The sequence below is a fragment of the Solea senegalensis genome, linkage group LG5 (assembly GCF_019176455.1).
Source record: "Solea senegalensis isolate Sse05_10M linkage group LG5, IFAPA_SoseM_1, whole genome shotgun sequence".
In the NCBI taxonomy this organism is placed as follows: domain Eukaryota; kingdom Metazoa; phylum Chordata; class Actinopteri; order Pleuronectiformes; family Soleidae; genus Solea; species Solea senegalensis.
The window spans coordinates 1,100,833-1,244,332 of record NC_058025.1 but is presented as its reverse complement, the minus strand read 5'-3'; the positions used below and the strand labels follow the sequence as shown (position 1 = coordinate 1,244,332).

Genomic DNA, 143,500 nt, shown 5'->3' with positions numbered 1-143,500 from the left:
CTCGTCAAATTGATCTCTAATAATTGTAACAATTCTTTATCCGGTCTTTTTTTATCATCAGTCAGTCATCATCTACCGCTTTATCCTCAACCATAATTTTTGGAAAAAATGTTCTTCACAGATTGAATTCCCTCCTTTATATCTATATTTGTGTAGAGGCTATCAATGTTGATAGTAAACAAGATCGAATCTGCCGGAATATCTACATTTTTTACCTATGATTTTATCTATAAAATCATATGTATCTTTAATGTAACGAGGGTGCGTAGTGGACAGTGGATTCAGGAAAAAGTCCAGGTATTCTGCTGTTCTGTAGGTTTCACTGCTGCAGTCAGAAACAATAGGGCGACCTGGGGGAATCACATGTGGCTTGCTCCACTTAACAGGGTCCTTGTGTATCTTAGGCAACATGTAAAAGCGTCTAGGTCTGGGAGCTGGATCACCAAGTAAATACTTTTTTTGTCCTTTTTGATTAACCTAACAACTTTGGTGGGTAGTTGTGCATCGAGGGGGGGCCCAATCAGATGTGGGAGTAAAAGGGGCTGGAATCACCCTCATCATCATAGAAAGCTGCCAACTTTAATCTTCTATGGTAATTTTGAAGGTCAAATATAGACTGTTGCCTGATATTACTATTAATATTAATGGTGGGGACAAAAGTCAGGCCTCTGTTAAGAAGAGCAAGCTGTGTGGTGGACAAATGAACAGAGTTAGACAAAACCAAAACATTCTTAAACCCCTCATATAAACAAGAGCTTGAGGGGCTCCCTAGTTTAATGCCTCACACCAGTGAGACAAAATGGCACTTGCCGTTTCCTTGGACCAGCGAACGTTGTCTGGTCCCGTGCTGAACTTATCCCTCTGAATCGTTTCGATCGAATAGCAGTTCTCGAATATGTAGCGATTCAGAGCCTGTAATGCAAACCTCTCCTGTTGAGGGAGAGAAGGGGAGAAGTTAATGATGGGTACCATCACCCTGGCATCTGGGAAACGCAGCTTCGTGGTTAAGTGGTTAAATCCAAACGCCAGGATGATCTTTTCCGGTTGTGTGGTACAGGTGGCCTTGGAGATGATCGCCCCAGCATGCCGGAAGTTGGCCCCAGGATAGCAATCTATCTGAAGGTGCTGCTCCCGGAAAGCTGGAAACCTGCAAAGGTTAGAGTCTCCAATAATGAGGTTCTTCCTCCTCACATTCAATCCCCATTCCTTCTTCTTGCGCATAGTTCTCACGTATCTCGTCACTCTATGCATGCCCGTTGTTGGTGACCGAGCCGTCAGAAATCTGGTTATAGTGTTACTGGGGCTGCTTGTGGGCTGAAATAGCCTTGCAGGGAGACTAAATGGTCGTTGAGGGGGAGGGGGTGTGGTGGTGTAGCCTGAAGGCTGAAAGTGTCGTCCTCCTCCTCCTCCTCCGAAACAAAGACCGAAATAGTGTCCACATCAAACACGGCCTCTGGACGAGAAGCAGAGAGAACCCACCGTGGCTGTGGGGTGGAGGGGTTTGCAGGTGTTGCTGTCACTGCCACTCTGCCCATGTTCGCTCTCCGGAGCCTCCGTGCCAGAGGCGGAGAGATGAGGGGTGCAGAAGTCAGTGGAGGAGAAAAAACGGGGGCAGGAGCAGGAAGAGACCCCACAGAGGTTGCTGCTGGGGCAGAAGAAGACCATAGGGGCGTTCCTGTCCTCGTTGGTGGAGGAGGTGAAACAGGTAATCGGAAGGGGGTAAGCTGTCTGAACTGGAGCTGGAGCAGCCTGAACTGGAGCTGGAGTTGGATGTGGAGCCACTAATAAGGCTGGAACTGGCAGTGAGGCTGCTGGAATTACAGCAGCTGGAGCTGTGGCGTGTTCCGCGAGCCGCACCATAATCTCTGCCTCCACCTGCTGTAAAGTCTCAGGCAGTAACCTTCTCCCAATATTTCTTCTTGCCCAAGAAGAAGCCACCTGAAATGGATCCTGCCAGTTCTGATCATTAAAAACCGCCAAACTGTTCACATCCTCCCGGATAATCCCCTTATAGTGCTGCTGTAGCACCAGGATGGAAGTGTGTTCCCAGTTCTTAGCATTTCCCTCCAATAACAACGCTGTCGCTTCACTGGGAGAAGCTGGCTTAATAAAAAGTGCCAGTGTCTCAGTCATACGGCTTATGTTAGGGGGCGGAGCATCTCGGGAAGCATTATTAAGGTGGTGTGCAGCTTTAATAATCCGGTGCAAAATGTGCACCTTCTCAATGAAATCCGGGTCATTACTCTCTACCTGATGTGCCCGCTGGGGGCGCTGCTGCTGCTGTTGCTGTGGACGCTGTTGAGGTCGCTGTGGGCGTTGCCATGCAACCCGCTGCTGTGGCCACCGCTGAAATTGGCGCTGTGGCTGACGTAATGGCTGTGGAAACCGTTGGTTTTGGCACCGCGGTGGCTGCTGCTGTGACCGCGGCGGTTGCCGCTGAAATTCGCGCTGCTGGGTTCCCTGCTGAAAATAACGCTGCTGCTGCTGCCGCCGCTGCTGCCCTTGCCCTTGTGGTAGACCCTGCTGTGGTTGGCGATCCTCCCAGTATGTCTCCTCCGCACGTTGTGGGGGTGTGCGGTAAAACTGGCAATCCCGCCGTTGCTCTCTGTTATTCCACTGTTGCCGCGTTCGGGAAGGAACATGGGACGCTATGTTTGCCATGGGCTGCTGAGTGTAACGAGGTCCGGTGTTGAAACGGCCATCAATAAAAGAATCACCTCTGGTGACCGAAGCATAACTCCGCCGCTGTGTGGGAAAGCGGCGTGGATAAGAGCCGTCGTAACACGGCTGTGAGAGGCCGCCCGTGTCGCGCCGTCTGCCGCATCCGCTCCGAACAAGAATCCACTCACCGTCCCCATCATCATCGTCTCTCCCGTATGCGTCCATGTTTACGGTCAAAGTTGTACTTGTCCTAGCCGGGACAGTACTAATTGTGCAAAAAACACTTAAAGACCGTGAAGAAAGTAACGGTGAACGCCTTGTTCCAAACACGAAAACTTTAATTTTCCACCAAAAAAACCTATGTACAAAGAACACTAAAAAATGCAAGGGTAAGGGTTAGGGTAAAGGGTAAGGGTTAGGGTTAGGGTAGGGTAAAGTTGGGGAAAAGGAGGACACCCCCCCAGAGGGAGGATGTCAGTGCACTCTCAACGACACCGTCCCTTCCCGGAGTCCGCCGTGTCTGGGCGTGCCCCTTGGCACTGTCCAGCACTCCGAAACAAGGTCATTACCCAATGAGAAAACTACGTAGCCTAGAATTGGCCTTGTACGTAATAATGATGTTTTTTTCTCTTTCAGGTTCCAAATTGTCTCAGGTAGGTCTTTCCAGGATTTCCCAGGTAAGTAGGGTAAGTATGTGGGTGAGTACTACGTCTTTTTGTGACAATAACACTGTTTTGTGTTTATTGTATCTTTTTGGATTTCCCAGTGTCAAATTGTGTTAATTCCCCCGAAAATAACAAACTAAAAAAACAAACGAGCTCATATGGTGGGCCTCTGTCGCGACGTTTCGGGCTGAATTGCCCTTCCTTAGGCGAGGACCCACAAGCTGGAGGCTGAGATGCAGCTCCCCTTAAGTAATCCCTCCCCTCTCTCCAGACACGCCCCTCTGGATGCAGGGCGGCACAACAGCTTGTGAATAGGTCAATTTAGGCTTTCTCCTCCTCCTTCTCCCTTTCTTCCTCCCCCTGGCATAATTTGCCCTCTGACCTTTGACCTCTGCTTTCGTCCTTTCCAGTATTGCCTTCATTTGTCCTTCTTTTTGCCTTCACCTATTACTTTCCCCTTTACATGGCCTCACTCTCCTCATTGGGGGGGGCGATGGGGTTCAGGTGAGGCTGAAGGAGGCTTCATGGGGCTCAGGACGGTTTTCAGGCAGGATCTAAATTATTGGGCTTTTTAATTAAGGGGAGTAGGCTAGAATAGGATTAGGTTTAGATTTAGAAAGGGGCCAAATTTGGGTTTTAGGTTTAGGCGGGGCATCCAATTAGGGTTAGGATAAATAATTGGGTTAGGGGTATGAAAGGAGTCAGAGTGCCCGACAGGCCTCAGGACACACCCTCAGTGGCAGGTCCAGTCAATCTGTGAAACACAGCGGGTACGGTGCGTGACCTGGCGGGTAAGGTTGGGGAAAAGGAGGACACCCCCCCCAGAGGGAGGATGTCACTGCACTCTCAACGACACCGTCCCTTCCCGGAGTCCGCCACCTCTGGGCGTGCCCCTTAGCACTGTCCAGCACTCCAAAACAAGGTCATTACCCAATGAGAAAACTACGTAGCCTAGAATTGGCCTTGTACGTAATAATGATGTTTTTTTCTCTTTCAGGTTCCAAATTGTCCCAGGTAGGTCTTTCCAGGATTTCCCAGGTAAGTAGGGTAAGTATGTGGGTGAGTACTACGTCTTTTTGTGACAATAACACTGTTTTGTGTTTATTGTATCTTTTTGGATTTCCCAGTGTCAAATTGTGTTAATTCCCCCGAAAATAACAAACTAAAAAAACAAACGAGCTCATATGGTGGGCTTCTGTCGCGACGTTTCGGGCTGAATTGCCCTTCCTCAGGCGAGGACCCACAAGCTGGAGGCTGAGATGCAGCTCCCCTTAAGTACTCCCTCCCCTCTCTCTAGACACGCCCCTCTGGATGCAGGGCGGGCACAACAGCGGGCACAACAGCTTGCTACATTGTTGAAATTAAAGAAACACACTCAGTGTAAACATAGCCAAAATCTGGAATTATATAATGAGGTCACGCCCTGACGCTGCCGACACCGAGGCTCATTTCACCACCGTGGACAGCGCTATGAAATATCGGCACACATTGACAAATAAACTCATGCGCATGCTCAAGCTACAATACAATGTCAAATGCACAAGCTTGTAATACAGCAGCTATTGTTTTCTTTTTTTTAAGAAACAAGGAAGTGTGGTGCGGCGCTGCGCGCAATCCACGTCAACACTGGGCGCAACACACACCGCTAAAACTGGAGACCATTATGGCTACATTGTTGAAATTAAGTAAACACACTCAGTGCAAACATAGCCAAAATCTGGAATTATATAATGAGGTCACCCCGTGACGCTGCTGACACCGAGGCTCATTTCATCACCATGGACAGCGCTATGAAATCTCGGCACACATTGGCCGTTTCTCAATACTCAAGTTAGCAAGTATGTACTTGCTTACTTGGGAAGTATATACTTGAGAAGTACGCTGGGAGTATATACTTGCCAAGTACGGGAGTACACAAGTATGTGGTTGTTTCTCAATACTCAAGTATGCAAGTATGTATGTATTGTTCTGCTGTTTGAATGGTGGCTGGCGCCAAGTGCTGCAGCCTCATTACTGCCACCTACGGTGTTGATAAATGAACATATGAAATACTTTTAATAAATGCATATATATGTTGTTATTATTTTTACATTTTAAATATTTAACTTCATTTCTTAATTTATTTCTATTAAAATATACAATATAAATAATATTATGTGGAAAATAGATATATTACAGCATTGTAGAGTAGTATATATATGTATATATATATGACGTGTACAAATATATACTACCCTACATATCTAATATTTACATATTATATTTAAATACAGATACAATGACCGTGCGACTAATATAAATCTAACATTCAAAGTTAAAATAAAAAAAAATAAAAATAATATACAAACTTTCAAACTGTCAAAACGTTTCCATTAAAATCAAAATAACACGTCAACAACAAATCTATGGATCACACCGAGCATCTAATGACAGCGACGTCTGAGCCAGCGGATCATATCATCAGGACAGGCCGAGGTAACGCTGCTCTGTGCCGGGCACAGTGAGCGCCGAGCGTCCGCAGAGGCGGAGCTGATCACCTCCGACAAACGTCGCTGCCAAACTATAAATATGTCATATCTTCATACACAAACCACATATTTGAATTCTAAAAGACTAATTTCTCACCTCAAATGATCTTAAAACTTTGTTCCGGGACAATTTCAGATTTATATTTCTATTATCTGCTGCTATGCTCCGCCGAAATGTATTCTGGGATACATGGCCATCCCAAGTACGCTTAAGTCACCTCCGATGCATACTTGGTAAACATGGGCGGAGCGAGAACACTTCCGGGTTTGAGAACCGTCCTCGCTGTTCGCTTACTTGAGAATTGGAACAGCACTTGGACTGAGGCTGATGACGTTTTCACAAGTACGGGAGTACGCAATTACACACAAGTACGCACAAGTATGGATATTGAGAAACAGCCAGTGACTAATAAAGTCATGTGCATGCTCAAGCTACAATACAATTTCAAATGCTTGTAATACAGCAGCTATTGTTTTCTTTTTTTTAAGATACAATCCACGTCGACACTGGGCGCAACACGCACCACTAAAACTGGAGACCATTATGGCTACATTGTTGAAATTAAAGAAACACACTCAGTGTAAACATAGCCAAAATCTTGAATTATATAATGAGGTCACCCTGTGACGCTTCCACACCGAGGCTCATTTCATCACCGTGGACAGTGCTATGAAATCACAGCACACATTGACAAATAAACTCATGCGCATGCTCAAGCTACAATACAATTTCAAATGCTTGTAATACTGCGGCTATTCTTTTCTTTTTTTCAAGATACAAGGAAGTGCGGTGCGGCGGTGCGCTGCGCACAATCCACGTCGACACTCGCGCAACACGCACCGCTAAAACTGGAGACCATTATGGCTACATTGTTGAAATGTATAATAATCATGTATAATAATGAATCTAGATATTATATTTTAGGATAACCAATGAAAATAAGTCTCTCAACCTTAGATAATATGTACACTTGTACAAATAGATTTTTATACGTGTGTTTGTTTTTATTCCCAGATTATTGTGAAATGGCTACAGTGAAACTCAGAATCATCCTCGGGGAGAAACGATTCCCAGAGACTGACCCTGCAAGATGGGCTTCCAGAGACTGTTGGTGAACTTGTTCAGAACATAAAGAGGGGTAGAGGAGCACTTCAGGCTGCAATTTATGGATACGGAGTTTGGCAGTGAATTTACCAACTTGACTTCAATGTCAGAGATCCAGGACAAAAGTACCTTAAAACTTGTCTTTGATTCAGCTGCCTCTGTCCTGCCTGGTGGTTCACCCCCTCCACCCTACTCCACTCCTGCCACATCAGGGTCTGGTAATGAGTCATCACTTTCATCTGGTAGCTTGTGTGATATTTACAGATATTTTGTCTTCACCTGAGTCCATCCCTTCAAGATCCTCTGGATGGCCTGTTGTTTTTTTTCTTCCTCGATTCCCATATGATTGTGAGCTGCAGCTGGACAGAGCCAATACTGCATTCAAAGAGAGCGGAACTTTATTGAATCCAGACATGAGACTTAAAACTGCCATTCTTGACAGTTTAGCTGAAGAAATTGTTAAATACAAAGTGTACCCCTCAGACAATGAGGTTGAAGAGGTTGCCGAAGCCCTTGTGTCATCACATCCATGTTTGAAAGAGCCAGGCTCTGCCACTGGATATGGTGGCTGGAAGGTGAGCTTAAAGTACAAACTTGCCAACTACAGGAGGAAGCTCAAGCGGCTTGGATGTCCAGAGGTGGAACTGAATTCCCTGACAAATAAACCTGTAGACAAATGCACTCCTGCTTATGGTGTAAAGAAGCCCAGAAGAGCCGAAGTAAATTACTGCCCCACCTACCCATCTGGTGAATCTGCAGAGACACTTGAAAAGATAAGAGAGAACCTGCTTTTAGACGTAAGGAAAAGGAACAATGAGGACACACTGGCAGCAATGATGGAGAAGACCTTTGCACACAGAAGGCAAGAAGTTATTCGTGATGCACCCTTAATTGCGGATTACAAAACCAGATGGCCAGCTCTCTTCTGTGTACGTGAGGTAGGTGAATAAATGCACAGTGCTCATTCACTTTAATTGAAATATGTTGTCTTCATTTAATATGTACAGTGTGATTTATATCAGCCAACAAAATGTGGGCAAGCCTTTGAAGTAACTCGTAAGCTGATTCAGGATTTGGTGATAGATGACAATTGTTGAACTAGTAGCTCATTTCAATGCTATGATAGTCAAATTTGCTTTTGTGTGCCCTTTTTTTTCCGTTTAAGCTAACTGCTGAATTCAAGAGGATTACAACCGTCAGTTTGCTGTCCAAGTTCTTCTCCGAGCTGGATGCTCACTCTTCGAAGTTGATGAGGGTGTCTGGCAAGAAAGGTGGTGTTCAAGGATGAAAGATTAGGAGCATCATGTTACCCATCACCCAGGTATGATAATAGAAAAAATGTGATACTGTCAAACCTGTACAGCTTTAATATTTTAAACTTAATGCATGACATTAAAGAGGAACGGTCAGAGGGTTGGAGAGAAATAAAACTAGATGTGGATAATGCACTTTTTTGAAGAAGGATCTGGTAAATATGAACCTTAGGCAGATGTGACGATGTCCACTGATGTTGCAATGGTAGTTACTGTTTCCTGGGACCACATGCTTTCATTTGACATTTCTTTTTTTTTGAAATTATCTTTTTATTCAGAAAGGCAAGTTTCCATCACATACAATAAAAATACAGCTATAGTCATTCAAGGTCAAAGGAAAGAATGATTCAGAAAATCCTGATGATTTTTTCCATATTGCCCTTCTGGAATTTACTTTTTCGGACCATTACTTATCTAGTTGAGAACAATAAACTCACAAAACAAAACTGGGGAGCGCACCATCTCAAAGAATTAAAACATCACTTAAAACAAGGTCAATTTCACACAAAGCACAAATACATTCAAATGAAATCAGATCTGATTGGTTTCACATACTCAGTCCATTTGGACCACATCTTATAAAATTTGTCTTTTTCAACTTTGAGAGAAAAAGAGATCTTCTCCATAATATAAATCCCATAGACAATTTCAATCCAATCATCAATGGTGGGTGGTTCTACTTTTAACCATTTCCTCGTAACGGATTTCTTACTGGCTGCCAACAGTATAGCCAGCAATTTTTTGTCTCTGTTGTTCCATGTTTCCAACATCAGATCGCCCAAATACATAGTTTCACATTTAAATGGGATATTTACATTAAATACATTTTTAATATGTTTGTGGATCTCTACCCAGTAAGATCTTATTATCTGACAGTCCCAAAAAATATGAAAATGATTAGCTCCATTTGACCCACAGTGTCTCCAACAAGCGTCCCCCTTGCCCTGATGTCTTCTCTGAATAGGTGTAATAAAAAATCTTGTGGTGTTTTTCCAGCAGAACTCCCGCCACGTGTTTGACCCAGTTGAGACCCATTGTAACTGGCATATATTCTCCCAGCTCTCCTGTGTGATCGTTCCTTTTACTTCTTTTTCCCATTTCTTTTTAATGTAATCTGTATTCTCCTGTTTAGCTAATTGTATGGCATTATATAACTTGGAGATAATTTTGTTGCCTGATCTGGGTTTAGTTAATGATAAAAATACCTCCATGAGCCCTGACTCACCTCTTCCTAACACCTCTTTAAGATTTTTATTAAAATAATGTCTCACTTGTAGATATCTAAAGAAATCATCCCTTCCTAGTCCATGATCCTTCTGTAGGTCTTCAAAACTCCGAAATGTCCCTTTGTGGACAAATGAATAATAGGTAGTTAAACCTTTTGAGATCCATATCTTAAATCTGGCATCAATTTTATTTGGTGCAAAGTCTGAATCATAGGCACACCACCTCATCATTTTAGATGCTTCTCCTAATCTACAAATTTTAACTATTTCCTGCCAGGGTTTCAGAAAGCTGCCAGTTATAGAGTCTTCTGGAATTTCCTGTCCTACTTGTAATCTGTTATCACATAGTAGGGCTGTTATTGGGATTCCCTTTATTACCGTGCCTTCTATTTCCTTCCATGCTGCAGAGTATGTTGGTGAACACAGACAAACTAAAGGTCTCAGTTGGGCTGCAAGATAATATTCCTGTAAGCAGGGAAGGCCCATTCCACCTTTTTCTTTTCTTAATTGCAGCGTCTTAAATTTAATTCTGGCCTTTTTCCCTTGCCATAAATACCTCGCTATTATTCTGTCCCATTCTAAGAACTGCTTAGACGGTATTTTGACTGGCAAACACTGAAAAAGGTACAGCATGCGTGGAAGAATATTCATCCTGATTGATTCTATCCGGGAGCTTAAACTGAAAAAGGGAATAACATTCCATCTACGTATGTCAGATTTTATTCTCGAACTTAATGGGCCGTAATTGATATCATACAATCTCGAAAAGTCTCTAGGCAGTGAGACCCCCAAATATTTGATGGACTCAGCATCCCATTTCCAATCATACCTGATCTTAATTGAAGATGGAGGATCATAATTAAATGTTAACACTTGAGTTTTGTTGATATTAATTTTATAACCAGAAATGAAACCAAATTCCTCTAGCAATTTCATCAGATTTGGGAGTGTCCGTGTAGGTTGTGATAAACTTATCAATAAATCGTCAGCAAATAAAGCCAGTTTTTGCTCCCCTGAAGTCATCGTTACCCCCTTTATATCGGATCTCTGCCTAATCAATTGACTCATGGGTTCTATAAACAAGGCAAAGAGGAGCGGCGACGCACAACACCCCTGTCTTGTTCCTCTTTCCAAAATGAATGAATCGGTTAGATCTCCATTGATTTTAATTCTCGCTGTTGGTTTGTTGTATAAAGCAGCAAATGTGTCAATTATAGTTGTATGGAAGCCAAATTTTGAAAGTACCTTATATAAGAATGACCACCTCACTGAATCGAATGCTTTCTCTGCGTCCAAACTCAATATCAGTGTCTCCAATCTTTTTTGTGTGACTTGTCTCATAACGTGCAGTGTTCTTCTGATGTTATCTTGGGTCTGCCTTTGTCTGACAAAGCCAGTCTGGTCCTTATGTATTAATAGTGGTAATATCAGTTCTATTCTTTTAGACAATATGGATGTGAATAATTTATAATCATTATTCAGAAGACTTACAGGGCGATAATTCCCACATTCTGATTTATCTTTCCCCTCCTTAGGAATCACTGAAATCGTCGCCTCCTTCCATGAGGGGGGGATGTTTTTGTTTTCCAAAACCCAATTGAACGTTTTTAATAATGTTGGAATTAGTTGATCTTGCATTGTTTTGTACCATTCTGTGGGAAAACCATCCGTCCCAGGAGACTTCCCCCCTTTCATCCTCCTGATTGCTAATTGAATTTCTTCTTTTGTTATTTTAGATATTAACTTTTCATTTTGATCATCAGTGATCTTCGGGAGATTTATCTGCGCCAGAAAGGTATCAATCTGGTTGTCGTTGCTTGCCTGAGGTTGGGAATATAATGTTTTATAGTAATTTCGAAAGCACTGCTTGATTTTCTCCGGACTAGTTTCTATGTGATTTGTTGCTGACTTTTTTATTTTATATATAGTTCTATCTGCTTGTTGTTTCTTTAACCTATATGAGAGAAGTTTCAGTGATTTTCCACCCACCTCATAGTATTGTTGCTTTGTAAAGAGAAGCTTTTTTTGAATTTCCTGAGTATTTATCTCATCTATTTCCTTTTTTAGTTTTTTAATCTTACATTTATCGTCAGTTTTAAGAGACTTTGCATGTTCTATCTGTACTCTCTTCAAGTCCTCTTCTAAGTTTTTAAGTTTTTGTTCCTTAATTTTCTTCTCATATGAGCAGATGGCTATTATTTTACCCCTAATCACCGCTTTTAAAGCATCCCAGAGGATAGGTGGAGTCACCTCATCATTATCGTTATTCTCCAAATACAACTGAATTTCACCTATCAACTTATCCTTAATAATTGGGTTATTCAGAATGTTTGAGTTCAGTCTCCAGAGAGTGGACTTCTTATTATTATTATTCAGATGGAGTGACATATAAACGGGACCATGGTCCGAAATGGTACTGGGTCCTATTTCACAGTTGTCCACCATAAAAATATCTCCTTTAAGCATGAAAAAGTAATCGATTCGTGAGTAGACGTTGTGGGCGTGTGAGTAATGGGAATAGTCTCGGCTTGTCGGGTTCAACTCTCTCCATACGTCCACAATCCCCACTTCCTGCAACCAAGTGTTTAATCTTCTGCTATTGGCATTTGCGTCAGATTTCCCGTGAGATGAGTCAACTTTCGGATTTAATCGGATGTTAAAATCTCCTCCACATATTAAAATCCCTTGACTTTTTGTTGTCATTAGATCAACTATATGTTTGTAGAAAAACCAGCCACTACCCGGAGGAACATACACGTTAAGGAGACTTATCACTATTCCTTCTATTTTACCTGTAACCATAACAAATCTGCCTTCGTTATCTTTGAGTTCTGATATGTGTTCGTAGTTTACAGCACTAGATATCAGAGTCGCCACCCCTCTCCGCTTCCCCGACCCATGGGAAGAAAAGAAAACATGTTTAAATCCTGATTTATTCAATTTAGCATGTTCAGAGTCATTGAGGTGAGACTCCTGTAAAAAAGCCACTTGGATTTTATCTTTCTTTAATTTTGAAAAGATCTTCCCTCTCTTAACTGGATTGAGTACTCCATTTATATTAAATGATGCTATTTTTAAAGACCTGTTTTGCATCTATGTGATTCCCCCATCATCTCACTGAAAAACCTGGTGCGCTTCCCCCTCCCTGCAAGAACCGGCAGGGAATGAACAACTAACACATTAATAAACATCTCACTAAACACAATTTGTCCGTGTGACTCCCTATATAGGGGTCTATTAACCTGACCCTGTTGAGCCTTCCAAGGTGGCTCGAAGGGAAAAGTCTCCCTCCTCAGTCTGGAGGAAGAGGCCCTTACCTGCGACAGTCGCATACAGGAAAAAAGAAGAGAGAAAAAACGAAAAACAAAAAAACCAAGGATCCCGAAAGAGCCAGTCTATTCAATAGTGGATCTCCACCAATTTCATAGTTGACTCCGCCGTCCTCGAGCTGTGGGTTAAATCCCTTATGTCCCGGAGGGGGCCGGTGATGGTCTTCTGAAGGCTCGAAGCTTTTCCTTGTAGCTAGAATCCCGCCCGGTTGTGCCCTTCATCGCTCGTCTGTCCACTCTCCTCCAGGACAGTCGTTGCACCTGCTCAATAAGCGTCTCCGGAGGTCTGGTGGTTGTCACGGTGTAGCCTCTTCTTAGCAGGTCCTCTGATGCCTCCTCTATAGTATCGTAGGTTCTGGTTCCGTCGTCATGTCTCACACGCAGCCTGGCAGGGAAGAGAGTTTGGAACTGAACTTTGTTTTCCTTCAACACTTTGCGTATCTCTGTATATTCTCTCCGTTTTTTAAGTATTAGAGGTGGATAGTCGTGGTCCAGGTTTATGTGGTTTTCTTGCCAGGTGAACCCCTTCTTTTGCCATGCTTTGCGTAGTAATGTCTCCTTGGTTTTAAAACTTAAAAACTTAATTATGATGGAGCGTGGCGGCGCATCCACCGGCGGCTGCGGTCCCACGGACCGATGAGCCCTTTCAATCTGCAGGTCGGGCATGTCTTCAGTTAGTTCGAGACCCTCACGGAGTAAATTTTCCACAAATGAGACCATCGATGCTGATTCCTTCTCGGACCCCTCCGGTACCCCGTATATCCTTATGTTCTCGCGTCTGGAGCGACTTTCCAGATCCAGCAGCTTGTCCTCCAGCTTGGTGTGCAGCTTTAGCATAGCCGTGATAACTTCCTCTGTATTTTGTATCCTCTCTTCTGCTTTCTCAATTCGCCCTTCCGCTTCGTCCAGTCTGATATTCACCTTCCCAATTTCTTCTTTTATTGTCTCCAATTGTACTTTATTCTCTTGGCGAAACCCTCTTAGTTCACTGAGAATCAGTTCCAAGTCGGCCATTTCTCCGTACCTCACCGCGTTATTTGCGAGTTTAAGCCTGTTCGCTGCTAATGTTGCTACGTCCCGACTTTCTCCCCCACCTGTCTTCGGACGTCGTTTATTTCTTAGTTAGTGGAGTTATGGATTATATCCCCTGTCTTATCGTTGTTTTCGTGGAAGTATTTATATGGTTTGTATGGGGAAATTTCTCTAATTACTCTGACTCAATCGGGAGCTCTCTCGCTATGCGGCCATCTTGACGGTGTTCCCACCAGAAGTCTCATTTGACATTTCTATGATTAATGATTTCTATGATTGAACATACAACCACTGCCCCATGGATATTGTGACTTCATATATCATAAAAAATGGTCAATAAAGATCATTACATTTGAAAGAAAGTTTAATTCAATGTTTTGTTTGTGAAATCTTCTCTACCTGTTGATTTATAGGTTATCTTTTTTCAAGGTTTTTATTTGCCATTTGTGCTTAAACAGACAGTCCAGGCACATTGGAAATCTTGTACGGGTTCTCCGAGTCAGTTGTAGAAGTGATTATGTCCTACATACTCAGACTGATGCCATTGATGTCAGAAGAGAGTGCATCATCAAAGCCCTGTGTGTGTACCTGAATGAAGAGCCCAAGAACCTTGTGAAAGAATACATGGTATGTAATTTAGTTTTTATTCACCAGTCCTACATATTAATTAATATAAATTTGATAAATGATAGCTGTTTTACTCTGTGTGTGTGTAAAATGGGACAACATATCTTTACATATATATCCTATATTTCCCCCTTATTTCTGTGAAGAACACAGATGGTCAAAGCATTGAAGCTGCAATCACGGAGACTACATTTGGAATCTTTGTCATTCGCAAGGAAGGCGAGGAGCCAGATGTTGGACCGGAAGATGTAGGTATTGTTCTGGAGGGTGTGGAAGTTCTGCATGAGTTGGGAAACATACCACTTGCTGTGGTGATGTTGTTCGCACTTGTTTATGCTCTTGACCTCAGCTACCCGCCAGAACTGGGATACACATTTGAAGCTTTCCAGAAGATCATCATGGAGCTTGATGGAAACGGACTCTCAAAAAGAAATCAAACACTGAAAACTCTACTTGCACGTTAGTCATCCTCAATAGAGTAAACTACAGATAGGGTTACTCTTATGGGAAGGTATTTGAAGCCATTAGAGAATTTACTAAAATCAGAAGCTGTGTTTTTGTTTTAATACTGCTGACTGTTTCTATTTTGGGGTTACACATTAAAATGGTTTGAAACAAAGGTAGGGTTAAAAAAAAGTGTTCTTTTCAAAAGGAAACTACTTTGACACTTGAGATATAAGTATGCACAATGCAGTATTTTCAGTTTGTTCTCAAACATTTTTCTTTGCACTCAGTTGCCAGGACCACTTTCTGCATATAGCTTTGTAACCAGCTTTGATTTGATTGTTTTTTTTAGTCAGAAAGCACTAAATATAAACACTTAATGTGAGTTGTTCAATGGTTTTGTCTAAGTGTATAGGAATGTATGTTGCAGATTTCTCAAAAGCCACTTGAGCTCTTTTCTTCGTGTTATTATTTTCCAAACTTGACACCAGCTGGGGGTATATAGGTTGACATTTGTTTATATTGCTGAATATGTATATTAATTGTTTATTTTCTGAATAAGTACTATTGTGTTCATTTTCATGTCTCTTGGGCTAAACCACTTCCACCTAACTTTGTGTTGTTGGCTCAGCACAATTAATTCATGTACTGCACTGTTTTAAAAAGTAGTTGTAACTACCATATTAAATTAAGTAACTCATAATCATATCATACATGTTTAAATGGCATTACAAAATTACATTAGTATGTTACATTTACCCTCACAAATCTAGTTGGACTGACCACTGGTAATTAAGTAACACTAATGCAAATGCATCATGTTGACCCATCATATTTACATTCAGGTCACTCAACAAAATTGTTTCTTGCTAAATTAAAGCATTTTATTTAGGTGGAAATTATTTCCATAATTTTATTATGTTCCGGGAACAAGTTATTTTTTTGAGTGAACTAACACAGAATAGCAACAATGACCACCAGTATATATATATATTAGTGTGTTATTTGACCCAGAGGACCCCCAGAACAATGCAACGTTTGTGGAATGTTTTAAATAAAGTTATGGTTAAAAAAAGTCAGTCACAGCGCACATGTTTTCAATAATAAGCCCCGCCCCAAAACATTTCAAGCTTTCACACCGGATTGGCTGACCGTTGTGCCAATATTTAAACTCCTGTGTTGACAGCTGCACCAGAGGGAGAGGAGATGCTGACAGATCACAGATGTAAGTTTGACGTTACTTTGTTTCCTCACTGACATCAGTCTTCTTCTCATCTCTTGTCTTTAATGAAACGATCACAGTCACCTGTTTGTGTCTCACTCTCTGTTTGCAGCATCAACGCAAACCTGCTGCACACACGGACTGGTATTCATGGACGGACTGAACTGGATTCGGTTTGCTGGTGTGAGTACAACAGAAACTCATCACAACCAAACAGAAACAAACACACTTAACACTTAAATGTAAGTGTACAATCAAACTTTAACACATTTTTTTAATCATATGACATTTAAACTAATATTTAGTTTGGAATGAGTATCACATAAAACCTGAAGTGGAACTCCACTGAATATTATCATTATTATTATTATTGTTACTGAGTTATGGCGAAAAAAAACCCATGTCAGTGTTTTGTAACCTAAGAAAACCAATGTGATGTAAGTAATTATTGAACAGTCTATTTATTAATTTAAATAATGAATGACACTTTAGTCATTTCTTAATGGTGTATTTATGTATTTAAATAGTTAATGACTGACTTCAGTAATTATTTAATGGTGTATTTATTAATATAAATCTGAAAAGGCTTGGGTTTCTAGTAACTAACTGGTGCTAACTAACTCAGCAGCCAGGAGTCACACTGTGAGTGGCTAATTGGAAGAATCAGTACAGGAGAGGAAAGTAGAGGAAACCAGGTGCATGTACAGTGAATTTGGTCAATATCGCTCCTTCAAACAAAGACTTATAGGGTGTACCCTCTATACAGTATTATATCTACCAGTTGACATATACACTCACTACCTCTTAACTGATGCGCGTTCCCGTCGGGGGCAGTCATTTTTCGGCAAGCGGTCTCTTTTCGGCACTACACCGGCCAGATTTGACAGGAAGCAACGTGGGCTCTATTGATTTCTAATCAGTTTGAACAATTTAGCAGCTTTGAATCAAATCTTCCTCTATTTATAGGAACTCTTAAGGCTTAAGATATGACAGCAGGACCAGGCACACCTTCAACCAGTGGGAGGGCCAAGCTGAAGTGGACCAGGACCTGCTTCTTCTGGGAAATGGACCTCTTCTACTTCAAAGAGCAGACAGTGAGGAACATTGTGGGATGTATACCTGCGTCTTCTCAGGTCTGCAGAGTCTACACATGGTTCCGTCAATAAGTGAGTATTGCATTGTTTTGGCTCTGGTTGTGTGTTTTCTACTTTCATTGGCCACACTATTAAGTACACAGGGTATGATGGTGGTGGCAGTGACACGTGCTGTGGTCTTCTGCAGGTTCAATGTGTTGTGCCTTCAGATGGTGTTCTGCACACTTTGGTTGCAGTGATTTGAGTTCCTTTTGCTTTCTTATCGTGGCCTTTCTTCTGATCTTTGACCTCAACATGGCATGACTGGATATTTTCTGTTTTTCACACCGTGGTTGTGCAAGCAGTTTGTCAAATACTACCAGTAACCATGCCACATTAAAAGCTCCTTGAATCACCTTTCTTCCTAATGCTGATAGTCTGTTTGAACTTGATTTGGGCGTCCTGATCATGTCTACCTGCCTAAATGCAATGACTTACTGCCATGTGATTGGCTCATTCAATCAGTGTGTTCATAAACAACAGAAAATGTGTACCTAATACATTGGCAGGTGTGTCTGTTTAAATCCAACCAGGATATAGAAGGGATATAGAAAGCAGTTTATAGTAGACATGTAGTTTTTCCTCTGCAGGCATAGGTGGGTGGAGTTTGCACTGCAGCTTCTGTGACGTTTGTTTTGTTCACCGTTGTTGTCGCTCTCCCACAGTGTGTAAGCTGACCATTCGTGCCAGTATTCAAACTGCTGACAGATCACAGATGTAAGTTTGACGTTACTTTGTTTCCTTGTTTCCTCACTGACTCCAGTCTTCTTCTCATCTCTTGTCTTTAATGAAACCATCACAGTCCCATGTTTGTGTCTCACTCTCTGTGTGCAGCAACAATGCAAACCTGCTACAGTACAAACCTGCTACAAACCACAGACTGGATTCGGTTTAGTGGCGTGAGTACAACAGAAACTCATCACAACCAAACAGAAACAAACCGCAAACACCCTTAAAGGAGACATAGAATGCTTGTATCACACATTAACAATGATGGCGGCACGCAGTGGTGCAGCGACTCTTAGCTCTCCGACTTGGTGCGCCCTTTTATTACTTTTCTTATGTTTATTTTTTGAATTATGTTGGGCTAAAGTTACATTTAGTCGCCAGAAACTTATCGACCTCGGCCTGAGGTACAACTTGGCTGTTACCGACGAATATCGGCAGACACACAACATCCCGGAGGATATAGTGAGATCACCGGGATCCCCGTGGATGGTCAGCCCGCCTAGCAAGCGGAGGAGGCGGCGGAGAGAGAGGAAACAGAAGCGGGGATGCCGGTCGGGCTCGGATGCTAAGCTACGTAAACAACCACACAGGCCAGCATTACCGAGCCTTTTCCTCTCAAACGCCAGATCCATAACCCACAAAATGGACGAGTTGGAACTACAGACAGCCACGACGAGCTTTGTACGGAACTGCAGTGTTATTTTCATCACAGAGACGTGGCTTCACCCGCTGATCCCCGACGCTGCAGTCCAGCTAGCGGACCGCACGCTACATCGGCAGGACAGGGACGAAGACTCGGGTAAGAGCAGAGGAGGGGGGCTGTGTGTTTATGTGCATAACGAGTGGTGTGGCAGCAGCAGGATCATTGACACACACTGTTCTCCCGATATAGAGGTTCTGGCAGTCTCGTGCAGACCTTTTTATCTCCCGAGGGAGTTCACTGTGGTCATTGTGGTAGCTGTTTACATCCCACCAGATGCTTACGTTAGCACAGCCCTCAGCCTTCTGCTTGCCATCATCAACAAACAGCAGCTTGCACACCCTGATGGAGTCTTTGTTGTTGCTGGTGATTTCAACAAAGCATCTTTAAATACTGTGTTACCCAAATTCGTTCAGTTTGTGAAGTTTGCCACCAGAGGGGATAATACGTTGGACCATGTTTACTCCAACATAAAACATGCATACAAAGCTACTCCCCTCCCCCACCTGGCTGGATCTGACCACCTCTGCATGTCCCTCACCCCCACTTACACCCCCCTGCTGAGGAACACAAAGCCTCAAACAAAGACAATAAAAACTTGGCCAGAGGGAGCCCTCTCTCAACTACAGGACTGCTTCTCCACCACTCTATGGGATTTATTCTCAAGCCACAACCTCCAGGAGTACACAGACACTGTACTCTGCTACATAAAAAACTGTATTGACACTGTCACCTTCAACAAAAGGGTCAGGGTTTTTCCAAATCAAAAACCCTGGATGAACAGCAAAGTGCAGTCCCTCTTAAAAAGCCGAAACGCCACCTTCAAGTCAGGGGACAGGGCCCTGTACAGCGTTACCAGGTCAGACCTGAAGAGAGGAATCAGGGAGGCCAAGGCGGCATATAAGAGGAAAATTGAGGACCATTTCGCTGTGAATGATCCCAGAAGAATGTGGCAGGGAATAAATCACATAACAAACTATAGAAGCAGTAACCAGACGACTGCTAGGACTGATGCCTCGCTGGCAGAGGAACTAAACAGCTTCTTTGCCCGCTTTGAGACAGACAGGCCCTCAGCAGCCACAGCACTCCCACCCCTCCCCAGCACTGGCATGATGACACTTCAGGAGCATGAAGTGAGACATGTGCTGAGGACTGTGAACCCCAGGAAGGCGGCTGGACCCGATGAAATACCCGGCAAGGTACTCAAAGCTTGTGCCGACCAACTGACCGGAGTCTTCACAAACATATTCAACCTGTCCCTGGCGCAGGCCATCATCCCACCCTGCCTCAAAACTTCCACATTAATTCCCGTTCCCAAGAAGACAGCAGCGCACAGCCTCAACGACTGCAGACCTGTTGCACTTACGCTTGTAGTCATGAAGTGCTTTGAGAGGCTGGTCTCCCAGCACATCAGGGCCTGTCTGTCTCCCACACTAGACCCACACCAGTTTGCCTACAGGGCAAACCGATCCACGGAGGACGCTATCACTATAGCGCTCCACACCGCGCTGAGTCACCTGGAGCACCGGGGGAGCTATGTCAGAATGCTCTTCCTGGACTTCAGCTCAGCCTTCAACCACATCCTACCGGAGATCCTGGTGCAGAAGCTCACACACCTGGGTCTCTCCAACCAAACCTTTGGATTAAGGACTTCCTGTCAGATCGTCCTCAGTCAGTCAGACTTGGTCCACACCTCTCCAGCACCATCACACTCAGCACCGGCTCCCCACAAGGATGTGTATTGAGCCCCCTCCTCTTCACTCTCTACACACACGACTGCTCCCCGACCCATCTCTCAAACAGCATTATAAAGTTTGCGGATGATACCACCGTAGTCGGGCTCATTTCAGATGGTGACGAGTCTGACTACAGAGATGAGGTCAACAGACTAACAGCGTGGTGTTCAGTTAATAACCTCAAACTGAACACCACTAAAACAAAAGAAACTAGTACCGCGCGCGGTTCTGAACGGGTTCGAGCCGACCCGCGCGAGTCGCCGTGTGCCACGGCTCCCCGCACGCCTCGCGCTCTCACCCGTTCATTCACCGCGCGCGGTACTAGTTATTTTCAGTACTAGTTATTTTCAGCGGCGTCCCCGCACATGTCGATCCAAATATCGGGGGGGATCGGCAACGTATGGCAAAGTTATAGGGCACTTCCTGTTTAAAATGGCCGACTTCCTGTTCGGTCAAATGCGCGTCCGTAAACGTGTTCAGGGAAGTTCCCTTGTCCTACATATCAAGTTTTGTGCAGATCGGACAATCTTAGAGTTTACTTCCTGTTTCGGGCATTCCACTTCCTGTTGGGAGGTCATCTTTTGCAGACATGCTCAGGACAGGTCCCTGGTGTGACATATAAGGTTTTGTGCAAATTGGACAACGTACGGCAAAGTTAGCGGGCACTTCCTGTTTAAAATGGCCAACTTCCTGTTCGTCTCTGGAAACATGTTCAGGGAAGGTCCCGTAACTCACATATCTAGTTTTGTGTCAATCGGACAATGTAAGACTTTACTTCCTGTTTCGGGTGTTCCACTTCCTGTAGGGAGGTGACCTTTTACAGACATGCTCAGGACAGGTCCCTGGTGTCACATATAAGGTTTTGTGCAGATCGGACAATGTACTGCAAAGTTAGAGGGCACTTCCTGTTTAAAATGGCCGACTTCCTGTTCGTCTCCGGAAACATGTTCAGGGAAGGTCCCGTAACTCACATATCTAGTTTCGTGTCAATCGGACAATGTAAGACTTTACTTCCTGTTTCGGGCGTTCCACTTCCTGTAGGGAGGTGACCTTTTACGGACATGTTGAGGAAGGGTCTGAGGTCCCACATACTAAGTTTCAAGTGGATACAACAATCCCTGTTGGAGCAGCATCAAAAACTATAAATGTAATTCTGTCTGCTGTCACCAGGGGGCGCTGTATTTCAAAATTAATATTTTCATATAGACGTGTTCAGGGCCGGACTGTCATCAATCCTTGCAAGTTTAGGTGATAGGTTCAGCAATAGGTGATAGTGATGGCGGCGCGAGCGGTCGCAGCGGCCCCTTCAGGGATCAGCGAGTATGAAAGTTTTGGAAGTTTTGTCGTGCCCAGACGTTCAGCTGGCAAAAGTTACAACCGAGAGATCTTACTAAACATCAAGGTAAAGAACGCTGCAAGAATCGAGGCGCTTGGTTGCGTTTTCGAAACATTACGCCAGCACGGAATATTATCGGACACTACGCCGGCAACCACCCGAGTGAGGAGGAAGCGTAAGCGGTGCGAGCGTAAACAAAAGAGGGGAAAGCGAGCCGGAATCCATGCTAGGCTAAAAGCTAACCCCTTCAGATCAGCAGTACCGTCGCTCCTTCTCTCCAATGTCCGCTCCCTCGACAACAAGCTGGATGAGCTACGTCTTCTGAGAGAAACCAACAGAGAGTGGAGAGACTGCTGTGTGTTTGCTTTCACGGAGACATGGCTACAGAACACCCCAGCCACGGCCATTCAGCTGGAGGGGACGACATTGTTCCGGGCCGACAGAGATGCAGCGAGCTCCGGTAAGAGTCGAGGTGGGGGCTTATGCATCTACATCAACAAGGACTGGTGTGTTAATGCCACGTTAGCCACAAAACACTGCTCTCCGCTGGCGGAGTTCCTCATTGTGAAATGTCGGCCATTCTACCTGCCGAGGGAATTCACTAACGTGATCATAGCAGTTGTTTACATAGCTCCAGGCGCAAATGCTAAAGCTAACGCTAACGAGGCACTCGGGGAGCTACACGACGCCATCAGTGAGCTTCTGACCAAACACCCAGACAGCTTTGTTGTGGTCGCAGGGGACTTCAACCACACAAGTTTAAAGAAGGTGCTCCCAAAGTTCAAGCAAATTGTGGACTTTAAAACCAGAGGAGAGAACATTCTGGACTTGGTGTATACAAATACCCCAGACGCATACAAGGCCACACCACGCCCTCACCTCGGCCGTTCGGACCACCTTTCTGTAATGCTGGTGCCCTCCTACAAACCCCTACTAAAGCGAAGCAGACCAGTGAAAATACAAACCAGAACATGGCCAGAGGGCGCAGTTTCGGCACTTAAGGACTGCTTTGCATGTACGGACTGGGGGGTATTCAAGACAGGAGCCTCCCAGGGAGTGCATATTGACATTCATGAGTATGCTGAGGTGGTAACCGGCTACTTCGCTAAGTGCACAGAGGATGTTACTGTACTGAAGACTTTCACTGCACGTGGCAACCACAAACCATGGATGACTTCAGAGGTGCGCTCGCTACTGACAGCCCGTGATGCAGCCTTCAGGACGGGGGACAAGACTGCCCTCCGTTCAGCTAGGTCTGCGCTCTCCAAAGGGATCAAGGCAGCGAAGCGTACCTACGCTGAAGGAATCCAGGGTCACCTCTGTGACACAGGGAACACCAGACGGATGTGGCAGGGGGTCCAAGCGCTGACGGATTACAAGTCCAAGCAGGCGGTCGACGACGACGACGCTTCTCTACCAGACAGGCTCAACAACTTCTTTGCACGTTTTGAAGCACCACACCCTACAACCAGAGGGAGGCACGGCCCTTCTCCAACTGCTGTGGGGCCAGCGCTCATCATCAGTGCAGCAGACACACGAAAAACCCTCATGAGGGTCAACCCACGGAAAGCGGCAGGCCCAGATAACATCCCGGGACGTGTGCTCAGAGACTGCGCTGAAGAGCTGGCAGAGGTACTGACTGACATTTTCAACATCTCCCTCAGCCAGGCCATCGTCCCCAGGTGCTTCAAAACATCCACCATTGTACCTGTTGCGAAGAAAGCAGTTGTATCCTGTCTAAACGACTACCGTCCCATCGCACTGACATCTACTGTGATGAAGTGCTTCGAAAGGCTCGTCAAATCACACATCACAGCCAGCCTCCCTGCAACACTTGATCCATACCAGTTTGCCTATCGTCCAAACCGCTCCACAGAGGACGCAATATCCACCACCTTGCACTCCGTCGTCACTCATCTGGACCACAGAGACACGTACGCCAGAGTCCTGTACATTGACTTCAGCTCAGCCTTTAATACGATTGTCCCCCAGAGACTAATGGAGAAACTTCTTCTTCTTGGCCTTAACACCGCCACGTGTCTCTGGATCCTGGACTTTCTGACTGAGAGACCACAGACGGTCCGTGTTGGAAAAAACATCTCCAGTTCCATCACACTGAGCACTGGATCCCCCCAAGGCTGTGTGCTCAGCCCACTGCTGTTCACACTGCTGACACATGACTGTGCACCCAGACACGAGGGGAACCAGATCTTCAAGTTTGCGGACGACACCACCGTGGTGGGACTCGTCCACGGAAGTCAGGAAGCTATGTACAGGGACGAAGTGCAACACCTGGAGGACTGGTGCAGGGTAAACAATCTGCTGCTCAACGTGGACAAAATGAAGGAGATGATCATCGACTTCCGGAAGTCACAAACAGAGCACGCCCCCCTCAGCATCAGCGGCCGTACAGTGGAGAGAGTGGAGAACATCAAGTTCCTAGGTGTGCAGATCTCGCAGGACCTAAGCTGGAATAAGAACACCTCTTATATCACAAAACGGGCCCAGCAGAGACTATACTTCCTGAGGAAGCTGAAACAAACCTCTCTCCCACCCAGCATCCTCACGACCTTCTACAGAGGTGTAGTTGAGAGCGTCCTGACATACTGCATCTCCACATGGTATTCCAGCTGCAGTATGTCAGACAAAAAAGCCCTGCAGAGGATCATCAGGGGGGCGGAGAGGGTCATCGGAGTTTCCCTCCCCTCTATCGAAGAACTATTCCAGTCCCGCTGCAAGAAGAGGGCACTGACCATCGTCAATGACCTCCTACACCCTCTCAACAAACTCTTTGAACTGCTGCCATCAGGCAAACGCTTCCGGAGCATAAAAGGCAGAACCAACAGACTGATCAACAGCTTTATTCCACAAGCTGTCAGAATGCTGAACTGCTGATATGAATCTGGACGACAATCATTATTGCACCTTAATCTGCTCTGCTCTATTTCTCTCCAGCCTTGTTTTTCGTATTTTTACATAGCATTTCACTTGGCACTTTAACTGTACTGTGATGTTTACATTGATCTCTACACTGACAATTGCTGCTTAACGTCTTAGGGAAGTGTGAATGTGCGTGAGAGGAGGGGTGTAAACGTGTATTTAAATATTTAAATCTTTGGATCCCTGGGAAACGCTCTCTCTTTTTGTTGCACTACTTGTTGTATGTACAGCTTAATGACAATAAAAGTGATTTGATTTGATTTGATTTGATTTGGTTCAGATCGGACCAGGATTGGCAAAGTTGTAACAGTTTGTTTTTTTAGAATTTTCTACCACCACCAGGAGGCGCTGTTTTCAAAATGTACCGTTTCAGCAACACAGTCGTCTTCAGCAACTAACCATCATCAACTATAGCAAGTTTGGTTGGGATCAGACCTTCCGTCGCAAAGTTATAAGAGTTTCATTGTCTGTTGTGAAAAATTATTATTATCTCCAACTTTGGCGCCCCCTATCTCGTACGCCATACAATATTTTAAAAAGCTTTTGATAACTTTTGATGCTCAACTCGTCCACATTGATCTCACCAAGTTTGAAGGTGATCGCACAAAAGCTCTAGGAGGAGATAATTGAAATACAAGCTGTCATACTGTCTGCTGTCACCAGGGGGCGCTGTTTTCGAAATTGAATATTTTCATATAGACGTCTTTAGGGCCGGACTGTCGTCAATCCTAGCAAGTTTGGTTCAGATCGGACCAGGATTCGCGAAGTTGTAGCAGTTTGATTTTTTGTCCCAAAAATCCGACTTTGCGTCGTTGCCATGGCAACACCGTTAAACGATTCGTCGTCATATTGATCACACATCATCTACCATGTGTTTTGACTGTTGTCACCAATTTTGAGTGCGGTACGATTATCTGTGTAAAAGTTATTCATGAAATCGTAAAAAAACTTTTTTTTGGTGTATTTTCTTTCACCACAAGGAGGCGCTGTTTTCAAACTTCACCGTTTTTTCATAGACGTCTTCAGCCATGGCCCATCATCAATCATAGCAAGTTTGGTTCGGATCGGACCTTCCATCGTCTTGCAACCTTGTTGCTCGAACCCTAATAATAATCTTTTGCATTTCAATAGGGTTCTTGCAACCTTGTTGCTCGAACCCTAATAATACTGGACTTCAGAAAGGGCAGAGCGGCCCCGACCCCACTGCACATAAATGGGGACTTTTACATTACATTACATGTCTTTTAGCATGTAATAGGGTTACGGTTAATAGGGTTCTTGCGCAACCAAGTTGCTCGAACCCTAATAATCCTTCCAGTTTCAATAGGGTTCTTGCAACCTTGTTGCTCGAACCCTAAAAATAAAGACTGGTGATATTAACATCTCACCTATCAGAATCCTGGAGAGACAGGATCAAATCATTCACATATACTGCTTGCTTTTAAGCATGCGGTGACAAGGTGTTGAGGACACGTTAACCTCCAGGACAAGCCGGTGTGCACAGCCTGTCTTTTTTTTTAATGTTTCCTGTATTTTAATACCTTCAAGCTTTACAAGGAGATAGGACGGCAATGGCAATGGCACTGAATTCAGCCCTTTATTGTAGACAATTAGACCACATAATGTGTCTTGTGAACTGTGTGTAAAACAGAAGTAAACTGAATATCTGTCTTCTATATTTTACCCTCTCCACAGACTTCAATCATTGCACACAGTGTGATCATATGCAAATGTTTTTGATGACCATAATAGTGAGCTGAATCATTGAGGTTTCTGTTAACCCATTCACAGCTCAATGTGGACCAAAGTTAGAAGACACTGGTGCCACACTCTCTCGTGATCATGAATCCATTTGTCTGATAATAAAGTCCAAAATTAATTTTATCTAAGCATGAAAACCTCTGTCTAATAAAATATTCCATAATCCATCTGCTCTATGATACTTTGCACTATTTGGTGAGTATGTTGTTATAGAATATACATATTATTATTTTTAAATCTCTATTGTATTATAAGTATGCCTTAAATGTTCCAATGTTTCTAATTCTACCTTAGTTGGAGTAATTCCAAACAACATAATAATAATCCTTCCAGTTTCAATAGGGTTCTTGCAACCTTGTTGCTTGAACCCTAATAATTCCCCTGAAGTATCAGTAATATCCAGACCTGAAAGTGAACAATATTCCCCAGAAGTAACACAAGTCTCAAAGGTCCCAATTGAAGTTCTCAATGAAGACATTGCAAACGTTCTCACTCAGAAATACCCTGGGATCACAGTTGTAAACTTAGTCCATAGTGCAACCTTCATTGGCTTTAACTACAAAAAGGGCATGATAGTTGTGCATGGGTCTTGTGGTGGTTTGCCAGAATTTGCAGAAATAATTCAGCCATGTATTTTACAAGATGGTGTCAGTTTCATCATCAGGAAATTGTGCTCATGGTATAGGGAGCACTATAGAGCCTATGAGTTGCATCCAACAAGAGAGCTGGTGATTCTGGATGTGAAGGAGCTTGCTGACCCATACCCTTTGGCTGACTATAATGTTGGATCCATACGAATGGTGACATTAAAGAGATTTGTACATGTGACGGGTAACTTCTTTAATATGATAAAATAATTACTGTCCATTATCAATATGTTAAATAAGAAATGACTGTCACTCATGAGTACTTAAAAGGCTGGAATCTGGCCTTTTAATTTCTAACAATTGTCTGCTTTTCTTTTCAGATTAAATACAAGATGGCTGCAACTATAAGAGTTGTACTTGGAGTAAATGATGCATCCAAACTGGCTCTTCCAACTGGAATACCAGGTTCAGTGGCAGACCTTAAAGAAGAGATTAAAAGACATTTTGGCTTGTCAGGAAACTTTAGACTTCAGTACAGAGACACTGAATTTGACAATGAGTTTGTGAACTTGCCATGTACTTCAGACATCAAAGACAAGAGCACAGTGAAGATAATTTATTTAACAAATGATACAAATGCGTCTCTACCTCACCATGAGCCCACTGCTTCACCTCAAGGAGTTGATAATACGTCTTTATCATCTTTTTCATCAACATCAGACACTGACATACTATCCTCCCCTGGATCTTCTGCATCTGCATCTTCGGGGTCCTCCCTCAGATCACAGCCATGGCCTCATACCTTCCCACTACCTCAGTTCAATTATGAGGTTGACGTTCAGCTGGAGAAGGCCAACCTGGCCTTTCACAACAGTGGAACACTGCTGTGTCCAAGTACCACACTTAAGTCTGCTATCCTTGAAAGTTTGGCATCAGAAATTATCAAATACAAAATGTATCCTTCAAGTGCAGACCTTGATGATGTGAGTCAAGCTTTGATAACAAAACAAAATCAGTTTAAAATACAAAATGGCCAACTACCGCACCAGACTGAGGGGCATTGGCTGCCCAGAGTTGAGCATAAATGCTATGAAAGAAAAGGATGGTTCCCTGAACCACAGCCCAAACCAGGTGAAAAAGCCTTGGAATGCCGAAGTCAACTACTGTCCTGGTTATCCTGCAGGCGAATCTAAAGAGAGTCTTGAGGCTGAAAGACAAGCACTTCTAGTGGAGGTGAAAAAGAAGAACCAAGAGCAGATTAAGAACAAAATGGAAAGAACATTTGCCTATAGAAGGCAGGAAATTATCCAGGATATGCCCTTCATCACAGAGTTACGGAGCAGATGGCCCGCTCTGTTTTCAGAAAGAGAGGTAAAAATGTTCTAACCCTGTCATGGTGAACATGCCATCCCTTGGTAGCATGTGGTTTTTATTCAGATGTGGCTTTTTAGCTTGAAAGTATATTACTATGTTTCAGGTTGATGCAGAATTTGCCAGAATCACCACTGTCCCACTACGGTCTACTTTCATGTTTCAACTTGATCGGCATACTGACAACTTACTGAAGGTCTTCCGTAAGAAGGGAGGGGCAGCAGGACAGAAAATTAAGGTCATTTTGGCAGCAATGGACAAGGTATATATGATTTTAAATATTTTAACTTTATTGTATGTATAAGTCTCTCCTACTTTTCTGTATCGTGTGCAAAACCTTTTATTTGTCTCCTGTAGGATCCAAGTATTGAAAAACGGAGAGATTGTGTGCTCAAAGCAGTGTCTGTGTACCTAAATGAAGATCCACAACATCTCATTAAGGAATACATGGTACATTTCAAAGAACTGTTTTAAACAAAACTGAAATATTTATTGATTCATTTCAATGTTTCTGCGTTAGACAATGTTAACTTTTTTTGTCTGCTTGTTGACCATGTGACTTATTGTTTTGACCTGGTTTGATTATTACTATTTGTAATTAGAACTGTTTTAATATTTCATTGTTGTATTAAAATTTTGGGGGAGAAAACACAAGTTTTGCACTTCCCTTCCAAGAACTTGCTAATCAGCTAGGACATCAGAGGTTCAGAATCAACTTTCATAACTTTATTAATAAATTTGAGAGTGAAATGATAAAAATTCTGAGTCAAAATTTATCTGCAGAGATCAGTATGGTTAAATAATTAAATATTGTTCTGAACAAATATTCCTGTATTTTTTAATGGGATTTTGACATTTTGTCCTGAATCATGTCAAATGAGCTGCCTGGGTTTGAGAATGGTAGACAAAACATAAGACAACACTTTTGGGATTATATGCATTCAAAACTTCAACATTTTTCTTTTTATCATTCTTCCACATTCAGGATCTTGATCCTGGTGCAAAGAAAGATATGGAGGAAACGATGATGGGAGTCTACGTCATTTGGCATGAGGGAGCAGCGGACACTGATCAAGCTGAGGATGTCGGTATCATTATAGAGGGAGTTGAAGTGCTTCAGGGTCTCAGGTATTTTGCGAATGGGTGTGCACTACTGCTAAAGAAGCACATAATTGAGGGACGCCAAGTGAGCTGTCCAGTTAGTGGATGCAGAGGTGTCTTTACAGTAAAATCATCGCTATCCTCCCATATGTCAAGGAAACACAAACATCTTACAGTGAATGAGATTTGTGGTGCAATGGAAGATACCCAGAGCCACACTGAAAGTTATAGCATACCGGAGGCTGCCAGTCAGTCATGTGATGAGGACATAACGAGCGGGTCCACTTTCAGTGACCTCTATCTTAGAAATGTATGCCTGTTTTACATTAAACTACAAGGGCAGCATCTTCTTCCAGCATCTACAATTCAAAATATTGTTGAAGAGATGCAGAACATACATCAGTTGGGTCAGACATATACTTTGAATAGAGTAAATACACTTATACATCTGACCTGTTCTCTGTTTGCCATACAGGGCCTATGAGAACTGCTTACTGAAGAGCACAGTGCTTTAAAGACATTTTCAAATATGTTGAACCTAAAAAAGTGTTTTTGGGTAGAGATGAAAACAGGACAGAGAGATTTGCCTATTATATTCCAGTACTGAATACTTTAAAAAGTATGTTGGAGTCTAGTTTTTGGCAGGGCCTCCTGTCAGTTAATTATAATGACCTTCCCAGAACTGATGTTCTCTGTGATTGTTGCGATGGCAAGGTCTTTATGTCCAACAAATTTTTTCAGGAAAACCCAAGTTGTCTCAAGCTAGTTTTATACCAGGATGCCTTTGAGGTTGTGAATCCACCGGGCTCTGCAAAAAAGAAGCACAAAGTTTTGGCTGTGTATTTCTCTCTACTCAACATTTACCCCCATGTCCGATCAAATACTGATCATATGCAGTTGGTTTTGTTGTGTAGAGAAAAGGATTTCAAGGACTTTGGCCACACTAAGGTTTTTTCAGACCTGCTTGCTGATTTGAAAGTATTGGAGGAGAGAGGAATAACAATGGTGGATACATCTGTGGTAAAGGGAGGTGTGTACTGCATTGCAGGAGATAACTTGGGCTCTCACTGCATTGGAGGTTTTACAGAGAATTTCAGTTCATCAGAATATTTTTGCAGATATTGTCTGATTACTCGTACTGAATTTCAGGGTGCTGATCCAGCCATTTGTGGACGAGAATGGACACCTGAAACGTATACATCTGCTATTGAACAGCTGGAGACTGATGACACACCTGAGGTGCATGGAATAAAGTTTAGGTCTGTATTCAACACCTTACAAAGCTTTAATGTTTGCTCCCCTGGCCTGCCCCCATGTCTTGGCCACGATATCTTTGAGTGTGTACTTTCATACGATGTTGCTCTTTTCCTTAAATACTTTATTAAAAAAAAGAAATGGTTGACCTACACAATTTTGAACAGGCACATAAAGCAGTTCAAATATAAAGTAACGGATGCACTCTCCAAACCTTGTGAGGTCAATCCCAAAACTCCAAAACTCAGTGGACAAGCTGTACAAAACTGGAACTTCTTAAGACTTTTGCCTCTCATAATGGGAGACAAAGTTCAAGACCCACAAGATAATGTGTGGCAGCTAACACTGCAGCTTAAAGACATTGTAGACCTAATTTGTTCTCAGCAAATTTCCAAGCCCCAGATTGCTTATCTGGATGCTCTCATCCAAGAGTATTTGGAAACCAGAAAGGCAATGTTTCCAGATGTTAAATTGAGACCCAAACACCATTATCTGCGGCACTATCCTGGACTGATCTTGAAATTTGGGCCACTTGTGAGGCTATGCACTATGCGTTTTGAGAGCAAACACAGTTACTTCAAAAGATGCACAAGGCATTTGAAAAATTTCAAAAATCTGTGTTTAACTCTTTCAGAGAGGCATCAGATGTCAGCATGCCCTCCAACCTTGCAAATAAAGGATAGCTCAACATTTTATTCTGAGCTTTACAGCAAGGAAGTTAAAGGTGCCATTATAGATTTTGGCTTCACTGAAATGAATACCAAGGTGTCTGTTGATTTGCAGTACAATGGGATAACTTACAGAAAGGGCCAATTTGTAACAACTAGAAATGATGAGTTAATGGAATTTGGAGAACTTATGCTGATTTTTGTGAAAGATGACTCTTCACTTCATTTTCTGATGAGAGTGTATGATGGAGAATTTCTTTCACGGTACCACATGTATGCTGTAAAGAACAAAACAGAAAGATTGGAATGCAGACACATCAGTAAACTGATTGACATGTGGCAATTATCTCCATATACAAAAAATGGATACCAGATCATCCTATTGAGGCACAGTGTTTTGTCGGACTAAATTCTTTGATATCGGTAGACTGGAAGCTAACGTGTTTTTGACTTCTTAACAGATATGAGAGATTCTCAAATCATGAAGACAATTCGTGATGCGATTGAAGCAGTGCTCCCTGATCTTCCTGATGATGTCATCAAGCTGCTGGAAAATACGTTGGAGGCACTAGGTGTGCTTACCACAGATGACTTGCCATACATCAAAGAATCAGACTTGAATCCAGTAGTAAAGCCCATACAAGCCAGAAGACTTGTTGCTGCCTGGACCCAAAATGGTAAATATATTGAAATGATAACTACAGCATGCATGTACATTAATAGTCTCTGAACTTCAAGTTGATGGCTACGTTTTACATGTGTATACTATGCTTTTACATGTCTTATAATAAATGCCAACTTAACTGTTTCCAAAATTCCAAATTATGTTTGTTTATGTAAACACAGTTAATTTTACAATAGTTCACACAGTGCCGATTCAGCATGCAAGTGCAACATTATTGTTATTCAGTAGTAATTTATTGATACACTACACTATTTCACAGTAAAATGTCATTCACAATTTAATGATTTCTAAACTTTCTTTTGCCATTACAGTCTCAACCACTTCCACTCCAGTGATGTGTTCTTCGCCAGTATCTGTCCTTTACTCATCCCCTTCGTCCTCGGTCAACCACTCACCAGCATCATCTGCTATTGGGTCACCACCCTCAAGCTCTGCAGCATTTGTGCCAAACTGGGTAGAAAATTTGAAGATACCGTGGCACAACCTTCCAGAAGAGTTGGTGCAAATTTTAGAAAGACAGAAAAGGCCAAGTCCAAGATTAAGACGAGAAATGGTAAGAACTGTGGTCTCTGAAATGATGAAGACATGCAAGAATCCCACCAAACGCAACACCACAGAAATTGCAAAAAGAATGGTTGCAAAGTACCCAAAGTCCCTTGAGGATGTGATCGATGGTGACGTGATCGGGCTTGGATATCATTCACTAGTTAAGCAGCTCCAGTCAAGGATTGAAAATGTCAAAAGGCCTGACACACCGATGATAACAAAACGTAAGGCACAGTTGGATGATGATGACACAGATGAGATACCGACTGAACAAAAAGCAAGCGTTCAAGATACATACGGCTGTGTCAACTGGGAGCCAAAACATCTGCCACTCTCTGAGACAGCGGAGAGCCAGCTGGATAAAAAAGAGAGGATGAAAATGTTGTTTGAAAATAATAACTACCAAACAGAAGATGTTATTGAACACATCAAGTCCACCTTTTACACCCAGTGTAAAGAAATCAACAAAGGTACAAGCATCGAAACACTATGCAGAGAATGGCCATTTTTGTTTATCCAAGCTGGCATGGCAGAACATTTCCAGCAACTGACTGGCGTGAGTCTGACTGGGTCCTTCCATGAGAATGTGGACAAAAAGGGGGAGCGCCTTTTAAACTTCCTGAAAACTGGTGATTCTCGAAAACACAAACCAGTCCTGAATGCTCTTCTCAAGCTTCAAGCTGAAAGGAATCAGTCAAGTGGTTGCTCAGAGGAAGTCATAGAGATGGTCCTTCTTCTTATGGCTCACTTTGGTGAGAATGAAGCACATCTGTTTCATTGTGTTGAGGAGACGAGCCTTGCCAAGGAAGTTCAAATGAAGGATGTGCCATTAACACCCTGTCTTATTGTGTTGGTAAGTAAACAAAACAGTGAACATTTGCCATTGTTGTTGCATTACTGTACAAGTATTATTAGTTGTGTTTTGTCTCAAATGTCTGTGATCTTTTCCTCCTATCAACTGATTTAGGTATGGTCAGTTTTTGAATTACATAAATGTTTCCTTCATTTCTTATTAACAGTTCTGATATACATTTAATACAAAACTATGGCTATCTCCTCTCTCTTTAGTTCTCACTATGAACCCTGTATATTCTTAAAAGAAAAAAAAGCCACTCATACTGAGCTCAAAATGTAAAGAGGTCTCCAAAAAGCACTCACTGAATTTTCAGACTTCAGTGATTTTGAATTCTTAACTGTATTGTATACACTACCAGTCAAAGGTCTGGACACACCTTCTCGTGTAATGGTTTTTCTTTATTTTTATGACAATTTACATTGTAGATTCTCACATTGTAGATTAAAAGTATGAATGAACACATATAAATTGTGTAGTAAAGAAAAATGTATGAAATAACTAGAAATATGTTTTATATTTTAGATTTATCAAAATAGCCACCCTTTGCTTTGATTACTACTTTGCACATTATTGGCATTCTCTTGATGAGCATCATGAGGTAATCACCTGAGATGGTTCATATTTAAGTTATTTTACCCTTTTTTGTTTACTACATAATTCTATATGTGTTCATTCATAGTTTTGATGCAAACACAGTATATGTTAATATTCATAAATATAAAGAAAAACCATAGAATGAGTAGGTGGGTCCAAACTTTTGACTGGTCATTTTTTGTTTTCAGTAGTAAGCACACTTGCTGGTGTTATATGCATGGTTTAAAATAATTATTTATATTTATTTAATAATTATAATTCTGCATGAATGTTTAGAAAAAGAGATCAGAAACAGATCCTTATTACTGCAAATTTAAGTTTTTGTGTCAGAGCTAGAGAAACTGATCAGGAACACATTATTTGGAAAGAGGCTTCTCTGCAGATAAAGAATTGGAAGCACCACCTTGTGGTCTCATTTGGTATTGCAGAAATAACTGACATTGTGTTGATAATCTACAAGTGCGTCTTCAAGTATTATTGGGAAGTTCTAATAGTTTTAAAATGTTTGTTTATCAACAAAATGGATCGAAAATGTAAGCCTCAAATTTTATCTTACACTCTATTATGTTATTATTCTCATAATCAGATCATGCCACTATTTTCCAATTTTAGTTTTTTTTTCTCTGTGGTGGTAGAAAAAAAACGCCCAAAATGTGACCGTGTGATTGCAGTGCACATGGAGCTCAGATTTGTAGATCTGACTGCTATAGAAACCCTTTGTATTAATATATTTTTTTATCAAATTTATGTTATCCATTAACAGGATCCTCCTGCTTTGTTGCCAAGACGTTCATGTTGAGCATTGACCAAAAGGTTGTTAATGACCACATCACCTCCTTTTCGTCTGCCATGTGCCTGTTGTTTGGGAGTTACTACTGTTTCAACATACACTACCCAGTGGAACTAAGATCAACACTTGAGTTCCTCCAAAGGTAAACATGTCTGTTATATTTATTTAATATATAAGGTATTTGATTTGCCCCAACAGAATGTAATTTCCCCCTTTTTTCCCCCTTTTCTCCCGTTTAAGGTGTTTCTTCTCCATAAATCCAGAGAGAGGGACCAAGGTTGAGCAGAAAAAGAAAAAAACTGTTCTCAGTCAATCCCAGAGTCCTGACTCTTATCTCTGCCCTTGCGGATCATGAGTGGATCTAGATCAACTCCCTATGTTTCCAAAAAGGTATGCACTGTTTCACACCTGACTTATGTATAAATAAATTAACGTATAAAAAAATACATAAATAAATGAATAAATAATAGAATGAATGAAAGAATAAATAAATGCATTCCATGTATTTCTACATTTCCAAAAATATTGGAAAAGCTTCAGGAGAATCATAAGTTTAATGCCAGAGGGTGCACCCTATATAATGGTCGAAACCACATCACAGGTCCTATGATGTGGTTTCAGCAACAGGTTTAAAATGTTTGCTTTAAAGGATTAAAAAACATTTGAGGTGTTTTTAATGTTTCACGGTTTTACAAGGGTTTTCAAGGTTTCTCAAGGGGTTTCTCAAATGTGCTGCAGCACAAAGGAAATAGTGACTTTCAACATGACCTTAAACAGCACTCAGCTGTGTGTAGTGCGCCAGTACGATTCTCATCGTACTGGCGCTGGTCATGGCGACACACAGCAAGAGTGTGTGGGAGTGATTGTGGGAACTGCGGTTTTTTAACTGTGGTTTTACCTGTGTTTTAACGTTTTTAACGTCTTTTAAATACTTCTTGGGAGTGCTATAAGCGTCCAACAGAGCAACCGACCTGACAGGCTCCGATACAGCCGTGACTTCCTTATTCACTGCAGCAACTCAGGGGCAGTGATTTCACCTGATGGCATCCCGCCGGAGATCCGGAGGAATTGGGCTGGAGGCTCCCGTTCGGACCGGAAGCCCTCGGCAGCGGACTGCGGCTCGAGTGAGGAGGCGTGGCCGGAGAGGAGGTGTGCATCAGCGGCTGCGGAGACTGGGACTCCGCCGCTTGCCGCTCCCTTCAATTATCCTCGGCAACGCGCAGTCTCTGAGAAATAAGGTGGACGAGCTTCAAGCGAATGTGAAGCATATCTCGGAGTACAGGGATGCCTGTGTGATCGCTTTAACCGAGACCTGGCTGAAGGATTATGATCCGACTCAAGATTTTGACATTGATGGTTTTGGTCAGCCTTACCGGCTTGATCGTGACGCACAAATCACCGGCAAATCATTGGGAGGGGGCGTGTGCTTGTACGTCAATCCTCGTTGGTGTAAGTCTGTCAAAATAAGAGAATCCATATGCAGTCCCCACATCGAACTCTTATCAGTCTCACTGCGCCCATTTTATCTGCCAAGGGAAATCCCACAGGTGTTCCTGACAGTGGTTTATATACATCCCAGAGCTGATACGGCAGAAGCAGCGTCCACTATTGCTAAACTTGTGCACCAATTGCAAAATAAATGCCCTGATGCCCCACATTTTATCCTTGGTGATTTTAACACTTGTAGTCTGAAACAGCATCTTGGTCATTTGCACCAGTATGTAAAATGTCCAACGCGACATGGTAAAATACTGGACTTGTGCTACGGCACTATAAAGGGAGCTTACAAATCCTTCCCACTGGCTCCACTTGGCTTTTCTGACCACAGCTGTGTCTTGCTTGCTCCGGTCTACCAGCCGGCCCTCAAGAAGGGGAAAGTTGAGTGCAAAGAGGTCGCTCTATGGACAGAGAGCGCTATTCGGGAACTGAATGGCTGTTTGCATAATACGAACTGGGATGTTTTTAAAGACTCATGTACTAATTTAGATGAATTGACTGACACTGTGGTAAATTATATTACCTTCTGCGAAGAGATGATAATCCCAAGAAAGACAATCACACTGTATCCTAATAATAAGCCTTGGGTCAGCAAATCCCTCAAGAATTCTATCAATAAGAAAAAAATAGCTTACTATCAAGGAGACATATCTGAACAAAAAGAAGCCCAAAAAATTGGTGAAAAGGGAAATCAAATTGGCCAAAATGCAGTACAAGGACAAGGTTCAGGATGAATTCAGGATGGGCAATTCTCGCTCCGCTTGGAGAGGAATTAAGTCCATGATGGGAATCCAGGACAAGAAGAAAAGAGTATCTAACAGTGACAAATCTGACTCCACCCTGGCAGAAGAATTAAATCAGTTTTATTTGAGATTTGATTCAATTGACTTCTCTGGAGAATTGTCTAAATTCAGGGAAGTTCCAGTAAGCAGTGGGATTCAGATAGATGAAATCAGTGTGTGGAGCAATTTTGGAAAGACTAACCCAAGGAAAAGTTATGGGCCAGATGGAATAAGTGGCCGACTACTTAAATGCTGTGCCCCATTCTTAAGTGAAATCTTTACATACATTTTCCAGTGGTCCTTGTCATTAAATAAAGTTCCCACATTATGGAAAGAATCTACTATTGTTCCCGTGGCAAAGGTACCATCACCTAAGACATTAAATGATTATCGCCCTGTGGCCCTCACCTCAGTGGTGATGAAGAGTTTTGAGCGTATAGTAAAAAAGAGCTTGCTTGCTATGACGCAGACCGTGATTGATCCCCTTCAATTCGCCTACCAACCCAGGAAAGGGGTGGAGGATGCTGTGGCGACACTATTGAATTTAATTGTCAGGCACCTGGAAGGCAGGAAAACACACATACGTCTATGTTTTGCTGATTTTTCATCAGCCTTCAACTGTATGCAGCCTCTTGTCCTTGCTCACAGGCTTTCAGAAATACCCAGTGTTGATTTGGGAACTATATGCTGGTTAGTTGATTTTCTGACAACTAGGCCTCAGAGAACTCGTGTTAATGAAACCCTGTCCAGGACTCTGTTGTGTTCCACAGGCTCGCCCCAGGGATGTGTCTTGTCACCTCTGCTGTTTATGTTGTACACTAATGATTGTAAGAGCACGTTTGAGTCTAGGCACATAATTAAATTTGCTGATGACTCCGTGATTGTCAGCCTCCTGCAGGACCATGAGGCGGGCCACGGACCGGTCCTGGACCATTTTGTTAGATGGTGTGATGATTCTTATCTGCAACTTAATGTGTCAAAAACGAAAGACATGAAAATTGATTTCCGTAAGAATCCACCTGTCACAGCCCAAACCTTTGTCAAAGGCACAGCTGTGGACACAGTCAACCATTATAAGTATCTAGGCACCATCCTGGATGATAAACTGTCTTTTGAGAGCAACTCAGATGCCATCTGCAGGAAAGTAAATCAGAGGTTGTTTTATTTAAGGAAACTGAGGTCTTTTAACGTTGATAAGAAGTTTCTTAAACTGTTTTACTCATCTTTTATTGCGTCTATCTTAACTTTTGCAATGATTTGTTGGTTTGGGAACCTCAGCATATCAAATAAGAATAAGATGAAGAATGTGGTCAAACTCTGCCAAAAAACAATTGGCATTAACTTGAATGACCTTGATAATGTTTATCAGGTCAGAGCCATTCAGAGGGCAAGGGCCATTCTGGCAAATCCTCTTCACCCTCTTCATGCAGAGTTTTGACTCCTCCCATCTAAGAGGAGGTACACATTCCCTTGTCAGGCCAAATCAAACAGATATTTAAAATCCTTTGTCCCGTCTGCCGTTAGATTCCTTAATACGCTGTAGGCGAACCTGTTGGGAAGGATGTACAGTACTGTTATCTGTGATGACTATATGTATTTATATGTATTTATTGTGTCATGTGTGTGCTATGTGAGCTCTACTGTGTTGAACTTTTGCTGTAAACCAAATTGCCCTTCGGGGACATTAAAGATTTTCAAATCAAATAGTGTGTGTGATTGTGTGGTGTGATTTCTGTGCAATGTATTGTTTTGGATTTGCTGCAATGCACTGGGTGCAATGTATTGTATTGGGTGCTGTCCAATGGAAATGGATCTGCAACACCTGAATGAAAAACCCAAACCCACCTGTGGCTTAAGTGACGGATGTTTGTTGCTACTTTATGCACGATGCAATGGAACTGGATCGGACACAATGCAATGGAAATGGATCGGACACAATGCAATGGAACTGGATTGGACCCAATGCAGTTGAACTGGATTGGACTATACTTACTATACTTAGTCAACTTTTGTTTTGTTTTCTTATGGAAATGGTTTATTTTACAAATAGCCGTTGTGCTGTATTTGTAACCATAGCAGCCATTTTTGTACTGTAAAAATATTTTTTACAGATTAAATGTGTGTTGGCTGTAAAGAAATGTAATAAATAACAATTATTGTTACAACATGTAATTGTGAAAGTATTTTCTTGTTGAATTTGATACTAAATCTTGTTTCAACAGTGGTAAAGGCCTTTATTGTTGCAGTAAAATGTAGTGTTAAATAGCATCCTTAACTGTAAAATTAGCAGTTTCACTACCATCTTACCGTAATTCTAAAAAGAATTTCACTTTAATTTTTACGGAGACTCTCTGGCAAGCACAACTGTAATTGTGACAGTATTTAATTGTTTATTTACCAAAATGTACCTGTTTAATTTACAGGTCTACTACTCTCCTACAGTAATTTAAAAAAAATGTATCACTGTAAATTTTACGGTGACTCTCTGGCAACCATGGCTGCCAGTGTTTTACTGTAAAAACAACATGGCAAAATTGTTGCTTATACAATAGGTAATAAAAGTTTTTACAGAGAAAAATTGTATGTTACAAGGCTGCCTGTTAATTGTATGACAGAAAACCTAAAAATGTACTGTTAGAAACTGTAATTGTGACAGTATGTTCTTGTTAATTTAACAGGTTTTTTGTTCTAGAATCAATGGTAAAAACCTTTATTGTTACAGTAAAATATGGTGTTAAATCCATTTCTTGACTGTTAAATTTACAGGCCTACTACAGTCCTATTGTAATTCTAAAAAATGTCTCATTGTAAATTTTACGAGGAAGCTCTGGCAACCACAGATGCCATTTTTTTTTACCGTAAAAACAACATGGCTAAACTGTTGCTTATACAATAAGTAATAATAGTTTTTACATTGAAAAACTGTGTGTTACAAGGCTGCCAGTTAATTGTACTATAAAAAACCTAAAAAAATACTGTTACGAACTGTAATAGTGACAGTATTTTAATTTTAATTTTACAAAAATAATTTGCTGAAATCAATGGTGAAAACCTTTATTGTTACGATGAATTATGGTGTTGAATCCATTTCTTGACTGTTAAATTTACAGGTATACTACTGTTCTACTGTAATTATAAAAAATGTCTCACTGTAAATTTTACGAGGAAGCTCTGGTAACCACAGCTGCCGTTTTTTTTACCGTAAAAACAACAGATTTTTTTTTACAGTGTGGGTACTTTTTTGTAGTGGAGATGTGACCTGTATGGAGGACAAAACCTGACTTATGTATAAATAAATTAACATATAAAAAAATACATAAATAAATGAATAAATAATAATAATGAATGAAAAGAACAAATAAATGCATTCCATGTATTTCTACATTTCCAAAAATATTGGTAAAGCTTCAGGAGAATCATAAGTTTAATGCCAGAGGGTGCACCCTATATAATGGACGAAACCACATCACAGGTCCTATGATGTGGTTTCAGCAACAGGTTTAAAATGGTTGCTTTAAAGGTTTAAAAAACATTTGAGGTGTTTTTACTGTTTCACGGTTTTACAAGGGTTTTCGAGGTTTCTCAAGGGGTTTCTCAAATGTGCTGCAGCACAAAGGAAATAGTGACTTTCAACATGACCTTAAACAGCACTCAGCTGTGTGTAGTGTGTGTGATTGTGTGGTGTGATTTCTGTGCAATGTATTGTTTTGGATTTGCTGCAATGCACTGGGTGCAATGTATTGTATTGGGTGCTGTCCAATGGAAATGGATCTGCAACACCTGAATGAAAAACCCAAACCCACCTGTGGCTTAAGTGACGGATGTCACCTGTGCCGGATCGGACACAATACAATGGAACTGGATCGGACACAATGCAATGGAACTGGATCGGACACAATGCAGTTGAACTGGATTGGACTATACTTAGTATACTTAGTGTAGCATAATCTCTTTTCTCAAAAGAATATGTACATGTTGTCTGTTGTCTCTGTCCTCCCATTATGTGGCGAGTATACCAGACTCCTCCTGTGACTTAAATGACTGGAATGTTTGTTGCTGTTAAAAGGGAGTTTTTTCTCTTGACTGATGCCTGGTGTTTGCTCATTTTGTGAACTGTTGGGTTTATCTGCTCTCCATGATGTTGTCTGGGTACAGTGCCTTGAGATACTGATTTGGTGCTATACAAATAAAATTGAATTGAAATAAATCTTTGTCAGTGTTCGTGTGTGAACCAAAGGAAACGATGTGGCAAAGAACAAAAAAAAATTTATTTGTGGAATGGACACTTTTTTTAAAGGAATACTTTTGTGTGTTAGGATCTACATGCAATGTCTGTCCTACGGTTTCCTTTCCCTTTCCCTTAAATGGCTGTCTGTTTCTCCCTGTCTGCATGAGTGGGTGTGTCTGCTTGTCTTTCTCCCTGTAGGCTTGCCAGGGAAACCCCTTTACTTGGTTTCTCTCCCTCACCTGCTGCAGATTACTCAGCTTTTGATCCCAGCCTTGGTAAATTCAGTTATTTTGCCTTTCATTTTTTCCAAGATCTGCCTGTGTCTTTAGGTTTTGTTGTTTTTGGATTCACTTCTTTCAACTTGCATTTTTTAAATGAGATTTTCTTTTATTTTACTGTCAACTAACTTTTGTGTCTGCATTCAGTGATCTGCTAACACCTAGTGGCACCTTAACAGCTTACAGCTAACCCTAACCCAACAGCTGAAAATATGGGACTTGAAGATACCAACACAATGCATGCTCACTGTATGCTCACTGTATATTGTATGTCACACAATGTTGAGCTCACTGTATCCCTAAGAGCCTTGATTTTCCCACCTGCTAGCATTAGCAGCTTGGAGGGAGCACATGCTGGGTGAAATATCCCTCTGTACTTTGGCTTACCCTAGAAATGTGCTAATACCTGGTGTATTTGTAACACTGTATGATTTGACACTCCAGTAATTGCTGTTTTGCACTTTCATGGTGTAAGTGTACTAAAATGTTTGCTTTGTTACCTTACCTTAATATTTTCTAATTCCAAATTTCTGTCTCTTCATGCATTGATAAAAAAAACTGGAAGTTGGGGCTACCGCCAAGACTGTGCTTGGGTAAGTTGCTTTTAGTTTACCCAAACCCAACCCCACGGACTCAGGGTTCAGGTTTTTGACTGAGGTGTTATATTGTATTACATTTGGTTTGGGAGTGTGACTTTTGAAGTTGTTTTCCAATGTGATGTGAAACAAAATGGGTCAAAGAGGTCACTCGAGTCCAGAATCAAAACCAAATATGTTTTTTTACCTCCAACCACCACTGGAGGGCCCCTGTCGGCCAAGCCTCCCAACACCGAGACCTGGTGTTCAGGCATGTTGGTTCACCTCTGTATCCCCTGACAAAAGTCCCTTGCCCAGATGGCAGGGGAGCTCGAGGCAGGTTTGGTCTAAGAAAGTCCTAGTCTGGATGGCAGAGGTAAACTATGTGTTTATGTATTGATTTTGTGTTTCTTGTGGAATGTTTTAAATACACTTAAGTGTGCTGTGACTGATATCTTACCCTTGTTTCATAAGGTATCAATAATAAGCCCTTCCCACTCCAACAAATCCCACTCTGACACAAACTTGCTGATTGGCTGAACATTGGCACCGATATTCAACTTCCTTAATGAGGCCACATCCATGTTCAGATCAGAGTAGAAGGTCAGAGAGGCACAGAAGACGAGATGTCATGGCCGTAATACATAAATAACCTATAGTGGTGAGTATCCCAATCTCCTCCTGTGACTAAAATGACTGCGATGATTGCTGCTGTTTGTTCTTTTTTCTAATCTATTCCGAATATAGACCTACTTGTGTCAAAGCCCCCCCCCAGTCAGTGGCCACCATGATACATGAAGAACCTATGGTGTTGAATATCCCAATCTCCTCCTGTGATTTAAATGACTGGCATGTATGCTGCTGTTTTTTCTAATCTATTCCAGATTAGAGACCTACGTGTGTCCCGGTCAGTGGCCACCATGATGGGTAATGAACCTATGGTGGTGAGTATCCCAATCTCCTGTGGCACAAGCGACTGATGTCTGTTGCTACTTTGTGGATGTTCTTTCTTCTACTCTCTTCCAGAATGGAGACACAACATGGTTTTGAGCTCGAGGCAACGCTTGGCAGATCTCCAAGACATATATAGGATATGTTACATTGTTACATCTGTATTAATGTCTGCTCGTACTGAAAATGTTACACAAAGCGACAACACCATTAAAACCTTGAAGTTACTGCCACAGCAACATAAAATGTACACAAAAGTTAGTGCAATGCATTTGGTACAATGTATTGTTTTGGAGTTGGTGCAATGCATTGGGTGAAATGTATTTCTTTGGAGTTGGTGCAATGTATTGTATTGGGTGCTGTCCAATGGAAATGGATCTGCGACACCTGAATGGAAAAAGTGTGGCAAATATCCCCAAACCCACCTGTGGCTTAAGTGACGGATGTTTGTTGCTGCTTTATGACCAATGCAATGGAACTGGATCGGAAACAATGCAATGGAACTGGACCAGACACAATGCAATGGGACACAATGCAATGGAACTGGATCAGACACAATGCAATGGAACTGGATCAGACACAATGCAATGGAACTGGATCGACCCAATGCAATGGAACTGGATCGACCCAATGCAATGGAACTGGATCAGACCCAATGCAATGGGACACAATGCAATGGAACTGGATCTGACCCAATGCAATGGGACACAATGCAATGAAACTGATTGGACCCAATGCAATGAAACTGGATTGACCCAATGCAATGGAACTGGATCGACACAGTGCAATGGGACACAATGCAATGGAACTGGATCGGACCCGATGCAGGGACACAATGCAATGGATCGACACAATGCAATGGAACTGGATCGACACAATGCAATGGGACACAATGCAATGGAACTGGATCACCACAATGCAATGGAACTGATGCAATGGAACTGGATCGGACCCAATGCATTGGGACACAATGCAATGGAACTGGATCTGACACAATGCAATGGGACACAATGCAGTGGAACTGGATCTGACACAATGCAATGAAACTGGATCGGACCCAATGCAATGGAACTGGATCGACCCAATGCAATGGGACACAATGCAATGGAACTGGATCTGACACAATGCAATGGGACACAATGCAGTGGAACTGGATCTGACACAATGCAATGGAACTGGATCGGACCCAATGCAATGGAACTGGATTGGACACAATGCAATGGAACTGGATTCTCTTTTCTCAAAATAATATGATGTACATGTCGTCCGTTGTCTCTGTCCTCCTGTTATGTGTCGAGTATACCAAACACGTCATGTGACTTAAATGACTGCGATGTATGCTGCTGCTGTTTCTTTTTCTAATCTATTCCTGATTAGAGACCTACCTGTGTCAAAGCCCGCCCCCCCCAGTCAGTGGCCACCATGATACATAAAGAACCTATGGTGGTGAGTATCCCAACCTCCACATGTGACTTAAATGTGTGCTGCTGCTTATTTTTTCTAATCTATTCCAGATTAGAGAACTACCCATGTCAAAGCCCCGCCCCCCGGTCAGGGCCCATTATGATACATGAAGAACCTATGGTGGTGAGTATCCCAATATCCTCCTTTGACTTAAATGACTGGGATATCTGTGCTGTTCTTTCTTCTTTTTTCTAATCTATTCCAGATTAGAGAACTACCTGTGTCAAAACCCGCCCCCCGGTCAGTGGCCACCATGATACAAAAACATCTTATGGTGGTGAGTATCCCAATTTTCTCCTGTGATTCAAATGACTGGCATGTTTGCTGCTGTTTGTTCTTTTTTCTAATCTATTCCGGATATAGACATACTTGTGTCAAAGCCCCCCTCAGTCAGTGGCCACCATGATACGTAAAAAACCTATGGTGGTGAGTATACCAATTTCCTCCTGTGATTTAAATGGCTGGGATGTTTGCTGCTCTGTTTTCTTATCTGTTCCAGAGTAAAGACCTTCTTGTGTGAATGCCCCCCCCGGTCAGTGGCCACCATGATAGGTAAAGAACCTATGGTGGTGAGTATCCCAATCTCCTCCTGTGACTAAAATGACTGGGATGTTTGCTGCTGCTTTTCTTTTTTCTGATCCATTCCAGATTAGAGACCCGTTTGTGTCAAAGCCCGCCCCTCCCCCTCGGTCAGTGGCCACCATGATAGGTAAAGAACCTATGGTGGTGAGTATATTAAACTCCGCCTGTGACTTGAATGACTGGGATGTTTGCTGCTGCTTTTCTTTTTTCTGATCTATTCCAGATTAGAGACCTGTCTGTGTCAAAGCCCGCCCCCCCGGTCAGTTGCCACCATGATGGGTAATGAACCTATGGTGGTGAGTATCCCAATCTCCTGTGGCACAAGCGACTGATGTCTGTTGCTACTTTGTGGATGTTCTTTCTTCTACTCTATTCCAGAATGGAGACACAACATGGTTTTGAGCTCGAGGCAACGCTTGGCAGATCTCCAAGACATATATAGGATATGTTACATTGTTACATCTGTATTAATGTCTGCTCGTACTGAAAATGTTACACAAAGCAACAACACCATTAAAACCTTGAGGTTACTGCCACAGCAACATAAAATGTAAACAAAAGTTAGTGCTATGCATTTGGTACAATGTATTGTTTTGGAGTTGGTGCAATGCATTGGGTGAAATGTATTTCTTTGGAGTTGGTGCAATGTATTGGGTGCTGTCCAATGGAAATGGATCTGCGACACCTGAATGGAAAAAGTGTGGCAAATATCCCCAAACCCACCTGTGGCTTAAGTGACGGATGTTTGTTGCTGCTTTATGACCAATGCAATGGAACTGGATCGGAAACAATGCAATGGAACTGGAAGACACAATGCAATACATCATACGAAACTTGATATGATACAATACATCATACGATACTTGATATGCTACAATACATCATACGATACTTGATACGATGCAATACATTATACGATACAATATACAATACATGATACAATACAATACTTGATATGATACAATACATCATACGATACTTGATACAATACAATACATTACACGATACAATATACAATACGCGATATGATACAATACATCATACGATACTTGATATGATACAATACATCATACGATACTTGATATGATACAATACATCATACGATACTTGATACGATGCAATACATTATATGATACAATATACAATACATGATACAATACAATACTTGATATGATACAATACATCATACGATACTTGATAAAATACAATACATTACACGATACAATACATCATACGATACTTGATACAATACAATACATTACACGATACAATATACAATACGCGATATGATACAATACATCATACGATATTTGATATGATACAATACATCATACAATACTTGATACGATACAATACATCATACGATACTTGATACGATGCAATACATTATACGATACAATATGCAATACATGATAGGATACAATACATGATTCAATATGATACACGATACGACACCATACACAAAACAATAGGAGACTAGACGCAATACTACACAACACACGATATAACACAATACACGGTAAGACACAATATGTGATACAACACAATACATGATATGATACAATACACGATACAACGACTCAGTTGGTCACTGTCGTCTTTTAAATTGCTGTTAAAAACATTTTTATTACTGTGTTAAAGTTAATTATCCTATAACAGTGGTTTTATTATGATAGTACTTTTCTTTATGTTACTTTATGCAGTTTTATGTATAAAACTATATAACGACAAATTTGCTGCTATTTCTGTAACATTCTGTGTTACTTTGAAGAGAAATGAATCACAACTTCAAACGTGATGCAGTTACATTACTGTGTGTGTGTGTGTGTGTGTAGCTGGTGTGTTGTACAGACATCCCAGAGACTGCTCTCAGGCTCTGCTGAACGGCGACACATCATCAGGTCTGTACACCATCTACGTGGGAGGAGACGAAAACCAGCCCGTCCAGGTTTACTGTGACATGGGCACTGATGGAGGCGGATGGATCGTAAGTCCCGCCCACAATCACACACGTCTGCTGAGATGTTTCTCGCACAGTTACAGTTCAGCTGTTACTTTTTTCTTTCGCAGGTTTTCCTCAGACGCCAGAGCGGGAAGCTGGAGTTTTTCCGCAACTGGAAGAATTACACGGGCGGCTTTGGTGACATGAATGATGAATTCTGGCTTGGTAATTCAAGCACAGCACGACGTTTATTACACACGTTGTTCACGCCTCACACTTTCAGCCAGAAATCTAAAATGTTGAGATTATGAAGCTGTGTTTTCAGAGGATCCTGGTTTTCTAAATTTATCTTCTCCACAGGTTTGTCCAACCTTCATAAGATCACAGCAGGAGGTCAGTACGAGCTGCGGGTCGACCTGAGAGACAAAGGCGAAGCCGCTTACGCTCAGTACGACAAGTTCTCCGTCTCTGAACCTCGAACCCGCTACAAAGTGCACGTGGGTGGATACAGTGGAACAGCAGGTGAAGTGGCCACTTTGCAGTTTACCCTAACCCTAACCCTCAGCTTCAGTATTTTAGAAAGTATTAACTAGTCTATAAAAGTATTAGTTAGTTGTTCTAACTAGAAAATAAAGTGCAACATTTTTGTGAAAACTTGAATTTATTCAAACAAACATACATACTTAATTAGGTACACCTGCTGACCTGTCTCTCTCTCTCTGTGTTGTGTTGTAGGCGACTCCATGACGTATCACCACGGTCGTCCGTTCTCCACCTACGACCACGACAACGACATCGCCGTCACCAACTGCGCCCTGTCCTACAAAGGAGCGTTCTGGTATAAAAACTGTCACCGGGTCAACCTCATGGGACGATACGGAGACAACAGTCACAGCAAGGTAACAGCACTTTCCTGCAGAATGTCAACATTCTGCAAAATGATTTAAGCTGATAACTGAGTACTCAGTTTTATCTCAACAAGACTTCCTCTAAGAACACACAGTCTGTTGGTGGATAGAGATAACAGCTCATTATTTGGCAGTCTGTCTCTTGGTGAATGTATGCAATGGCTCGTTATTTGGCAGCCAGTCTCTTCAGGGATGAATTGAACGGATCATTAGAACATAAAAACACATGTGGTCTAGAGGCTTTTATTAATCCCTTAGAGGGAATTAGCATTTTAAAGCGTGTAACTGGTTTTTCGTTCTCCTCCTCAGGGCGTGAACTGGTTCCACTGGAAAGGCCACGAGCACTCGATCGAGTTCGCCGAGATGAAGATCAGACCCTCCAACTTCAGAAACCTGGAGGGACGGAGGAAACGATCATAAACAAACCACCACCGACCCCCTCCACTAACAAACAACACCGCTACTTCTCTGTCAGGACTCCACCCCCTTCTCCAAACAACCACCATGAGCACCCGCCCACATCCACCCGCCCACCCAGCAGCAACCAAAGCCACTGCCGAGAGCCTCACTGCCTCCACACGTCTCCAGCCGCGATCTTCCTTCCCTCCTTCGTCACACGGCCGTGGAAAACGACGCAGTGCTGAAATCAGTTTGCATGTTTTAAAAAACACAAAAAAAACTGGAATTCAAATCAAACCCATGCAGATTCGTCTTCACGCACCAAAGAGAGCGGGAACATCTCGATGTCACCTCCTTCTGCTCGCGTCAGTCATGGAGAGGAAGGACGGGAGTGTTTATGGTTCAGTGTTTGGGTTCAGGGTTTGTTTTTTTATCGTGAACTGTTTCCACGTACGGTTCTGATTTAAACATTCATCATCTCAGATGTGTTCATGTCTTCACTCGTGTCAGTGTCACTTCTGTCCTCCACAGGTTTCCTTCCCCTCGTCTCCTTCAACACAAGCCAACGTTCGATGGAAAAAAATCCCATAGGAAAGTATTAAACCGGCCACGTCCCACATTCTCCCGGATCTTTCCATTTATGCTGCGTTCCATTTGTAGTCGGAACCCGGGAATTTCCAAGATCATGATTAGAAACCTAGAAACCCATTTTTGTCCACACGAGGTGCGCCAACCCCAGCCACAACAACCATCACTCTCTCACCTACTTTTTTTAAGGTTAAGGTTAAGGGTTTTAAGCCCCCAGAGTTTGGATTTCCATCTCAGAGTTAGGATTCCTTTAGTCTGTATGGAACAGCTCACTATTTGGCTGACAAGCTGTTGGTGAATGTATGCAATCACTCATTATTTGGCAGCCAGTCTCTTCAAGGATGAATTGAACGGATCATTATTTGGCAGTCAGTCTGTTGGTGGATATAGATGCGAGCTCATTATTTTGCAATCAGTTTCTTGGTGGATCTATAGAGCAGCTCACTAATTGGCTCGCCCGGCGTCCATAAATTCTCTCTGGAAACGCTGCGAACTCCCGAGCTTCGATGTAAAATGGAACGCAGCATTATTTCGTAAATAAGGTATCACGCTACTTCTACTACCACAGTATTATGTTTTATTTGTTTGTTTTTTTAAATCTAAAGAGCGTCAGAGGAAAAAAGAGGAAAAGCTTCGATTGGTCTGCTCGTGTGAACGCGCGCAGGCAGGACCTACAGTTTATCGCTCGGTTTACGATGAAACGCGGAGATTACGCTCGTCTTTTATCTTGTTTTTTTCTTTTGTTTCTTTGAGAAATGTGAATATAACAGTACATACTGTAAATGTGGAACAAAGGGAATGTTTCGTCGTTGTTGACACAAAAAGATGTTGATGCTGAAAAGATTTAAAAAAATAAAATAATTAAATTAAAAGAGGAAAAAAAAAGGCCAACTCCCAAAGTCCATGATTAAAGTCTCTATGATTATGTTGATGAAAAACAATAGGCCAAAACTAGAAAACTAGTTACTGTTAATAACCCCCGCCCCCACACACCCTGACCCCGCCCTATGCCTCCGCCCCTGCCCCGCCCCCCTGCGACAGCAGGATACTAAACCACTGACCTTCTAAAGAATGCCTGTGTAAATTAAGTCTGTTTTTATTGTTTTGTTTGTTTATAACTGGGTGAACAAGTGTTTCTCTGTAAGCTGTATTACAATAAACAGTTTGTTTAAAAGGAAGAAGTTCAGAAAATTATTTATTATTTATTTGCTCAGCAGCCACCCTCGCTATAGACCGACACTGATTAAAACTTATCAAACTTGAAAAAACATCATTATTATTATATCACAGTGAGTATATAAGATATATATATAAGAGTAACATCAGTTAAAACAACAGTAAACTAAGGCTTCTCTACACTTTCCATAATTTGCTGTGTAACAATGTAAATTTGTTATAAAATATATAAAATCATAAGACAGTTCAGTGTCCATTCGTGTGTGTGTGGATTTTGTCTGCACAGATGTTTTTAATTATGATTCCACACACTTTTATTTATTTAACCTTTTTTTAGCAGTATAATCTGACTGAGATTGCAAATATAAATCAAAATAAGACAATAACAGACATTAAAAATAACATAAAAGCCATGACTGATTCTTCAGAATTAATCTAAAATGATCCAGAATTCGAATGTGTGAGTTTTTTTAAATTGTTTCCTAAATAGTTCATGTTTGTCCCTAATCCTCTTCCGTAGAAAAATCTCTGCAGTGTTTTTTTAAATTCTCCATCTTGGCTCCGCCCCCTCCGGGCGTGGTCTCCGCCCTCCTCCTCCTCCTGTGAACACGCTGTGATTTCCTGTGTTTTCTTCTTCTGTCAGAATCTGTAAACACCGCGGGAAAAGACGTGAAACGACAAGAAAACAACAACCCAACGACAAGAAAACAACAACAAAACGACAACAACACAACAACAAAACAACAACACAACGACAAAACAACGAGAAGCAGGAGTTTAGTTGAGTTTCGTGTGAGGGCGATGAGGAGAGCACTTCACTGCTGGACGTTAGTGAAGTTACTCGGCGTCTCCGCTGTCCTCGTGCTGTCTGTCCACGTCCTCCTGAGGACCAAAGATGTCCCCCGGTCTCCGCGTCCACTCACGGACGCCGAGTTCGCGCTCGTTTCGCCGCTAACTTACCGCTTCATCCACAACCAGCCCGCGGTGTGCGCGCGCTCTCCCGCGCCCTTCCTGCTCTTCCTGGTCCCGGTGTCTCCTCAGGAGGCTGAAGCCAGAGGAGCCGTCAGGAGAACATGGAGTTCTCCTCCTTCTCCTCCTTCTCCTCCTTCTCCTCACGAGGAGACGCTGACGACACTCACTCTCTTCTTCATGGGCGTCACAGAGGACAGAGGACAGGTGTCCAGCCTGCAGGAGGAGAGCACGAGACACTCTGACATCATTCAGATGGACTTCCTGGTAAGACTGAAAACTTTATGACTCTGTACTAAACCCCGTGGTGCTCAAACTGTGGTTCATGTACAGTCTAGAAACACGTAGACGCTGGGATTAGAACCAGCAACCTGTGTGTGGAGGATAAAGTGGTAGAAGATGAGTGAGTGAATATACAGTCTTATTAAAGTGATAATTAAAGAGTAAAAGTACAGAAAACAACTTTGGTAGAAGTAAAAGTCTTAAAGTTTGACATTTATTGTACTTAAGAGTCATTTCAGTCATTTTCTGATATAAAATGTACTTCAGAAGTAAAAGTATTAAATAAAGTGAGGAGTTAGGATTGAGCCATGGTGTCTCAGAGATAATTCCTCCGGTGGCGAGTATTTTGTTTTGTATTTTTATATTTATTATATTATAATATTTTGCATTTGTGTGTTTACAGAACTAGCGCCGTCTGCTTTGACGCTTGGGACAGCAGTGCATGCTGGGAGTTGTTGTCGTTCATCTACATGAGCTAAAATGACATTTTTCTGCCTTTCTCGACCAAGAAGGCACTTGCTTTAAATATTATTTCACATTTCTACGACATAGACGAGTTTTAATACGGTGAAATATTCCTTCTTCGTCTTCTAAGTTGTCCAAAACAAGCTGCGCTGCCTTGTGGACGTCTGTGGACGTCCGTCCTTTTCTACGAGTGATAGAAAACTACAGTGGCCTTCACACACGCGTTTGTGTCCAAATCTTCTTGCTTTAAAACCGTGTGAAACGTGTCCTCACGGGCTCCCGTAGAATCAATGTGATCCCTTAACTTAACTTATCTTAAGTTAACCCAAACAAAAGTAGTTTTTAAAGTGATTATACACTTAAATAAACAGTAAATTACATTTCTGCCATTAAACCCTTATAAATATTACATACCTGAGCTTTAAAGCCTTAAGGAGAAAACCATTAACCCTTAAAAACCTGCATCTGTCAGTATTTTAAAGGTGATGTCTGTGATTCCAGGACACTTACCAGAACCTGACGGTGAAGACTGTGATGATGATGAACTGGGCGTCCACGTTCTGTCCCAACGCCTCCTACGTCATGAAGGTGGACGCTGACATCTTCGTCAACGTCTTCTTCCTGCTGCCGTGGCTGAGGAACTCGCCGCGCCACGACTTCATCACGGGCTCGGTGATCGGCGACGGGCGACCGCGGCGGGACAGGAACAGTAAGTGGTCTCTGACGGAGGACCAGTTCCCAGAGGACCGCTTCCCTCCGTATGTGTCGGGCGCCGGCTACGTTCTGTCCGCCGACCTGGCCGCCAGGATCGCCTGGGCGTCCAGGTTCGTGCGCGTGGTCCCTCTGGAGGACGTGTACGTGGGTCTGTGCCTGCGCGTGCTGGGCGTGCGGCCGTCGTACGCCCTCGCCGGTTTCACGCTTAGGAATCTGTTTGAGATCAGGAACCTGGAGTACGACCGCTGCGTCTTCTCCAGACTCATCATCGTCAACGGTTTCAAGCCCGGGAAGCTGCTGCGGGCGTGGCAGGATTTCTCCACGCGTCACAACAGCTGCTGAACGACAACGTCGCCAAATCCGGATTAAAGTTCCTGCTGTGAAAGGGAAAAAAAAGCCATCAGATTATTCTGGAAGCGTGAGATTTGTCTCTGTTTTTCTGGAATAATAAGAAAATTAAGAAGCTTCCATTTCTGTCCTGAAAACAGATGTTCACTTTACAAGTTATTTAAGTGTTATTTTTATTCAGTTTGTAGACTTTAACGCCTCAGGACTTTGTTCAGACGAACAGTGCAATGTTCGTGCAACTCTGACAAAAACTAAATCAGGAAAAATCATCTCATTCATTTTAAAAAAAAAAAAACAACAAAGGAAGAAATTGTCCTCACTAATTGAGAAAAACTTAAAAATTCTGGAAAAATCTTCGAATTAATTCCAAAAAACAGAACCAGAAGAAAACATTTTTTTCTCATTTATTGTGGAAAAACAGAAATGAAAGAAATATTATTCAAAAATAGTTTGTCTTTAAATCAGGAATACAAAACCAAAAAAACTGAAGAAAGAAAATCTCTTTTATTTAAAATAAAAGAACCAAAAGAAAATATTTCAGGATAAATTCATTTAAAAATCTGGGATTTCTTCTCATTAATTGAGAAAAAACAATTCAAAAAAACAATCTCATAAATTCTCAAAAACAGAAGCAAATTCTTTTTTTTTTTCCCATTCATTTAAAACAAAAAAACTGAAAACAGAACAGAACCAAATGAGTAAAGTTCAGGAAAATGAAAAAAAGAAAACAGGATTTTTTTTAAGGTGAATGCAGTACATTATATTACATTATATATAATATATATGATACTCTTGACTCCTCAAAGTCCCTGTAAAGTGATATAATAATAATAATAATAATAATAATAACTTGTCAAACTAACCACTTTACTAACTTTAAATAGTTAAACACTTTAATTCCAACATTTTTTTCTCTATGTTTCACTAAAACGATCAGCCAAACTCCGTTCTTTAATTTAAACGTCCTTTGTCCGTGGTTCACGTCTTCTTATTTGTCCAAAACAAGAGTGCTGCCTTACAATCATAAAATGTCTTTAGTGGACATCTGGGGACGCCTGTGGACGTCCGTCCTTTCCCCACGGGTGTCAGAAAACTACGGTGGCCTTCACACAGCAGACAGGATGTCGTTGTTCTTCGTTTGTGTCCAAATCGTCTTGCTTTAAAACATGTGAAACGTGTCCTCACGGACCCTTACCTTAACTTAAGTGCCTACAAAAGGCTTTTTTCTGTGGCTACAAAAACCAAACAAATGTAGTTTTAAAAGTGATTAACAAACTTATGTCTAGTTTATTACATTTCTGCCAATAAAACATCAGAAATATTACATACCGGAGCTTTAAAATCTTATGGAGAAAACCATTAACCCTTAAAAAATCCACACACCTGACCTCAGGCTCCCGATTTTTTTCATATTGTAAAATTTGTCTTGTTTATTGCGATGTATGCAACTGACACTTTAATCAATATCTCAACTGCTGAAAACAAACGTGCCTAATTTTTTAAATTTAATTTTAAATTTATTTATTTATTTGACGAAAAATACCAAATCTTAAGGTAGTTTTTCCAAGAAATATTAAAATAGATGCTGGATTTAAAGATTTCTGATATTAAAGGTGATATATGTAAAAAGATATTAAGACATGAAATGTGTATGTTTTAAAGCATGGAGCTCTTATTTCCGTATTTCCGACAAATCATTGCAGTTTTTGGAATTGGGATCGCAATAACCGTGTTGCAAAAAAGTTTTTTGTTGTTGTGTGCATCGAACATGCTTTTCATTTTTGATCATTTTGTTAAGATTGTGTCTTTTTTTATTTGATTATTACAAACAAGTGTTACACTCAGACCATTAAGCGCCAAAAATGTCCCATTCAAACTTAATTTTTCATGTCATAACACATGCAATTTATTATATCTGGGCTTTGATAATTGATAATTTTTACTATGTCGTGTTTGGTCGTATTCAGCATATGGAGAAAAAAACTTTCCATCTTTTATATTGCAAATATTGGGAGAAGTTTTCTCAGTATTCTGGCTTTTGAATTTTTTTTTATTTGTTTCCAAAGAAATTCATAGTATGTGACCCAAATCTTTGGGTTTTTTTCAACTGAAAACATGGTGTCATCATGGCAAAAACCTGACATTTAAAGGGTTCTAAACTTTAAAATGAATTAATATCATTTAATATCAATAACGAGGTCGAGGAAGAAAAAAAAATCAGTGCAGTAAAAGTAGAATAATGCATAATATGTTTTATAGCTTGTTTTTAAAAGGGACATTTTTTGTGCTCAGTGCAATGAGTGTGACTAATATTAGACCCGAACTTAAGTGTCTTTTAAATTACGTTCTCTAGTTTTTTAATACATAACTTCCCAACAGTTTATTAATTGTTCTGCATCCAAAGACAAACATTAACCAGTGAAAATGTTTTTTTTACATCTTTTTTATTTACATGTTTCGTAAAAGTCTCAGGTTTTTTGTTTTCCGATATCAGACCGATACTGAGTATCATACGTACTCATCTTTAACTAATATAATTCAGTTTGTGCCTGACGATGAGTTTGTGACATAATTAACACAGGATTACATCACATCTAATAATCTATAATCTGCTAATGAAACTGTGTAATCTCTGTAAACTAACCCTCAGCTCAGATGCTGGGCTGCTGTGCCTATATTTAATCCCAGTGTGTGTCTTATTATTATTATGACATATTTATATATACGTGTTGTTGTAGATATACATGATGACCAGCAGGTGGCAGTGTGTGCCTGCTGTCAAATGCAGCCTGACGCTAAGAGAATAATCCAAGATTTTAAATGAAATTACAAATGTTTCACTGTGATCAAATTATGCACCAAACGCCTCATGAAGCTTTCACTGTAAATTGAAATTAGTAAAATGAACAATAATAAGACTTGCTGTTTTATTCTTTGTGTTTGTCTTAGATTTTACAGCCGAGTTGAAACTTTAACTGAAGCTAAAACAAAGAAATGCTAAAGTACACATTTGTAAAGTCAGACGAATCAAGGAAATAAACTTATTTTTAGTAAAAATGTCCTAATGTCCTTAAATGTAGGCCATGTTTGTCTTGTTTTTGTCTTGTTTTACATGAATGTGTTTATGTTTCTGTATATTTACAAGCTGCTGTTAAATATTCCACCCAAACAAAATGTGATTAAAGTCATTGGCAGATACATTTTCTTAAAACATGAACATTTAAATCAATATAAGTCCATTTGCAGTGTCACGAGACGCAGATGAGGACGAGAAACACCAGTGTCAACTTTGGGGGCTGCAGTTTAGCCCCGCCCTCTTTCAGTGGGTGGAGTTATATGTGTGTGCGTGTGTGTGAAGCTGCTGCCTAGACAACGCAGAAACGTGTGTGTGTGTGCATTTGCATTTGCGGGGTTTGTTTGAGCAGCAGAAAAAGACGGAGAGAAACCACAGAGAGAAGCAGAGCTGCACTTCCTACACACCCTCACTCTCTCACACTCACTCTCTCACACTCACACACAGAGGATTTTTAATGAAGATGAAGATGAAGCCTCACATTTCTGCAAGAACATAAAAATCTGTTTACAACCTCGACCGCTCTGAAGATCCTGAAAAACATGTGAGTCCACTTTTCATTTCTTTATTATTTTGACATAAAATCAGGCTGAAAACTCATAACTGCATGTGTGTAAACTAAAAATCACAGCTTTAATTCAGTGATTTCAATTCACAGTAAGAGTCAATTTAACACCAATTCTTGTGAGAATCGAACATAATTTAAAGTTATAACTGAAACAAATGCGTTTAAACCAATGGAAAATGTGTATTTATCTCTGTAAGTGTTACAACATCACTGAGAGAGTTGAATTTTACAGTTTATTTAGTTTTTTAATGGAATTTAAGAAATTCCATTCGTGTTTTATTGTTGTTACAGTTGAGACTTTGTTTTATTTGGCAGTGGTTTCCAACTTTCAGTCGTAGAACTGCTCAGAAAAATGTTATTTTTCATTATCAACATACATTATATTAAAGATACACGGTATTTACGTATTTTAAAGACAGCAAGAACTGTGATACATCTTAAATAATTATTGTAGATAATTGTTTTTAACTTCTTATCTTGTTATTCTTTATTATTCCACTTATTTTTGACATGGTAATTGTTTTTCTTCTTTTACTGTTTTACTATTTATCGTTATTATATATGTGTATAATTTGTTTCAATAGTTTTTATCTTAAATCTTTTATTTGAATTAGTGTCTGTACCAACTGAGGTTGTTTCTAAATGTACTTACTTTATATTATCATTTTCTCTCTTTAACTTAAATGATGTGACATTTATCGCATTTTTATGTTTTTTAACCATATGCATGATTATTATTGTTTTTGGCCACAGGGGGCAGCATCACATTCTACTGACATGTTGTAGCCTCTTTAAAGTAACGTAAACACGTAAAAGTGCAGTTTCTTCCTGTTACAAAAGGCTGTTTCCGTGGTTACGGTTAAGGTAGCCACATTTTGCACATGTGTAAAAGCTAAACTTCCTGATTGTGAATTTCCATCATAGAAATAATGAAGAATGGACAAAAAAGCTGTTCATTTTTATGTCAGTGACTTAAAAGTTTTGTATTTAGCTCACCAACATATTGTGCTAGTGATTTATGTCAATGTTTCTCACCAAAGTCTAAGTGATTTTAGAGCATTTTTTTTGAACAGTTATTGTAATAATATTGTCATTTATAATAGTTTTGCTGATGATAATCGTGTGTTTTCCTTTATTTATCATTGTATGTTTGCTACTCATCATGAGGAGCAAAGGTTGTGGAACCACTGCCATAAACTGTATAAAGATTTTATCTATATAACATATACATACTGTTTATTTAAAGGCATCAGATTCATTTCATTGTAGAGTTTCATGACAAAAGAACAAGTCAAAAGCTTGCGTTGTCCCCTCATGTCTTCATGTCCAGGCATCACTGTTGTCCTCATGTGTCCACGTTGTCTCGCGTGTCTTTGCTTACGTGTTGTTGCTCGTATGTTTGTTCCTCCTCAGCCGCTGCACGGAGACGCTCGCGTCTGCGTTTGTTTCGTCCTCTGCAGGATGCACATGAATAACGTTTTAAATCAGTGGAGTAAGTACTGACGGATTCACGTTCACCCTCACATTCATGTTCTCACCCTGTCATCACAGTCACAACACAGACGTACGTCGCAGACAGTGATTTTTACATTAGAGGCAGTCTGTTGATCTTCTGGCGAGTTAGCTAGTTAGCCTGCTAGCCTGTGGCCAATAGTGTTTTAGCTAAAGTAATAGAAGTGAAAAACTGCATAGTTTTATGAATAAATAACAACAATTGCCACTTAATAACATTAATTAACACATTATTATTTGTTAGACCAAGCTTACAAACCTTTTAGCTAGTTAGCCTGCTGTGGCTAACAGGTATTTTTTGTTTGTTTTATTTTAGCTAAAATAATAAATATGAGACCTTATGAAGTAGCTATAAAACAACAACCATTGCTGTTTTTACACATTAGCTGTTGATGCTAAATATTAAAATAAACAAGCTTGTTAACCCTCTTAGCTAGTTAGCCTGCTGTGGCTAACAGGTGCTTCCTGTTTTAGCTGAAATGAATAGAAGCTACGTCGTGGTTAATAAACAATAACTTAGCCGCTAAATAATAAACTTAATTTGTAAACCATTATAAATTACATGTCACTTAGCAGACGCTTTTATCCAAAGCGACTTACAATAAGTGCATTTAAACATTTGGGTACAAATAAGAGCATATAGAAGTAAGTAAGAGCTTCAAGTAAGCCAAACTATGAAGCGTTAGTCAAGTGCGATGTATACGTTTCTTTGTTGTTGTTGTTTTGTCGTCGTCTTAGTCTTCCGACTCTACCTCGCAGGTGTGTGACATAATTTGTGTGTAAATGTGTAAATAAGCGTGGCTCCAGGTTTAGTTTACCACATTTTTTTATTGACCTTCACAGAGTTTCTGTTTCACAGCAGTGAAGGTCGGTTACTTAGCTACGAGCTTCACGTTTGCTTCATGTTTGCTCTGAATGTTTGTGTTTGTGTCGACTGAAAACTGTTTCACTCACGGAAGACGAATGTTCTGGAAAACACACAATATTAATATATGTTAATGTAGTAAACATGTGAACATGTTAGGTTTCTGTTTATGAGGCTTTTACTTTCATGTGGTTGGCAGTTTTACTTAGACAAGGTGTGAAGGAAGAATGCGTGTGTTGTACATAACAGTAGACCTCGGTGTCGTTTCTCACTCACCAACAGGGGACATCCATGCCAACAGGGGACATTTTTCAGGTCCCCTTGTTGGTCATGCTTTCAATCATGCTGAAATAATGTCTCTGACCCTTTGATGATTTTTTTTTTTTTTAAATTGTCAAGAGGGTACCTGCATGTGTGTGAGTGTAAAGAGCCTTCTCAGCACTGCCCCTACTGACTGGAACAGGGACAGTCATCCAAAAACACAAGTCCACTGTAGGTTGTTGTGGAAGGACGGCCCTCTGTTAGCCTGGTAAACCCCTGTGTGTGTGTGTGTGTGTGTGTGTGTGTGTGTGTTAGGTGTCGCGAGCAGAGCTTTGTAAAAGAATCAGCATGTGCTTCAGTTTCACACTCTCAGGTTCACTTGGATGCAACTTGCCACACTCACAGACACAAACATCAGCGTTTCTCAGTCCCGCTCCACAGAGGACTGACTGCGCTTCATGTTTTAGATGTTTCCCTGCTCCATCACACCTGCACCACACGGTCAGTGACTGATAACGAGCCTTCATTTGAAGCAGGTGTTTCAGAGCAGAGGAAGCCTTTAAAATGAGCAGGACTGTGGTTCATTTGGGGTTAGATATAATGTTCAGCTACATCCACACTGCTCTGTTTTCACTTTAAATATGAAAGCTGCGACTATTCCACTTATTTAGAGTCATGAAAACTGGGAGGTTTAAAAAGACTTATTTCTACTTTCTTCTACTTATAGTGTGGTTTTACACAAAGACCAGAATGTTGTGCTGTTCTTCGTGGAGTTTCCTCTGCATGAGGTCTGTGGTGTCACATGAACCAGTGTAGCCACCTCAGGATATACATCAGATATACATCAGATGTACACTTACACAGATTACACTAAAAACACTTCACTTTACAACATGTTAAAACCAGATTCTACTCTGGAATCAAAGTTAAAGACTGTAGATGTTTGATAAACTATAAGAAATCACAACAAGAACACGTTAGTGCAAGTTTCAGTAAATGAAGACAAAGAGTGAGTGAGGTGGGTCAGTGGAGCAGAAGAAACACAAGAAGAACAAATGTATAATTCACCTGTGACTTAGTGATGAAAGACTGTTCCAGACACAGAACAGATCATCTTCTGTCTGAACACACAATTCACCTGTGTTTCCTAATCCTGGTCCTGGTCCTTGGGTAAATCCTGTCCTTCATGTTTTAGATGTTCCTCACTCCAAAAAAAACCCCTGCAGGACCAGGTGTTAGTGTTAGTTTTAGTATTAGCATAAGCATAAGTAGTATTAGTATTAGTATAAGTAGTATTAGTATATGTATAAGTCGTAATTATGATAAATGAAGTTTTCTTGTTGTAACAACAGCAAAGTTAAGCTGATGTTTGTGGAAGGAAATTATTTCTGTAGGAAGTCAAAGTTTGATCTGATTATAGACGACAGTTCTGGTGCTTTTTCATGTCAATATCACATTAGCTTTGATTGATCCTCACACACACACACACAGGTCACAGACCATGATAACTGTTGTCGATAAATGAAACACAGTGTAGTTTTTGTGTCAGGTACATAGTGTTCCACAGTTGTGCAAAAACAAGTCACACACTGTCTTTTACTGTTGTTATAAAGTTTTTTTACGTGGTTTAAATGAGAAAATCCACTAGAATATCACTTTATAACGAGGTTTAAATGAGAAAATACAGCAGAATATCACTTTATAATGAGGTTTAAATGAGAAAATACAGCAGAATATCACTTTATAACGAGGTTTAAACGGGAAAATACAGCAGAATATCACTTTATAACGAGGTTTAAATGAGAAAATACAGCAGAATATCACTTTATAACGAGGTTTAAATGAGAAAATACAGCAGAATATCACTTTATAATGAGGTTTATATGAGTACTAACGTGTAAGAAAGTAATGTTTTTCCCTGATTTGGGTCGAGTAGGACTGACACCAAAAGTGTGGACACAGCAGTTATTAATCTGAGATTATCTGTGACCAGATGACGTTAAAAAGGTGATGAAATCAGTGTTTAAAGTCTAAGTGACTTCAGTAAAGTGCACAACATTAAAGGATCACTTTTCACAAACCACAAAATTAATGTTCTGCATCAGCTGCTGCCAACGGTGGGGAACCACAGTCATGAGTGATGTAGCTGTGTCCTCTGTCCTCTGTCCTCTGTCCTCCGTCTTCTGTCCTCTGTCCTCGTTCATGTGTTATACACAAGGTCCTCAATGCTCGTCTGCCACCTGTGGCTTTAAAAACCCACAGTTGAAGCCAAAGCGTCATTTTTTACTGTGGAAACTTGAGGAGTGAACAGATTCTGTGGTTGTGGCAGAAGTCAGACAGAAATGTTGTGAGCAGAGTGTGGACGCTGAGAGAGACTGTGAGAGACTGTCCACTGCCCACTGCACATACTCGATGCCTGAAGTCACTGAGGATTCTCAGATCTGCCTTAAAGGCAAAAGTTTATTTATGTGGCACATTTCAACGACGGTAGCAGCGTTTAAGGAGAAAAAGGGAATTAAAAGGGACTAAAAGTTGCAGTTACAGCTGATGTTTTAATTACACAGTCATTTAAACAGCAGGAAGGTTTTTCAGTCAGTCAGTCAGTCATCATCTAACCGCTTTATCCTCCACCAGAGGGTCGCGGGGGGTGCTGTGCCAATCTCAGCTACATCGGGCGATAGGCGGGGTACAACCTGGACAGTTCGCCAGTCCATCGCAGGGCCACACACAACTAGAGACAAACAACCATTCACTCTCACACTCACTCCTATGGTCAATTTAGAGTGTCCAATTCACCTAATCCCCACATTGCATGTTTTTGGACTGTGGGAGGAAGCCGGAGAACCCGGAGAGAACCCAAACACACACGGGGAGAACATGCAAACTCCATGCAGAAAGGCCCTTGTTCCAACCGGGGCTCGAACCCGGGTCTTCTCGCTGCAAGGCGAGAGTGCTAACCACTACACCACCGTGTGGCCCAAGGTTTTTCAGGCTGGATTTAAAAGAAAGAATTGATTTTGCAGAGGTGAAATATAGGTGGACCGGGTGATGGAGTTTATGTGAGAACAGTGGAGTTGTCATTTGTTAATGATGGGTTAACAGATTTGGAACCAATGAGGAGAAACTTCGTTTTATTGGCATTTAGTTTGAGAAAGTTGTAAACAGTAGAGTTGTGGTGGGCGTGGAGGAGAGGTGGAGCTGGGTGTCATTCATGAATATAAATACCAAACTTTCTAAAAATATTGCAGAGAGGGAGGAGGTAGATGATAAAAAAGGAGGGGCCCCAGGACAGAGCCCTGGGGCACACCGCTGCTAACAGGGGAGGGGAGCAATTGGAAAGGTTTGATTGCGACCAGAGGTGAGTGTTATTGATGCCAGTGGAGGCTAAAGGGTTCAGGAGGATAAGGCGGGAGATTGTGTTGAAAGCTGCGGTGATGTTGAGGAAGATGAGTAAAGGAAACCAGAGTCTGCTGCCACCATAAACATCCGTCCAGTGAAGCTCGTCTTCTGACCGGGAAAACAAACCGTGATCACATGACACCAGTTGTGTCCTGTCCAGTTCAGGATTGATTTTAAGATTTTATTACTGGTTTTTAAGGTTTTAAATGAGCTGGACCCGACTCCAGACTCCTGTCAGAGGAACTAGATCCTCCAACCAGTTGCTCCTGGATGTTCTGAGAAGCCTTTTCAGTAGTTTACCTTCTCATGTAAGACCAGTGAGTACAGAGAAGAATAAAACCTCTGTTCCAGTCTACACTCAGGCCCTAATGATGCATGGTTGTGTGTGTGTGTGTGTGTGTGTGTGTGTACATTAGTGTGTCCTCAGGTTCATTAACACTTGAATATGTGTGAAACGACTCTGTAACGTAGTGAGACTGTGATTCACTTTGCCTTAATGACGTCACGTTGTCATGTTTGGAAGGTGACGGGAACCTTTGTGTTTGTTCACACACACGCACACACGCGCGCACACACACACACACACACACACACAGGATCTTTGTCGAGACAAATCTGTGGGAAAAATCTCACTTTAGCGTGAAGTGATTTTTTTTTCTGTGAAACATTCTCTATCAGCTGAGACGGTGTCAGTCACTCTGTGTGTGTGTGTGTGTGTGTGTGTGTGTGTGAGGTCAGACTCAAGGTCAAACTCTCAGCAGATCGTGATAAACGACCTTCACACTCACAGGAATGTTTCCCTTTCACACTCACACAAAGTCTGAGCTGGTGAGGAATCATGTGCTGGAAGATGCTAACAAGATGTGCTAACAAGACATGCTAACAAAACGTGCTGAATTTTCTTGTTTGAACAATTTTTGCTAAATTAAACTTGGCTAGAATTGATATAACGATTCAGCACAAATCCTTTTTGTAATGAACAGATCTGATCAGATACTGATCTTAACTATAACTGTTCACATTATTACAACTAAATCAGATCTGATCTGTGTGTGTCCATATTGACATCGTATCGTCTTCCACATGGATTTCTGTAGTTACAGGCCACGCCCCTGGAAAAACAAGTCGTCTAAAGAAAGTTAACAAAATGGAAGACAGAAATCTGTGTCTGTTTGTGTCCCAAACGTTTAATGTGTCGTCTCTGGACCTAAGTCGTTGTTGTTGTTGTTGTTGTTGTTGTTGTTTGAGTGTCGTTGTGAGGGAACCATCTGTAAAAATCAGATCAGAATCAGATTCAAATCCATCTCCATATGTGGTTTGAATCTGGTTTGGACAAATCTGATCAAACTGCCAACAAATCAAACTAGAATCTGAATATGTTTAAAAATCTGATTTTGACTGCAGTCTCAAATGGGGTTTGTCAATCCTGGTCCTGGTTTTAGATGTTTCCCTGCTCCAACACACCTGACTGAAGTGGTCAGGTGTGGCTAATTGTACTTGATTCCATTGTAAGTCGCTTTGGATAAAAGCGTCTGCTAAATGACATGTAATGTAATGTAATGTAATGGTCAGCTGATCAGTAAATGCTGCAGGAGCCTGATAACGACCTGGTTATTTCAATCAGGTGCATGTGAGGAATGGAAACATCTAAAACCAGGACCAGGAGTGAGAGACCCTCTCGTCTCTCTATGAAATTGTAAAGGTTTCTGTCTTACTATTGAATTGAATTAAATTAAAACAAAGAAAATCCGGCCAATATTGACGAATATCTTAACTCAGATAAGTGATATGATCACATTCAGAGATTGTAAACATGTTACTGCAGCTGTTCCAGTGTCGGAGCAGCGAGAATTGACTGAAAAGACTGGGATTGTTTTGTTTGAGTCGAGTGAACAAAAGCCGACGCTTGATTCCTCCGCGACGCGTTTGTGTTTGTGTGTCAGTGTGTGCTTTACACCAGCGTCACTGTGAGGGCGAGAGACACAGAGACACAGAGACACAGAGAGAGAGAGAGAGAGCGCAAGGTCGTCGTCATGGTAAACACTGACTCTGAGCTTCAGTCTCTGGTTCTGTGTGGAAAGAACTGGGTCAGGACTGAACACAGAACCGGCGCTTCACTGTGGGAACCTTTGTTTTTGCTTTGTTTCTCTTCTTCTCTGCTTTTTAAGACCAGACACAAAACAAGTAACAGACTTTAAAGGTTTAAAGGTCCAGTGTGTAAAACTGAGGTGGAATGAACCTTTAAAGCTCTGGATGTCACATGACCACATGAACTTTGGTGAAAAATTCATGTATATGTATTTAAATATGTCATTAAAGTCCCTGTTGGTGTATAAAACTTTGATTTAGTGACATAAGTCCCAAGTCTTGTGACCACGTCTCTACGTTAAAGTATGTTTTCAACCCTTCTCCATTCATGTGTATGTGAAAACCTGATTTTTGTCGCCCTGGTTACTCAATGACACATCATTCACTGTCACGCCACACGTGTGGGAACAGAGAAGAAGAAGAAGAAACCCAGGACAATAGCAACAGAAAGCAGGAACTCTGAATTACTCTCTTTTACCTTCCTTATCATTCTTCATACACATACAGTAGTTGGATATTAGCCTTTTATTTTCTCATAAATGAGATTATAAATATGAATATTATGTCTGTGGAGGAACAACATGTCTCTTGACCGCCCAGGTCACTGTGTGTGTGTGTGTGTGTATTATTCACCGTCTTTGTGTCTCTGTATAAAGTGAAGCCTCTTACTCTGATCTGTACCAGAGTGAAATTAGACCTTTTTTCTATTTTCTCTTTCATCCACTGTTTGCTTTCATATGGTTTAATGCATAAATTGAGCTTTTTCGAGAGTCTGTTTCTGTCGCTGAGTGAACAAAGGCACCATGTCGGTTATGTAACGTATGAATAGAGTGTTCAACAGTTTAAATGTGTCCACTATGAAATTGAATTATTTTAGTATGAGAGACCATTTAGTTACAAGTTAAAGAGAAACAAGTTGAATTTAACACAGTTCCTGATGTATTTCAGTGAGATTATGAGCTGCAGGAGCAGGATGTGATGTTCGGGTCCATTAAGCCGCTCATCTGATTAAATATGGAATATTTTTAATGCTACGCTGCACATTAATATCCTGTCAGTTTCCGAAAATGATCTCGTCATTTTTCAAAGTGAAGTCATTTATACTTCGAGTGAAGGAGAAAAGCAGCTGCACAACCATCGTATGAAACCAAATATGAGAGGATGATTCGATTTAACACAGTAATGGTTTGATCCATATTCATTACAACATAATATAATGTATCTTAAACAAGGTTCTTGATTTTGTTTGATGCATTTATGTTCACACAGAGAAAAACGTGTGTTTGTGACCGTGTCTTCTCAGTGGACATCTCCAGGATGTGCGATGTGGACGTGTCCTCAGAACCCACCAGTCCCACGCTGTACGGCGAGTCTTCGGACAAGTACTTCCACGTGGACCGATGGCAGAAGCTCCGCACCGCCGTCCGCAAACTGGAATTCTGGGAGAACTTCACCGCCGAGCTCATCGGAAGTGGCTTCTTCTCCAAAGTCTATAAGGTGTTTTTTTGTCCCTCTGTCCTTCTGTCCATCGGCCTACGTCCAGTCGAGCTGTCGTCAAAGCCTCTTTTGTCTCTGACACTAATTGGGACATTCTTGTCATTCCGTGATTGGCCCACGAGCTCTGCAGACCGTGGGGGCGCTGCGCTCATCCCCAACTGAGAGCTTACATAACTGTGTGTGTGTGTGTGTGTCCAGGTTTCCATACATTAAAGGTCTTTGTCTATGATAAATGAACGGGAAAGAGGCCACAGGATGAACGAGTGACTGTGTCTGACAAGATTAAATGAGATTGAGAGAATCTGGATTTGTTCATCACCTTAAAAACAGCTGTGACACAGTCTCTGCTAAATATCCCTTATCTTATCTTATCTTACCTTAAATATATAAGAGAGTTACTATGACTAGAAGTTGACCAATGACCAAAAACATATCATAATATGTATATTTACACAAAGGAAAGACCAATAAAGGATTATTTTGTCTATGTTTTATATTTTGTGTGACTACACATAAAATGAATTATAATATATACATATAATACATGGAAAAAAAACCTGATAATTGAAGGAAATAATGCCCTTATCTTTAAGAAAACTTGTGTAAACTAATAAACTACCTTGAGATTGCTATTAAATATTAATTACAGAAAACAAGGAGACTATAAAACTGCAGTTAGCAATAAAGTTTCAGTGAATTTAACAACATTTCTAAAGTTTCCAAGAACCAACATGTGGGAACAGTGTATAAATAACTGCTAAGTCCTGAGCAGCCGTTGTGTTGTGTTTGTGTCACTCATGGAGCTCCGTGTTCTTCAGGTGACAAACTGCACCAGTCGTAAAGTGATGGTGGTGAAAATCTACAAAAACGACGTGGACCAGGACAGCATCGTACGAGAGATCAGTCTGCTGCAGAAACTGTCGCATCCGAACATCGTCAGGTGCCCGTCTCACTCACCTGTGTCTCATATGTTAATAAATATGTAATATATGACTGACAGAAGCCATTTAAATCTACTGGCATTTCATTCTAATGTTTATTTTAATAAATGTGTCTTTATTTCAGATATCTGGGAATCTGTGTCAAAGAAGACAAACTCTATCCGATCTTAGAGGTGAGTCCTTTTTCTTCTTCTTTACTGACAGTATCTTGAGTCCTTGGGTGGATTCTTGTGTAAAACCATGTTTTCCTTGTTTCAGTACATGAACGGAGGTTGTCTGGAGGAACTTCTGGCCAGGAAAGATGTTCCTCTGAGCTGGAGAGAGAAGGTGGACCTGGCCTGTGACATCAGCAGAGGAATGATCTACCTGCACTACAAGAACATTTACCACAGAGACCTCAACTCCAAGGTAAGACCACAGTGTCCTCTGTGGACATATGGTTGTTTTCCCTCTGGACAAGTCCAGGAACATGTCTGGATTCTGTCTCACTGCAATCCTGGGACAGTTCAGTGTCCTCCCTCCTCTACAAGTCTCGTCAAAGGTTCATGTCAGCAACAGTTACACAGTGGGACAGACTGTGGGACACACTGTAGCTCATGAAACTCACAGTTCAACAAATAAACTGCAGGACCACCAGGACACTAAGACAATGTAAACACTTCACATCTAAACCGTCAGAACCTCCAATTCTTCAGATTTGTGATTATTGCCAAGATTAAATCTTAACCTACAAATCTCAAGTCTTAACCTTCAAATCTTCAAGTCTTAAAATTTCAAGTCACAAGTCTTAACCTTCAAACCTTCAAGTCACAAGTCTTAACCTTCAAGCCTTCAAGTCACAAGTCTTAACCTTCAAATCTTCAAGTCTTAACCTTCAAATCTTCAAGTCTTAACCTTCAAGTCTTCAAATATCAAGTCTTAACCTTCAAGTCTTCAAATATCAAGTCTTAGCCTTCAAATCTCAAGTCTCAAGTCTTAACCTTCAAGTCTTCAAGTCACAAGTCTTAACCTTCAATTCTCAAGTCTTCAATGATCTCTCAGGCAGGACATCGAGCACCGTTATGAAGGTGAAGGAGCTAAGGCAGGCGCCTTGGTGGATGCCTTCCTTGATTTTGAACTCCTCAGTGAGCCCACTTGCACCCTTGATGGGTTACATCCCTTAAATCCTCTGGATTGTTTTGACGTACGTCTCCGGGACACCAGATGAGCTCTGGAGTCATGTGATTGAGTGGAACGCCTCTGTACTTCCTGTCTTAATACAGTTTTAAATGTATGATGAGATGTAAGTGACTGACACGTCTGTGGAGAAACTGCAGGAACAAACTCTGGCTCTGAGTGAAATCACAACGAGCAGATGGTGAATCTCACACCACAGAAAAGTTAGTCCGCAAACTTCAAAGTAAACACGTTTATTTATTTATTATTTGGTTAAAATCCTCTTCACTTCCTGAAAGTCTTTAGTTCTCTGAGAGGAAAAGACAAAAATGCTGATGTCTGGAAATTCTGTAATACTACACTGTAAAAACAGACAACAATAATGAGTTTATCGACTCTTCTAAACTGTTGGCCCTGACACAGATTACAGATTTACAGTCTAGTTTCCAGACTAATATTCTGTTGACTGTCGACAAATAATCTATGATTTGTTGTTTACGTGATAATAAACATATTATAGATGTAGAAAAACTGGCTAAAATGTAAGAAAATGGTACTTATACATGTTGTCACAGGAGAACGTGGAGAAATGACAGCGTTCAAAGGGCTTATAGCTTATTTATTTAAAACGTTTGTGTCTCTTTTATTCCAGATTAACTGACCGTACATTAAATTAGGGTAAAGTTTAGCGCATGAGTTTCCTGACCTGACCGGTGTGTGAGCACGTCCCAAAACCCCCTGAACGAAAGCCCTTACTCCTGAGCTCAGCGTTAGTTTGAGTCACAGCAGCAGCTTTGAAAAACCTTTTCTGTTCCTCTAACGCTGGCTTTTCTTGGCTCCGGCGTTACGTGAGGGGGCCGGGGCTAAATTTAGAGGAGAATTCTGAGACGAGAGTTTTTATAATGACAGTGCAGAGAAAAGGAGCCGCAGGCTAACACCGAGTCTCCCTAAGATTTTAAAAGAGGAGCCACTTATTAAAGATGGAAAACTTTAAGAGCTCCTGTAGCTGACGTCCAGATTCACAGCTTGACATTTTTTACACTTTATATGAATTTATAATAAACCATTTATTTTATGTGACAAAGTTCTTGAGTTACTTCTGTAAGAATAGTTCCCCTTAAGTTTCCCCTTAACTGCCGCGCAGGAAGCTGTGAATCTCGATGCTAACTTCAGCGTCTGTAACTACGCTAATTCATTTGACCTGCTTTTATTACGATGGTTAAGCGTAAATGGAAGTAGAATGAGGGATATGGTCCAGATGTCGTACTGTTGCAGGTCAGGAATCATGTCCATACTCGTGAAATGCACCAGGGGGCAGTGCAGTCAGGTTCTGTGATGGATTTGCTCTCATGTCTCTTACATACTAGTGTATCTCACATCGTTAAAGCTTGAACTCGACAGTGGTTCACTGTTTCCTGCCAACATGGTGACGTAAACAAAGGAAGTGCTTCTGAATGTTTTTCCTGCCCTTTCTACAACAATTCATACTATTTTTGAACAAGTGACCCAGTCGTTTCTGAGAGATATGAGTTTAATTAACTAATCACAACTTCACTTTATGAATGTTTTACTTCATAAATCCAGTAAAATCCTGGAAAATATCCAGAAAACTAAAATGGTGACGAAGAACATAAATCCTGTGACCAGGAGATTTGAGATCGCCAGACTGTGGTTAGTGGAGAGGGAACTTGTCTTATAACTGGAGGGTTGCTGGTTTGAATCCTGACAGGTCTCTGAGATGGAACAAAGTAATACTACCGGAAATGTTGGTTGTTTGTTGATGGTTGCAACTCTGCACTGCCCTCTAGAGGACATATTGTGTAACATCCATATCAACACAAAAAGACCCACATTGATTGTTTGTTGTACTCGAAAATCTACTGCATTTATCTGTGTTTTTGTCCTTGTTTACATGCTCTCTTCTTTATGAGCTTCCACACACACACACACACACACACACACACACACACACACACACACACACACACACACACACACTTCATATGTGATTCACATGCTTCAGGCCTCCCGCTGTTGTTACGCAACAACTCCCACGACTCGACTCACGCTCAGCTCTCAGCCTCTCATTTGTCTTTTTATACACAGAAATGTATCATTATTGTTATTATTGTTGTTTTGTGCTGTTTTTGTTTATTTTTCCTTGGGTGGGGGTTATTTTAAATATAAACACCCAGGAGATAAAAGAGGAGAGAGTTAAAGGCTCAGTCTGCTGAAAACACACTGCTCCAGGTTCGTGTGTGCGTGTGTGTGTGTGTGTGTGTGTGTGTGTGTGTGTGTGTGTGTGTGTGTGTGTGTGTGTGTGTGGTTTGTGTTTTAACAGTTCTGCTGTCACATCATCACCATGACGATCAGATATCAGCTTGTTATCAGCGGCCACAGTGTGTGTGTATGTGAGTGAATTATTCAGTGTACTGGAAGCAGATCCTATTGATGAGTGGAGAGGCTAAAGAGAGACTGTTTGTCTGGCACACACACACACACACACACACACACACACAAATCTGGCATCTGGTGTTGAGCTTGACTGAAGTAGATTATCTGTATTTTACCACTGACGTTATTGACTCTGTAATAATCTGTTCAGATTTAGTTATTTTTCCTCTCTCTTGTTTGTTTTCTTCCAAACAGACGTTGTTTTACAAAGATTAAATAAAAAAGTGTCGCCACTGCCTGCTTTTACTTTTCAGACCTCGAGGTGACACTGCCACCTGCTGACAGAGCAATAACATCACAGTGATGTGATCCTGTGTGTGTGTGTGTGTGTGTGCAGAACTGTCTGATCCGGGTCACGTCTCGGGGTCGCGAGGCTCTGGTCACAGACTTTGGTTTGGCCAGAGAAGTGGTGGAGCTGCCGGTGAAAGATCCCGGCAGGAAGCTCTCGCTGGTGGGATCGGCGTTCTGGATGGCCCCTGAGATGCTGCGAGGAGAACCCTACGACCGCAAGGTGACACAGCAGTCCACTCCGGTCCACTACAATCCAGTCCAATCCAGTTTAATCTAATTCAATCTAGTCCATTCCGATTGAGACCTGTTCAATACAGTCCCTTCCAATCCAAGTCCAGTCCAGTCCTGTCCAATCTAATGCTATCCAATGGAATGCAGTCTAGTCTTGTCTAGTTCAGTCCAATTGAATCCAGTCCAATACTTCATAGTAAAAAGGTTCAGTGTAAACAGAAGTTTTCTCTCGTTCTTTATTTCTAGGTCGACGTTTTCTCCTTTGGCATCGTGTTGTGTGAAATCCTGGCCCGGATTCCTGCTGATCCGGAGATTCTTCCCAGAACACAGGTAACAGAACCAGCGGTGACCTGTAACACGACACTCACTGTCACTCTGAGAGAAGGTCACTGTCAAGGTCAGTGACTGTTACTAACACTGTTAGTGTGTGTGTGTGTGTGTGTTGCAGGATTATGGTCTGGATGTGAAGACCTTCACACAGTTGGTCAGTGATTGTCCTCAGTGTCTCCTGGACTTGGCAGAGAGCTGCTGTTTGGTAAGTGAACATGAAAGTTCACCCTATGATGTTTGACTTTGAGTCAGTGGCACGGTCTCAAAGACAGGGGGTGCTAGAGCTCAAGATGCTCACTGGACTGACTGCCACAAAGTGAGCTGTTCTATACATCCACCAACAGATTGGCTGCCAAATAGTGAGCTCTTCCATACATCCACCAACAGACTGGCTGCTAAATAGTGAGCTCTTCCATACATCCACCAACAGACTGAGGGCCAAATAATGAGCTGTTCTTTAAATCCACGGACAGACTAACTGCCAAATTGTAAGATGTTACATATATCCACCAAAAAATTGACTGCCAAATAATGAGCTGTTACTTAAATCCAGGGTCTGACTGGGTGGCAAATAATGAGCTATCTGAATGTGACCTGGTTCAGTCCCACTGTGTGACCGTCTCTGTCTCTTGTCTCGTCTTAGTTGGACTCTTTCAGACGACCGGCATTCACGGAGCTGCTGGACGAGCTGGGAGAAGTCGCCGAGACTCTGGAGCCTCCACTGCCAAAAAGTGATCTGACCACGAGCTGAGCAGCAGCAGGAAACTCCGCCCACATTCAGAACCTGAGAGTCCGGCATTAACGGTCACTCTGTTTTCCAGATCAGGAACCTGGACTGAACCTGAACCTGAACTCCAGACAAACACCCAGTCAGGTGTGGAGTTCTGCGTGACATCACTCTCCTCCACTGCACCACAGCGTGTCCATTTGTTTTCACTGAGCTGGTGAAACATTTTCACAACACTGTTTTTAGTATGAACGTCGCAGTGACGTCATGCTTTACATGTGCAGTCAACGCGCTATGGTGGCCTGTGAGGAACCTGTGAGACACTTTTACAAAGCAGCTGCAGACGGATTTACATTCAGAGCAAAGAAAAACTATATTTCACAAAACAAGTTTATATGATGAAACATGTTTTACATACAAATGAGTTTTAAAAAACAAAAAAAAAGTCAGAATTCAGAATTCTGAGATTTAAGACTTTTTTCCTCTGATTTTTGTCTTAAGATTTTAGAGAAGAAATACTTCTGAGATTGAAGATTGATTAAAATCAACATTCTAAGATTGAAGGGTAAGGGTAATAAAAATTGGAAGCTAAATTTAAAAAAAGATACTCAGATACGGATTTCTTACTTCAATCTCAGAATTCTCATTTTTAAGTCAAAATTCTCAGAACTTTAAATCCGAGCAGATTCTCACTCTAATCTTAAAATTCTCAGGGAAACTTAATCTTAATCACAAAACCCCTAATCCTCTTCCATTTTTAGTAAATTGGTTTGTAAAAAGTCAAAATTCTAAGAACTTTAAATCAGAGCAAATTCTGGGGGACATTTTTTTATCTGTTTTGTTTTCAAAAATGTTCACACATGATCTTCCATATTTTAGTAAATTTGCTAAAATCTAAATATGTGATTTCAGAGAGTTTTGTGAAATGTAACTTTGACTGCTTTGTGAAAGTGTTTGTCACTCACAGGCCACCGTAGTTTGCCTTGTAGGAGTGAATATTCAGTATTTTGGTTTGGTGACCAACGACACAGACACACACGTCTGTTGATGTTTCTTCTTCTTCTTCTTCTTCTTTAAATTCCACAGTTTGACTCACTGAGACTGTGCTGCCCTCTGCTGGGCCTTTAACAAACAACACCCTGGTCATGAATTTAGAAATTATAAATCTTTGTTTTCTGCTTTAAATTCTTGTTCCTGCTCGTGTTTAATTCTCTTTAAAGAGATTTATAATTTTGTTTTGGTTCATTTACATTTGAATAATTATTTTCCCTTTAAATATTTCAAAAATATCTCAACCATAATCTTTGATTATATTTTAGTTGTAAATGTTGTGGTTTTATGTTCAGATTTTTTTCTATGTTTAATTTGATTATTTTTATGTTTATGTTGTTTTTCCTCACAAATCTCTGGTTTGTTTGTTGTGATTTATGAGGCAGCTACGACACTAACACAACGTTCAGTTGTTGAGTTGTTGTGTTTTTGTAATCTCATGTTTCTACTGGAGCTCACATGGGACAAAACAAACTCTTTTTCTGTAACCTGGGGAACAATGTTTCACTTGCTACGATGCTACAAAATCCTTTTAAATTAATTTTGGTTTAAAATCGATAGTTGGCAGTGACGGTTAAACATGAAGGTTGTGAATATAAATGGAGCGCACCATAACTGACAATGTCAGAGATACAGGTTTCATTTTTTTTGTTTGTTTTTGTTCACAAACAGTTAGAAAAAGTACAAGAGAGTAAAGGAAAAGTGAAATAAAGTCATCAAAACAAGCTTTTTCTCATGAAATAATATTGAATTGCTGAATTGGACAAACTCACCATAGAGATGAGTTTCTTAAAAACAAAAATAAATCATACAAAACTTTGTTTCCCGTTTAAACTGTAATTTTATTTTCTACATTTCATGAAAAAACCTAATGTAACCATTTTTAATTCTTTATTCTATGTAAATAAACATGGAAAAATCAACGTTTCTGTTTGTATTTTATATCATTATTACCTGTGTGTAATCTATAGACTTTCAATCACATTTTTATTAAAGTGACAACATGAATTTAAGTACTATCCATAATACTTATGCTCAGGATTATGTTCAGCTCACATTACTCTATGCTTTCCATGATGCTGCCCCCTATTGGCGTGGTCATGTTAGTGCTCGATGGTGTAACTTGAATGGACGAGTTTTTATCAGTGCTCAAAATCTCACCTTTTTTTCCGAAGGTAACACAAGGCAGGCAAAACCAGAAAAAAAGGGAAACACATAAAAGTGGTGCACAATGACTCACTGGCGCCCCCTAACGAGAAAACCCGGTATAAGGAAGGGGAAACTGCGTAATACCAAAATTCATGAAACTTGGTGGAAACATGTCTCAGCCCAAGACGAATAAAAACGTCTCTGGAGACCACTGTGTCAACTCAACAGGAAGTCGGCCATTTTGAATTTGGCGCCCATTTTAGCAAATTTGCCCGTTTTATAAATGAACAAACTCATCCGAGCGTGTTAATCATATAAAAGCATAAAAACTGGGTGAATTTGTACACGACACATGAACGATCCTGAACATGCACATATGGAAACTGAGTCGAGGACATAGCGCCACCTGCTGGCAGGAAGGCGTCTGTGACCGTGTTCATTTTGTCTTTGAAGGTTTAAATACAAACAAACAAAGTGTGATAACATTATGGATATAATTTCTAATTAAAAGACCAACGCAGAGGTTTTTGCTCTGAGCAGCCCCGCCCACTCTGACACACACACACACATAGACAGTGTGACATAACTGCAGCAAAGAGGCCGAACAACAAACGCTCATGAAAGATTCAGTGGCTCTTTTCTCTTCACGGCTCCGTCGCTATGTCTGACCTCGATGTGAACACATGAACAAGAGGTTTGATGAGGAGGATGAATAATGCACAGTGTGTGTGTGTGTGTGTGTGTGTGTGTGTGTCGACAGGTCTTTTCTGTAAAAAATGTTGGTTCTAATTAAAACGTGAGGTCGTGAGCTGTGATGTAATCTGACAGCTGCAGATTTATTATTCTGCTGAAATACGTAATTTTCTGATTATAATTGCTGCAATTAAAGGTCCAGTGTGTCGAGTGTGTTTGTGTCTAAGTGTGTAATTGCTGGAGTTTGGTGTTGGAAACAAGAGTGGACGACTTTGCCCTCGCTAACCTGATGAATAACACAACAAAAAACATGGTAAATACCATAATATTCAAAATATACCACACATTTTTAATGTTTTTGTTGTTGTTGGACCTTCATTTACGCACATTGTGTGAATCACATTACAATTCTCTCATCTTTTTGTTGTTTTTAACAAACTGACTTAAAATAAAACCCCACTTTTTAAAAATAAATAAAAACCTGAAATGTTCCTTTAACATTATTTTATGTAGGAATCAAATGAAGAAAACAGAAAATTAAAACTATTAATCTTTGAAAAAAAACTACAGGTTTAAGCTCAAAAAGCCAGAACATAGTAATGCATGTAATACCGGGACTGTCCACATGGTGGTGCTGTTTAACTAACTGTGATTCTGTCTCTGCTTCCTGTTCCACAGATTAAATCACTGATGATGGAATCTTCTGGAACAGAAAACCATGTGAACTATAGTAAAAATATTATCAGTGCACAACACAAAGCCAAAACTGTGGTTCCCAAACTCTGGGTCAAGGACCCACAGATGTGTCATGGGAAAACATTTTGGGTGTCCAAACAAATTTTGCACAATTTTCAAGAACTTTTAATTAAAATTCATGTGAATGTGTTTGAAAAAACGTGTTTCATTACAATATGGTTGAGCATGTCAAGCCCCGCCCACTCCGCCTCATCACACACATAGAAAATCAAGTTTTCTTTTGTTCCAAATCAATCATCCAAATCCTCTGTGACACTTGCTTTATTTATTTAGTGTTGCTGATATTTCTGTGTCTTTTTTAACAAACCAAACCTGAAGTGAACTAGATTCCTCCTCATGTTTTGAAGTGTTTCTCTAGAAAATTCTGTCCTCTTTTCTCAGACCCAGACGACTCCACCGCGGCTGAGTCTCAGCTGTTGACGGATGAACGATCCAGAAATGTCACGGAAAAGAACGAGGCCGGACGTCACCGTCGCTCCCTGCAGATCCACGACCTCTGTGACCTCTGTGACCTCTGTCAGACGAGGTGTGTGTGTGTGTGTGTGAAACAGAGCATGACGGTGCGACTCTCAGCGCTGATTGGAGATTAAGTAAAGGAGGTTATGTCAGTGTTTTTTCTTTTGGTTTCATAACCTGAGCGTTCAACAGCCCAGATAGTAGTTTTTAGGTCAAAGTCAAGAGCTGCTGTCGTTGTTTGTGTGTGTGTGTGTGTGTTTGTGTGTGTGTTTGTGTGTTTGTGTGTGTTGTCGAGATGAAACTAGGCCAGGAGGAGACGCCGCTCTGCAGAGACCGCGGAGCTAAAATCAGAGAACGAAGCACTCATTGATTCTGAAGACGGACGAGACATTTACGTCACACTGAGTCGGCCTCATCACCCTGAACTCCTGCTGGACTTCATGTGTCCAGGAAAAAGTAGGTTATTCATTCATTCACTGAATGATTCACCCTCACAGGTCTGCTGTGTCCCACATTCTGTTTAAAAACATCGTTTTTGAAATGTCTGCAGTTAATTATTTCAAAACAACAAAGAGTCACATGTTTTTTAGTCCATTTAGTTAAAACCATACAAATACACATTTATATTGAAAGAAATTGACAGTTTTATTCATTTTAGTTACTTTGTAATGCATAAATATTGTATCGAGAAAAAAAGTGGGAAAACACAACAAATGAATCAAGAATTCATGAAGATATTTCACAGAGTTCCAAAGTAAAAGTGTATAAACTTAAGTCCATTAATGTCATAAGCAGCTAAATAATAACTGTAATTAAAACATTAAACAAGCTTATTTTTGATGTCATTTAATGTTAAATGTTATATATTTAATAATGTGTGTTTTATTATTACAAATAAATGAAGTGTCTTTATTCTTTGATTTATGCCCCAGTTGACAAGGTCCATGATTCCACTCCTTGTTTTTACTCTCTCCTCCTCCTGTGTGTGTGTGTGTGTGTGTGTGTGTGTGTGTGTGATCCCACTCACCTGTGTTTGATCAGCACTAATTTCACCTGCTGTATAAAAACCTCAGATCTTCAGCTGCTCGTGTTTCAGCCGACGCAGCAGAATTCACGTCTTTACAGCAAATGCTTGTGTTTTTGAGTTTGTTTCTGGAAGTGAAATATTTGTGGGAAACATGTTTTTTAATCACTGACATGAATGAAACAAACAAAGAAAGTAAAAGACGCTGTGAAAATACAAACATTTTAAAACTGTGACGTGAAACTAAAATGAGACGTGTTCTTTTCCTATCAAAATAAAAGCATGGCTCGTTGAATGCTGTTAATGTGAAGAGATTTGTGTGTGTACTCATGAACCAGTAGAACAGGGGACTTTGGTGTCGTTACACACTCACAAAGAGGGGACTCCCCGTTGAACAGGGGACATTTTTCAGGTCCTCTCTTTGTCATGCTTTAATCAACCTAAAATCATATCTAAGACGCTCTGGTGAATTTTCTTTCTGGTGAAAGTGGGGACTTGCAAGTGTGTGAGTGTTAAAGCCCGTACTCAGCAGCGCTCCTTCTGGCTGGAGCAGGGATTATAACACCTCATTTACACACGTCATTTCTTAACACTCCTCCATTAGGTGTGTGTGTGTCACCATGTAGAACCAGCTCATGTGTTCATGTGTTTTACTCCAGTGAGATGAACACATGAACCTCCTGTTCCTCCCTGATGTCTCTGCACATGTGTTTCCTCCATCTGGTAACATTTGTTAATCACAGAGTTTCTAATAAAGTTTCTAATAATCACAGAGTTTCTACAGTGAATATTATCCATCACTGCAGGACATGTTTATAATAATCACAGCAGAAATAAATTCAGACGCTGCACAAATGTGAAGCGAGACTAAAAGAACAAAGAAAACTTTTTGTTCTTACAAACAAGGCCAAGTGAACTTTGAACTGTGACATAGTCATAAATCCCAATTGAAACATTTTCAGTACTTTTTGTTCTGTCAGATATCAGATGGTCTAAAGTATATCAGAAACACTGTATTGTTATGCCTCTCCGGGAACCATCACCTTACCGTGGTGGAGAGGTTTGAGTGCCCCTGTGATTCTGAGAGCTGTGTTGTCTGGAGCCTAGTGCTCCTGGTAGGGTCTCCCAAGGCAAATTGGTCTCAGGGGAGGGGCCTGACGAAGAATGGTTCAAAGACCTCATGAAAAAACAACAGAGGAAGAGGGTGACCCTGCCCGGAGGAAGCCCGGGGCCCCCGCCTGGAGCCAGGCCCAGACGGAGGGCCCGTGAGCGAACGCCTGGTGGCCGGGTCTACCACGGGGCCCGGCCGGGCACAGCCCGAACAAGTCCCGTGGCCTCTTCATCGTCCTCCTGTGGACCCACCACCTGCAGGGAGATCGACTGGGGTCGGGTGCGCTGCCACATGGGTGGCAGTGAATGTCGGGGATCTCGACGTACTGGACCTGGGCGGCAGAAGCTGGTTCTGGGGACATGGAACGTCACCTCGCTGTGGGGGAAAGAGCCGGAGCTTGTGCGGGAGATGGAGCACTACCAATTAGATCTGGTGGGGCTTACCTCCACGCACAGCCTTGGCTCTGGAACCACACTCCTGGATAGGAGTTGGAAGTTGTTCTTCTCTGGAGTTGCCCAGGGTGTAAGGCGCCGGGCGGGTGTGGGGATACTCACAAGCCCCCGGCTGAGCGCCGCTGTGTTGGAGTTTACCCCGGTGGACGAGAGGGTCGCCTCCCTGCGCCTTAGGGTTGCGGGGGGGAAAGCCCTGACTGCTGTTTGTGCTTATGCACCGAACAGCAGTTCGGAGTACCCGGCCTTCTTGGAGGCCCTAGATGGAGTTCTGCAAGGGGCTCCGTCATGGACTATCCATAACAAACACCATGTTCGAGCATAAGGACGCTCATAAGTGTACTTGGTACCAGAGTGTCCTTGGCCGAAGGTCGATGATCGATTTTGTGATCGTTTCATCTGATCTAAGGCCGCATGTTCTGGACACTCGGGTGAAGAGAGGGGCAGAGCTGCAAGGTACCGACAGGCCCGAAGAGCGGCAGCCTCTGCTGTGGCAGACGCAAAGTTCGGAGAGGACATGGAGAAGGACTATCGGTCGGCACCAAGGCGTTTCTGGAAAACCATTCGGGGCCTCAGGAGGGGAAAGCGGGGGACCATCCAAGCTGTGTACAGTAAGGATGGGACACTGTTGACCTCGACTGAGGAGGTAACCGGACGGTGGAAGGAACACTTTGAGGAACTCCTGAATCCGACATCTGCACCCTCTGTGATGGAGGCAGAGAGGGAGGCTGATGGGGGATCATCGTCAATCTCCCTGAGGGAGGTCACTGAGGTGGTTAAACAACTCCGCAGTGGCAAGGCCCCAGGGGTTGATGAGATTCGCCCAGAAATGCTGAAGGCTCTGGGTGTGGAGGGGCTGTCTTGGATGACACGTCTCTTCAACATTGCGTGGAGGTCGGGGTCAGTGCCGAAGGAGTGGCAAACTGGGGTGGTGGCCTGAGAGTGTGTGCCAATTACCGGGGCATCACACTTCTCAGCCTCCCTGGTAAGGTTTACTCCAAGGTTCTGGAAAGGAGGGTTCGACCGGTAGTCGAACCTCGGATTCAAGAGGAACAATGCGGATTCCGTCCTGGTCGTGGAACAACGGACCAGCTCTTTACTCTTGCAGGGATCCTGGAGGGGGCCTGGGAGTACACCCAACCGGTCTACATGTGTTTTGTGGACCTGGAGAAGGCGTATGATCGGGTTCCCAGGGAGATACTGTGGGAGGTACTGCGGGAGTATGGGGTGAGGGGGGCACTACTTAGGGCCATCCAATCCCTATACGCCCAAAGTATGAGCTGTGTCAGGGTTCTCGGCACTAAATCAGGCCTGTTTCCTGTGGGTGTTGGCCTTCGCCAGGGCTGCGCTTTATCACCAATTCTGTTTGTGATTTTCATGGACAGGATATCGAGGCGTAGTCGTGGGGGAGAGGGGTTGTGGTTTGGCGGGCTTGAGATCACGTTGCTGCTTTTTGCAGATGATGTGGTCCTCATGGCTTCGTCGGCCTGTGACCTTCAGCGCTCACTGGATCGGTTCGTGGCCGAGTGTGAAGCGGTCGGGATGAGGATCAGCACCTCGAAGTCTGAGGCCATGGCTCTTAGCAGGAAACCAGTGGATTGCCTTCTCCGGGTAGGGAATGACTCCTTGCCCCAGGTGAAGGAGTTCAAGTATCTCGGGGTCTTGTTCACGAGTGAGGGGACGAGGGAGCCGGAGATGGGCCGGAGAATCAGAGCAGCTGGTGCGGTACTGCATTCGCTTTACCGCACGGTTGTGACGAAAAGGGAGCTGAGCTGGAAGGCAAAGCTCTCGATCTACCGGTCAGTCTTCGTTCCTATCCTCACCTATGGTCATGAAGGTTGGGTCATGACCGAAAGAACAAGATCGCAGGTACAAGCGGCCGAAATGGGATTCCTCGGGAGGGTGGCTGGCTTTTCCCTTAGAGATAGGGTGAGAAGCTCGGTCATCCGGGGGGAGCTCGGAGTAAAACCGCTGCTCCTTCACGTTGAAAGGAGCTAGTTGAGGTGGTTCGGGCATCTGGTGAGGATGCCTCCTGGGCGCCTCCCGAGGGAGGTATATCAGGCACGTCCAGCTGGGAGGAGACCTCGGGGTAGACCTAGGACAAGGTGGAGAGATTACATCTCCACTCTGGCCTGGGAACGCCTCGGGATCCCTCAGTCGGAGCTGGTCAATGCGGCTCGGAAAAAGGAAGTTTGGGGTCCCTTGCTGAAACTGCTGCCCCTGCGACCCGGCCCCGGATAAGCGGAGGATGATGATGATGATGATGATGATGTATTGTTATGTTCTTATAACCTCTGTATAAACTGTTTAAACATAGTCATGGAAAAAAGAGTTTTGAGAGTTAAAAAAAAGTTTTTATAATTTAAAAGGAGGAAAAAATCAGTGAGGAAAAAAAATCAGTTTATGAAACTAACTGTTAAAATGTGTTAAAATCAACATGTTTATAAAAGTATATTGACATGTAAATGTGTTGAATAATATAAAAAAGACTGGATTTATTTTGCATCATAAATGTGTTTTTATTGTGATTTTTACTTAATTTCAAAATTTCAAAATTTCAAAAAACAAACCATCTTGAACATCTTTACCACTTCTTTCCTCTAGCTTGCTTGTTAATGTTATTTTGTCAATAAAAATCTGAATTATCTCTCGCTTTTGTTGCCGTGTTTAATCACAGCACATTTTCATCAGAAGAGAACTTTCTTAAAATGATTTGAAGTGCTCTTTTACTGGAAAATCACACTTTTATTTCTTATGATTTTCATGATTTTCTTACTGTATTTGTGTGTTACACATGTTTCCTGGTAAGAGTAAAATGTTGCACCAAAGAAAACAACAAAGTTCATACAATAAAGAGCCAACGAAAAAGTTTGTGTTGAACTAAAAGTTTACTAAGAAAAAATTATTCAAAAACAATAATTTTTCCCCACAAATTAAGAACAACATTGTGCGATAAAGTCACAATAGTGAGTTCAGAAACACCATCGTCACGTCTCAGGTTTAAAGAATCATCTTTATTCTATGAGGAAGAACTCAGATCAACTCTCATCAAAGCTACTCAGATACAGAAGACTTTCTGTCACTTTATTTGCTATGATAACAGAGATTTTCATCAGGAAACTCAGTTTGTCGTTACATAATACCTGTGTTTTTCCTCTCATCACAGAAACCACTGGAGACGTCAGGATGATAATCAAAGCAGCACCGTCCCCACTGAGCTGAGACTAAATCTCCACTGAGAAAACACCGAAACGCTCAAAGATCAATCTGTTGATTTCATCGATCTCAGGAAACCTAAACGTCGTCTGCTCAGGATCAGACACGTGGTGTTTGTCGAGGTCTCCTGCTTCTTCCTCAGCTCACAGATTTAACCCTTTTATGGAGCAAAGAACTATATTTGTAAACTTCTGAAACTGCAATACTGGGAAATTTGACCAATCAGTGAAGGCCTGCAACAGTGAAGGCCTTAGTACAGTTCTGGAAAAAGTACGATCATACGGCTTGGTCTTCTTATTATGGGCAACAAACCGTACAATGTACTTTCATTGACCTTGATTTTCTACATTTAACAAAAGGAAAAATATCTTGTTATATCTTTCGAAAAAAATCCCAATTATTCAACAAATTACTGATAAAATAAAAATACTAATAATTAATTGACAGTGGAAAATGACTCCTGTCTTTATTTGAAATGATGGGACATTTTTGTCCTTAAGGTGCTGAGAGTGTAGTTTTTATTCAAAGTGACATAAAATAAATATGAAATAAAAGTTTTTGCTGTTGACACATCACAGGCTGTTATTCTTTTACAGAAAAGCTCAGTTGTTTTGTTTGTATTTGTTGTTATGAGATTTGTTGTTGTGTTTGACCGCGTCAGCTAAACAGAGAATCTGCTGAGTCATGATCTGGCGTCTCTGTTTTCTTACAGTGTGTGTGAGTGTAACTCAGGATTACAGATTATTGACCTGAGACTGAGCTCTGAGGACACGTGGGCAGGTTTGTGTAATGAAGTATGGACATAACGTCAAATCACTGAGCAGAGGACGAGGAAGCAGAGACCGAGCTCTTCACGCTTCACTCTTCCATGTTTCTCTTTGTTCCTGTCAATCATCCAGGGTTCTGTGAAGCAACCATCAATAAAAACTAACCCTCACACCGTCACATACTCAAATACTCAAACTCTATTGAATATTGCTACAGAGGAGCATGAATTTACACATTTTTAAGTCAAAGTGAACTCAGACAGTGAAGGTCGTGAGGTTCAAGAATTCTCTGATATTAACATCTGACACTGTAAACTCACAAGACCTTCAGCAGGAAAAGACAGGAGCTGCTGACACGAGAAGAGACTGAATAAAATACAGAAATATCTGCAGCAGCAAAGTGAAAAATAACAATAACAGCAGCACAAATGTAGCCAGTGAAAAAAACAGAAATATCACGTACAAACAGACATGAATACGTAATAACAGAGGTATTTCTGACTCTAAAGTTTTACTGAGTGAGTTAATGCAGAAAAATCTAAAGTTTAAACTGATTCAAAATTACATTAAACGGCAAATCCAACGATGAAACGTAAGGAAAAACTGTTTCTTATTCAAACAGGATCTATTATTTAGTCGTAGAAATTTTAAAACAGATCATCATTTCAAACTAATACACAGAAAATACCTTTTTTTTAGGTCATTAAAGATTCAATGTGAAGGATTTAGTGACATCTAATGGTGAGGGTGCAGATTGCAGCTGACTCAAAAACCCCTCCCCCTTTTTAAAGTGTGTTTTCTGAAAGCTTCTGAAAGTGAGGACAGGACAAATAAAGAGTTTTGTCTTTTACAACGTAATTCTGAAACAACAAAATGAAAAGCTCCGCCCCCAAAAATGAAATGGTGCCAGGTCAAGTATAAATGTACAGTTATTGGACGTAACCAGCTGTCAATCAAACTGGTGTCCACTCACGTGTATTTTCATCTAAATTTGAACATAATTTATAAAACTGACTTGTGTTTTTATTGAAGAAGAGCAGAATTTAAAACCATTAACTGCACAGGAAAATGTCTACTGACATTAGAAATCGAACTAATTTTACGAATTTTTCATTTTGCACTCAGCAAAGTCTCCCCCTGGTAGCCAGAAAACTGTGTCCATTTTTGTCTACGACATAAACCAACAAATAAGCCGAGTTGTGAAAGATTGTTTCCATCCTCTGTTGTTGCATTCTGCAGTGTCACCATTAGATGTTGCTAATTCTTACCCACTGCACCTTTAACCCACGGACAAACCCAGAGTTCCGTGGCTTCGTGTTGTGATGATAATCCACCACATTTACAACAGATTATCAGACATAATTTGAACACGTGCTACTCTAGGTCACAGCAGAATGATGTAAATGATTCATCGTGAATTTTAGCACAGACATAAAAAACCTCATTTACTGTGATAAACACACACACATTTTATTATTATAAACATGTAAATAATGCAGAAGGCAGAGTCATTGTCGAGCTGAGGAGAGTCAACAATCGCTCATTTCTTCATCTACTTAAAGGGCTTCGCAGCGCCACAGCTCCTCTTCTGCAATCCATATATATATATATATGTCCATACATATATATATATATTAAGTTCTTTAAGCTCGAGTGACTTAAGTAACAACAATGTAAGATATGAGTCACACACATGTACAGGGATATAAAGTTATAAAACATGTAATGACACATTGTTTTAAATTTCCTCAATTTACACATACAAATTATTTTATATTATCAATAAATCTCTAAACGTTTGAATATAAATGAATCTGTAAATATAACAATAAAATCAGCTTTAAATTGTTTGTTTTGTCTATGTTAATGTAAATGGCAGGAAATTTGCCAACAGTTTGTCTTTTTTCTTGTATTATTTAAAACTGTCTTTATGTAACATTCTAACTCTTAGAACATTAAGTACAAAAAATGGTCCATTTATAATTTGTTTCATCCAACTGACATTTGAACATTGAGTCAAGAATTCTATGTATTATGATCAGGACTGACGATGGTACAAATGTAAATACTAATAATTATTTTAAAGTGAAAAAGTCTATAGCAGTTTGAAAGGATAGGACGTTTTTGTCCATAAGGTGCTGAGAGTACAGTTTTTATTCATTGATGCAGAGTGCCGAATAATTTTTGATTGATTTAAATATAAATAACATACAATAATCGAACAATGTGATGTCTCAAAGTTGAGCTGATTTTATATCTGCCGCAAATTGAAGTTTTATATTTAATTAATAACGATGTCGTCCAAATTATTTAAATTAAATTTCCTCTTCAGCCGTCACTGCAACAGGAAACATTAAATAAAACACAGACAAATAAATGAGGTGATGTTGTTTTTGTACTAAAACTAAAAAAAATCAATCCCTGAATCTTCTTCCTGAACAGAGTTTCTTAATTTTGGTGGATTCTCCTTAAACTTGAGGACGCTGACACTGTGCTGAGGGAAGTTAACACACACACACACACACACACACACTGAGCTTTACCTTCTGCTGACACTGCACGATTCATATTTATATAAAACAGAGAACATTACAGCCTCAGCACAAGCTGAAAATATGTCAGTCTCACTCTCTGACTCTGCACTGACGTGAAAAACTAAAACAGCAGCAGGTTTAATGACATTTTCTCTTCATGTAAATGTTTGTAGCAGCTACAGAACTGAAAGGATTTTGTTGCTGTTCAGAAAAACAACGCTTTTTTTAGAATTACCTTTGACAAATAAAATAATAAAAACTAAAGTCTGATTTAATGATTACCTTGTGTTTAAAAGTGTTTTTTATGATTGACTTTTGCAATTCACCCCCTTTTATGGAAGATCAAAACTAACACTCTAAATATCTGTGTCATAAAAGTCATTTTATTCACATTATTTCACATCATCAAATCAAATCTAAATGTACTTGTGTAATAGAAATGTATATTAATGGATAAAAAGATTGACATATATGTTGTGAGTGTATTATACTTATATATTATACATATTGTGTATGTTTTTATTATTATTCATCTCAATGAGTTTAATAAATAATACTTCATTTTATTTAGTTCTCAGTATTTCAATGTTGCATTAGCGTTAAACACCGAACACAACTTCATTTGCACTTTAATTCTCTCACTAAGCACTTTGGTAAGAAATAAACTCTATTATGATTTTTATTATTACTATTAATAAAAGCGTTAAATAGTCACGGTTTTAAAGAGAATATCATCAAAAACCACTGTCCTCTACAAGTCCACTGCTACTCTGAAAAATTCAAGCTATAAAGAATTCTAATTTACTCGAAAACACGAGAGTAAACTGAGTTTAATCTTATCCATAAAACTGTCTGTATGTTATATTATGTTATTATGTCGTTTCTAATGTATGGACACAAACACACGCACGATGTAAGGAAACATGCACGGATCCTGTAAATGTGTGTGTGTTCAGCTACAGTACACACACACGAAATCCCTGACAACGTCCCACCGCGTGGATTCTGATTCTACAGTATCTTAGTATTAAACATGGGATTTCACCTGAGTTCACACGAAGTAAAATAAAACGCTAACATGGTTATTTAGAGGTTTTTAAATGCACTAATTTGAAAAATCTAAATCTCCACATGTTTATTTACATATAAGCTCTAATTCCTTTCACAACGCGACAGAAAACACTTGTTAAGAGCAGAGAAAGTCGCTCAAGGCAAATCTGAAATCAATAAACACCTTCATCATCATCATCACTCCTCGTGTCAAACGAAAACTTCGTCTCTGAACTCTAACTCTGGTTCGCGTCAGGGTTAACGAGTTTTTTCGCTTCTTCCGCTGCTTGTTTCTTGTCCCTTCTCTTTCAGTCAGGCAGAAAGTGGAAATAGACAAGAGGGAGAAAGAGTTTAGACCACGGGCAGAAACTACAGGAGCGGCGCGTCACAGCCAATCACTGCTGGCCGCTGCTGCTCCAAGCTCCGCCCCTCAGAGTCGCGGCTCTTGAACCAAGCGCCTCGTCGTCATCGTGACAACGGCAGTAGGCTCATCAGACGTGAGAAAACCGGCCGAGAAAGGACGGCGAGCAAGGTCACAAGAGGTCGTCGTAGTCCAGGAGCTTCGAGTGCTGACGACTTTTCCACAGACGGAAAAGACGGAAGTCAAAGTACGTCTCGATCATCTCTTTACCTGCGGCAACAAAAACAAAACAAAACACAATTAAAGCTGCAAGAAGCAACGCCCCTGTCAGAAGCCCTGGACTCGGTGCTGATGTGTTCTGGATTGGTCAATGTATGACAAAGTTAAGGGTCACTTCCTGTTTAGCAATAAAACGGCGGCTGAATTAAAAATGGCCGACATCGCTCTACCACTGAACCATCATCACTCTTAACAACTTTCAACAACTCAATCAAAGGCGTCCCCCAAGTCTCCACTTTAGGACCACTTCTTTTTAGCTATGTACAATGATATGCTGATGACACTGTTTTATATACACATGACATCAAATTTTATTTTTGTTATTGTGATCATTTGGAAACTTATACTTTGGATGTAACGATAGCGTTTCCCTAAAAAGTTGATCTGATCTGGATTTCTGGGTTGTCCGTTGGGAGACATGGAACCACCACGACACTGAAGACTCTGAAAGTTCTGTTATTTTCCCGTATGTGTAGAAAATCAGTGTAATTATCTGTATCAGCTGCTTCAGAGATGTGAAACATGCAGTTCTGTATCAAAGCTTTCACCCATGTTCAGTGGATTATCTCGTTATATTCTGTCAAACGATCTCCCGTGTGTGTGTGTGTGTGTCTGACTTGACGTAGATTGAGTCATCATCTGTCTTTCCTGACGTGAGTGTAATAAGGACAGGAGCAGGATCTGTTTTTGGTTTGTGTTCAGCAGAAAAAAAGATGTGCATTAGCAACTTTAAACCCCGGTGAGAATGTAGAGAGAAAGACGCCGGGAGAATAAAGAAACAGGAGGAAGTGAGGTGAGGTCGAGGACAAACTAAATCCACCTGGATTTAGTTTTACCTGCACTGGGACTAAAGTGTCTCTGCTGCTGCTGCTGCTGCTGCTGTGTTGACACCTTCTCTACAGTGGTGTGAACATGTCTCTCACTGTCCACACATGTCCATATGTGGTTCAATGACTTCACTGCAGAGTAGATAAATATCGGACCTTTAATGAGCTGAGAAGTGCAGTGAAATTCAGAGGAATACATTTATAGGCTGAAGATTCCAGAGCGTGAAAACTCGTCTGGTTGTGTTTGTATGAACTTAAAAAAAAGTGGGAAATTGTGAATAAAAATCTACAACCAATTATCTCAACTATGTATGGAAGAGTATTGGTGCCACATGGAAAATGTTTTTTTGAAAGAAAGTAAAAAAAAATTGAGCCGAGAAAAAAGTCGGAATTTTGAGAAAAGAAGAAATTCTGAGGAAAAAGTCAGAGTTGGAAATCTGTGTTAAAAATAAAAATAATAAATAAAAATAAGTGTTTTTCTTACTTTAACTGCAAAATGATAAAAAAAAAACATTAGCACGATAATTCATCTTTTAGAATGTGATCAATAAGAGTTAAAATAGTTTTTGGACTCATTTTAAACACGTATCAACTTTTAAGGGAAACACCATCATTACATCTGAAGTATAAGTTACCAAATGATCACAACAACACAAATATACATGTGTATATATAACAGTGTCATCAGCATATCATTGTATGTGGCTAAAAAGAAGTGGTCCTAAAGTAGAGCCTTGGGGGACACCATTTGATTGAGTTGTTGAAAGTTGTTAGGGTGATGGTGGGTCAATGGTAGAGCAAGTTGTCTTTCAACTGAAAGGTCGAGGGTTTGATTCCAAGTTTACAAGATGACACTCACTCCCACATCGCTCCTGATGAAGACACGTTTTTTTGTACGTTACAAGTTTTGCTTCAGAGTTGGACGTGAATGTTGGCTTGACAACGAATACCTCTCACCGCAACAATGAGCTCCCCCTTGTGGTTATTAAGGTACCAGCAGACGATGTCACCAATCTAATGTTTTTACATTTTCTTTTGGTGATTTTTTGGAAAACGTACACATGAAAATATCAACAAATTAGGGTTTGTTTGTCACTATAAACTTTTCTGAGTTTTCTTATGTAACAACATAATTATAAAGATTTGTTGTCTTGTTATTGCAATATTATTCACATAGACGACAGTGTGTATTTTGTTGATTGGTTCATTTGAAAATATGTCCTTTTTGACGTCCAGAAGTTTGAGTATATATCATTTTAAAGACAGAAACACGGACAACTAAATGTTGACTTTATATTTTGTGACAGTTTTACATTAAAGGGGACATATTATGCAAAATCAACTTTTTAACCATTTCAATACTTATATTTGGGACTCCGGAGGCCCTACCAGTCACCAAAGTGTGGAAAAAGAATACTTTTTTCGTGGTCCCCCTTAGTGTAAGTATAGGCGATAAAACACTCCATGTTGAATTCCCGGCACTCTTGCTGTTTTCTGCTCACGCTGCCATGTTGATATTGTCAGAGAACTAGTGGAGGGAGGGGGAGAGGAATGGAGCAGAGGGAACAGGAGCTGAGCGAGTGAGCGCTGTAAAGAGGACAAATCAGAAACCCCCTGGAAGAAATGGGTGTGTGTTTGCCTGTGTCTCATTTGCATATAGGAACCATGCACAGGGACCATGCACAAAACCGAGCGTTCTGAAAGGGGCGGGTTTAGCAGGGTTATTGAACTGCTATGATGCTTCATCCTTCTGGTATTTTGACCAAAGCATGTCACTGACATGTTCATTAGGACAAAACTTATTCGAAGCCTCACGTCTTCAGTGGATCGTCTGTGTTAGTGAACTTTCTTGTCTGATACTTGAACATTGGACGAGGATAGAATATCGACAGTGAGAGCAATGTGCTTGTACTTAAACTTGGGTAAAATGAAAAATAAAGAACTTGAACTTTAAATCGAGATAAATTGTGCTGGAATTGAAATTTATCTAACAAACAAACAACAACACATTTTATTATCCATTATTATGAGTCCAAAGTGAATCTCCCACTAGTTTATATGTTGTATTTTACGTGTGCGCTCTCACCCTGTGCAGACAGCTCGAGTGGGGACTTGAATTCGACCGATGAAGGTCTCATCAGCCTCTTCAGAGTCTGGATCAGCTGTAGGAGGAGAGAGAGAGAGAGACACAGACAGAGCGTTAAAGAGAGAACAGTAGATTCTTCTCTGTGCCATCGGGCATTTTAAAATAAAAACAGACAAAGTTGTGATGTTGCAGAGACGTGACAGGCTTTTAAAAAACTCTGTCCCCCTGCAGCTGCTGAGCAAAAACATAAAGTGTTTTTAAAAATGAAATCTGGATACATTTATGACCCGTTTACCTAATCCTAACCTTTAATCTAAATGTAATCCTAAACCTAAAACCAGGTCTTTACCATCAAAAATCCCTTTAAAGTGAGGACTCACTTGTGTATGAAGTCTTGAGGCGATTGGTCAATGCAAAGTTACAGCCCACTTCCTGTTTGAGGTGACGGTCGCCATTTTTAATCCACAAAACCAGGGGTGTCAAACATACAGCCCGGGGGCCAGAACCGGCCCGCCAGAGGGTCCGATCCGGCCCACAGGATGAATTTGTTAAAATTTCACACTAATCTAAACGTAATGTCAAATGCTCCAGATACCCGTGACTAAATGTTTGTGCCTTTATAGATCCAGTGTGCTGTGTAAATAGTAAATTTATATTTCTCAAGAAATGTCATGTTTTGTAAAATTATCCTTCAGTAAATGTAAAACAAAGGAGAAAAAACAAAGGAGTTCTTGTTGATCATAGGTTATTATGCTATTATTTTGCTATTTTTACTGGTCTGGCCCCCTTGAGATCAAATTGTGCTGTATGTGGCCCCTGAACAAAAATGAGTTTGACACCCCTGCACAAAACCTTTTGGCAATTTTTCATCTTTGATGTGTTTAGTACAAATTGACAATTTTTTTATGGTGGTACGATAAACGCACTCGGACGAGATCGTTTATTTACAAAACGCATAAATCGCCAAGATGGCCACCAAATTCAAAATAGCCCACTTCCTGTTGAGTTGGGCTCATGGTCCTAATAGACTTTTCTGTTTGTCTTGAGCTGAGTCATGTTTCCACCAAGTTTCGTGGAATTTGCCGGAACTAAGTTTTGGATCTCGTTTAAACTTGGGGGGCGCTAAAGAGCCTTTAAAGCAGCACGGAGACAGCCTCTCTCTCTCTCTCCGTCATGGCTGACAGCAGTCGCAGCAGGTGGAGTGGAGTGAAGCATCATGGGAAGGTGGATCAGTCAAGTCTATTATTAGTTTGTTTCCAGCTGAGTTTGCAGGAGAAGCAGCAGGAGGAGGAAAAGTGTTGCAGGCAAACGTTCACTCAACCTGTGAGTGAACTGCAACGACTGATTATTACCATCATCCATTCATCTGTCGCTGATTTTCTCCATGAATCGAGGGGCAAACGTTGCTCAGTGAAATAAAGTCGTCGTGACAGTGAACCTGGTACCTGCTGTTTTCTGACGCTTTTCTCGTCGTTACCTTTTCTCCGTTAGCGCTGCCCAGCACATAGCAGCCCATGATGTGGATCAGGTTCGGCTCCGGGTTCAGTTTACTCATCAGTCTGCTGAGCCGGCGCCAGAACCTGAGAGCCAGAACAAGAGGAGGCGGGAGATGAAGATGACATTTATTAGTTATATTTCCATGCACTGGCGACTTGTTTCTATTTAAACAGAAGCAGAAAAATCTAAAACTGTCAGAAAAAACCTTAAACGTTATTTATTATAAAACAGTTTCTGCCATTTTGTATGAACTCAGAGTGACAGAGTTAACATAACATACATAAATAACTCCACATCAGTTGATTTTAGGTGGCGTTAAGATACAAGAGTTCATATAATCGTCACATGTCGATACTTACTGGATCATGTCTTCTTCTTTCTCCACTTTGGCAAAAGTGGCCACTTTGTTCTTCAGCAGGTACAAATGTCCTGGACCTCCCTGAGGAAACATGGAACTCACTGTTTAGACTTGATTATCTTAATATGTAATGTTTAAAAATTCATTTTCTTTGCTGCTGATCTCATCTTATCTTATTGTACGTCGCTTTGGATAAATGTAATGTAATCATTTAGGAAATAATTAATTCATTTGTAATTACTGGTCAATTATTGTTCATCAATCGATGAATCACATTTTTTTGATTAATTTAAATCATGTTTTCTTCATGTTTGTGTTTCTCTCACCTGACAGAAAATCAACATGTTCCAGATTTTACAACCTTTTCTGTACGCGATCAGTTTCTTCTCTATCTCTCCTGGAGGGAGGGGGAGAGAGAGGGAAAGCGGGAGAGAGAGGGAGGGGGAGAGGGAGGGAGAGGGGGAGAGAGAGAGAGAGAGAGAGAGAGAGAGAGAGAGAGAGAGAGAGAGAGAGAGAGAGAGAGAGGGAGAGGGAGAGGGAGGGAGAGAGAGGGAGAGAGAGAGTCACTTTTCTCACTCGCTTGTTACCTGTCCTCGACCCACACACACACACACACACACACACACACACACACAGTAAGAACACAGTGAGTCATCTCCAGAAAACTCTCAAACTTCTCCACATTCACACGTTCACAGGTTCACACGTTCACAGACATCCATGACTCACTTCCACAGGAGAAGCTTGTGTTTTATAAAAAGACAAACGTGTCACACACTCACCGAGGATGTCGTCAAACGTGGCGTGTTCATGGTCCTTAAAAAAGAAAACACAATTATCATCCAAACATTCAAAACCAAATTTAGATTCATGTCGCTGCAGTTAAAATAAGACTTCTTTATAACAACAGGATCTATAGGAATTAGATATAGAAATAAAAAGTGAGGAAACACAACATTTTTGTTATTATGAGAAATAATTCTTTATTCTTGTTTTTAATCCATTAAGCCATGACAAAATTATTTGACAGATTTGTTTCAGCCCTAATTTACTTGTGATTAACTTTGCTTTACCACATTTACCTGGATTTTAAACCTACATTTATTCTCCTCTCCTCTCCAAAATTAAAACTAAAGTAACTAAAAGTTTATAATTATAAAACTGCACAACAGGCTCTGAGCAGCTTTTATAAAGAAGACGAGCGTGTCATCAGCGTAGAGGATGAGTCAAATAAAGGTGAACAGACATCTTCCATGGACGCAGCGTCTGTCGTATGAAGTGCAGAAACGCTCGGGGCTTTCACGCGCTCGTCGTCATGTTCATGACATGATGTCAATATACTGTTTTGTTCACTTTATGCTTAATTTTATGTTTTATTTGATCAGGATTAAAACTCACTGAGATTAAACATCTCTTTGTTGGCAGCATTACAAAGAGGTTAAGACACAGAATAAAACCAATTCAACCATAAAACCTACTTAATTCAATTTAACAATAATAAAATCTACTTAAAGAGACACTGTCGTCTTGTCTGTCACTCACATAAAGAATGGGAATGATGGACGGATCGTTCCTGCGGATGATGTTCGGAACGTATTCTGCCTTCGGGACTTTGGAGGAAATAAGCTGTGGGAAACATTTGAGTGAAATGGTTTTTATTTATAGATATTTATTATAACACGACTGTAAATTTAAATATAAACACGGCATGTTCACACACCATGATTTTAGGAGGGACAAAGTCATCCCCCTCGCACGCAGCTCTCTCCGCCTCCCGCTCGTCCTCCCACTCCACATCCTCGTCCGGGCCTTCGTACAGCGTCCCTGTGGACGTCTGAAGATCAGCACCTGGCTCACACACACACACACACAGGAACAAAGGGGGAGATGAAAGGACGACACACACACACACACACACACAGATGAGATTAGAGAGGTGCTCCAGATTAAAAGAGCTGCACCTGTCGTTTCATTTCATCCACAACAGAGAGAGGGCGGAGCAGATCTGTTTCAAATCAGAGCAGAGACGACAACAACTACACAACTACACAACTACACAACAGCAACAACACTGGTGAGACGAGGACAGACATGTGGGTGGATCAAACAGATTCTCCAGCGTCTCTTTAACCTTTGAATATTTCACTGTTGGTGGTTTAACTGCTCTTTTATTAACACAAACAACACAAAACAACACTATTGTATTTATATTCTTTTTAAAATGTTTAAAATGTCCACTTAAAAATCAGATCATTAGCAATTCTTCACTGACTCAGGCCTTTTTCATATTCGTCTTTTACATTAAAAATCATGTGAATATGTTTTTATTGTTTTGGTCATTGAATAAAACTCAGAGAGGGATAAAAAATCTTTTGACTTAAAATAATGTAGCATAAAAATGACATCATTGAGGACAGTGAAAGGTCACTCACTGTCTCTGGAGTCGTGCAGGGACTCGGTCTTCACCGGCGTCGGGTCGCTCCACGAGCGGCTGAAACTCTTGGCTCGGCGCTCGGCAAAGGCTGAGGGAGATTTTTAAGGAGAAAAAAAGTCACTTAAAAATAAACACACGCAAGTGTAGACTGTGTGATACACAGGTATACAACATTTATGCATCACTAAAGGACCAGCATTTATGTATAAGCACTAAAAAATGTATTCATTAATGTATTAAAAGGGTTTTTTGACAGAACTTAAGTTCAAAAAATTTTGTTTTTGCAAATTAATGGTGAAGATGTCGATAATTTTTATGAGAAAATACTGGAATTAAAATTAAACTTGAATTAAAATGTCCAATGTATCTGAAAATGAAAAATATTACTTAGAATTGTCTATATATCCAGTCTATATTCAAAATAAATTCAAATCAAGAGAAGGAGTGTTAAGTTAAAAATGTTTGGCTCTCTATTATGTTTCAGAGTTAATCAAGAATTATCGTTTAAATAAATGAATTAATACATTTGAATTAAATAACAAAATTCATCATTTCCAGAGTTTAGAGCAGTGGTTCCAAAAGTCTGGGTCGGGACCCACAGATAGGTCATGGGTGATTTTCTTGGGGTCACTCAACAAATTTGCAGAATTTTCTCAACTCAATTTTTTGTGCATCTGCTTTAAATTAAATGCATAAAATGGAGTTGTAATTTATTTACCAAAGCAAATCTTGGGAATGATTTGTTCACCAGTTCAAAAATGAGTTTTTACAGATATGTCTGTAAATTATTCTTATTATTCTTATTATTATTAATGAGACATTACATTATTCACACATTAGCTCTGGTTATTATTAATAATGTTGTGATTTGAGTCACAAAAGTTTCTTATATAGAAAGTTAGAAACAATGAGTCAGCAACATTATTCCACAGTGGAAACGGAAAGACTCAGATGACTCAGCAGATTTTAATGTCACAGTTCAGGTTCATGTGTTTACGTGAATATTTTTACATTTTTATTTTTTGCCACAGCAGCAGCAAACGTGAGACTTACTCTGCACCTTCATCCTGCGGCTGCCCACCATCCTCAGGTGCTTCCGGAAGTTTCTACCATTTTCAGGAGCAGAGAAGAAGAAGAAGAAGAAGAAGAAAAGAGAGGCATCGTGAATGAAAGACAGAACCACAGAGACAGAAACTATTGGACTACAAAAGAAAGTGTTTCACTTGGATTGAATTCTATGTTTAAATTCATGGAATCTTTAGAGAATAAATATGTTTTTGGGAACTTTGGTGTTCACTCACAGTGAAGTCAGGTTCAAAGTCACTCGATTTCAGACGTAAATAAAACAAATCGTAAGAAAGCCAACGACAAACCGACGGTGTGACCACAGAGGGCAGTAAATACATACAAATATAATTTCAATATTTCACACTAAACTGCAATGATTTTGCACCTAGATACAAATATACACCTGAAAATAAGAGGTTTAGTTACACAATAATGACACAAGGTTTGACTTTAGTGATTAAAAACCAAAAACACTGTGCAAAGATCCATGAAAGACGACAACAGGTTAGTTTCAAGCTACACTACAGTCTTCAGCCAATGTGAGACAGACTTTAATTACATTTCTAAATGAGACAGAAGTTTGTCTGAGGCTAATTCTCCACTGCAAGAAAACAAAAGTCCAGCACATGAGAGTCAGTCAGAGTAATGCAGAATCCACAGTGTGTTCAGGAGCTACGAAATCCCTTCAATGACCCTCGTAAATGTCATCACGACTGCAAACATCGCTGCAGTCCACTAAACAAACGCTTGCAGCTGCCACCTTGTGGTGATAGATGGATAACTAAGAAGGTAGCCATTAGGTCAGTTGGAAAAGGAATAGAGTATAAAGCAGAAAACAAAATTCAAGCACATGTTCCTTCAGAGAAAAGAGTCGACTTCAACACAAGAACTCCGTCTCTCATGTTCTTCTCTCTCTGCACAGCAGGGTTTTTCCCCGACATAGTTTCAGATCCAGATCATAAACAAAAGTCTGGGCTCGTGAAACACGACATATGTATGAGTGATATTTGTCGCTCAGAGGAGAAGAAGAAAAAGAACAGAGAGAAGAAACAGAATCCAGAAACAGACGTAAGTGGAACAAACATGTGACTGAAAAACTTAAAAAGGTTAGTTTTTGTTCTGGTTCATCAAAACTCGAGCTTCACACTTGACGCGGTCTCAGCTGCTCGCGTCACTAAATCACCGCTGCTGCGGCTAAAATGAGATGCTGCTCCCGCAGGATTTTACACATCAGGATGAGTTTATTCACAGCGGGGGAAAAACGTCTCAGTGCTTCCACTAAACTCTGTCAAGACAGAGAAGATGAAGCCGGCGATAAGTGGTTTTCTCTCGCCGGGTTTGGACAGTGTACATTTTAATGGACGTCTAATGAAGAGGAGAGAAGACGTCGACGATGGAAAACATGTTTTTTAATCTTCTTTTTAATAAACAACCTTTTTCACCGATGAAAATGAGCCATTTTTTGGGGGAACTTTGGAGGATCATTGGAGTTCAGATGTAAATAAAACAAATCGTAAGAAAGCCAACAACAAACCGATGGTTTGACCAGAAGAGGGCAGTAGATACAAGTATAATTTCAATATTTTACACGAAACTGTCAAGATTTTGCACCTAGAAACACATACACACACAAAATGCCTTCAACGACCCTCGTAAATTTCATGTAAAAACATGTCTGCTGTCCACTACACAACACTGGCTTTAGATGCAGTTTTTCATGTCCCCTCGTCACCTCTGCTGCCCTTGTTTGGAAAATAAACCCCAACGTGACTCATTATTGGATGTTGTGTGTCTCTGCTTCAGGGTCCTCACCACAAAACCTTACATTTTTGAGATGTTGAGACTTGGTTTTGGTGTCAGAATCAGGTGTTGGTGATGGTTAAGGTTCAGGAAAGTGTGTGTTTGTATAACAGGTTCATAATGGTATAAAGCACACACACACACAGTGTCAGCCTTCGCCGGTGTATATTTATCTGCAGTTTCAAGTCATTCCAGAAAAACCCTTGTTGACGCGCCGCGGAGGCAGAGTCTTAAATTAGAGCGATGAGTCAGAGCGCAGGGGGAAACCATCACTCAAACACTGAGTGACAACAGCTTTAAAATCACGGCAGGATTTAGAGTCAGAGTGTGTTTCTGCTAAATATGTCACCAAACTCTCTTTGACCTTTGTAAGAGGTTTCATCTGTGGAACACAGACCATCGTCCTCGACGCAGCCACTCCTGAGGGTCTGTGACACACAAACACACACACACACACACACACACACAGGCTAAAGCAACAAAGGTTGTGTGTGTGATGCGTTGCTGTCGCCAAATATTGATTATTCTGCAGCAGCACAACAGTGAGCTACGGCTCTTTATTGATAGACTTTACTTTTACGTGTCAGTGTTGAGTGAGAAACACTGATTAAACCTGTCTCACACACACACACACACACACACACACAGATAACAGTGTGTTTTTGATGGGTCTATAAAAGAGCAGCTGAGGACTGAGGAGCGAGCAGAGCTTTTGTTTCAGGTGTAAATGGCGGCAGTTTGTCATCGTATCAAGTGGATCAGTGTATGTGTGCATTTTCATATGTTGCCTATCTTTTATGGCTTGATTACATTGACTTTCAAAAGTGACCTATGTAAAAAACCTTCAAACGCAGAGTGGGTGTGGCTACAGACAGGCGGGCATTATTTTGACAATTTCGCGACTTAAAAGCCAGGAAACCTCGGTCACCATGAGTCCACTGGTTTGAGTTCTCGTCCTTCAGTGTATTTATCACGTCAGGGGTCGGCAAATAAATTAAGGACAGTAATTGTAATCAAATAAAGTTGAATCTTTTGAATTTTTTTTTGATCAATTTGAAATGGATTAGTTATAAAAAATGTTCTAGTGTGAGGTGAAAAACCAAATAATGTACCTTTAAACACTACTCTTTAACATCAACAAAATACCAGCACTCTTTATTGTTCTGCTGTGTATGTGTCCATCAGGCAAATATTTCACAATAAAAGCCTTCTTTGAAAATGAATGGCTTCAGGGAACTGAACTGAAATGGTAAAGTGCTTTTACTTTGAAACAACAGGAAGTGTTGGATTATTTTGTTGTGAGAGATTTGACTAAAAATAAACCTGTGAATTGCTGTCGTAAATAAATGATATTTAAATGTGTGCATCAGCGTCTGTGTCATCAAAACCTGCCTGAAAGTTTAGGTGTGAGCTCTTGTTTCTCCCTCTCTCCGGAGACCTGGAACATTCCCACCTTGTAATCAGTGCAGCTGCTCACAATCACCTCATCATCTTCACCTGGTCTCTGCAGAATAAAATCCCTCAGCTCTGCTCACCTTCTCCTTGTCCTCAGAGGATTTCATGTTCCTGCTTCAGCTGCTCTGTTGTTTTAGTTTATCAGTCCTGTGATAATCCTGACGCTTACAAAGCTTCTCCACTAAACTCGTGGGGTTTTATTGTGTGAATAAAACAATGTTGGCTTTTTAAAAACCTGCTCACGTGCTGTGAGTTTGTGACCAAAAACCATCGACACCAAAGCTTCACATGAGGACACATCTTTACTGTCGCCACAAACTCACAAAAGACATGGAAAATTTAGCCTTTGTCTTTGGTTGACAGTTGAAAACAGCTTTAAATGGCTACTTTTAGTTGTATAGTTTCAAGTTTTTATGACGAAAATACACATTTTCAGTGTATTTATACAGAAAAAAACAGAATGTTCATTTCTTACACTATTCTAGAAGAAATGTGAGACTGAGCACTAACGTGGTGGAGAACAAGCTTTATCTCACACATACTGTTAAGACCTTTTAAATGAGTTTGTTTGTTTGTTTGTTTTTACATTAAAGAAATGACACATGTTGCACACCTGACCTGAGCACAACTGTAATTAACAGATTTATCTGGGATTTTATTGATGCCAATACTCATGCTGTTAGCACTGCTAACACATACTAATACTCATCAATACTCAATAAATCAATAAATTGTAGCCAAATATGATAACGGAGAGAAGATGTAGCAGTTATTACTGTTTTCCTGTGAAAAACAAACACACTTAGCTACACACAAGTGTTAGCTTTAGTCAAACTTTTATTAGCATCAGAGATGCGAGGCTGCAACAAGGAACAGCACTTCCATTAGCAGCAAATGCTAGCTTTGCTAAAACCATGAGCTTTGCCTCATAATTAGAGTGTTGTATTTTTGTGTTTCATGTGTTGATACTGTTATATTTACACTATGTCCAAACTACCTTTAGTAAATGTGGAGGAAACTAACATGTGCTAGCATGACACTAGCAGCTTTGTCATTATTCGGGGATGGTTGAGAATCAGGAAAGTCTAAAAAGTAAGTTAGTTATCGTGGTATTGATGTATGTTCCACTTGTAGTTGTAGTTGTTGAAGTTCCTACATACTGTCAATTACACGTGTGTTATTTGTTTCATAGTAACTCTGTTAAACACATAGTACTGTTCACCATTTGGGCTGGTTTTGGTGTTTCCTCTGGGAGTGTGAGGCAACTGAGACCTCCTAAGAGGAGCTAGGACTTTGGTCTGAAAAACTCCAGTTACCGTTTGAAGGTCTACTGTCGACACAGACACAGAGATGCATTTACAAATCAGACAACTGGTCCAATAAGAAACACAATTCTTTTTTAGACCTGCTGTTTTGGTCTAGGCATTATTTTCTTTACTGTGTAACAGGGACAGTCTTGCACCACACAGGACAGGACTGGACAGAACAGGACAGGACACACGGTACCTCTCCATCACGGTGGCTGCCTCCTGCTCTCTTTTCCGTCTCTTTCTTTCAGCAATGCCTCGGAAAGCCCTGCCGGGACGTCAAAGCATGAAGTGGTTTTTAGGGGATGTAAAGTTTTATGTCTTTAGCTGCGCCTGACCAAGTCATTTTTGTCTGAACCCAAACTGACCCAAGGGCACAACTGAAATGACTTTAGCTCATAAATCATTTATAATACAGCCCTGGTTTACAGCTATATATGTATTTATTTTTACACTTGGTTGAACTTTAATTTCACACTGCTGAGAGAAACTAACTGAAGCCCTTTGGGTCTCGTCGGGTTCGGGCATAAATATAAAGTTCCAGTCAGGATGAGGCAACAGCACAGGGGGGTGAACGTGAGGGTTTGTTTAGTCCACAGTGGTTAGTGCAGGGTTTCAGGGTTTGGTTAGCTTCGGTGAGAGGTTACACTGGTTACAGCAGCACACACTCACACACACACACACACACACTAGGACCACAATACAAGTAAAGACAATAAGGAGCAACCACAGAGCTGCAACAGAAAAATTACTTAATGTGTGTCTTTCCTGAGCATAACTCCGCCCAATGCCTGCTGTCGAAAAATTCCAAGAAGTGGACTGAGAGCAAAGGGAAGGGAGTGGGGGCGTGGTGAAATCTAGTGAAATCTGACACTCAGTTCCTGTGTAAGGAACGCCCCCTGACCTCGGACCTTTAACCTCACGATCGCGGTCACCACACAAACACCTACAGTTTGTGGCACTTTTGTCGTATATATTTCACCTTAAATTAGTTGTAGAATATAGTTGAGTTTAATGTTTATCCTTAGACATGTTGCTACGCTGTTGTGTGCACAAAATAAAGTCTTGTTATTGGTTTGTGTTTACAACACGGTGAACGCGGGGGTTTATGTCACTCCCAGGTCTAACTTCCAAGGTCTATGAAGAAATTCAAATGCAGCAGCTGGTGTTTGACCAGAGAGGGCAGTAGACACACCAGCTTATATCACAACAAGTATAATTTGAATACTTTACACTAAACTGTGAAGAGTTGCACCTGGATCAACAAATAACATTAACTCGATACACAAACATGCTGGTTTACACCTGAAGAAAATGTAATTTATGGGTTTAGTTCCATAGTAATGCCTCTACTTTTTACATAAAAAGATAGACATAAAAATGTAGAACTCTAACGTCGCTTGACTGTGAACTTAGTGTAGTTTCTTGACTCTTTCAGATCTTGTGGATTTGCTTTCTTCAGGCTAACTTTACCACAATCTTTATGAGAGAGGGAAAAACAGCGAACGTTCGGAACGAAACCTAATGAAACAGACTGTAATTACATTTCTATAATAGACTTTCTCCGAGGCTAATTCTCCGCTTCAAGAAAACAAAAGTCCAGCACATGCCAGTCAGTGAGAATAATGCAGAACCCACACGAAATCCCTTCAATGACCCTCGTAAATTTCATCACGACTGCAAACATCGCTGCAGTCCACTAACCAGTTCTTGCGGCTGATACAAAGTGCAAAGGGCAAAGTGATACAGACGATTAATTAGCTTTTGAAAACAGCAGCTTAATGTGTAGCTAGTTTTCAGGCTGATTTAATGTCAGTATTATGACATAATGTTACATTCAGGTCAATATGTCCATCTACTTTTGCTCAGTTTTCTATGTTATTTCTTTCCACATTACTTATGTTGAGCATGCAGTATAGTATACAGTATACTTACAATAATCTAATCACTAACTGTCATTGTTTTGAAATGTAGCAATAATTAGCATAAAAACGCATTTGTTCACGTCTATGTTAAGTATGACATGGTAAGTATGAAAGTATGAAAAAGTTGGACCAATGTCACTCCATAGTACATTTAAAACAGATTTTTTCTTAAACTTGTGATTAAATTGCAATTTTTAACGCGTTTACTATGAAAAGTCATGCGATTAATCCTGATTAAATCTTCTAATTGATTGACAGCTCCACTTTTAAGGCGCCATGTTCGCTGTGACAGATTTAATGGTGATGATTTCTCCCGTACGTTGGTCAGCACAGACGAGCGTCTCCCAGCGGGGACAGTAATGTCTTTGACAGGACGTCACACATAATGAGGATCAGTGGTGACAGTGTGTGTCTGAAATGGACTCATGTCCTGTCGCCTGTCTTTGACTGACAGACACACAGACAGCTGACGATCGTCACGGCGACAATGAGCCGAAGCCGCTGGGATCCACGCGGCGCCTTCGTTACCCCGAGGCTTTTCAAGCCTGTGCAGCATCAGGATTATGATTCTTATTCCATCACAAAGTGTCGTCACTTTTTCCTTCACCCTGTCAGTTACTCCACCGTCTGCTGTCGACACAAACAGGAGCGAAGTTTCCCAGCAAATGCTCAAAAACTGTGGGCGTCAACTTAGAGACAACAACAGCTGCTGTTTGTCTGAAAACAACACGATACAAAGACGACGTTCTCTGGCAAACTGTCGCACTGGCGACTCGTGAAGACGTCAAAATGTCAGGAATCTGTTTTAAATTCTGTTTTTTCCCCAGACTTTTGTTCCCCACCTGGTATTGGTTTGGTTTTCCCGCCATTTACCTGACCACGCCCACTTCACCACCCCTGCACTTTTCACCAAGTCAACCTGTGCATACATCACCACGTGCGTGTGATTTATTTTGACCTCATTTGGACTCCTGTACCGTTTCTGTCCTTGAATTTCAATGTTTCGATTTTGGACTGGACTTTAGTTGTTTTTCCTCTCAGCATCTGAGTTTTTTGTTTCCCATAAATTAAATTCTTAAGTATTTTTTTTTGTGTTAAATAAGTGAAAAATATTCTCTGACCTTTTTCAATTAAAATCTGTGGACTTTGTACTACAAATATACAAATATACAGTTATACAGAAGTCTGTCGCTCGTCTGCAACAAAGATTTTCATATTTTAAAAACCGGCCACAGTTTTCTGACGTTTGCAAACATCTATAACTTATCCACTGCTAAAGTTCATCCTGTTCTGAAAGCAGCATTAATGCTTTCATATATGAACTCACATTGTATTTGTGTCCTTTTCATGAGCTGCATCCGTGTCTATTTTTACACACAACAACAATAAAAATGTATTCACTGGAAGCCGCTTACGTGACGGTCATATGAGCTTTAGGGCAAACTTTAAGGGTCAGATTATTTCTGCTCATTGAAGACGCTAATCCACGACAATGTGAGCCTGAAAAGATGATGTAGTGTACTTTTCCTCCTAGAGGGCAAATGTGGAGTTGCAAGAGGGTGGTTGAAGGCTTTTATTATTATTAATAGTAGTTTTGTCATCATTATAATACTGAGATTAAAATAAAGATATTATTATTATTATTATCATTATCATTATTATTATCACAAGCTGTTTTACATCTGCTCCTGGTCTCTCACCATTTTTCCTTTCACCACAACCAGCCCAGGCAGATGCTGCTCATCTGTGATGGTTCTGGTTCAGTTGTTTTTATTCTCTCAGTAACGGCTTCTGCTCTTTTTTTTCTTCAGTCTTCTTGATTTTTTTCATTTATTAATTATCATATTGATAATTCCTGTACACCTTGTATTTTTTCCCATTCTTGTTTTAAACCAGGTTTTTGTGGTGTTTAAATTTCATTTTTATTTGTTTCTGCTTCTGCTTCAAACACCTGAGGCCAAGCTCTTGAAGCCTGAAGGACATTGAAGACCGAGGACAGAAGCACACGAGGGATAAAACAGGTTCAAGACAACATCACTGAACTGAGAGAGAGTCAGCAACGCGCCGGGGGCGTTTAAAAGAAGAGCTACTCACGATATTCTTCAGTCGCAGTTTGGAAAACAGCCATGGAGAGAAGAAGAAGAAGAAGAAGGAGAAGGAGAAGGAGAAGTTAGCAGCAGGGTCAGCCAGATAACATACACACACACACACACACTTCAGAGACTGCTTTCAATCTGAGGTGAAGTTACACCGAGAAGTGAGAAAATAGACATTTGAAGAAAGGAACAGCCACTTTATTAGGTACACTCATCTACCACTTTATCCTCCACATGAGGGTTGCTGGTGCCAATCCCAGCTGACACAGTAACACTTTATTATTTATCGTCATTGGCTGATTATGAGTGTACTTGTGTTAACAAGCCGTACCTAATAAAGAGGTCGAGCGAGAAAAGGTGAACATGATAACGATGATAATGAAGATGATGATGATTATCATTATTATTTGGAGCTGCATCTTCCTTTTCATTGTATGTTGTACAATGACAATCAAATAATGTTTAAACACGTTTATCTTCACATGAAGGACTGTCGTCTGTCTCAGGATCTGTCGTCTGTCTCAGGATCTGTCCTGATCTGATCTGTCTGTCCTCATCACATCACAGGTGAAAGAGACACTCAGTACAGACCATAATAGAGACGAGGACGGAAACAGCTGGACATGAGAGACGAGAGAAGAGTGTGGGAGAGAGGAGGGCGGAGCCTCCGCTGTCTGAGGGTCATAATTAAAACATCTGAGTGATGAGCAATAATTAACTCGTCACAGTGTGTGTGTGTGTGTGTGTGTGTAGGCTCTTCTGTCTTTTTAGTAATTGTATATTTGATGTTTAATTTGATAGAAAAATCTCCTTTAATATAGTTTTCTGATTCTTTTTCTCATGTAAAAGCAATAATTCCGGTGTTTGATTTCTTTGTGTTTCTGTTTGACGTGGATGTTGTAGCGTCTGCAGGAGCGAGGAGGAGGTAGTTCCTCATTAATCTTGGACATTTATAATTACTGCTGAAATGAAAACAAAGGGAAACTCAAAACATGAAAATAAAAAAACAAACAAACAAAACTGATATTTGATCATTTCTGATTAAAATGACAGTTTAATCTTAAAAAAACCTGCATTTACTAACGTGTTGAAAGCAGAATTAATTGCTTAATTAATACTGTTTTGATCCTAAATGAATGAATTGGTTTGAGTGTTTTCTTTAAGTAAAAACAACTTTCCCTTATTTTAGATTCATTATTATGGGAAAACTAATTCATATTTATTATAATAAAATGAAGATTGGTGAACACAGATCGACGTATTATGGACCAAACAACTACTCGATGAATGAAGGAATTTATTTTAGTATTTCTGCATTTTAGAAACATGTTTCTGTTAAAGATCAGACGATGAACGACGACCGTGTTTTACTGTCTGATCAAATCAGAGGAATGTGAGGATTTGGACGTGGAACACGATGAGTTTGAAGCGTTTGTTGAGTGGGCGTGAAGGCGTGGATCTGCGTACTCACGCCTGCATGGTGGTGGTGGCGGTCTGAAAGCTGAACATGTTCTCTTTGGGGAACCAGCTGTTTGCTGCATCCTCTGCAAACACACAACAACGAGTGAATGAACAATGACACAGTTACAAATAGTAATAAACTTTATGTGTAGAGCACAAAACAATAATTATTATCATTATATCATTTCATCAGAAATCAATTGCACATTGTTCTAAATGTACCTTCAATTAAAATATTATCTAAGCTGATAATGTTGTATTCCACCTGCATGTGGATTTCCAAAATAAAATCATCTACTTCCTCATCTATTATTAGTAGCTCATCTATTACCACAAGGTGACAGCAGCAATGATTACATAAGTAACGAGGTTCCTTGAAAGCATCTTGTAGCTTCTCCTCTAAAATCAACAAGCTGTGGGCCGAGCTGAAGTCACAAGATTTACTATTTTCCTTGAATGCATCTTGTAGCTGTTGTAACAAACACAATAATGTACAATTAATGATTATAAAATGGCTTCTCTCTCTCTTTGGTGAAAATGTGTGTTTTCAGAAGCAATTTAAAAGATTCCGCAGGTTCTAGAACTGGGTCACAGGAAGAACCAGGTCTACTAACAATGAACCTGAGGTCTTTAACCATGAAGTGCTTTCACGATTACAAGTTAAATCTTTAAATCAAATGTAAAACTGCAAGAAATACTGATATAACAGCTGTGTGGACATTATTGTCCTCACCTCTGTCTTCAGTCGACGTTCTGTCCTCGCTGTACATCCTCTCCAGCTTCTTGCGCTGCTTGTCTCCGTCCCTCGGGGACGTGTCCAGGTCCAGTGAGCGCTGGCTCTGACATGGCGCTCGGATGCAGGCCACGCAGTCCGCGGTGTCGTCCTTGGACGCCGCTCGTCTCAGCCCCCAGTCTCGGGCGTTGTTGCCGTCCCCCGAGCTCTGCAGCGGTTGAGACGTGGACGCCAGTCCTCCATGGTGCTGGGGGACGTGGTGGTGGTGGTTGCTGCGATGGTGGCCGCTGCGGTGGTGACTGCTGCGGGGGGCCAAGGCGGACGGTTGGCTGGTGCAGGATGGGTTGTTGTTAGGGTTGGTGGCCTGGGAGGGATTCTGGTCCCTGGAGGTCTTTATCACCTCCAACTCCAGGCTCTCCACACTGCTGCGGCTCCCCAGCGTCATCCCTCCTTCCCTGCTGATGGTGTAAACCCTGGCGGGCTTCAGTGCCACACTGCCCTCCTGGCTCCTAGAACGCGACGGTTCCTCTGCGGAGAGGCTTCGCTCCACGGAGAGTTGACGTTTGGAGGCGGCCGCAGGCGCCAGAGGCTGCAGGCTGCAGCTGCTGCTGACCAGAGGCTGAGACCGAGACAGGGCAGGAGCTCCAGGAGTGGACTGGACCGAGCGGACGGGTTTTGCTACAGGCAAACAGCGGCTCTGAGGAGGCAGGTTGTTGTTGTGCAAACGCTGGCCAACGTCTGGAGACTCGCAGTCTTGAGCAGCGAAGGTGTCGGACAATAAATGATCTGAATGTTTACGATGAGAGAAGATGGAGAAGACGAAGAATCTGCTGTCAATCAAACTCTTAAACTAAGTCTGTCGACGTCACATCAGCTCGACTGGAACCTGAGAGCTCGTGTAACATCCTGAGTAGTCTTGAGTTCTGTTTCCTGTCTTATTTTGAAATAATCACCACTGCCTCTCAAAAATGGACAAAATGTTGGAAAATTTGGGAAATTTCCAACTTAGACAATTGTTTAGTTTTGTCCACGAACCAAAGATATTCAGTTCACTGTCACAGCTGAGCTTTATGAATATATATATATATATGTAAATAATTAAGGGTGCATTCACACCAGTTTGTGTGTTCAGTTCGTTTCACTGTGTGAAAGCAAACTCGGACCGGATCTAGTGGAGACTATCAGGTGTGAGACGACGTCTCAGAACTCAGACGATTAGAACATCAGTCAGTCGAGAATCGTGTGTGTGTGTGTGTGTGTGCGTTACCTGCTCCGTTGCGGTTCTCCGTGTTGGCGTTGGACAAATATTCTCCGAAGGCTCTGGCCGCTCTGTGGAGACAAACACAGAGAAGCAGCAGTTAGATCCTCAGACTCTCACACACACACACACACACACACACATTTCCATCCTCTCCATATCTGACTGAACAGTCCAGTCTCGTCCGTCTGTCACTGAGGTGACGCTGTGTTCTGCAGGGTTTGGTCAAACAGCTTGAGACACAGCTGATGAGACTCTCACAGGAGACGGAGATGGAGACGGAGACGTCGCTGTGTTTAAAGCGCCGTCGCGGGAACAGAGAGCCACGGCTCGTCTTTTTGGCAGGAACAGCGAGGAACTGGCAGAGTGTCAGGAACATGTATGTCTCAGAATGTGTCCACGCTCTGAGACATGATGTCCTCGCTTCATTCTCAACTCTTAACTCAGACTTTATTCTGTTTGTGCTGCCAGGTTTTTTTATTCTGGAATAAAATATGTTTAATTTTCAGCATCAGTGAGAACAAAGTTAGAGGAAAGTACAGTATATACTGTATCTGCAGCCTGAGGAGGGAGGGAAGGAAGGAAGGAAGGAAGGGCGGTAGGTAGTTTCGTCTGCAAAATAAATGTACTTACACTTAGAAAATATTTGACATATATATATAGATTATATATATATATATATATAGATTATATATATATGATCTTCATCTAAGTCAAACACAGTCTTCTGAAACTAATACCTCACAAACAATGATATGTTTTTCTGTTTTTATTGAACACACAACATAAACACTCACAGTGCAGGGTGGTAAAAGTATGTGAACCCTGAGGCTAATGACTTCTCATCGGAGTCAGGAGTCAGCTGACCTGGAGTCAATGAGACGAGGTTGCAGGTGTTGGTTCAAGTTATAAAAACAAACTATTGCTATTCTCAAGAAGGACTGTGTGATGTGAACCATGCCTCGCACAAACGAGCTCTCAGAAGCCTACGAGTAAGAATTGTTGACTTGCATAAAGATGGACAGGGTTACACAAGTATCTCTGAAAGCCTTGATGTTCATCAGTCCACGGTAAGACAAATGGAGAAAGTTCAGCACTGTCGCTTCTCTCGCTACGAGTGGCTTCCTGTAAAGACTTACAGAAATCTGTGACACATGCTAACATCTCTGTTGACAAACCTACGATACGTAAAACATTGAGGACAACACGGAGGAAGCCACTCCTGTAAGCACCTGGATGTTCCACAACACAGAAGAAACCAAAGTTGAGTTTTTTGGAAGGAACACACAACGATATGTGTGCAGAGAAAAAGGAAGGCACAGCACACCAACATCAGAACCTCATCCCAACTGTGCAGCGTGGTGGAGGAGGCATCATGGACAGATTGTCATCATCAATGGAAAAAGACATTTTGCAGGAGAACTTAACGCCACCTGTCCACCAATGGACGCTCGACAGAGGATGAAGCAACAGGACAACGACACAAAGCACAGAAGAAAATCCACCTTCTGGAGTGATCCGGTCAGAGTCCTCAACCTGAATGAGATGCTATGACCTCAAGAGAGCGATCCACACCAGACATCCCAAGAACATTGCTGAACTGACACAGTTTTGTAAAGAAGAATGATTCAAACTTCCTCGTGACTGTTGTGCAGGTCTGATCTGCTCAATCAGTTATTAAATCAAGGTTCACAGACTTTGTCCACCCTGCACCCTGCATGTTTACATTATGTGTTCAATGAAAACATGAAAACATGTAATAAGACAGTGTTTGTCTGTTGTGACTTTGATGAAGATCAGATCACAATCTATGATCTATGGTTCACATACTTTTTCTTGCAGCTGTGTGTATGATGTATATCCTCATTGATCAGACTGAATAAAATTATAATAACTGACGTCAAATATCGACCGACCGTCTGCTGCTCTGACTTCTACAGAATGGAACTGATTATTGGAAAAATAAAACCCATGTATTTACATTTGTATTCCTGAAACACACACACACACACACACACACACACACATCAGTGGCTTCAGTGTAAACACACAGACTCATCCTTAGAAGAACATGTGCAGCAGCATGCAGAGCAAGAAATAGGCCACACACACACACACACACACACACACACACACACACACACACACACACACACACACGCACACACACACACAATATGCTGTGTGCATGCACACATGGTGAAATCCCAGAGGAGCTGCAGTGAAATGGAATTGCTGTGTTGTTGCTGAGGTTTGTGTGACACACTAATTAAATATGAGGCAGCACGTGCAGCAGCAGGAGGAGGAGGAGCAGGAGGAGGAGGAGCAGGAGGAGGAGGAGGGGGCAATGCAATCTTCTCTGATGAATCTACTTGACTTTGTCCCTCCATATATTTTCACTGAGTGAAAGTTGATGGAGGACGAATCGCTGCAGCGTCCTGATTCTCTGATACATTAGTTTTTGATCTTTGTTTTTATGTCTTTTAAATTTACAAAGATTGTGGAGCTGGCCCGGCAATCTGTGCCGGGCCAGTTTTGGTCCACGGGCCACATGTTTGCCTCCGTGTTGTGAAACATGAACATGAACTAAACGGCTCGCAATAGTTTGGAGAAGAAAATGTATATTATTACATCATCAAACACCAGCTGCTGTGAGGGCCCCTTAACTTAGGGCCCCATAAATGCTTGTGCCGGCCCTGCCTCAACCAGGTCTGCTGCTACAAACACGAGGGACTTTTACATGAAGGTTATAAAATAACTCTCCTGCTGCTGCCGCTGCTGCTGCTGTTACTGCTGCTGCTGCTGCTGCTGTTACTGCTGCTGCTGTTACTGCTGCTGCTGCTGTTACTGCTGCTGCTGCTGCTGTTCTGCTGCTGCTGTTACTGCTGCTGTTGCTGCTGCTGCTGCTGTTACTGCTGCTGCTGTTACTGCTGCTGCTGCTGTTACTGCTGCTGCTGCGCTGCTGCTGCTGCTGTTACTGCTGCTGCTGCTGCTGTTACTGCTGCTGCTGCTGTTACTGCTGCTGCTTACTGTTACTGCTGCTGCTGTTACTGCTGCTGTTGTTACTGCTGTTGCTGTTACTGCTGCTGCTGTTACTGCTGTTGCTGCTGCTGCTGCTGTTACTGCTGCTGCTGCTGCTGTTACTGCTGCTGTTGCTGCTGCTGCTGCTGTTGCTGCTGCTGCTGTTACTCTTGCTGCTGCTGCTGCTGCTGCGCTGCTGTTACTGTTACTGCTGCTGCTGTTACTGCTGCTGCTGCTGTTACTGCTGCTGTTACTGCTGCTGCTGCTGTTACTGCTGCTGCTGCTGTTACTGCTGCTGCTGTTGCTGCTGCTGCTGTTACTGTTACTGCTGCTGCTGTTACTGCTGCTGCTGCTGTTACTGCTGCTGCTGGCTGCTGCTGCTGTTACTGCTGCTGCTGCTGTTGCTGCTGCTGTTACTGCTGCTGCGCTGCTTGCTGCTGCTGTTACTGCTGCTGCTGCTGCTGTTACTGCTGCTGCTGCGCTGCTGTTACTGTTACTGCTGCTGTTACTGCTGCTGCTGCTGCTGTTACTGCTGCTGCTGTTGCTGCTGCCGCTGTTACTGCTGCTGCTGCTGCTGTTACTGCTGCTGCAGCTGCTATTACTGTTGCTGCTGCTGTTACTGCTGCTGTTACTGCTGCTGCAGCTGCTGTTACTGTTACTGCTGCTGCCGCTGTTACCGCTGCTCTCTTGCTGCTGCACCAACATCTCATCTTATTTATTTCTTTTTTTACCTGCATGTTTTCAACCATGTGACATGTGAAGAAAACACGAAGAGTGAGACGTGTTTGTGAGACCAAAATAGAACGGAACGATCGAGCGTAAAGATCGAGGAGACAGGGGAGGAGGGAGGAGGGAGGAGGGGGAAGGAATAATAAGGCGACTTACGACTAAAATAAGTGTAGGAGGACATGGAGGACAGAGGACACAGATGATCCCTTGATGTTATTATACAAGATTAACAGAATATGAAGAACTCTGTTAGAGTGTGACTGATGAAGTGTGTGAGACACCTGAGGATACAGAGAAAGACAGACAGACAGACAGAGACACTTGGACACTAATGAGGACTAAAGCAGATTTAAAGTTGTGACCATGCTGTGGCCTCCATGTTCCAGTGTCCTGTCTGTCCTCACAACTGCTGTGTGCAGCAGGACAGTTTTAAATCATGAATGTTATAAACATAATACATTTAAATGTAAATATTATTATTACATACTTCAACCAGTGTTTCACAGCTTTGGTTCATTCTCAGCCTGAGGACAAGAGGACAAGAGGACAAGAGGACAAGAGGACAAGGTACCTGATCCTGTGTGTGAGAGTGAACGATGCAGCCATGAAAGTTTAATTAATTCCTTCATAATCGAGACATTTGTGCAACAGCAGCAGTTTCTACACCGTAATGTCTCCGTGTCTCTGTCTGTCTCAGTGTCTCAGTGTCTCTGTGAGCTTTGACTAATAAAAGCCTGATGACTTCATTAAGAGACACTTGCTCGGCTTCACTTCAGTGGAAACAAAGGCCATGAGTCATGTAATTACCCGTATTTCCCACGAGGACAAGAGAGCGTTCATTACCAAGAGGAACAAGACAGGGAAGAGAAAAGAAAAGAAAAGAAAAGAAAAGAAAAGAAAAGAGAAAAGAAAAGAAAAGAGAAGAAAAAGGAAAAGAAAAAGAAAAAGAAAAAGAGAAAAGAAAAGAGAAAAAGAAAAAGAAAAAGAAAAAGAAAAAGAAAAAGAAAAAGAAAAGATAAAAAAGAAAAGAGAAAGAAAAAGAAAAGATAAAAGAAAAGAAAAGAAAAGAGAAAAGAAAAGAAAAAGAAAAAGAAAAAGAAAAGATAAAAGAAAAGAAAAGAGAAAAGAAAAGAGAAGAGAAGAAAAGAGAAGAGAAAGACTGGAGACAGAAGACACAGAGGAGACACGAGGTCGTAGAGAAGCAGATTTCAGGGTCAAAGATCGAGAGACTGTGACGACAAATTCAATTTCTGACATTATTGAATATTAATATTTTCTATTTAAGCAGATTACTGCAGAGCGGTGATGAAACATGTGACAGTTACACGTCAGGAGGTCACGGTGTGGGCGGGGCATCTCCCGATCACTGAGGGTCATCAGAGGTCGTTTTTCACAATGACGGACAGTGAAATCAATATCTTCTATCTCTGAGGTCTTTTCCAGTATTGTACAGTCAGATTATTGCTTTTCTTTGCTTCACTGTAACCAAGTGGATGTTTTTCTGCAGAATAATCTAAACATCTTTTATTCGAGCTGAAAACATGGCTGCCAGCATGTAGCCACTTCACTGAAGGCTCACGTGATGCATGTCAGCTATTTGCAGCTCGATCTCAGTGTTACATGAAACTTTTCTGGCTGAAAACCTAAAAGTTTCTCTCCCACATTAAAGCTCAGAGAGAAAATCAGTGCTTTCAGCTCACGGGGACACAGGAGCTGCCTCGTGTGGTCACTTTGTGTCACTGACAGAAATCTGAACCATGGTTCTTTTAACGCAGAAGTGACAAAATAAGACATTTGAACGTAGTGATGGAGGCAGCAGTGGATCAACAACAACTCCTGTGTGTGTGATTTTCTCTCGGGGCTTTGGTGTGGGAGAGTGAGTGAGTTTATAAACATGAACCATCACTTGTCTGTTTGGCGACTCAAGATGGCCGCCCCGGTGAGGCAAGACCCCCTTACCTTATACGTAAATAATAGAAAAGTCTTTTTTCTGACAGCGATTACACACAAACACAAACTACTACCAGCACTCGTGGGCGGTAAATTCAATCCCTGCCAACAAACCCTCGTAAAATGTTGCATCTCTAATGTCTTGGCGAGGGTTTTTCAGTCGTCGCCATGGTTACCACACTGTCCTCGAGTGTGTGTTTATACGTTATATATCAGACAGTGGATTAATATGATGAGAGATTCTTCTGCACAACAGGAACATACACTATCTGTATTTTCATGTTTTTATTGCTTATTCTGTCCATACTTGTCGACCTCTGATGTATTTTTTGCAGTAATTTGATTTTCTACAGTGTGCGATCAATCTAATCTAATCTCACGTAATCTAATCTCATCTCAAGTGCTCCTCACTGAAGTATAAATCAGAGTTTTGTTAATTACGCCTCTCCACGAGTCTGGTTTCTGTAACTCCGTGTCACACTTGTAAATAATTAAGACGCGCCGTCATGGAGTCGACGCACGTCCTCGTTATTAAAGATGATAAATCTCTTATTTGAGTTCCCTGCACTGAGGACGCAGATGTTTTTATGGCGAGCAGTCGGCGTGAACCGTGACCGGAGCCAATCTGAGCACCGATGAGAGGACGGGGGGACGGGGACGGGGCGTCACCGCCGGTCACTCGGCCATGAAATCCCATGAAACGTGTGATGCTGAGCAGTTTCCCCGCAGAGGTGACTCTGAAATATTAAAGTTGCTGCGTCTTTTATCGCGAGGCTCATCAAAGCAGATGGTCGGCTCTTTCATGTGTGCGGTCATGAAGGGGGAACGTTCACACGTTCACACGTTCACACCTCAGCTGCTTTCATATGATTCAATAAAGACAGTCGACAAAATAATCCCTTTATAGAGTTTTTTACTGGAATGATTGAGGTGGTTCTTGTGGTTCAGTACGGTACAGTTTGGAATGGTAAAGTCCTGGATCTGAAAACAGTATCTTGGTTTTCTGTTCCCGATGGAACGCAACACAACCGCCCGTCAGTCGACCGTACCATTTTACTCTGGAACTCCCGAAGACTGGAACTGCTGGGGCTGGTTGTTTTTGTAAAAAAAAACACGTACCATACTGAACCAAACTGAACCGTTCCAATACTTTAACATGATTCTACAAAAACACACTTTACAGGAACTAGAAAGATAAGAGTTCAGGAACTCCATCATGGTACAGTTGAGTTTTTACTAAAAGTCCTGGGTCTGATTCTGATTCTATAAAAACTGAAAATAATCCCTTTATGGTGTTTTCTGTATTTGTTGAATTTTAGGATGTGACACAAATGATTTCATTCTACAATTTAACAGAATTGAAATGTTGTAGTTTGTGTTCACAGTTCCTCGTTGATTATTTACAGAGACCATGACACTCAGTCCTCAGGTCTGATCACACATTAGCATCACAATGCAGAGTCACTTTTCACACGCTGCTGATTCATTTCTCTCCACAGAGAAACTCGACGCAGGTCGTCCTCGTGTGCTCAGATAAAATAACACGGCGGGAACACAAGCAGGACCACGTATGTAAATTCAGGACGCACAGGAGGAGGAGGAGTTTAGTCTGATCCACGAAAGATTCCTGATTTATAACGTGTAGCTGTGCGACACGTCTGCAGAGAAGAAACCGTCGTCTCTGCTCCTGAAGTGAACGTAGAAGACGGTGGTTTCTTCTCTGCAGACGTTTGCACAAGAATTCCAGAGAACTGAAACAACGCTTTGACTGCTACGTGACTTCTATTTAAAATACCCTGCAACCACGCGGTTGGTGTCGTGGTTAGCATCGAGACAAACAGTCTGTATGTAACTTTAAGGACCTTTCGAACAGAGGCAGTCAGAAACCATGTGAGGTGAACTAATCACCGGACGCTCACTTGACCGTGGTGTGGTAAAGGAGCGAACACTGCGTTTGTTCAGCCGAGAACAACATGATTAATGGATTGTGAGTGTCGTTGAATGTGCATCGTAGCCTTGCAGCTGAAAATGACACAGTCATGTGTATCAGGGTCCAAAACTAAGCAGATGAAGAAGATATTAACGCGTTCACAGAGGTTTTACATCCAAACTCACATCGGCCTGGAGCCAAAGCGCACGTCACAGCACTGAGTGAATGCTAATTCATTTACGCCGATAAAAACCCGTTTAAAGCCGGGTTTTCTGAGCACCGGTAATCTGGTGTTAGAGAGAAGTGAAGCTCGTAAACAACAGATGAACTCAGATCATCCGACACCATCACAAATCCCAGGTCGGCTCAGACGGAGCCGCGGGGATTCAGAGGCGGAGTCATCGCTCACACAGATCCATTAAAGCCGCTGTCAGCTGCAGCGCGGCTCATCATCACTGATAAGACCTGGAACCAGAACCCACCAGTCTGAGCCCGGGTCCACGCGAGCTGCGTCTGAGCGTCTACTGCCGGAGACGGCAGTGATTTATGAGGATTAAGCCTGAGGTGTGAAAATACAGGCGAGGGAGGCGGAGAGAGAGACAGAGACAGAGAGACAGAGGGAAAATAAACAGAGGAGTACAGAGGGAGGGACAGAGAGACAAATGGAGTTGGCAAATGAGTGCATGAGTGAGTGTAGGTGTCGAGTGTGTAAGTGAGATGGAAAAGGTCGTTCAGCATATGTGCTTTTGTTTCAGTGCAGAGCAGCGGTGAACACAGGAGGAGAAGAGTGGGAGTGAGAACCCAGAGGAGGAGGAGGAGAAGAAGGAGAAGAAGAAGAAGGTGTCCTCCATGTCTCTGAGGGTCAGTGAAGTGGGCAGATGCTGTGAGTGAACATTAGTCATCCTGCAGCCTGTGGACCAGCGGCTCACTGATGTGACAACATGACTCATGACACCTTTTAATGATGTGACCCACACACACACACACACACAGGAGGGTGTTGGTGATAACCTCTGACCAAAGACCTTTTATTTACCGTGTTGTTAATGAACTTCAGCTGAATGACAGAGTGAACAGAAGAGACAGACAACTTTACAAACACAGTCGACGCACAAACGTGAGTGGATGTGAATTCCACGTCCACCGAATTGTGCTAACGACACGTAAGTCGCTCCAACGTTGGCGTTGAAACTTTGGCGAATGATCAACCAGCGTGAGATTCTCCGTGTTATGTTCGGTACGTGCCGGTGAGAAAATGAGGATTTCTGTGTGTGTGTGTGTGTGTGTGTGTGTGTGGACACACGGAGGAGCGACATGCACCAGGACAAACGATGAAAAGGAGAGAAATGTTGACAGTGAACATTCACATTTGGTGTGAACGCAAAGCTAGTAGTTAGAGCTGGTTCAGGAAAACCTGGACCAGGTCTTAGTGACGCTGCTGCAGACCTGGACTGCTGGTGGAATTTCCTGTGGTGCACGAACACTCACTCTCTCACACTCACTCTCTCACACTTGAATATGACTTATTTTACTTCATTAACCGTGTTCTCTCTCTGTCTCTGTGTCCTTATATTGCAGGTTGCAGGATCCAGATCCAGTTTCAAGGCAATTATTATTATCACTATCTTACACATCATCATCATCATTATTATTATGATGCTATAATTAAAAGTGGATATCAGTATAATCTTTTATCAACAGTCTCTGCTGCTGCTTATATAAATGACATCACTGACTCTAACTGTCCTGTATAAACGTAGAACTTGACACACTTGTTGTGTATCTGCTCCTGGTCTCTCTTCTGTCTCTACCTCACCTCCCTCTTGTCCTTTCTCTCCCCCGTTCTGTCCCCCATTTTTTCCTTTCACCACAACCTGTCGAGGCAGATGCTGCACATGTGTGAGTCTGGTTCTTGTTCACTGTGTGAACCATGATGTTGTCTGTGTTCAGACCTGAAGTGAACTCAATGTAACCAGCTGCTTCTTCAGATATCAAGGATCCTCCTCATGGAACCACTCAGTCAGTGGTCAAATGGAAAAAGTGGAAAATCTTTGTCCCAAAAATGATGGAAAAAAACGGGAGAGGCAACAGGGGGCGCTGCACCCTCACAGATACACTTTCAAATATCAATGTTGTTTATTTTTTCAACTGAATCTGTCACTTTTAAGGTAAAAAAAAACAAGAAGCCTTAAATGTACCCTTTATCACCTCAAATGTTTAAACTGTGGATCTTTTTTCTTCTGGAAAAATCCCTGAATTAATCTGATCCAAACAAAAATGACACCAGGAAAACAAACTGAAGTGTTTTTCCTTCATCGAGTAATAAAGTTACGATTTTAAATCTTAGAACTGAGCAATAAAAGACCAGATAAGAAACATTAAAAAAAAATCTCACTTCCATAAACTTCCTGAACAAACAATAAACAATAAAGAATATTCACACATGGATTCAATGCTTTATATTTGTCTACTTTTCTGTTCACTTGTTTTATGCTTTGTACTTTTACTGTGAATATTTATATTTGAGATGAAGCTGTAAAACTTTATGTCAAATCTGTGACAAAATTATTTGTTATTTTATTTCACATAAAGTCCCCAAAACATATATCTGCAATAAATCACAATAATTCTAGATATTAACTAAGACAAGATAACTCAAACCGACTCAAACAAACTACGGCTGTTACGTTATTTTTTAGGTTGAAATAATGAGTCAATTTGGTGTTTTGACAATAAAAGATTTCCCTCAAATTATAGAACTTATTAATATTTATTTTTATGCGAGTAAACGGCTGCAGAGTGTTGGATGTTTTGTTAGTTTACTGATAAATAAATAAACCGCTCATCTCTAGTTTTATATGAGTAAGAATTCAATGAATAAACCTCCGTCAAAGTTTAAAAAATCAAATATCTAAGTCAAACTCATTCAATTCATTCATGCGTTCACTTTACACAGTAAATGTGACCCAGATCCACGCAGACCCACACGGAGCTACGGACCCGGGTCTCGGGGTCTCGGACGCGCACTCACCGAACTTTTGCGGCCACGGACGAGATGGCGTCACTCCTCAGGTTCTTCCTTTTGGACACGGCAGTTCCCATGCTGGCGTGGAAACGACCCACGAGAGAAAAGACGGTTCATTCCACAGAGCGATGAGCGCGTGAAGAGAAAAATCATCACCACACACCGTGGAAAATAGAAACATATAAAAAAACACACCACGAAAAACAAGAAACATCCACGAAGTCACGGCTGTGATGACGTCATCGTGATCGGTGAGATTGATCCCGATCAATCACACGTGTTTGGAGACACGGAGAATCAGAGTGGTGCTGATGCTGCTGCTGCTGCTGATGATGATGCTGCTGCTGCTGCTTCTCTCCTCCTCCTCTGTCTCTGCATCTCCTCCTCATCCAGCTGAAGCTTCAGGAAGGAAACACTGACCATATAAGGGCGAGGTGGACAGGTGCAGCGCGGGAAACAGCTGCACACTCACACACACACTCACGCGTTTCTATGTTGGTGTGTTTGTTTCAATGAAAGAAGAAATAATATGAAGAAAATATGTCATTTATGAGGCTAAAGTCGCAATAATTCAATAGTAAAGTCATAATATTGTGAGAAAAAGTCGTAATATTGTGATAATAAAGTCGTAACATTGTAAGAAAAAGTCGCAATGATAGCAGAATAAAATCGTAATATTGTGATAATAAAGTTCTACAATGTTTCCTGTCGTCCGTTTATGAAGAGTCACATGTTTGTTTTGTCACTTTATTATTTCTATATTATATTATTTTATTTATTTTATTATGTTTCCTTGTCACAATTAAACTTTGTGCTTTTTATCAGTTTGTTTGTTTGTTTGTTTGTTTGGGCCACACGGTGGTGTAGTGGTTAGCACTCTTGCCCCGGTTGGAACAAGGGCCTTTCTGCATGGAGTTTGCATGTTCTCCCCGTGTGTGCGTGGGTGGGTTCTCTCCGGGTTCTCCGGCTTCCTCCCACAGTCCAAAAACATGCAATGTGGGGATTAGGTGAATTGGACACTCTAAATTGACCGTGAGTGAGTGAATGGTTGTTTGTCTCTATGTGTGTGTGTGTGTGTGTGTGTGGCCCTGCGATGGACTGGTGAACTGTCCAGGGTGAACCCCGCCTATCGCACCATGTAGCTGAGATTGGCACAGCACCCCCCGCGACCCCACTGTTTGTTTGTTTGTCCACGTGTGTCTGACTGCTGCTGTGAGTCCGGTCACAGGCTGTCTGTCTGTCTGTCTGTCTGTCCACACACACACAAACACAGACACTCTGTCCCCTCATGTCCATGATGTGTCCACTGACCCGAGAATCATGTCAGATATATTTTAGCCTTCAGGGGACAAAAATCAATAAACTCATCAATATTCGGCTGAATTGGCTCCACCCCCTCGTGACCCTCATGTGGAGAAAATGGACGCATGAACCTTCCATCACCATCCATCACTTCACGCTTCCTTCCTCTTATGCGGCCTTTATCTCTCCATTATGCTGCTGTGTAGCTCCGCCTCCTCTACAGCTCCTCCTCCTTCAGCACGTGAGGTCAGTGAGGCAGAGGTGAGTTAACAAAGTGAGTGCATGTGAATTTTTAAGCATCTGTGTTTTTTCTTCATGTTTCTGTCTCTGCTTCTCACACACACACACACACACACACACACACCACACACACACACACACACACATCGCACACACACACACACACACACACACACATCAGCAGAGACACAGTTTTGTTTCCCTGTGAAACATGGGATTAATAGGTTCTTATGTTCCTTAGATTTGTTGATGATGATGATGATGATGATGGTGTTGAGGGCAGTAAACATCCTGCAGGTAAATAAATGTTCCTGCCTCTGAGATTCAGCAGGAGGAAAAACAAATGGAGCTTTTTTCAGACAGAAGAGCCTGACTTGGTAGTAGTAATGATAATGTGTGGTAAATATAAGTAATAGTATGTGTATGTAAAATGGCTTGTACATGTGTATTATTATTAGTAAAATGTAATAAATCTTTGATGACTGTAATAATAATAAAGTCAATGGGCGTGAGGCCGATGAATAAAGACATTGGTGTTGAAACAGTGCAGCGTCAGAACTGTGTTTTTGGCCTCAGTTTGTGGAAGAATTCACTGCCAGAGAAAATTCAGTGTTTGTCTAAAAAAAGAAAAAACGCCGGTTTAAATTGTTCTGACATTTCCACGACAGAGAGTGTGATGAGCTGAGAAAAGGTCTGCAGTGTGACTCTGAGCAAGAATACACATTTATCTAGAATTCTGAAAACCCGCCGTTGTTTATAGTTTTATTTTACATCAGTTTTGTTCCTCTGACGACATTCAGCTGATCCGTAAATGTCACGTCAAAAACTTACTGAGAATTCCAAATGCCGGCCTCACGTTTACATCTACACAGAATACTGTCATGCTCCGCCTTGTCTCCACCTTGTCTCCACCTACATCTCCTCCTTGTCTCCGCCTCCATCTCCACCTTGTCTCCACCCTGTCTCCGCCTCCCCCCGCCTGTCAGGAACACACCTGCTGTCACTGTGCTCGTCACAGTGTTCCCTGCAGTAACATCACGGTGAGTTTAAGTGTCGAGTCTTTTCCTTAAGTTTAAGTTAAGGGGAGAACGTGTCGGAGAGTCAGAGACGAGCAGAAGCTCGAAAAGTTCAACTGAATTCTAAAATCAATCGTCGGCCAGTGAAGTTCAGCCTGAATCACGTGACATTGTTGTGTTCAGTGTAAAAGTCTGGCTGTAGTTTGGCTCTGAGTCTCTTTGCTGCATTTAAACTGATTTACACGCTGTCACCACACAATTGTGACCTTGCTCAAGGACACGCGGTCCAATCCAATCTCTCTCTGATGCATTAAGAGCAGCTGTTTAAATACATTTCACCCCCTCACCTCCTCATCGTTAAGCCCCTCCCCCACGCCTCCTGTGATGGATGGGTGGAGTCACACAATCATGTCATCAAATCCATTAAAGAGTCGCAGCCAAGGCTCGGGACTGTGGAGCGATGGGGGAGGAGCATGATGGTGAGAGGGTGAATGAGGGTGAGCGACACGTGCAGCAGGGTTCATGTTGGTGCTTGAAATCGTTGAAAACGTAAAAACGTAAAAAACATATACATTTAAATATGTATATGTATATAACGCTATAGTTACAGTGTTTGTGGTCCATCACTGCAGCAGCTACACAATCAACACATGTATTGATGTTTCCATTGAGTTTAGTACATTAGTTTGATTAAAGACGCTGCTGAGAGATTAAAGACGGGGGTTTTTAACTCGACAACAAACAAAAACAATCTGAAAAGAAAGGTCAGGTTTTTTCAGTGAAGGATTCTGGGAAACAACAGTTTAGAATAAAATCGTAACAATGTGATAAAAACTAACAAACGTGAATCAAAGTAAATCATTTTAAGTTTGGACCGAATTCAAAGTCATGTTTAATAAAATGTTTCATCACCAGAGATTTAAGAGGTTTTTTTTTAATGTTCGACGTGATTTAAGGTTTTTAAATTCATTTAAATTCATTTGTCCTTCATTAAATCAAAAGTCTCCACTAATGCATGAAAATATATCATCAGCGTTTGCGGTTGAATTCACGCCAGACACCGCGGCGTGCAGGAAGTCCTCATGAATCACTGAGCTGCTACTAAGTTTCCTTTAAGTGTTTCCTTAAAGTGTTTCCTTAAATAACCTCTGAACAAACTGAAGAGAAGATTTTCTCTGATCGTCTGTGAGAAAAATAACTAAATATTTTTTATAATCAGAATTTCAGCTCCTATGAAGTAGAAAATAACATTGTTATTATTTTATCGATATCAATATTGAGACTGATCTATTAGTATTGATACTCTTCCGTGGTTTGATACATGCGGTGGTTACTGCTTATTGGTGCTGAGCAGTGACAGTATCAAAACCAATACTAAAATTGAGTATTAGTATCACATTGTGATACTAATCAATACTTTTATTGATACTTAGTATCATTTGATGTTGAGGACGCCTGAAAACAGTGGATACTGCTTAGTATCAATCCCAGTGCTAACATCCAGTATTGGTATTGATACTGCTTATTGATATCGAACCTTATTGAAACTCTTGTTGATACTTTTTTGTACATCATACCGAGGACACCTGAAAATACAGGTGTCATAAATACTGCTTATCAATTCAAATAAGCAGTATTGATCCCAGTGCTGATATCAAGTATTGGTATTACTACTGCTTATTGATACCGATCCTTATCAATACACTTATTGATACTTTTTAATAGTTTGATGCAGATAAGCCCTGACCACACATATGTAGTAGATGCTGCCTATCAGTACTGATAACCAGTATCGAAACCACTACTAAGTATTAGTATTAGTATCATACTGCTTATCGATACCAATACATAACTTAGCTTTATTGATACTTACCTTCTGAGGAGACCACACAGGTCTGTGCTTGTCAGTATTTATATATATATATTATTCTCAGTATCAATATCATGGTATTGATACAATTACTATATCGAGTATTGGAATCGATGATGCTTATCAATTCCGATACTTATCGATATTGTTATTAATACTTTTCTGTAATGTGATGTGGAAACTATTGATACCAATACTGACAGTGAGTATTAGTATCATACTGCATAATGAAACTGATCTGATTCTTTGTGATACTTTGGTGTAGTAGATACTGAATAAGAAGTATTGATACCAATGCTGATATCAAATATTATTATCGATAACGATACTTATCGATACACTTAGTGATCTTTTTCTACAGTTTAATGCTGTGGTGGATACTAATTATCAGTTATAAGAGATACTGTTTGTTACTACATACTTATCAATGCTCTTATTGCTACTGATACTTGTTCTTTTCTTCTTATTGATACATTTCTATAGTTATTGTACTGTAATATGTTGATGTCTTATATGTGGACATATGGACATTGGACTCGAGTGCGTCTCCATGTGTCGTCATTTTCAGAGATGGAGTGTTTGCTTGTTTTCTGTTCCGCTGTTAATCCACCGGCTCGAGTGTTTGTGGATCCGGAGAATGAGACGAGCTATAATTATTATGTAAATTCATCTGAATTAGCATACAATCACTGATGGAACCTGCTGCTCCACTAACAGACCATAATATCCTGTCTCTACACTGTCTCTGTCTGTGCACTTTTGTCTCCAAGTGAATCCAAATCACTGCTATTCTTCTGCAGAATGGACTTTAAATAGAAATGATTTAAAAAAGAAAAGATGTCAATTTACATTAATGTAAATTATTATTATCATGTTATACGTCTGTGACCTGCTGTAACCTTAAAGTTTAAATAACTTTAATGGATTAAATTGATAACTAAAAGTTAACCTTAACAATAAACACTAGATTTCATTTAAAGGCGATATAGACCGGAAGCTCCAATTAACGCTGTGTTTGTGTGTGTATCTGTGTATCTGCGTCATGACCTCGTTTATGAAACCCTAAAGTTTCAGAACAAACTTTTCCTGGGCTCTGCGAAGCGGATCGGCACTTCCTTAAGTTGATGTCGTCATCAGAAATCCTCACCACTCCTCTCACCACCGTAGCGCCTCCCGGTGCGGGCACTAGTCCGGGCACATCCGGTTGCGTACATTCAACCGCAGATGAAGAAGAACTACTCTCGTTGTAGCTGCTGAGATGCAGAGCATCCACCGTGCCAGAGGGGGAGCTGTGTATCTGAGAGCTGGCCTATCTATTACGTCACTTCCAGGTACCTGGCCAATCACAGGACAGTGGGAAAGCTCTCGTTGGCTGGCCAATCACAACACAGTCCACGTTCTGGGGGTGTGGTTTTGGTCTGAAACAGCACGGCTGACGAGAGCGTCGGTGAGGAGATATTTTGATCGGCTCGTTTGCAGCGATGAGGAGGTTTTTAACCATGAAAACAAGTTAACATATGTAAGTAGACCTCCATAACTAACATATATGTGTGATACAAGCATTCTATGTCACCTTTAAATCCAGTAGTTTATATTTAAATTGTTTAAATGACTAAATTTAAATGATTCAAGTTGACTGGAATTTCTGAATTCAAGTTCACGGTTCATTAACAGTAAAGAATAGATTTTAGCTTTGAATTCACTGTTATCTGAACATTTTAATCTTTAAAAACACGTGTTTTTGTTGGATTAACTTTCTCTGTGACACCTGTGAGTGTCTGCTCTGCCCTGATTGTCTGGCCCCGCCCTGATTGTCTGGCCCCGCCCTAACAAGCTTCACCTGTGTATTTAAGCTCAGTGTTTGTGAATGTCTTCTGTTTGTCTGTCGTGTTCATTCTGCTGCTGCTTTGTTTCATCGCTTTAGTAAATGTTTGTAACTTTGTTTCATCGCTAGAAAACTTAACTTTACTTAACTTAACTTTTTAACATTAAACTTAACTCTTAACTTGGATTTCAGACGTGCTTCACTGTGAGTTCAGACTCAAACTTGTAGGAAACAGCTGATGAGAGACGACGAGTCGTCGACACAAACACAGACTCCTGCTGTCTCTGCTTCATATATTATTATAATCATAATAATAATGATAATCCTGGTTGATCAGAGTCAGTGTGTGGTCTGACACCGCAGCGCCACAACTTCCTGTTCTGCTGGAATTCAATCAGTGATCAAGTCATTTGTGTCGTCACAGGAACGAGAGCAACTGTGTTTCTCCACAGTGAAAATATCTGATCCTGTAAAGCAGTTTTCCAAAGACTGGGTCAGGAACCACGTATTTTTGTTTGGGTCCTCAAATAAACAAATTTGCTGAATTTCCCCAAACTTTTATTTAAGATTTATGTCATAAAATGTCTAAAACATCTTTTCTACATGAGTCAGGAATGAGTCATTGTCACAATTTATACATATTATTATTATTATTATTAAGGTCATGAAAGTCTGATAATCTGTAAAAAACTGGGTGGAAAGTGTGAGAAAGTTTGTTTTTGTTTGTTTTGCCTGTGAAATATAAACTAAAGTCACATGGACAATGATTCTTCTCTGTCTCTGTGACACTGACTGCATTTCATTTTTTAATGTAAAGTAAATTTACCACGTTTTAAAAATGATGCAGGAAACGAGACAGAGTTCAGGAACAATCAGTCGATTCAGACGTGAAATTAACAAAAAACAGTGGAAATGAAAGGGGGGAGAGAAATATATTAAACAACAGCACAAGCAGAGAATCTGAATCACAGAGCAGCGGCGCCCCCTGCTGCTTCTGGAGCGTCATCACAGAAGAAAAAACTCTTCATACAAGTGAAAATAAACGTTTTAATCGGCACATTTATCAAACACACACTCAGCTCTGCACGTGTGATGATTGTTGCAAACAATAATTTCAGTCGTCTCATTTATCGACAAAATCAATAAAAACTAAAAGCAAAATAATCACAAAACTGTTTCGTATTAATTCATCTTTCTGTTCTTCTCCAAAATGGCACATAATGGAAAAAGTGCTGAGTGTAAAAAATGCAGTTTAACACCAGATCACAGTGACGTCGTGTTAAATGTCATTGTTTTAGTTTTAAAGCCAAACTAAAAGAGTTTATTTCTTAACAATACATGTAATTCTACATATATATGTATATGTATATGTATATAGTTTATTTTTACAGGGTAAAGCAGAAAGTGTCTATTTCTTTGATTGTAGTTTTATTACTGGTAAGCCAGTCCGTGTCGGCTGAAGTGGCAGAAGAGCGGGACGGAGACACAGAGACAGAAAAACTGTCAACACAGTAAAACAAATGTCAAACAATGTTTTATAAAGACACTGAAAACAAGAGCAGAGCTTCAGATAATAACAGAATAATAATCTGGAAAGCACATTTTAACAACAACCTGAAACTTCATGAGAAAAATCATTTCAAAGATATTTTGCCTGCATCAGCCTACAGATCATGGATCCACAATATTCACTCATTCATCCTGTGGACTGGTTCTGTGTTAATGTTGGTTTTTTGTGGCGTCAGTGACTTCACCAGTTCCATAATCTTTGTTGTGAATTTGTATATTTATTTAATGTAAACTTGTTCTCTGCTCGTATGAACGTGTCGTGTTATATTTAATAAAAACTTTAAATCCTGAGAACCGTGTCATGTGGGACTGTATGTTACCTGTATGATGAACATGGTCACGACGCCTGCTCCTGTGCTCAGGTAGTTTCTGGCAAACCAGTCCCTCAGTTTGTGGAGACAACCCTGAAAAGACCAACATTTAACATTGAATTACACACTTGGTAGTTTATTCAATTTCTGCCAATAAACTCCCTTAAATGTTCCAAAGTGGACCTTTAATTGACAGAATTATGAACATGAGGGCTGATTATTTTACCTCCTGCCAGTCAGAGTGAGCGAGGACGTCGCACGGATCCTCCACGCAGCACGAGAGCGGGACGTTTCCCTTCCAGTCGGAGATGCCGTGAACTCCACAGCACTGAAACTGCACGACCACGGGAGATTTAGACAGTTTTTGTAGATTCTATCGCTAAATTTCATGAGTGTAGGTAAAACATTGACTTCATATTCCTGGGGGGGCGCTGTGGAGCCTTTTCTCCACGCACCGTCCTCTGACCCACGTCACACTTGAAAGTGAGCAACTGTGAACTGAGTACTGGATCGTCCACTCTCTGTCCTTAAAGTGGGTTTTAGTTAGTTTACCAAATCTGAGGTGGATCCACTAATCCTTGAGAGCACATAAAATACTTAAAAGCACTTAAAATATGGTGTTTCCTGGCGCCACTAGGGGGCGCTTTGTTCAAAATTGTAAATTTCCACACAGGCGTCTTCAAGGCGAGACTATTGTCAATCGTAACAATTTTGGTTGGGGTCGGAACTTCTATGGTGGAGTTATAAGAGTTTTGTGGGTTTGGTTTTTGCTGAGTCGTCAGAAATTCGACGCCCCCTAGTGCCGACACTGTGTGACGCTACCTGAACATTTTAATAACTTTGAATTGCGATCTAGTCCAGAGCGACCTGACAAAATCTGAAACTGATCGCAGTAAATCTGCAGCCGGAGTTCATTCAAATATCAAATGTGCAAAATTGACAAATTCGCCCGCAAAGATTGGCAGTTTGATCCAAAATGGCCGCCTTCCTGTTGGGTTTAGATCCAGGATTTAGTGCAGGATTTACCAGGTGCTGAATCAGCATGTGGTGCAGGATTTACCAGGTGCTGAATCAGTGTGCGGTGCAGGAATTTTACCAGGTGCTGAATCAGCATGTGGTGCAGGATTTACCAGGTGCTGAATCAGTGTGCGGTGCAGGATTTTACCAGGTGCTGAATCAGTGTGCGGTGCAGGATTTACCAGGTGCTGAATCAGCATGGTGCAGGATTTACCAGGTGCTGAATCAGTGTGCATGCTGAATCGGTGCGGTGCAGGATTTACCAGGTGCTGAATCAGGCGGCGGTGCAGGATTTACCAGGTGCTGAATCAGCGCAGTGGTGCAGGATTTACCAGGTGCTGAATCAGTGTGCGGTGCAGGATTTACCAGGTGCTGAATCAGTGTGTGGTGCAGGATTTACCAGGTGCTGAACGGCATCAAAGTCGTCTTTAATGGTTTTGTTGCTCTGAGGACTGGACTCTCTGTAAATCTCCAAACTTTTCGTCAGGTCTCTCTCAAAGTACGAGTCGATCTGCACACAAGAGACACGTGACGACCATTAACTGCAACATACTGCCACCTGCTGGACACACTGAGTGAGTGAGTGAAGTGAGAGGGTGAACGCACCTCTCTGTTATAGACCAGGAACACACAGGCCATGGCCAACTCCACCAGCATCAGGATAAACAACAGCACGAAAAACTGAAACCGGAGGAAAACCACAAGGAGTTCATTTGATTCTAGACTTCGTTAAAGGAGCAGTATGTGACATCAAGAGTCTCCTTTATGTGATGCTGTCAAAATGTCCCCATTGAAACTTAATGGAGACACAAGACCTCACACTAAGATGCTGTCCCTTTCCCCCCTCAGTGAAGATAAATGGAGATGGACGTCCTCAAATTAAGACATGTCCTGTTCATGTGTTGTTCTTTTTACCCATTGAAATGAATGGAGACATATGTCCTCATTTCAAGACGTGCTTATGTGATCATGTCCTTTCTTACCTATTGAAATGAATGGAAAGTGAAGTAAATGATGTTGTTGTCCCTTTGGACACCAATGAGTTGTGTAATCTGCAGTCTCACCACCAGGTGACGCTGGACTCACAGTGATGAGCATGCAGCGGTTTTCCTTCATTCCTCCTAAAACTCCCAGGTAACAAACGCAGGTGACGATGGTGCCGGTGACGACCAGAGTGTTGGCGGGAAAGATCGGCCAGAACGTCGTGACGAGCGACGCGAACCTCGAGTGCATCATCTGGAACTCGCCGAAGGCTACGACGAACGCGCCGCACAGCTGTGGCACGCGCGCGCACACACACACACACACACGCACACGCACACACACACACACACACACTTCAGTATACCATGACCTGTGTGTGTGTGAGTGTGTGTGTGTGTGTGTGTGCAGCTCTTACCCAGCAGAGAAAGTTGAGACATGTGATCAGAGTTTTCAGACAATTCACACACTGACGATTCATGACGTCACTGAAAAACACCACAAAACAACACAGTGTGAATGAATGAAGAGCTCTGACGTCAGTGTGGATGAATGGATGAACAGCTCTGACGTTAGTGTGGATGAATGGATGAACAGCTCTGACGTCAGTGTGGATGAATGGATGAACAGCTCTGACGTTAGTGTGGATGAATGAATGAATGAAGAGCTCTAACATCAGTGTGAATGAATGAACAGCTCTGACGTCAGCGTGGATGAATGGATGAACAGCTCTGACGTCAACGTGGATGAATAGCTCTGATGTCAGTGTGGATGAATGGATGAACAGCTCTGACGTCAGTGTGGATGAAAGAATGAAGAATGAAGAGCTCTGACATCAGCGTGGATGAATGGATGAACAGCTCTGAAGTCAGTGTGGATGAACGGATGAACAGCTCTGACGTCAGCATGGATGAATGGATGAACAGCTCTGACGTCAGTGTGGATGAATGGATGAACAGCTCTGACGTCAGTGTGGATGAACAGCTCTGACGTCAGTGTGGATGAATGGATGAACAGCTGCTGTTGTTGCTGCTCTTCTCAGTGTTTACAGTCTGACGTTTGACTGTTTGATGTGAAAACACTGAACCATGAGGAACCATGATCATGTGATCATCTCCTCACTCTGTCACCCTGTTTTGTATCTGCAGCAGCAACATTTCTAACAATATTAAAACAGCTTTTACTTTTCTACAGTGACGTTAAATAATACACACATTTTCTAAAGAAAATATGAATTTTTCACCATTAATACTTTTATTCACTAAAGAAACAAAGACCTCCTTTAAAACAGGAATATTTAAAATGTCCTTCTATTATGTAAAGATAATATTTAACTCCTTTTCTTTCTTGTATATTTATGATATTGCTGTTCTATATCTTCTACAGTGTTATACTTTATACTATTTACAGTATATCAGTTTATTGTTTCTTCTATTTCTGTTTCCTACTCATCACTGGTTTAACTCTCTGTGCCTTTATTTTGCTGCTGTAACTAGAATCAATAAAGTCTAATCTAATCTAATCTAATCTAATTTCATAAAGACATTTAAAAGTTCATAAAGTTATGACTGACAGAAAGCAAGTGACTAATAAAGAAAATAAGTGAAATGTGCTGATGTTTTTACCTTATTCTTAACTCCAGCAGCTCAGCAGTGACAGATGAAGGCGTTTTCATGTGTGAACTGAAAACAGACAGGTATGAAGAGGAGGAAGAGCCACGCCCACCCCTATCTAAACCCCGCCCCCTCATACACACACTGATTAATGTATTTATTTTCAAGGAAAAATATTTTATACATTCAGAATAAATTTTCTCAAAAAAAATTATTTATCTTTCGATTAAAAAATTCTCAATACAGAAAAAAAAATCATTCTAGAATTGAGAGAAAATCATTTATTTATTTAAAAATGTCATTATTTCAGAAAAACAGACAAAGAAAAGATATGGAAATAGATTAAAAACTGTCAGGAAACAAAGGTCAGGTAAAAGTGGGTTAAAAAATAAATACAAACAATATGACATTACAAAAAACAAAAAATAAAATCAGACTCAAGAAAAGTAAATTCTAAAGTCACTTAAAATACCCAGAGAAATTAAAAAATACTTCAACTAAAAACATTTACTCTTCTGAATATTGGTTTTATTTTGAAAGTGTTTATCTTTTTGGAATGTTATTAAAACATATTTTACATAAAAAAAAACATGTAGAATTACTTTAACATGTAAACATCTGTTGGATTAATTTAAAAAACATAAACAAAGCGGTTTCACAGATTTAATCCCTGACATTTGGAAAAATACAAATAATGGAAGAACCGTAAATAAACTTAATCCTGTTGGCAAAACAACTCTGACGAGATGCCAGCAGATGGCGCTGTTGACTGTTGAATTAAACTGAGAAAATGACACATTTAACTGTTGTTCAAATCAAAAATTGACAGAAGTTTTTTCTTTAATTGTATATTTGTTCAAATTAAATTAAAATGTTTGGTTGTTTTTTTTTTAAATAAAGTTTTATTCAAATACGTGTACATTACAATGTAGACAATCACAGAAACTGAACGAATAAGGAAAGAAAATAAATTGGAAACAAACTCCAGCCGATGAAAACAGTGTTAGTGAGAGGGGGTGGAGCTATGACATCATCGAGTATCGGCCCGTCTTACACGAAAAACGCATAAAAGGTGGCGTTTTTTGGACATTTTGCTATCAAAACACTGTTTTTGTCAGTGTCTGAACTGCAGCGCCACCCGGTGGACACCAGGAGTATAAGGCACCATTCCATCACATGTAATTTATATAACCACAGGTTCGAAACGTCATGGACTCACACCATCCAGCAGATGGCGACGAATCACGCATAATGAAGTGTTTGAAGCTTTAGTCGCTGCACGACCTGAAAGGAAATAATCTGAGATTAAGTTAAAGCAGAGGTCTCAAACTGGTGTGAATTATTTCTGTGTGCTTTTATTTTTAATAACTGATTGATTTTGCATCATAAATGCATTTAAACTGTGGACGATTTATCGTTCTTGGTGGGAAGACGTTACAGACCAAGACGAACGAAAAGTCGACCATTTTGAATGTTGCACTCTACGTACCGACATGCGCCAATTTGTACTGTGTACATTTGTACTGTGTGCATTTGTACTGTGTACATTTGTACTGTGCACATTTGCACTGTGTACATTTGTCGTACGAGTTTGTGACCTCTGATTTAAAGCGTGGTCCTTTATTTAATCATAACTGCGTCAGCTGATCACAGTGTTTACGAGTCGCTCTTAAAGGTCCAGTGCGTAACATTCAGGGTTAGGGTTTAGTGTAAGTGTAGAATCGCTGAACAGTGTTTTTAACATTTGGCTTTCGTAGCCTCGCTTTGCGAAGGCAGCCATCTTGTGCCGCACCTTTGTGCCTCTCTGCATTCTCACCACTAGAGGTCAGTATTTACACGCTGGACCTTTAAACATCAAAGAAGGTTTTCCACAGGTTGACTGGTCTTCACAGCAAGTTACAGCTGCTCACTGGCAGCACCGAGTGGCTGTAAGAGGTAACTGCACTACAGTAAATCAATAAATAACAGCATCCGATTCTGAAGTTCCTGGGTTTTTCCATCTCTAGCGTGTTTTCAGTGCTATGGGATGTAATCGTTCCCACTTTAATGAGATGAGTTCACTTTATTTTAATAATAAATATTTCTTCTAGAGCAGCTTTATCAGAGGATATTCCACAGGTGGCTCACCTGACCACGACGTTCACTTGTTCATCTGGGCTGTTTTATCATGTTCTCCAGCTCTTGAAGTTGTTCACTCTGAGAGTTTTCTAACATATGTTCACATACAGTCTGAGAAAAGGAGACAAAAAAAAAACCTAAAAGGAAAAGAAATACATGTCCTCCGATCAATAGAAGCGCTTGCGTCTTTTCTCCGTCCAGCGTCCGTAAAACATGAGTCCAATGACGGCGAGGACGCCGACGCCCAGGACGGAGAAGAGGAGCGTGACAAAGAGCTGGACTCCGCTCATCCCTTCCTCCTCGACTATAACTAAGGGGGAAAAAAACAACAAAGGACGATCATGAGACGATGAGATGTCATGATCACGCAGACGAAGGCTCCCCCTGGTGGTCAAACACGTCCTCAGAGATTTTTGAAAACGTCTACAATTCTGTGAGAGCAGAGCAAATCTCATGATATAAGATCATCATAGATAAACAGGGTCATCACATTCAAGGACTTTCCAGGACCCGTTCCCTCAAATTCAAGCACTAGCATGTGCATCTGGACAAGTGATTGTCCTCAGGATCTTAAAGTCTTTGGTGAGACAGAGATGTTGGAATTTTCATTTCCCAGACGTCACGTCGTCATTTGCTCTCGCTCTTGTTTCAGTTTCACTCGCTCATTGTTCTGCACGGACTCTCACGTCAACAGCAGTGGACAGTGTCGTCCTCGTCTACGTATGTCAAGCAACGCAGGACGTGAAACAGCAGGTGGCGTTGTAACAAAACAAGGGGAGACATTTTACCTAAATATTAACTTCACTTCTTAACTGCACAAAATTCAAGCACTTTCAATGACCCAAAAACTTTCAAGGGACTTCAAACATTTCTTTTTTTTTTCAAATTCACCAGCTTTCAAGGATTTCAAGGACCCATAGAAACACTGGAGGTTATACTTATCGGCCGTGGAGTCGCCACCGTTTCATTCATTCATTCATTTACCTATGAACTGCTCCATGTCGTCCACTCTGGGTAAGAGGACGCTCTCCTGCTCCTCCGCCTCCTCCTCTGGAGTCTTCTCCACCGTCAGCTGGTACAGCTTCATGGAGATGATGTCGTGGTTGTCTGGAAGAACGACACAAGAGCTCAAGTCTTTCAAACGCGTCAACCAAGTCACTGGAGGTGTTGATAAGAAATAAGAAATGTATATTATACAGTTGAATTTTAAGTGTTTATTGCTTACTTATTGAATGACATTGCAAAAGCTGACGAGAAATTGAAGAAATGACAAGGAGCTTTTAAGAAAACAGCACTGAACACACCTGCCCTCAACCATTAACAAGGTCTTTTCTGGGAACGTGGTGAACTCAGAGGTGAAGTTCTGGTGTAAAATGGAACTCAGTCTCACTTGTAAGAGAGGTTTTAATCTCAATGTGACCTCCATGTAAAATACAAGTTTAAAAATAACATAAGTAAAAGCAAAAAGTACTAAGAAAAACGTCCTTCATCGCAACTGCTTCAGGTTCTTCCTCGGTTCATTCACCCGTCGTTCTATTAATCCCTGATTAATCCCTGAGAACATGGAGGAGATGATACCTGACAAGTCTCCAGTGGCAGACGAGGCACCTAAGAAGTATCCTGTGGGAAGTCTCAGTCCTCTGATGTCAACACACGGCTTCCACTCCTGCTTCCCGTCTACGTCCACCATGACCTGCAGTGGCAGAAAGAAACTAAAATCTAAAACACACTCAGGTGTGTGTAGAACGTGAAGCGGCTCGAAGCCACTGTTTCAGCTTCATACCCTCAGTTTATATCTGGAGTATCTGACGAGGAGGAACGTGTCGTAGAGGGAGTTGCGGACCAAAGCCGAGCATCCGGCGAGCGCAGAGGGGCGCCCGTCGCGGTCGTGGTCGTACGACACCGTCCCGTTCCCCAGCATCACTGATATGTACGGGAAAGATTTCTGTGAGGGCGACAGCAACAGGACATGTCTTACACGTTTATCTTCTTCTATAAAGCAGACAAATCCCAACTGTCTACAGTACATACGTCACCAGGTTCAGAGTTTGGATAAGTGTCCACGAGAATTCCGAGTCCAACAAACTGGGCCATGTTTCCAAACGCAGGACCTGGATAAAACAATGGAAATAAAACAGTGAGCAAAGAGGTCATTTTTCAGTTTCTTAAATGTAAATATTTTCTAGTGTCTTTGATTTTTCAGCTTCTTAAATGTGAATATTTTCTAGTGTCTTTGATTTTTCAGATTTCCTGTTTAATATGAACTTTATTCATTATATTCATTTAAAAAAAATACACACAGACAAAATGCAGATTGGCGAGACAGACATAAAATTGTTGTTTAAAAAAAACAACATTTATTTATGTGAAGCAAAGTTATGCATCTTTTTCTTTAATGTAAGATATGTTAAATTAAATAAATCATCATTTATATCATATGTAAAAACCCATGTCACTCGACCTCAACATGAAATACCATCACAATTTTCTGTTCTTACCATCCTGCATGCGATCTCTGGTCAACCAGACCGCCATTCCATCCCCGTTCAGATTCTTCTTTCCAACGCCGTGGATTTTAAAGTGAACCTTCAGCTCCCAGTCCTGCAAGAAGAGTGGCTGAGCAGCAGAGGAAGGAAGAAGAAGAAGAAGAAAAAGAAAGTTAGAGAAAAACTGGTTTGTCTCCACTCGCGATGCTACGGGCAACAAGTTTCTGTCAACAGCATAATCCGGCCATGTTTTTTAAACTGGGTAAGTTGCTTCCGTAAACCAGTATTCAGACCACTCGTGCAGGTGGTTCGAGGACTCATGTCCACATTCTTTTACATGTGAGGACGTACACGTGTCCTCTGGTGATGTCTCCTCTGCCCTGCAGCAGTTCTGTCAGTGAAAGTTCATTCATGCTTTTGTGGACACGCCCACACACTCCCACATACGCCCACACACACACACACACTGATTCCTACTTTAGGAATGATGAGCATCGGCTCAATATTACTTATTAATCTGCTAGTTATTACAACCAGAATATAATCACATTTAAGAAGCTGAAAAATCACAGAAACCAGAATATATTCACATTTAAGAAGCTGAAAATGACACAGGTCAAACAATTATGAAAGGATGATTCATTTAATAATTGATGAATATTCACAGGCCTCCTCCATTCTATGATGTTAACTAACACAGGACAGACAAAAAGCAGTAAACAGTAAACTTACAATGCGACTCCATACTGCCCCCTGTCTGCTCTGCAGATCTGGGGTCAGTCTCACGTGGTCAGGTGTGACCATGGCGTTGCCCATCAGATCCCAGAACGAGGAACTAGAGAAGCCCAAGCCTGCAGATTATAAAAATAATACATGTTAGAAAGTAAACAGAAGAAAAATATACATGTTAGAAATATACATGTTAGAAAGTAAACAGGGGAACGTGTTTCCCAAAGACTGGCTCAGGACCCACAGATGTAAAAAGTGAAATAGGTAAGATTTTACCAACCTTTTAGTTAAGATTTCTGTGTATATAGACCTCACTGATACAGGAATACACCACAGAATTAACACGATATTGGTATTGGACGATACTGATAAAAATAAAATAAAAATATTATGTTCATTTTACTACAGAATAAATTAAATGACCAATGCAGCTTGGGGAACTGAGCTGTTTTTATGAATGAATAAATGAATGAATGGATGTAGGCTCAATTTTGATCATGTAAATATAATAAAAATATAAAAGAGAGAAAAAACTAAATAAAAAGAGCCAAATCAAATAGAAGACAAGTCCAAAAAGGAGCAAAAAGCATAAACTGCACTTTTTTAGCTATTCATTCAACTAATAATCATCAGCGTACACAATATATAATGCGTACAAGTCAGCACTTCAGATCTCCACCCGACATTCTTTAAAGCACATAGGAAGTCATGTTCTTTTTACCTACTGATGTAATTGTATTACGAATATCTGTAATAGTCATAACTCACCTGTAGATGTCTATTATCAAACTATAGATATCTTCACATACAGTTTGATTAAACATACCTCAAATTGGAGAAAGCTTCAACTACATTTGATTGACTGTCTAAATTTTAATGTTAATATCTCAAAGTGGTATTATGGATGTTATGGAAGTTGTAAATATCGCCCATCAAAATTGATTTATTATTCATTTCTACCACAGTTATCTAAAATGTACAAACACATCCTAATACTAAAATGTTGTTGAATTAAATTACAGTTTTTTTCACAGATTTAAAAAGATTGACTTGTGTTTTAAAGCTTTTTGTTGTGTTTTCCCACTTACCTGTTTTTACACCATGCACTCAGATTATGTGAACATTATGATTTGTACACGTGAATCAAAACAAAGGGGGGGGGTCTTTTAATTACATTTTTATAAGATATTTTGCCACTTTCAATGTGCCTGATCAGAAAAGACTTGCATGTCTCCGAATGTCATTGTGACGTAATTATGTTGTTATTACTATGGTTTCGGACCGTCAACTTTCGAACACTTCACGTGTTTGACAACTTACGTGTGTTAGCTAACTGCTGGCTAAGAGTAGCATGCATTTCCCGTAGCGTGACATTTGAGCTAAAATACGGTTTGTGACACAAACTTCCTCCTCCGAGTTAATTATTACCAATAACAGTTTAACTAGAGCTCTGCTTCACGAAGCCCCGAGTGGTAATTTGCGTTCGGCGCTGACTGATATCGTTAGCGAATGGTAATAACGTAGTTACGCCGGTTTTAAATGGCTAGTTAGCAGAGGTTTACTAAGGTGACGGTTGTTAGGTGAACGTACCGCGGTAAGGCTTAGACAGAGAGTATTCCCGCTTCAAAAACTCCTCCTGAAACTCCGACTCGTTCGCCAGCGAGTGACCCGTCAACACACACACGGCGACGGCAAACAGACATGTTAATTCACGGGCGTTTTTAAAACAAAACATTGGAAAGAGGAACCAGAAAGTTCTCGTGTGACTCGACTGAGTTACTCCTGTCGCGACACTCCCACTTTTTCACTTCTTCTTCTACGGCTCTTTTGTTTGGCGTTGCGCGGAGAGGTTGTTTTTCTTCTTCGTGTGTGGCTTGATAACAAGATGGCGCAGTACCGCCAACAACTGGTCTAAAACCACCCTAAAGCTCCTCATTTTAATCAGATTTATTGTATTTAGAGTTCCGGAGTCTTTGTTTTCATTTGACATTACTCAAGGATGAGACCTTTTTATATTTAAATGAGGTGGGCTCTACACAGGCAGCCATTTTGGACCACAACGTTTTTCTCCAAGTTAGCATCCAATTCGCCAGCTTCCGCTTCGGCACTTGAGGGGAAATTAATGTTAATTAACTGTCTGTTTTTCGTGACACGTCTTGATGTGAAAACATTTTAGACATTTTAGGTAAGACATTAACTTTGCCTGACACCCCCTATTGTATTTGTGAAACGTTTATTTTATTTGTGAAAATGCTAAAGGGGATATTTCACCCTTTTTTGTTTTATAGCGAGACCTCATTAGACCAGGTCCTGATCAAAAACCACTGTACATAGGCTTCTCAAATCTGGACTACATTATCCTACAGAGGCTAAACATTCATTCAGACACCATCTCTGATTTGTGAAACATTTATCCATTTGTGAAAATGCAATAAACCTTTTTTTTTCCACAATGGATTAAGTAAATATGGTTTGAGTTTTTAAGCTACCTGAAGGCTACATATACCACTTTTCCTTTGTATAGTTCTAGCTCTACTCGATTTGAAGTCATAATTTCGCAAAATAGAAATGCATGATTATGAAATTACGATTATAATTTCGTAAAATAATATCTCATTATGGGATAATATCTCAGAATTATGACTCGTATCGGGTATGCAGTCTTTAGTTATTCCATACAGCGGATACGTACTTCCATGCAGTTTAAATTAATATTAAATTAGGTACGGTTGTTGTTAGGAGAGAAAAAAAACAAACATGCTGGATAAGTGTTATTCTACGTCCATGGCCTCCAGACACTTCCTGCGCATGCGCAGTGGCAGTGTTGACGGGATGAAAGCATAAACTGGGGGAGTCAACATGTCCGCCGCTGCTGCTGCTGCTCAGCTAAACAATAACGAGGAGCCCGCGCTTCACGGTACGTATCGTCACCCGTGTTTCCCCGCTCCCACGTCACGGAGGCTAAAACTCACCTTCGGTGTTAATTTTTGTGTTTTTTTTTGACGTAAACGAAGAGTTTTAATGCAAAAGTTACGTCGCTTATTCTGGAATTTCCTCTTCGCCTGGGTAGGGGCGGGAGGGTGACGTAGTTTCGCGTCACCGCGAGTCAGCCAATAGCAGTGCGGTAAATGTTTGACTGATGGGCGGGCAGCCATTCCGCGTGCTGAAATAGACGGCGGTGGGCGGGGCTATACGCAGAAAAAAAATGAAAACAAGTTGGGACAAAAGACCGAATAAATATAATTTTATTTTTACGTTATTTTTGTCTTTTACACCACTGGATTTTGTCTTCGTAATAAACGCGACTTTTAAAAGGAATAAAAAATATTTTTGCACCATTATTTCCCATCAAAACATGTAAAACGTCAAACTGCTGTAAAGGGGCGTTTTCATATTTGAAGCATTAAACATTTTATTTAAGGATGTCAGCTTTGGCTCGGGCCAAAAATTTCCGATTTTTTATATTTTTTTGATCATGTGAGCTGAAACAGCGACGTGCCTGTGTACATGTCTGCAGTTATGCAAGAGCTGTGTGTGTGTGTGTGTGTGAGAGAGAATGTACAGTCACATCAGCCACATATTTTATAGGCCTTATGGGGGGAAATGGGTGCACTTCATCTTCATGTTTTGTGCTAAAATAACATTTAATTCCCTCCTGTGTGAGTATATACTGTATGTAGGGCAGTGGCACAAAGAAACACACTCAGCAGCCACTTTATTAGGAACACCCTGATGGTTCTGGGTTATTGTAGACAGACTTTGTGCAAAAAAACATGACCTGGATGACTGAGAACCTTCATAGACATAGAAAGATAAAGAAAGGGACACTTCACCATAAAAATATACCGTCTTTAACTAATTTTTTAGAGGTAAATGTGTCATGTGATCATCCATATTTACTGTATAATAGATTTAAAACATGACGGAGCATCAACACAGAGTATCGATGGACACAATTGTTGACACAATTAATTTTCCTCCCTCTTTCTTGCTTCTTCCTCGACCCCCGCGTTGCAAAGGCTCTTGGGTCGAACTGGAGCTAAACGGGAACACGGGCTCCCAGGTGGTGCCGAGTAACCCGCCTGCGGCACCCCCTGCCGACCAGCTCAATGCAAACGACACCGGCCTGAGTCAAACTCTGCAGAGTTTGGAGGTGGAGCACGGGAGCGATGAGAACCTGATCGGAGGACTGGAACACGTGCCGTCGTCGTCCTCCATCCACAACGGAGACATGGAGAAGATTCTTCTGGACGCTCAGCACGAGTCCAGCTCGAGTAACTCCTCCTGTGACAGGTGGGAACATGCAGCTACAGTGGCCTCTTCACGATAAAGCATCGTTGGTTTATTATCTGTTTTGTGTTGACTCAGCCCTCACAGACCTCAAAGTCCACACCAGGATGAAGGTCAGATCATCTTTGACGTGGAGATGTCCAGTCCAGTCGGCTGTCAGGTAGTATTTTTTAACTCTAAATTCAAACCATTTCAAATGTATTTTTTGTCTATTTGAGGCTAAAATCTTCATTTGCAGTGGGAGGAAGAGGGTGCAGAGAAGGACAGAGAGGAGGACGTCCTCATGAACAAAGAGGTCGATTGGGTCGCTGATTGGTCCAGCAGACCAGAAAACATTCCACCAAAGTAAGCAGACTCATCGTTATTCTGATTTCACTTCCCAAAGTGGGCAGTGGAGAGATTTCTCTTTGTTAAATTAGTAATAAGTTACATTTACATTTACATCTCTGTATTCATGACATGATTTCCAACTTTGTTTTGCTAACTTTTGATTTGACTTATTTAAATCAAAACTTAAAAAAATATGTATTTGAACTGTTCCCAAAATGTCATTTTCATTACTTCCAGAACATCCACTACAAACAATACAACTTTTGATTTTGACTCCTTACAAGGGACAATTATATACAAAATAAAACATTTTGGGGCCCAGAATAGAACCTAGAGGAACACCACAGCTTATTTTTCTTAGATGCAGAATTTCTGCTGTCAGTAGTTTGAACTCGGAGATAAAATTTGAAGTTATAGATCTGTCATATGTCGTGTGTCACGTTGTATTTGTGAAAGGAACGGATACCTTTTTCATAAAATTAGATGAATTGATTAACCCCGTGGAATAGCCTCAGAAGGGCTAAATATCAAAATTGGACACGTGTGTACGTTGGAGTCCTCACAAAAGAATATACATGTATTATGAGGTAAATCATTTATGAATTCAGCAGTACAATAATGTCTGATCTGATTTCCTCTGCAAAGACGTATCTTAGCCAATAATTTGCCGTATTTGTGTGGTTTCATGTCCACGTTTAATTTGTTTATTCCTTTTTTTTATGGTCAAGGGGCAGGAAAGACTTATTTTATATGTTATTATTAACAGATTGTCGCGCTGGGCCGAATACAGTCATATGGTGGGTCATTTGTGGCCCACAGGCCTCGGGTTTGACACATAGGAGCATATTTCCACCCGTGTTCGTGAGCACTGACTGCTGTGTGCTGACAGATCAGTTCTGTGCCGTCTCCGCATCGATGCTCAACGAGTCGCCAGTGTTCATAAAAACACCGTCGTGGGATTTAAAATACCTGTTATTCGAGTTTCATCTGTTCATATTTAATATTAAGTCTGCAGACCTGGTTAAACGAGTGTCACTGGATTTACTTACGATGACTGTGAGTAAAGGATTTGATGGGCGGCAGAGGATTTTCAGTCTTTTGTTTGAGAATGACTGCATTAGTTGAGTAATCGCCTCCACCTCTCTGTCTCTCTCTCTCAGGGAGTTCCACTTCAGACATCCCCGACGCTCGCCGTCTTTCAGTATGAGAAAGAGTGGAGTCATGAAGAAAGGAGGAATCTTCTCCCCTGAAATCCTCAAAGTCTTCATCCCCTCTCTCCTCATCTCACACATCCTCGCCCTGGGCCTCGGGTGAGTCTGAATCGATGCACGTTCACCTCTGAAAAACACACCTGTCGTGTGCTGTAAGGTCAAAGCAGCACTGTGTTGTGCCCTGGTTCACCGTGATGTTTATGTGTGTTTTATTTTTTTAGGGTGTACATCGGGAAGAGGATCGCCACGGCCTCCAGCAGCTCGTACTGAACAGAGGAAGAAGCAGTGCCTGGATGTTCTCGTGTCTCCGGCCCTCCTCGTGTCGTCAGGCCTCCTCTCTCTCTGTCTTCATCCAGTTCTCTTCTATTGTAGGTGTTAGCTGTAGAAATGTACACACACATCATGTCATGTGATTTCACTGCAGCCGTCACCATCTTGAATCCAGTAGATAAGAGATACTACGTTTAGAGCTGGGTTAAATGTAGTCGTCCCCTTTTTTCCTCGCTGAAAATGAGTGAGATAAGGATCATTCTTAACGTTTCTCCTCGTGTTTTGACGCCACGTGATCCCCGACGCTGCACGTCTCTTCTCGTGTCTCCGTATGAACCAAACACACGCGCTTCATATCCGTGATACACACTGACTGAATTGGCTCTGGGAGGAGGGGAAGAACAACAGATAAGCCTTATAACTTTTTCAGCGTAACATTTGAGGTGAAGTTAATTGGGGGAGGGAATGTTGCACAAGTGGGGTTCATTTTTTAAAAATGTTTTTAAATGGATAGTCCAGGTTTGTTTAGACTGTGGTTGTTTGAGGTATTGACACCGTTATGAACCACTACTAACATGTACACCTGCTTTTGATCATCTTTAGAACATGTTTTATCACTGTTTCTTGCAGACAGACAGACTTTTCTGGCCGGAAACAGAAGTTCGTAAACCACTCCCTCTCCCACACCAAACCCCATAGAGAAAATCTGTGATTTTAGCCTGCGGGGACACAGGAGCTGCTGGTCTACTGCTGCCTCGTGTGGTCACTTTGTGTCGCTGAAGTAAATCCGAATGAAGTTTTTTAAATGCTGAATTTTACAAAATAAGACATTTGAACTTAGTGATGGAGTCAGCAGTGGATCGACAACTCCTATGTGCTGTGATCTTAAAATCACGGATTTTCTCTATGGGGTTTGGTGTGGGAGAGAAACTTCTGTTGTAAGTGACAAAACTAAAAAAAATCTACATCAGTTTAAGTCTACGATTCGTCTTTATCTCACTGTGAGACAGACTTTTCCAACAGGAAACTGAAGTTCGTAAACCGCTCACTCTCCCACACCAAACACCATAGACAAAATCTGTGATTTTAACATCACATCACACAGAAGTTGTTGATCCACTGCTGCCTCCATCAGTGAGTTAAAATGTGTCATTTTGTGAATTCGGTGTCTGAAATCCTTTGTTCAGATTTACCTCAGCGACACAAAGTGACCACACGAGGCAGCAGTAGACCAGCAGCTCCTGTGTCCTCGTGAGCTAAAATCACTGATTTTCTCTATGGAGTTTGGTGTGGGAGAGTACGTGGTTTACAAACTTCAGTTTCCAGCCAGAAACGGCAAGAAAAAGTAATAAAACATATTCTGAAGATGATCTAAAGCAGGTGTGGATTTTATTCGGTGAGTCTTTTCACTGTATATATACATATATACTGTATGTGTCAATTCATCAAAACAGCCACACCAAAAACCCTGAACTTCTAAAGGTTGAAAAGCTTGAAAATTGTCGTAATATGTGTCTCAGAATTATAATTTTGCTGTTGCACAAAACCATTATCAGCTATTTTATTATTTTTATTCTGCCTACATGACCTCGTTAACAAACACTAGACCGGGTTCCAACCGTCCTGGAATTCCTGGAAAAGGTTTTGAATTAGGAAAAACATTTTTCCAGGCCTGGAATTATCTGAATTTTTTTTAATTCAGGATGTCAAAGAGATCTGATATAAGACTCTGAGCTGCTTTTAAAGGCTGTTGCATTGATAATCTTCATATTTTTTATATTTAATACTTTTGACAAAATTTTACCGTATTTATAGTCATTTTGATTGTTTGTAACACATGTAAAAATCCTTGATTTAAAGAAATAAAGCAGGTTTTATCTGGAATAATAAGATCATGTAATAAACAGTAGATTATATTTTATTTTACAGTGTACTTACAGCACAATGTCCAGAGAAACAACCTGTGTGCAGCTTTATAGCCACATAAA

At 41.1% G+C, this 143,500-nt stretch overlaps 8 protein-coding genes and 1 long non-coding RNA gene across 12 annotated transcripts; 6 read left to right on the top strand and 3 right to left on the bottom strand.

The window, feature by feature from the left end:
* The first annotated feature begins 14,294 nt into the window (after positions 1–14,294).
* LOC122769118 lies at positions 14,295–16,155 on the top strand. Its single transcript, XR_006360407.1, has 3 exons — positions 14,295–14,486; positions 14,633–14,734; positions 16,117–16,155. It is a non-coding gene; the product is annotated as an uncharacterized LOC122769118 (long non-coding RNA).
* Positions 16,156–28,103: 11,948 nt separating this feature from the next.
* On the top strand, positions 28,104–30,030 carry LOC122769405. Its single transcript, XM_044025922.1, has 5 exons — positions 28,104–28,445; positions 28,552–28,707; positions 28,803–28,895; positions 29,431–29,631; positions 30,022–30,030. The coding sequence occupies exons 1-5, from the start codon at positions 28,104–28,106 to the stop codon at positions 30,028–30,030; spliced, it is 801 nt and encodes a 266-aa protein (XP_043881857.1).
* A 5,949-nt stretch (positions 30,031–35,979) lies between these two features.
* LOC122769404 (tenascin-like) lies at positions 35,980–50,314 on the top strand. The gene is made up of 6 exons (XM_044025921.1): positions 35,980–36,368; positions 47,100–47,283; positions 47,367–47,463; positions 47,599–47,760; positions 47,974–48,137; positions 48,456–50,314. Exons 1-6 carry the CDS (start codon positions 35,980–35,982, stop codon positions 48,564–48,566), a joined length of 1,107 nt encoding a protein of 368 aa, XP_043881856.1. The 3' UTR covers positions 48,567–50,314.
* Positions 50,315–50,900: 586 nt separating this feature from the next.
* Positions 50,901–53,368, top strand: b3galt8 (beta-1,3-galactosyltransferase 8). The gene is made up of 2 exons (XM_044025486.1): positions 50,901–51,545; positions 52,527–53,368. The coding sequence occupies exons 1-2, from the start codon at positions 51,111–51,113 to the stop codon at positions 53,079–53,081; spliced, it is 990 nt and encodes a 329-aa protein (XP_043881421.1). The 5' UTR covers positions 50,901–51,110; the 3' UTR covers positions 53,082–53,368.
* Positions 53,369–56,583: 3,215 nt separating this feature from the next.
* zgc:162952 (PKc_LIMK_like_unk domain-containing protein) lies at positions 56,584–72,881 on the top strand. Of its 2 annotated transcripts, XM_044027081.1 has the most exons (10): positions 56,584–56,704; positions 58,142–58,220; positions 66,157–66,350; positions 67,169–67,290; positions 67,416–67,464; positions 67,550–67,699; positions 71,238–71,411; positions 71,669–71,752; positions 71,871–71,957; positions 72,396–72,881. In XM_044027081.1, exons 2-10 carry the CDS (start codon positions 58,190–58,192, stop codon positions 72,501–72,503), a joined length of 999 nt encoding a protein of 332 aa, XP_043883016.1. In that variant the 5' UTR covers positions 56,584–56,704; positions 58,142–58,189; the 3' UTR covers positions 72,504–72,881. The 2 variants fall into 2 exon arrangements, with proteins under 2 accessions (XP_043883016.1, XP_043883017.1); XM_044027082.1 differs by lacking the exon at positions 58,142–58,220.
* A 9,155-nt stretch (positions 72,882–82,036) lies between these two features.
* nsmfb (NMDA receptor synaptonuclear signaling and neuronal migration factor b) lies at positions 82,037–118,655 on the bottom strand. 3 transcript variants are annotated; one of them, XM_044026666.1, is made up of 16 exons: positions 118,341–118,655; positions 107,689–107,750; positions 106,422–107,207; positions 105,699–105,771; positions 104,226–104,231; positions 100,406–100,474; positions 95,630–95,682; positions 94,575–94,664; positions 93,863–93,990; positions 93,685–93,768; positions 92,925–92,958; positions 92,469–92,539; positions 92,144–92,223; positions 91,765–91,867; positions 90,288–90,363; positions 82,037–87,365 (listed from the first exon to the last, which is right to left on the bottom strand). In XM_044026666.1, the coding sequence occupies exons 1-16, from the start codon at positions 118,409–118,411 to the stop codon at positions 87,268–87,270; spliced, it is 1,884 nt and encodes a 627-aa protein (XP_043882601.1). In that variant the 5' UTR covers positions 118,412–118,655; the 3' UTR covers positions 82,037–87,267. The 3 variants fall into 3 exon arrangements, with proteins under 3 accessions (XP_043882601.1, XP_043882603.1, XP_043882604.1); XM_044026668.1 differs by lacking the exon at positions 100,406–100,474; XM_044026669.1 differs by lacking the exons at positions 100,406–100,474; positions 104,226–104,231.
* A 6,959-nt stretch (positions 118,656–125,614) lies between these two features.
* On the bottom strand, positions 125,615–130,142 carry LOC122769874 (leukocyte surface antigen CD53-like). The gene is made up of 8 exons (XM_044026753.1): positions 130,091–130,142; positions 128,884–128,953; positions 128,571–128,759; positions 128,091–128,165; positions 127,885–127,995; positions 126,694–126,801; positions 126,477–126,560; positions 125,615–126,087 (listed from the first exon to the last, which is right to left on the bottom strand). Exons 1-8 carry the CDS (start codon positions 130,138–130,140, stop codon positions 126,019–126,021), a joined length of 756 nt encoding a protein of 251 aa, XP_043882688.1. The 5' UTR covers positions 130,141–130,142; the 3' UTR covers positions 125,615–126,018.
* Positions 130,143–130,727: 585 nt separating this feature from the next.
* Positions 130,728–137,240, bottom strand: LOC122769557 (VIP36-like protein). Its single transcript, XM_044026172.1, has 8 exons — positions 137,002–137,240; positions 135,415–135,533; positions 134,695–134,812; positions 134,228–134,307; positions 133,980–134,141; positions 133,775–133,889; positions 133,181–133,303; positions 130,728–132,506 (listed from the first exon to the last, which is right to left on the bottom strand). The coding sequence occupies exons 1-8, from the start codon at positions 137,144–137,146 to the stop codon at positions 132,364–132,366; spliced, it is 1,005 nt and encodes a 334-aa protein (XP_043882107.1). The 5' UTR covers positions 137,147–137,240; the 3' UTR covers positions 130,728–132,363.
* Positions 137,241–138,225: 985 nt separating this feature from the next.
* Positions 138,226–142,003, top strand: bnip3la (BCL2 interacting protein 3 like a). Its single transcript, XM_044026173.1, has 6 exons — positions 138,226–138,328; positions 139,431–139,704; positions 139,780–139,861; positions 139,940–140,046; positions 141,192–141,341; positions 141,464–142,003. The coding sequence occupies exons 1-6, from the start codon at positions 138,271–138,273 to the stop codon at positions 141,510–141,512; spliced, it is 720 nt and encodes a 239-aa protein (XP_043882108.1). The 5' UTR covers positions 138,226–138,270; the 3' UTR covers positions 141,513–142,003.
* Positions 142,004–143,500: the final 1,497 nt, after the last annotated feature.

Excerpts from the sequence above, each read along its gene's own strand:
- LOC122769405 (XM_044025922.1), top strand. The coding sequence starts at position 28,104 with ATGGCCAACTACCGCACCAGACTGAGGGGCATTGGCTGCCCAGAGTTG. Across the intron at positions 28,708-28,802 it reads TTTTGGCAGCAATGGACAAG|GATCCAAGTATTGAAAAACG; the intron begins GTATATATGATT and ends TGTCTCCTGTAG. Across the intron at positions 28,896-29,430 it reads ATCTCATTAAGGAATACATG|GATCTTGATCCTGGTGCAAA; the intron begins GTACATTTCAAA and ends TTCCACATTCAG.
- LOC122769404 (XM_044025921.1), top strand. The coding sequence starts at position 35,980 with ATGGCATCCCGCCGGAGATCCGGAGGAATTGGGCTGGAGGCTCCCGTT. Across the intron at positions 36,369-47,099 it reads TTGGGAGGGGGCGTGTGCTT|TTACATTACTGTGTGTGTGT; the intron begins GTACGTCAATCC and ends AACGTGATGCAG. Across the intron at positions 48,138-48,455 it reads GAGACAACAGTCACAGCAAG|GGCGTGAACTGGTTCCACTG; the intron begins GTAACAGCACTT and ends TCTCCTCCTCAG.
- b3galt8 (XM_044025486.1), top strand. The coding sequence starts at position 51,111 with ATGAGGAGAGCACTTCACTGCTGGACGTTAGTGAAGTTACTCGGCGTC. Across the intron at positions 51,546-52,526 it reads TCATTCAGATGGACTTCCTG|GACACTTACCAGAACCTGAC; the intron begins GTAAGACTGAAA and ends CTGTGATTCCAG.
- zgc:162952 (XM_044027081.1), top strand. The coding sequence starts at position 58,190 with ATGCACATGAATAACGTTTTAAATCAGTGGA. Across the intron at positions 66,351-67,168 it reads TCTTCTCCAAAGTCTATAAG|GTGACAAACTGCACCAGTCG; the intron begins GTGTTTTTTTGT and ends CGTGTTCTTCAG. Across the intron at positions 67,465-67,549 it reads AACTCTATCCGATCTTAGAG|TACATGAACGGAGGTTGTCT; the intron begins GTGAGTCCTTTT and ends TCCTTGTTTCAG.
- nsmfb (XM_044026666.1), bottom strand. The coding sequence starts at position 118,411 with ATGGGAACTGCCGTGTCCAAAAGGAAGAACCTGAGGAGTGACGCCATC. Across the intron at positions 94,665-95,629 it reads CCGCAGGATGAAGGTGCAGA|CCTTTGCCGAGCGCCGAGCC; the intron begins GTAAGTCTCACG and ends AATCTCCCTCAG. Across the intron at positions 92,224-92,468 it reads ACATGTTGATTTTCTGTCAG|GGAGGTCCAGGACATTTGTA; the intron begins GTGAGAGAAACA and ends ATGTTTCCTCAG.
- LOC122769874 (XM_044026753.1), bottom strand. The coding sequence starts at position 130,140 with ATGAAAACGCCTTCATCTGTCACTGCTGAGCTGCTGGAGTTAAGAATA. Across the intron at positions 128,166-128,570 it reads ACCGCTGCATGCTCATCACT|TTTTTCGTGCTGTTGTTTAT; the intron begins GTGAGTCCAGCG and ends CTCCGGTTTCAG. Across the intron at positions 127,996-128,090 it reads TCCTGGTCTATAACAGAGAG|ATCGACTCGTACTTTGAGAG; the intron begins GTGCGTTCACCC and ends TCTTGTGTGCAG.
- LOC122769557 (XM_044026172.1), bottom strand. The coding sequence starts at position 137,146 with ATGTTTTGTTTTAAAAACGCCCGTGAATTAACATGTCTGTTTGCCGTC. Across the intron at positions 133,890-133,979 it reads ACTCCAGATATAAACTGAGG|GTCATGGTGGACGTAGACGG; the intron begins GTATGAAGCTGA and ends CTGCCACTGCAG. Across the intron at positions 132,507-133,180 it reads CGACATGGAGCAGTTCATAG|TTATAGTCGAGGAGGAAGGG; the intron begins GTAAATGAATGA and ends TTTCCCCCTTAG.
- bnip3la (XM_044026173.1), top strand. The coding sequence starts at position 138,271 with ATGTCCGCCGCTGCTGCTGCTGCTCAGCTAAACAATAACGAGGAGCCC. Across the intron at positions 139,862-139,939 it reads CCAGTCCAGTCGGCTGTCAG|TGGGAGGAAGAGGGTGCAGA; the intron begins GTAGTATTTTTT and ends CTTCATTTGCAG. Across the intron at positions 141,342-141,463 it reads ATCCTCGCCCTGGGCCTCGG|GGTGTACATCGGGAAGAGGA; the intron begins GTGAGTCTGAAT and ends TTATTTTTTTAG.